General features: G+C 33.2%; 7 protein-coding genes across 7 annotated transcripts in view; 4 read left to right on the forward strand and 3 right to left on the reverse strand.

The window, feature by feature from the left end:
• The first annotated feature begins 3,586 nt into the window (after positions 1 to 3,586).
• On the forward strand, positions 3,587 to 18,633 carry LOC123655319 (zinc finger protein 830). The gene is made up of 4 exons (XM_045591131.1): positions 3,587 to 4,370; positions 5,072 to 5,184; positions 18,172 to 18,341; positions 18,442 to 18,633. The coding sequence occupies exons 1-4, from the start codon at positions 3,908 to 3,910 to the stop codon at positions 18,587 to 18,589; spliced, it is 894 nt and encodes a 297-aa protein (XP_045447087.1). The 5' UTR covers positions 3,587 to 3,907; the 3' UTR covers positions 18,590 to 18,633.
• Positions 8,037 to 9,669, reverse strand: LOC123655318 (ATP-dependent (S)-NAD(P)H-hydrate dehydratase). The gene is made up of 2 exons (XM_045591130.1): positions 9,338 to 9,669; positions 8,037 to 9,000 (listed from the first exon to the last, which is right to left on the reverse strand). Exons 1-2 carry the CDS (start codon positions 9,560 to 9,562, stop codon positions 8,251 to 8,253), a joined length of 975 nt encoding a protein of 324 aa, XP_045447086.1. The 5' UTR covers positions 9,563 to 9,669; the 3' UTR covers positions 8,037 to 8,250.
• A 17,407-nt stretch (positions 18,634 to 36,040) lies between the features above and the next one.
• On the forward strand, positions 36,041 to 39,840 carry LOC123655321 (26S proteasome non-ATPase regulatory subunit 5). The gene is made up of 7 exons (XM_045591134.1): positions 36,041 to 36,366; positions 37,109 to 37,253; positions 38,230 to 38,451; positions 38,645 to 38,897; positions 38,975 to 39,163; positions 39,237 to 39,560; positions 39,632 to 39,840. The coding sequence occupies exons 1-7, from the start codon at positions 36,182 to 36,184 to the stop codon at positions 39,823 to 39,825; spliced, it is 1,512 nt and encodes a 503-aa protein (XP_045447090.1). The 5' UTR covers positions 36,041 to 36,181; the 3' UTR covers positions 39,826 to 39,840.
• Positions 39,841 to 39,978: 138 nt separating this feature from the next.
• Positions 39,979 to 44,974, reverse strand: LOC123655320 (dnaJ homolog subfamily C member 9). The gene is made up of 5 exons (XM_045591133.1): positions 44,763 to 44,974; positions 44,372 to 44,644; positions 44,161 to 44,288; positions 43,193 to 43,334; positions 39,979 to 40,363 (listed from the first exon to the last, which is right to left on the reverse strand). The coding sequence occupies exons 1-5, from the start codon at positions 44,851 to 44,853 to the stop codon at positions 40,194 to 40,196; spliced, it is 804 nt and encodes a 267-aa protein (XP_045447089.1). The 5' UTR covers positions 44,854 to 44,974; the 3' UTR covers positions 39,979 to 40,193.
• An 8,173-nt stretch (positions 44,975 to 53,147) lies between these two features.
• LOC123655159 lies at positions 53,148 to 54,143 on the forward strand. The gene has a single exon (XM_045590994.1). The coding sequence runs from the start codon at positions 53,148 to 53,150 to the stop codon at positions 53,913 to 53,915; it is 768 nt and encodes a 255-aa protein (XP_045446950.1). The 3' UTR covers positions 53,916 to 54,143.
• A 17,133-nt stretch (positions 54,144 to 71,276) lies between these two features.
• On the forward strand, positions 71,277 to 118,302 carry LOC123654985 (tiggy-winkle hedgehog protein). Its single transcript, XM_045590836.1, has 4 exons — positions 71,277 to 71,669; positions 105,264 to 105,525; positions 117,314 to 117,456; positions 117,835 to 118,302. The coding sequence occupies exons 1-4, from the start codon at positions 71,394 to 71,396 to the stop codon at positions 118,300 to 118,302; spliced, it is 1,149 nt and encodes a 382-aa protein (XP_045446792.1). The 5' UTR covers positions 71,277 to 71,393.
• A 25,214-nt stretch (positions 118,303 to 143,516) lies between these two features.
• LOC123654980 (max-like protein X) overlaps positions 143,517 to 144,179 on the reverse strand; it is a 3,702-nt gene continuing 3,039 nt past the window's right edge. Inside the window, exon 5 of the mRNA XM_045590833.1 lies at positions 143,517 to 143,852. Within this exon, the coding sequence (XP_045446789.1) occupies positions 143,685 to 143,852 (168 nt within the window). The 3' untranslated portion in view covers positions 143,517 to 143,684. The remainder of the gene's footprint in view (positions 143,853 to 144,179) is intronic.

The following is a 144,179-nucleotide window of genomic DNA, read 5'->3' on the forward strand; positions in this document are numbered from 1 at the left end:
TTCCGAGAAGTCACTGTCGCCGAGCGATAGTGTTGTTACCGGTTTGTTTGTAGATGGTTATCGATAAAAACGGCAAAGACAAAAGAGGAGACAGGCATTTTTGAGATTTTGATTTATTTAAAATATTATATTGCTAGCTTTTTTAATAAACATAGTTATATAGTAAAATTGCATTAAATTAAATATAACACACGTAATAATACATTTTACTAGAATTACTTAATGTGAACTTCGACCATAATGTTTTATATAAAAATTTGGCAGGTTTTCTAAAAATCCAAATTTAAGGGATACATGGAAAAAAAAATTGTAATAACAGACTAACCTGGACGCCCACAAAAAATATTGTAATTTGTTCAGATCATATCAATACCACTAACTTTCAAGTGTTGGCGAACGGAAGGATTAGTCGAGGGCACCAAACCAACACTAACGCCACACTGTTTTTGTCCCGTAAGTTTTTTTTTATGTTTCACCTTAGACATAGTAGTGAAATGAAGCTTTGATTTATCAACTTTGAAAATTAACAATTATTATATACTTTATTGCACTAAAAATAGTGTACAGAAAAATTATACATAAAGTTGATGGCAAAGGTGGACTTATATCTAGAAGAGATCTATTTCAGTCAACCAATGGTCATGAGAGAGAGTGTCATATAGCGGGGAACACAGTGCAAGAAATAATAACGTAATAGCTAAAGAACTGTAATATATTACATACTTACAGGTATAAATACATACGATTACATAGATACATATAGATATCATACATATACATATACACACACACTACTTACATACATACATACATACATACACATACATACGTACACACATAAATACAAATCCATTATCATGCATTACATGTATTATAGGTAATTATATACTTACATATTCATTAAGTAGATGATTGTAAATTGAGTTGAGAAATAAAGTGCTCCTTTAATTTACGTTTGAAGAAAACAAGAGAAGGACTCTTTTGAATGCTTTCTGGGAGTTTGTTCCACAGTATAGAGGCGCGTACAGCAAATGAATTCAGTTTGAATTTGGTATTGCACTTAGGTACATCCAGCTTTGGTGTAATGCCAGGGCGCCTAGAACGATTAGGAGAGGGTAGAATGTGAAAACGGGATCGAAGATAAGAAAGAGAGTTTGGGTCACGTATGATATTAAAGAGAGTAGATAGGATATGCATATCACGGTGAAGGCGAATAGGGAGCCATTTGATCTGAGCACGGAAGTGAGAGATACGATCAAACTTTGTCCATCCTTTCAGAGTCATCAACAAATCATTCAATCTAGCAGATGACAAGCTATCATCTTATGATGCCATTAGTGCTACGCTCCCTATTCCCGATTCGTTGACATCACCGTGTACATCATCAACTCCTCAAAATGCATGTTAACTTTAAATCGTTTATTGTATACTGGCATTGTTTGGCACAACAACGTTGCACCAAACATATTGTGACATAATTATAATAGTTAGACATATGCTGTCACGACACTTTTTAACCAACTTCCAAAAAGGGAGGAGGTTCTCAATTCGACTGTATTTTTTTATGTATGTTACTTCAGAACTTTTGACTGGATGGACCGATTTTGATGATTTTTAATTTAATAGAAATCTGATGTTTATCATGTAGTCGCGTTCAAATTTCATCGAGATCTGATAACAACTTTTTGAGTAACCTTTGATAACACGTATATATTGCGTATATTGTATTATTTGTCGATGTAATTGAAGTCAGTATTTTTTTTTTTCGTTTGCGAGCAAATACAATTATTGTAGATAATGATGTGTTGTACAAAGTCTTACTACATTATATATTTCTATTATCATCAGTTTTTGCAGTGCACGCAATTTAAGGAATTTTTTAGGTGTTTTTTTTTAATCCCGTGGGTTACATTATTGGAGTTTTAATAAGGATCCCTAATATTTTTGAAAATATAGTATAACCTATGTCGCTCAAGGATAGTTTAGCTTCTCAACGGTGAAATAATTTTTTGAATCGGTCCAGTAGTTTCGGAGCCTATTCAATGCTAACAAACAAACAATCAAATCTTTACTCTTTATAATCGTTTATTTTACATGAAGATGTTTGATTTGTAGTAAACAATAAATTAAGTCTTTTTTTAGTATAACAACTTACCTTAGTATCACTTTAAAAACCTTATTTCTCTAACCGAGTACTTGAATTTATCGATAATGCATATCGACAGTTGTTACAACCATGTCTGTAAGCAACTTGTCAGTGTAGTTGCGGCGTGTCATTATACTGTAATGACACAAAATGTATCTATGTGTGTGTGAATAATGTGTAACTTTAATTTAGTATGTGTGAGTTTCGTAGTGACAGACGATTGTTTTTGTGTGGGAATTAGATAAAGTGTGCATGTGTGTAATTTCCCCCCGCAAAAAATGACAGACAGTTTTGTATCGGTAACAAGAGAGAGATGGCTCTTCCTGACAGGCCTGCGGGCCTGTCCAGGTACGGGCTTTTAGGCATACCTACTAAAAGTAGGCTATGGTCTGTTAGAAGTTGAGTTGGGCAAGTCTAGTCCGGTTGGTGTTCGAGGGGACACCGCGGTTGCAACCCGGGTGTCCTAGCCGTCGTTGTAGTCATCACTTTCGTCGCCACCGACATCGGTGCTGGGAACCGGCGGTGACAGCAGGAGCTCACGAGGCAGGGGACGTCCGTCTGGCGGTCTCGCGTGAAGCGGTGCGATACCGTGGAGGTGTGTGCACGCACTCCTGTCCGCGCGGGTGAACATGGCGCGTGCGAGGCGATGCACATACTCCTCCACGGTGGGCGTCTTGGTATCACGGTGTATGACGTCGTTCCTGACGTACCTCGGAGCTCCTACTATCAAACGTAGGCACCGGTTCTGCTGGACCTGAAGCCGTCTGGCCTGGCTCGCCGAGCAGAGGGCGTACCAAGCCGGGGCCGCATACGTCAATCGCGAGCGGACGTAGGCTTCGTAGACCTTCAGCTTGGATCTTGTCGGTAATCTGGAGGTGAAGACCGAGTGGAGCTTCGACCGGGCCGCCGCTGCATGGTTGACCGCCTGGTTGACGGTCGGAATCATGCGCAGCCTCCGGTCGATGTGGACCCCCAGATACCTCACTGAGGTCTTCCACTCTACGTCCTGGCCTCGGAGAGTAAGCTGGCGACACGGCTTGTACCCGCCGGTAAGCAGAGCGGCCGTCTTCCCAACATTGACGGCCATCCTCCACTTATATTATCGGTAACAAACGCAATGGCTACTCCCCTCCGTGTTGCTCTATGTTTATGAACGATCCCGGAATGAAACCTCTAATAATGGGTAGTCGATAAAAATCAAACCACAAATAATGTTTTTTTATAGTTTATAAGACAAAGAATAATAATGTATCCTTCGACAATCGACAGATCCCTTTCTTCTTTTAATCTAATTTTTTTAATATTCAAAATTGACAGGTCATAGATAATCGCGGAAACGAGCCGGTAACCTCCGTGGTCTCTGGCGAGCTGTCGGTGGCGGTCGTGTTGCCCGCGTTACCACATCTCTAAATTTCTAAATAATTTGTTATATGTCTGTCAAATTATGTCTTTAACCTGTCAAATGTCAGCTGTGAATGTCAGTGTGAATTTTCATTTTTCAGTCAGTTTTAGCTTTATATACTCTTGGATTTTTAGTTTATAATATTTTATGTTCTCTTTGTGTCTTGTTGTGTGAGTTGTTTCAACAGTGATATTATATTACGGCTAATTAAAGACGTAATCCTGGTACATTTTTCGCTTTGAAATTAAATTGCATTCTTATTAAATAATTGTAAACGTTGTTATTACTTATATTTTATTTTCAAAAAATAATATTCTATATAATTAATGTGTACGACTCTGTAATTTTTAATTACAAAAATGTCACATCGAATGCAAATTGAAAAGAAGAAAGCCCAAGAAGAAATGCGGCGTTTGATGGCAGAGCGTAAAAATAAAGATAAAAAACCAATTCAAATAAATAATCCACTTGCGAAATATAATAATGCTGGACAGTTAATGTGTATTCTTTGCTCATCGATTGTACGTTCAGAAAACGTATGGCAAGTTCATCTTAACAGTAAACAGCACAGAGGAAATGTCGAGCAAGCAAAGAAACTCAAAGAAATGACAAATAATTTTACAGATGATAAAATTAAAAATAAAAGACCGGCAGCTACCTCCGAAGATGCCCCACTTGAAAAGAAACCAAAGGGTATATTAAAGAACAGTAATGAAAAGTTGGCTTATATACCACAAACCCCTAAACATAAGGCACCTACAATAATGATTCACCATGATGAAAAAATTATAAGAAAAAGTAGAAATCCTGTATCACAAGAAGGTAGTTTTAATACTCTTAATCTAAAAACTAGCCTAACGCTATTTTACACAAGCCTCGTAAAGTTTATATACAATTAATAAAATGGATCATTATCCTAGACCAAAACCTCTTTTCATATGAAAGAGAATGGTCCAAGTTTAACTGGCTACTGTACTTCTTTTTCACTTTGTAACTTATTAATGTTAAAGATGTTTTAATTTGGCAAAAAATCTCTGCTAGCTCTAAATTTTTTATTAAGTATGATAGAAATATTAAATATTAATTTGTCATTTGTAATAGTAGCATTGATTCTGGATACATATCAATATCTATAGTCGTGATAAAATAATAGGCCTGTTTTGACATTCGACAAATACCCTAGAAAGTAACTTTGTATGAAACTGTAAGAAACAATAATAATCTAAATGGAGGAACAATTATTTTAAGTGAAGATTAAATTTACATTGAGATTTCTGTGATATTTGTTAATAAATCATAAAAAGAAACAAGCATTCCACAGATCTAAAAAGGTATTAATTTTTAAATACACTGCTATCAGAATTTCTAGAGACAAAAATTATGCAAATTAATGAAATCTGCATACTTTATAGGTTTAAATATAAAATGTCATATTTTAAATTTAACTTTTACTTATTTTTATAAGAAAATAATTTCATTATTGATTTGTAATCATGTTATGTTAATAAAATTTTATTTATTAGTTGAAAGTTCAGAAGCAACAGAAGTTGAAATGATCCAGGAAACTGAGGCAGCAGTAACAAACCCACAACCTATTCCTGAGGGATTTTTTGATGATCCAATTTTGGATGCAAAGGTATATATTATCTTAATTAATTATATATAAAAAATTCGTGTTTGCAGGCAAACGAAAAAAACATAATTCAATTATATCAACAAGTATACAACATAAGTGACAAAAAAATAGTCAAGTAAATACGCATTATCAAAGATTACTCCAAAAGTTGTAATCAGACCTCAATGAAATTTAAATGTGACCACATGATAAACATCGGCTTTCGATTAAATTATAAATAATTAAAATCGGTACTCCCAGTAAAAAGTTATCACGTTTTCGAGAGTTTTCCTCGATTTCTCTGGGATCCCATCATCAGATCCTGGTTTCCTTATCATGGTACCTAACTACGGATATCTCCTTTCCAACAAAAAAAAAAGAATTATCAAAATCGGTTCATAAATGACAGAGTTATCCCCGAACATACATAATATATATATATATATATATATATATATATATATATATATATATATATATATATATATATATATATATATATATATATATATATATATATATATATATATATATATATTTTTTATGTTGTGTGTAGTTTAAATACTTCATAAATTAATTTATTTAACTTATATGAACAAATTTAGTATTACTCATAAGAATATTTATTGGATTCTGCTGGAAAAAGGCTTATCTTTTTGAAAAAATAAACTGCTTGACTTAAAAATTCTAACCAAGAATAAAAATAAAATAAAAAATACAATTTTCTATCAATATTCCTGAATATTTTGTATTTACATTACATTTTATGCGTTACTTGTTAGGGATGAATGGGTTTTTGTTACATCAACATTTTTTGAACTCTTGAAATTTTTAACATATGCATTGAATATATATATTTTTTAATACTATATAGTATTGCCCTTATAATATGCATGTATTCTAACAGAAGACTACTACTTTTTGTACTACTATTTTTGTCTAAACCAAACCTAATTGTATTTAATAAACATTTCATGTTAAACAGTAATATTCCATACCAAAAATGTCTAATATTTATTTTATATACTATAATTTTATATCACATAGTTCTCACATTTTTAATATATATATCTGAAGATAGAATTTAATACTTATTTAGTTAATTTTTAGCAATTCCCATTTAGTAAAAGATGGTAGTTTCATAGTATTTTAGGAACGAATTATCTCTGGTTAGAGGTGTTTGCAACGGCTATAATATTAATAATATGTTAAAACGATACACTACTTTTAAAACGTCTATTATTTTTTATGTTATAATATACTAGTATAATATTATAACGACGTGTTTTGATGCTCACTGTTAAAAGTTACGTATTATAAATTATTTAATACTAACGGCCCGCTCTCGCTTTGCTTTGGGTAACTCAAGTTTTATCAATAAATTATCCATTAAAATTTTATCATTTTTATAATATTTCTCTTCTTTCTATTATGTAATTTAAGTTACAATATATCGATTGATTTTTAAATTCGTTATAGTAGTTTAAGTGAAAGTATCTATACAATACTAGCGGACCCGGCAGACGTTGTCCTGCCTGGAAAACAGCTACCAAATTTGATAGCTTACATACCAATAGCAGCGCCACCTATCGAGTCCAGTTGAGATAAAAACTACCATATCTTCCAAGTTGGACCAAATTACAAATGGTTAAAAAAAATGATAAAAATTGGTTCAGTTGTTCTGGAGTTACATACATTTAAAATTTTCATTGTTAATCCTTATTGGGCATGAGTTATCCTAAAATCCGCTCATCGATTATTTCTACATCACATATAGGAGATTCGTACCAAATTTGGAGTCGATAGCTTAAAAACGGGAAATTTCCATTGTTAACGCCCCCGCAACAATTTAATAACAGGTAATGTGAAATAGCTAGTTAATACCATTTTTACTGTATGTAAATTAAATTAAAATGCGGTCTACGAATAAGATCAATTTAATCATTAATAACTTACATAAAATGCGCCCTAATATATTTTTTAACGTGAACTTTATTGAATAGCAATAAAGTTCAAATTGACTCTACATTTTAGTTACAAAACGTTTGTATGGAAAAAAGAAAAGAGCTGTTTTTAGGGTTTTCATGGAAATTATTCGAATTTTTCTCGCCGTAAAAACCATCCTTGGACTTCAACGAACATTTTAAAAAAAGAATTGGCAAATTTGGTCTAGGCGTTGTTGAGTTATACGCTTACGAACACATTTTACGATTCATTTTTATATATAAGATTTACATTCCGCTTTTTTGTAATTTCATCCACCATAGTAAAATAATTTCACATTTGTCCTTTTCGTGGCATTTTAATTAGTTAAAATACTATGCCTAACCTCACTAAACAACGAAATTATATTTACGATTTCTCAAAACGCAACACCGTCACAGTCGTAAAAAATAACAAACTCACGAAAATAACGAACATCATACGAGAACAAACGCATTGTCCATACTGATTTAAACAAAACGAAATAAATAATCTAACGTGTAGTACGAGTATAATATAAACAAAAATAATCTTAAATATTAGTTTTCAAAAATATAATAGGTCTGGAGGACAATGAAAGGAAAATAGTTCTTATTCAGTTACGATAGAATACAATTTGACATGGGACTAATATATTATGTAGCAAGGTGACATGTTCTTCAAGGGGTTTTTTTTATAATGAATTTGTATGTACAACATGCCCTTAAAATAACGCTGAAGGTATCCCCACACTGTACATACAATTTAGCTCTGTGTACATTGTAGTTGTAAAGTAATAAAAATATTCTTTCAACATAAATGACGCTTGCCAGGTAAAATAAATAATAGGTTGTATTATTTATAAATATTAGGTTATTTTATCCAGTATCTAATATAACGAACACCTCTAATTTGTTTAAAGCTTGTTTAATTAAAATATATAAATATTGTTTTAACCATTAGTTTGTTTAATCTATGAATATACAATTACATAAGAATAAAATTATAATGCAACTTTATGTATATTGTAATAATATAAAATCTTTTACTTAACTTTTATGACCCTCTTTGATTTATACTAATATAATAATTAAAAGAAATTTTAGAACATTATAGATGTTTTCATTATGTTCCGTACAGCTCAGTAAATGCTTCATGGAAATGTTCAATCATGTCCGTTGCTAACATACTCCTGCCTTTTATCTGAAAAGCTTTTGCATTACAACTACGTACTAATAATGATGCTGCAAAACAAGACAATGATGATGCTAAAAGCTTTTTATCAATAGGCTTATTATTTTCATCATCAATCATGTTTTTTGTTGATATAGTCCAATGTAAGAATGTTGCTATAGATCCAGATAGAAGGTCACCTTGACCTCCACATCTTCTGCCAGACCCTGCTTCATTCAATTTCCATTCCAAATCAGGATTAAAACAATAAAGTTCATCAGTTTCACCCTTCTTCAGAATGGTTATGTTTTTGTTCAAATCCTTTATACCTGTAATGCCATTCACTTTACTGCAAAGCCGTTCAAACTCAATTTTATTAGGAGTCAATATAACTGGTGAGGTGAAGTTTTTAATCAATTCGGGTTTTTCGGTTATTAGAAATAAGCCATCTGCATCAATGATTAGTGGTATTTGCTTTTTGCATATTAATTCTATTAGTTTTGTGACAACCTCAAATATCTTTGGGTCACGGCCTAATCCAGGTCCTATAACTAATGCATGCAATCTTTCAAGCCATGGTAAAATATTATTAACTGCGTCAAGTTCATCAAGTAAAGGATGAACAATCAATTCTGGACTATATGTTTTTATAACAGTAGCTGCAGGTTTTGAACAGAAAATGTGCACCAAGTCAGCTCCAACCTAAATTAGGAAATAATAGTTATGTAATAATATACTTTAATATATACCTTTATATAATAAATCTTTAGTGTGATCTTGATAAAAAAAACCAACTCAATATTGGTTAAAAATACACCCTAAGTTATGGTAATAGAAACAAATCTTCAGTACCACATACCAATGTGACAGAAACTTATTGATTTATCATTATTAATGTTTCATGTTTACCAAAATATATTTATTTATATTTGCATAAGAAAATCTATCAGTAACCAAGTAGAACATGTCTATTTAAAAATAGCCCTGTATTTTAAACCTTTGAATACCTATAATTACTGGTTATACTGTAGCAATTCACCTTCAAAGCAGCAATACCGGCAAAGTAAGGCGCGCCTGTATATTCTAATGAACCACCGACTATACCAATTCTTCCAGCTTGACCTTTGTGTTGTGTTCCATCCAAAGGCGGTATGCTTTTTTGCAATAATTGTATAATTTTAGTTCGATCCATTGTTAAATTATTAAACTGCGAAAAGTTAATTCGTTTTATCACGTTTTTTGTTTTTAAAAAGTTTTTTAACATTGTTAAGTTTATTTATTGATACACATATTTTGTGTTTTATTACTGGTTTACTGTCGTAACTATATTAGAAATCATAGGCAACTATATATATTATTCTTTTATGACTATGACACATTCATGCGATAACTTCACAGCTGTGTTGCCAACCCCAAGAAACTAAAAAACAGCAGATCACCAATAAAAAACAGAAGAAAACAGTAGGTAAAGTAAAAAAGGCCGATTTCGTACTTTCCTCCTATAATTAAAATGATTACCTACTTTTATTAGTTATCAGGACTCAAATACATTGTTAAAGTAACATTATTTTCCACTTTCATCCTCAATTGCCTCATCTTTAGTATTTCAGACTCACTTTTCTTCTTAAAATCATACATATTGTTGTTAAATTTCTTTTTGTGCCTTCAAATGAGTAGCAATCAGTTATTTCGGATTTAACCGTTTGCTACTCATCTGAAGATTTGATGTGTATGATGACCTTATGGTCGATATTTTGATGCGTAATTAAGTTTTCTTAATATTTTTAGCAGAAAACAATCTTTACACGGTGGTGCTACAAGTAAGCACAAAAGTTTCTTCAGCAATTCACACAATTCACACAATAAGCCAATTAAGCTATGGAACGATGTACCCACTAGAGCGAAATTTTTTTGATATGATGATTTTTATTTTCGGTTTAAGCGAACCGTGGCGCCGTCTATAGTGAGTTCTTTACAGAGACCCGTAAAATCTTTGACAGGAGACGACACCATGCTATTTTTAATATGTACGATTTTTATTTTTGTGTTACTTACGCATTAGGAATTCTAAACATTTTTGAATATCATATCAAAAATTGACCGCTCCAGCGGGGTTTGAACCCGCGCCTCCGACTGACCGTGTCGGCGCTCTAGCCAATTAAGCTATGGAACGATGTACCCGCTAGAGCGAAATTTTTTATATGATGATTTGATCTCTATAGATGATGAGAAGGTGTCCAAATGATGTATCTTTTGAAAGCAACTCCTTTTTGGGGTTAAAACGGGGGATGGTAGATTGATTCACTCATCACGAAATCTCCGGAACTATAAGACCTACAAACTTGAAATTTAGCAGCTAGGTTCCTTATAGGGCGTAGACATCCGCTAAGTACGAATTTTACGAAACTCAATCCCTAAGGGGATAAAACTGGGGTTGGAAGTTTGTATGAAAGTCCTATGAGGTGTGAGGTACGGGGAGATACAGTAAAAGGCGCACAAGTGTTCCGGACAACGCTCTGATTTATTCTGCATACATATAATGAAAATACATGTCTTATAAACTAAATGTTACTACACTACACCACCGGGGCAAAATAAAAAAATAAAATTAATTACATAATTAAGTTTTTTTTTTTTTTTGTATAAGTATATAATGTAAATATGAAAAGTTTTAATACGTAAAAGTAATAGTAATAAAACAATTAGTATGTATCTAAATATAGTATACAATAATTTGAAATGATTTAGAAATAAACATTAATTATTTATCTTTTACAAAAAGTTTTGTTCTATTTTTATGAATAATTTCAATTTTATTATTTCTCAAAATTTTTACATTCGGTTCCTGCTCTTCAATAACTAAATACGGGCCATTATACAAGGTATCTAATTTTCCTCCTGTTTCATTTTTTACTAATAACATATCATTTGGTTTGTATTTTATTTTATTTACCTTTTTATCATATTTCTGTTTTCTTTTCTCTTTAGACTTTAACAAATTTTCTCTCGCATCCCTATTAGCTGTCTGTAACCTGTACTTTAATTCTAAACTGTAATTGTCTGGATTGTATAAAGGTTCAATGTCAGAAGAAATTCTACTAGGTATTTCACATGATTTTCCAAAAACTAACTCGTATGGTGCATATCTTGTACTTGAGTGAATTGTATTATTATATGTAAAACACCAAAATGGTAGCCATTGGCTCCATGTCTCTGGATGGTTATCACATTGTATGCGCAAAAATGAACCTAAATGTTTATGTGCATTTTCAAGAGAACCAATAGTTTGATGATGGTATGCAGTAGAACTTAGTTTTTCTATATTTAGTAACTTACAAACCTGTTCCATTGTATCCGATATAAATTCAGTTCCACGATCCGTAGTGATGACCTTTGGGATTCCGAACCTTAAAATGAAATTATTCACAAAATTCTTAGCTATACTTACCGTTTCCTTATTTCTAAGAGGATATGCCTCTACAAATTTACTTAATTCACATTGTATTGTTAATATATATTTATTATCTTCTAAATCTCTATCTAATGGACCTATTATGTCTAGAAAAACTTTTTCCAAAGCAGAACTAGCTGTGGTTGTAATAACTAGGGGTTCCTTAATATGCCTAGAATGTTTACTTTTTTGACATTTTTCACACTTTCTAACGTAACTCTTAACATCATTTTCTATTCCTGGCCAGTAGAATTTACGTTTTATGTTATTTACCATTCTGCGAATCCCAGCATGTCCGCTTGTGGGTAGCAGATGATAGTCATTCATAATAAATTGTTTTTCCTCGTCACTATCTATTCTTTTTATACCTTTCAAAATACAAATCCTTGGACCGTTATATTTATTTTTACTTTTTATTTCTTCTATAAGACTCCTTATAAATAACGCGTTATCTTCTTTCTTTATAATGCATATTTCTCTAATTTCTAACTTTTCACATATTTTCCTCAATTTTTCCACAAAAACGTCTCGCGTATAATGTGCTTTAAAATCAAGGTTAACATATAATATATTTTTATTTTTATTAAATGCGAAACATTCAGATTCGACATCCATATATTTTTTCTCTTTCATTTTTCTTAGTTCTTTCCCTTGTATTAAACTTAACTCAACTGATCCACTCGGTATTCTAAGTATTTCCACAACACTTGGTTGATCAGGCCAATTGTTCGGGTCAATACTTGGAATATCGCTTATCATTCTATCATCTCCACTTTCATTCTTTCTTTCTGCCTCTTTTACTTTCTTAGCCTGTGCTCTTGTTGTTACTGCTAATAAACTTTCATTCAATGCTTTCAAATCTTGGGAAGTCATACTTATTCGCGATAAAGCGTCCGCTATTACATTTTCTTTACCTTTCACGTATACTACTTTAAAATCATACTCTTCTAGTGCTAACCGAAATTTTAAAAGTCTACTTGAAGGGTCTTTTAGTCCAAATAGGTATATAAGGGGTTTATGATCCGTCATAATAGTAAAAGTACGTCCAAATAAATATGGTCGAAAATATTTTACACTCCAAACTATGGCAAGTAGTTCTTTCTGTATAGTTGGGTAATTTAATTCAGCTTTATTCAAAGGTCTACTAGCATATGCTACAGCTCTCATGTTATTATTACAAAGTACTGCACCTATTGCTGTCCCTGAAGCATCAGTTTGTAATATAAATTCTTTTGAAAAATCAGGGTATTGTAGAATGGGTGGATTTATTAAAGCATTTTTCAAAATATTAAATGATATCTCACATTGTTCAGTCCACTCATATTTGACATTCCTCCTACAAAGTTTATTTAAACAATTAGTTAATTCAGCAAAATTTTTAATAAACTTTCTATAGTAATTACACATTGCCACAAAACGTCTCAACTCATCGACGTTCGTCGGTATTGGGTAATTTTGAATAGTCTTAATTTTGTCTTGGTCTGGTTGAATTCCTTTAGAGGATATCGTATGGCCTAAATATAATAGTTCTGTTTTTAAGAATTGACATTTACTCGGATTTAGTTTGAGATTGACTTTACGTAAGCGTTCGAAAATTTCTATTAAGTTTTTATTATGTGATTCTAAATTTCTTCCGAAGCAAACACAATCGTCTAAATAAATAAAACAATTTATATAGTTAAGACCTGACATAGCTACTGACATGACTCTAGAGAAAGCGCTGGGACTGATCTTTAGCCCCATAGGTAGACGTTTCATTTGAAACTGACCTGTACTAGTTGTAAATGATGTGATTGGTCTAGATTCGGGTTTTAATGAACATTGATAATATGATTGACTTAGGTCTAAATGAGAGAAATAAATTGCGCCTGATAACGAATCCAATATCTCTGTTATGTTTGGTAATGGAAATTTATCATCCTGTATTACTTCATTTAACTTTCGATAGTCTATAACTAATCTCCACTTTTTATTATTTTTGTCATCTGATTTTTTGGGTACTAACAATATCGGACTGGACCATTCACTTTGTGATGGTTCTATTATGTCATCAGCTAACATTTGTTTGATTTGTTTATCTACTTCAGGTTTTAAACTATGTGGTAATCTATATGGTTTTATATAAACTGGATTTACATTTCGTTTCAAATTAATTGATTGTTCACACAAGTTAGTAGTCGTAAGCTTATCACCGGGTAAATAAAATATGTCAGCATACTTTGAACAAATACTCTCTATACTGTTACGTTCACTTGTACCTAAGTGATCAAGTTTCAAAGATTGCAACAATGTTTTTGCACGTGTAGAGTTCGAAGTGCACTTATCAAAAGAACAAACATTATACTCTTTTAATGGTAATAGCTGAGGTTGAAAAATTGGAATAATAATTTCTTTGTCACTAGTATTCATTAATCTAATAGGTATTATGTTATTTTTTGGTTTTACTATTAAACTAGCTAAAAATAAATTTTCTTGTAATTCTTCCTGTACAATCACACTATCTTCTTTCACATCTGAATTTAACTTTATATAATGAATAGTTTCGCATCGTGCTGGTATCGTTATATAGTCTGTACATAATTTAGGTGAAGTATATAATGGTATCTGGCTTTGTTTTTCATTTGTTAACATTAATATATTTTTCTCTAAATCGATAATCGAATAAAAATTGTTTAGAAAATCTAACCCAATTATTCCATCTGATTTACAAGGTAATTCCTCAAACAAATAAAATTTGTGTTCATAATTAGTTCCATCTAACGCCTGTAAAGTTAAATAAACATAACCCTCTGAATATGTCTTGCCACCTATACCGTTAATGACTATAGGGTCTTTATGTATCGGTGTATGTTTCGATAATATACTACTACGAATAGCCGATAAAGATGCACCGGTATCTAGTAACCACGAACATTTTTTACTATAGATATTTAAGAATATGTATTTTACATTGTTTTCGTAATTTAAAATATAATTTTTAGTCCCGAAAAAACTGTTTCGGTTCAGTAGTTTTTTCTTCTTCAAGTTGTACCGAACAAAAATTTTGCTTACTACGGTTACCGCTACTATTGTAAACTCGACGGGGACCTCGAGTCGGGGTCGAGTGGTTTTTGTTAGAATAATATCCTGAATTATTATAATTATTTTTAACATACATACCTGTACGAGGGGTATTATTGAGATTGTTGTTCCGTCCACGATGTGAGTAAAAATTAGTTTTATTGGTTCGTCCGCCTCTGCCTCTTTGGGAAGACCTATAGTAGGGGATTCGATTACCTCTTCTTTGCGCGTTGAATATATTGTTAGACGATGAAGGTTGTCCCAACTCCTCGTCTTCAGCAGCACGGACTGCATCCTTCAACTCGGAGTAGTCTCGAGCTGATATAATTGTGCTTAGTCGCCTATTACGTAATCCATCTGCAAATCTTTTAATCGCTAATTTTTCATTAATAGGTCTCAATATCTCACAAGCTTTCGGGTTTCCGTTGCTCTGTGCTATAGTGAGGCCTACAAATAACTCAGATAATTTATCTCCATACTCATGAATTGACATATTATTTTGAGATAAGTTATTTAATTGGCTAAGTATCGCATTTGCTGATTTTTTTGTTAATAAAGAATTTCTAATATCATGGATTAAGCTCTTTACATCACTATATTCGCTTTTTAATTTTAATTTAGCACATTTAGTTAACCTGGTTTTTAATACAAATGAAATTAATAATTTTTTCTGTGTGAAATCTACAAGATACTCATCATACATTTCAATTCCGTCAATAATTTTTTCAGTAGTTTCTTCCGTATTATCCATTACGGGAATTAAAGAAGTAGCAGTTTTTAAGTCGAACCTATCCATTTTTGTTATTTCCGATTTTTCCATTATACTATCCACACAATTAATTTTGTAACTTAAAATTTTATTATATACTAATTCAATGCGTTCTAATATTCCATAAACATAATCTTTTAATTCAACTTTACATTTTTGTTCGTTAAAAATATTAATAATATCTTTATATTCACGAAATAGTTTTTCAGCTTTTACAATTTTTTTTATTCACATTACCTGTATATTGTAATCTTCTAGTGGGACCTAATTTCCTTAAATCAATTTGAATTTCACTTAACTTATTTAAAATAATTTCTAATTCTTTTTCCATATAGTTTTAAACTTACAGTCAATATTACACATAGTTCTTACATATTTTACGTAAATATGGTATGAAATCTATACACAGAAATTAACAATAGAGGGGAAGGAAAGGTTTTCACTTCACATATTTTCACTTTTCATTTATATTATTATTACTTTTTAACTTTTTACTTTCACTATTTACTTTTCACTATACAGTATCTCCTCCGTCAGCGTTTGTAGGGTTGAATCTGCCAGAAAACCTCTGCCGAATTCTCGTAAAAAATTCAGACTGCATTCTTTTTTCTATCCATTTCCTTTCTTTATTTCTCCAGCTTTTCCATGCCAAGTAAACCATAGTACAAATAAAAATTATTAGGGCCACGGTGATTAAAATATTACTCGTTTTTATGTTACTTTCGATTTCTGTAATTCCTCCAGTGTTACTCCCTGCAGCGGCATTCTGCGTTATTAATATTTCCTTATCTTCGTTTTTCGAGTAATTTTTCCCCATATTATTTATTAATTAGATATAGTTTTAATGAAAGTCTCACTTTATTCACTGCTCGTTATAAATTATAAATTCTTCAAAAGTTGCACCGAGGCACACTGGAATCCGCCGCGTTTGCGTTTTGCGCCGGTCACCCGACACTCGCAACCGCCACGGCATGGCAGGGTCGCCATGAGGTGTGAGGTACGGGGAGATACAGTAAAAGGCGCACAAGTGTTCCGGACAACGCTCTGATTTATTCTGCATACATATAATGAAAATACATGTCTTATAAACTAAATGTTACTACACTACACCTATGTTTTTGAAGTAAGAGACTTGAAATTTAAAATATACGCTCTTTCGATAGTTAAAAGGTGTCCAAATAATGTATCTTTAGAAATCAACTCCTTTTTGGGGTTAAAACGGGGGATGGTAGGTTGACTCCCTCATCACGAAATATTCAAAACCATAACAGCTACAAACTTGAAATTTGGCAGGTAGGCTCCTTATAGGGCGTAAACATCCGCTAAGAGCTTATTATACGAAACTCGACCCTTAAGGGGACAAAACGGGGGTTGGAAGTTTGTATGAAAGTCTTATGTTTTTGAACTAAGAGACTTGAAATTTAAAATATATGCACTATAGATGGTAGAAAGGTGACAAAATAATGTATCTTTAGAAATCAACTCCCTTTTGGGGTTAAAACGGGGAATGGTAGGTTGACTCACTCATCACGAAACCTCCGAAACTATAACAGCTACAAATTTGGAATTTGACAGGTAGGTTCCTTATAGGGCGTAGACATCCGCTAAGAACTGATTTTACGAAAATCGACCCCTAAGGGAATAAAACGGGGGTCGGAAGTTTGTATGAAAGTCTTATGTTTTTGAAGTAAGAGACTTGAAATTTCCAAATAATGCATCGTAATCTATATATATAAAAGAGAAAGGTCACTAACTCACTCATCACGAGAATACAAAAACCGCTGGATGGTCTATCCATCGAGGTTGGATAAAGATAAAATTTGGCAGTGAGGTAGATTATAGTTAGCAGACGTCCGCTAAGAACGGATTTTATGATATTCCACCGCTAAGGGGGTTTAATTGGGGTTGATAGTTTGTATGAAACATATTATACAGCCTGAAAATAAAACTAAAAATGTGGTGTATAGAGAGGATTTATAAAAATAACTATTAAATTACACTAAATTGTGCCTTTTAAAAAGTTACTCAGTTTGATAAGCATTTCAAGTGACTGAAATAAAAAAATAATTTGCGTTAAACATCTTAATAGTAATGCATATCTTCATAACCACGCGGATGTAGTCGCGGGCAACAGTTAGTGTATTATAATACAAAGTCCCCAAAAGTGTATGTGATCGATTTGCTCAAAATCTACTGAACGGATTTTCATGCTGATTCACCATTGGAGAGAGGGCTCCACCATTGGCAAGAGGAAGGTTTACAGAACGGCTAAGCCGATTTTGATGAGAGTTTCACTGGAAGTTTGCCGGGAAAACTTTGTGACACACTCATTTCAACGCGGGCGAAGCCGCGGGCACAGCTAGTATTATTATATGTTCATCTCATGTCAATTTAATTAAATAATGTTATTTAAATGTATTGTAGTAACCGTTTTTAGACAAAGGAGATCTGTTTATCTAAAAATTAGATTCTACAATAAATTTTTTAACTTAAGTGCGTAAATTACGAAAATAAGAAAGTAATTTAAAACTTACTGCAGAAGTAACTTTTTTTAAACAAATAATGTTAAGTTTCTTATAAAAATTGTTCACAGGCGCGAAATATAGAATACAAAGATCCAGTCGAAGAAGAATGGGAAAAGTTTCAAAAGGAAATTAAAGAAGAAACGACTACTTCTGCGGAAATTATTGCCGGTGAACAAGAAGAAGCAACTGCAGAACGACAAATTGATGAAATAGATGAACAAATTCGTAACTGGTCAAGGTAATAAAAATATACATAATATCCGAATGTGCTTTTTTAATTTGTAGGTATATGAAAAAAAAAATGAAAAATTCGTTAAAAATTGTATAAATTCTTACAGAGTTTTAGATCTTGAACTGAAGAAAGAGGAAACTAAGAAGAAAATTCAAGATATAGATATGTTAAATGAAGAGGACGATAATGAATCGGATAATGAAACGGAAATAGATGAATTCTTAGATTGGCGAGCAAAAAAATCTTTTGTTTAAGTCTAAACTATGATTGTAATAAAATATAGCTTCCATTTATTAAATTGTCGTTGTTTAATTTGACATCCGTAACAATTTTAAGCATCTATCGCCGAGTTGCACGAAAAGAAATTAAAATTTAAATAGTGATTAAACTAATTTAATCGCAAGAATTGTATGAAATTCTTGTGATTAAATTAGTTTAGTCTCTACTTAACTGTTAATTTTGTTTCGTGCAACTCGGCGTATGTAAACTTTATTTGTTCATTTTATAACTACAACAAATTTTAGTATGTTAGTTTTATTATAATATACAATTTCCGTCTTCGTAAAATCCCTTGCCAATAGTTACCACGCCGTAACACAAGAATCAAGCTTACTAAGGAAGAATGGAACATGGGAACAATAGAATAAGCGATTCAGCATTTTGATTGTTTTACAATTTAATTATTAAAATATATTTTAAATCAGTCTTGTATCAACTATCTCAAAGAACAGTTACTTTTATTTTTAATTTAATTGTAATTTCATTTTATATTTTGAATAAATAAATATTGTGAATTCAAATAAAATTGTTTTTTAAAAAGACTTTCATCGGTCGCCATATCATAACTGGCGCAGTCGGTAGTTGTTGCGGCAATTGAGTGAATAAAATCTTCGGTCAATTGAACGATTTTGATCGTTAAAACCGCGACCTTCTCTACAACGAATCTACAACGGCGGCATCGGTGAAGTCTTCAAGAGAAGATACAAGACCCGGAGAGGAGATGCAGAAGGCGCTTTGGTGAGTACTCTCTCAATTCCAAGTTCCTTTGCTATATTTCCTTCCGTATATATTTTAATTATACTTTTAAGGGTGTTTTTGTCTAAAGGCTAAAATCGCTGTAGGCATTTACTTCCTATTAAAATAAAATAGGTATTAATATTAATTGAAATAAATAAACACTATATTTTTAGGGTGTATATCTTAAATGCTAAAATCGCTATAGAGATTTACGTCCTAGTATAATAGTAATAACAATTAATTAAAATAATTATATAATTAATAATTTCTTTTTATTTAATTTGAAATAATTAAATAAATACTTTTACTTAAAACTATTGTCTTTTTAAATTTTATAAAGTTAATTATAAAGAATAACAATGTCGTTTGAAACGTGTGATGCCTCAAGTTTCAAGCTTATCTCGGAATTCATGCCGCGATACGATGGTAATCCGAAACTATTGAATTATTATATTAGAGAAGTAGAAAACATTTTAAATCTTTTAGATGGTTCAGTTAGAGCTCATCCAGCTATATTATGTTTAATTAAAAGCCGATTAAGTGGATTAGCCACAGAAGCTATCGCGTATGAGGAAACTCTCACCTCTTGGGAAGTCATTAAGGCTGCCCTCATACAACGATTGCGGGAACCGCGTAACGAAATACAATTAATGCAGGAATTAAGTCGTATGAGGCGTCATAAAAATGAAGACGCAGAATCGTTTGGCAAACGCTTACGAGATATATTGGATGCACTTTTCTCAGTAGGCGCGCATTCTGATAAATCATATTATGAAAAGATGGTAATAGAACAATATACCAATAATTTAGATTTCCAAGTTTCAATAGGAGTGAGAATAGCTCAGCCGCTTAATTTAGAATCAGCTATAGTTATAGCCAGACAGGAGGAAGCTAGACTTGCATATAGCGAGACATTCAATAATAATCAGGTTACTATACCAACATCATCTCAAGTCAAGGTTAGAGAACCAATTAAAAACTTAATTCAGTTTCCAAATTATACACCATTCGTAAATAACCCAGTCCAAAGACAAAATAACAATTTTGTACCACAAAAAAATAATTTGTCACCTGAGCAACGCCAGCAATGGGTTCAGTCCATGTTACCATGGAAGAATCGCCCTTCATCAAGCAACTATAGACCACCAGCGGGAGGTTTTCAAAGAAACTTTCCCCAACAGCAGGTAAGTCAGCCTAAGCAACAAAAAGTTTCAGACGTGACCATGAGATCAGTCAATAGACCTCAAAAGCCACAGTTTGCAGTGGAAGAGTTATACTACACAGGTTCACCCGAAGAACAGCCGTATGAAAACGAACAAGGTATGTACCACGAACATTATCCGTACGATAGCGTATTAAATGAACAAGAATCATACGTTAATGAAGAGGTAAGTGACCAGCAGGTTTTTACGATAAGCCCAGACCCAGGAGAAGAGAAGTAATAAAATTAAACAATCAAGATAAAGACCATCTGCCTTATATAGAATTACCAGAATTTAAAGGTAAGTTCCTAATAGATACTGGTGCTTCTAGATCATTGATATCCCCCGAAGTAATTATAAATTCTATCTTTCAATATTGTGTAGAATTTGAACCATTCGAAATAAAGACAGCACATGCAACCACGCAGCATAATTATGTAGCTTATTTACCATTACCCCCAGCTTTTAACACAGATATAGTTCATAAATTTCTAATATTTGACTTTGACCCGAAGTACAAAGGACTGATAGGTTTAGACCTACTTAAAACATTATGTAGTAATATCGACTTAAAAAATAAGATTTTACATACATCGACAGCAGACTTACCTATTCATTTTGACCATCCCAGTAAAAAATTAACCATCGAACCCAGATGTGAAAAACTTATAACTTTAAAAACTAATTATTCTGACGGTGAATATATTCATGACGAGTACATTTGGTCTAATGGTTTAAAATCACCCGCGGCAATAGTGCAGGTTAGTAGAGGAAAATTCAAAACTTCCATTATTAATTTTAATACAGTTAAGAAAGTAATACGTAATACGGAGAATATTCCTTTAGAATTCTATAACAGTAACTCGAATATAACTCAATGTAGCTTAAATTCTCATACAGTGAACCCAGACTTAGACAAAGAGTTGTGTAATAATTTACGAAAAATACGTACAGACCACATGAATGATGAAGAGCGTCGCGAAATCACAAAAATTTGCTATCGGTACAGAGACATCTTCTACTCTGAAAATATTCCACTTTCTTTCACGCACGATGTTAAGCATAAACTTAGACTGACTGACCAAACCCCAATATTTGTTAGAAATTACCGACAGGCCCCACAACAGCGTAAGGAAATACAACAACAAGTAGATAACTTACTAAAACAGGGTATTATACGTGAAAGTATATCTCCATGGTCTTGTCCCGTCCATATTGTCCCAAAAAAGGCAGACTCATCCGGAAAGGTGAAGTGGAGGCTAGTTATCGACTATCGAAGACTTAATGACCGACTCATAGAGGATAAATACCCCTTACCGAACATTAATGACATCCTAGACAGACTAGGACGAGCACAATACTTCACGACGTTAGATCTTGCTAGTGGGTACCATCAAGTAGAAATGCATCCAGACGATATCGAAAAGACAGCTTTCTCTACCGAGAGAGGACATTACGAGTTTCTTAGAATGCCGTTTGGTCTGAAAAATGCACCTAGCACTTTTCAAAGACTAATGGATCACATCCTTAGAGGTATAGAAAACGTTTTCACTTATTTAGACGATGTTATAATAATATCCACATCATTACAAGAGCACATTGAAAAAATTAAACAAGTTTTCGATAAGTTTAAGATTCATAACTTAAAAATCCAATTAGAAAAATCCGAATTTTTGAAAAAGCACGTCAAATTCTTAGGTCATGAACTAACAGAACAAGGAGTCGTTCCAAACCAGGACAAAATTAAAGCTGTTTTGAACTTTCCTTTACCTAAAACCCCTAAAGACATTAAAAGTTTTTTAGGACTAGTAGGGTACTATAGAAAATTTATTAAAGATTTCGCAAAACTGACCAAGCCCATGACTCTATGTCTAAAGAAACATAGTAAGGTAATACATTCACCAGAATTCGTAGAATCTTTTAATAAATGCAAACAAATCTTGACTAATGCACCTATCTTACAATATCCAAATTTCGACCAGACTTTTATACTGACAACAGACGCATCAGACGTAGCCCTTGGTGCAATATTATCACAAGGGTCCGTAGGCGCGGACAAGCCCGTAGCTTATGCATCTAGGACTCTTTCTGACACCGAGACTCGCTACTCAACAATAGAAAAGGAATTATTGGCTATAGTATGGGCAGTTAAATACTTCAGACCATACCTTTACGGTCGAAAATTTATAATATATACCGATCATAGGCCCCTAACATGGTTAATGTCGTTAAAAGACCCCAACTCTAAATTAACGCGATGGAGATTAAAACTAGCCGAGTATGACTACGAGGTTATTTATAAAAAAGGACGACAAAATACAAACGCAGACGCTCTCTCCCGAGTAAAAATTTTCCATAAAAGCATCGATTCCCTTGCAGTAAATTTAGATGACAATGACGATGACGAAATAATAAATAGGATATTTGAGAATGTACGCCGAGAAGAAGAGACCGAAACAGAAACACAACAAGAAATCCCTTCTGTAGGTAATAATACTAATATTGACGAGGACACAACACTTAGACATGACGAACGACCTCTTAGCATAGAACCTGAATCTGACAGTATGAGTGCAATTGACCCTGACAATCTCGTTTCGACCAATCATACCCAACCCGATAACGAAAACCAAGGAATACCAATTTTAGAAGATGCCATAGACAGACAACTTAAGCAATTTCATATTAGATCAACCCCTGGTTCAACTTATAGAGTAGACAATAGATCAACAAGTTCTCGTAAAATTATTAAGGATGTATTCATCCCAGTGAATAATACTGAAAAAGAAATTATACAATTTTTAAAAGAACATACCATAGCCGATCGAGTATTCCATTGTTATTTCTATAATGAAGATCTTTATCACGCATTCTCTAGAGTGTATACAACGATATTCAATGATAGAGGCCCTAAGCTATTGAGATGTACTACACGCGTTACTTTGGTAGAAAATAAGACAGAACAACAAGAAATAATTAAAAAGTATCACGAAGGAAAGACGATTCATCGTGGTATCCAAGAAACGTACAAGAAAATCCATAGAAGTTACCATTGGGCCAACATGTTACTCACTATTCAAGCATTTGTCAATCAATGTAATATATGCTTACAAGCTAAGTATGAAAGAAATCCCTTAAGACCCCCATTAGCCCTAACAGAAACCCCAACTAAACCTATGCAGCATCTATTCATGGACTTATATTCCACGGAAGGAGCTACTTTTCTTACTATCATCGATAATTTCTCAAAATATGCTCAGGCAATCCCTTTAAGTGCAACTTCTAGCGTACATATAGCAGAAGCCTTATTTGATGTTTTCTCAGTGTTAGGAACCCCTTTTAAAATTACAACTGACTCTGACAGTAAGTTTGATAACGATGTCATAAAGGAGATGTGTGCTTTACATGATATAAATATTCATTTCACAACTCCATATAATCCAAATTCAAATTCACCCATAGAGCGTTTTCATTCGACAATAGGAGAAATAATTAGGATCCAAAGAATGACTAATAAGGACGACCCCATACAATTAATCATGAAATTCTCTGTTATTGCATACAATAATACTATTCATTCAGCAACGGAATACACCCCACATGAGTTACTTTTTGGACATACTGCATCTCGAAACCCCTTAGAGCTTCATTATACTAAGCAATTTTACCAAGATTATGTACTTAAACATCAAAAAAACGCTGAAGCCGTACAGGAGTGTGTTGCAGCAAGCATGTCAAAGCACAAGGAACAAATCATAGCAAAACGCAACCAGACAGCAGAGGAAATAACGTTTAAGGTAGGTGAAACAGTTTTCAAACAGGTCGCCAAAACCGCGAGAAACAACAAAACGAAGCCGGTATTTAAGGGCCCGTATAAAATCATCCATCTTCATCCCAATAATGTAGCAGAAATTATAGGTAACCATCCTAACTCTAAGTCTATAAGAGTTCACTTCAAACTCCTACGTAGACCTCATCTTGTTCCAGGGTCATCATCTTCATCACCGGATCCTTCGTGTTCCAATCAAAATCCGACGTAGCAATACAACCCATTGATAACACTAACGGAATTCTACTACTTAAACAAGGTCATATCATTAAACAAATTGATTCCTTTAACCTTGCCTGCACTTACAATATAACTCATCTACATGAAGTTTCCACTAAACTGATGTCCCTATATGCAAGTACAAAAGCAGCCGAAAACAAGACTCCAATAGTAGACCTACATAAAACCTATAGGGATCAGATCGAACACAGTCTGAACCTTATTGACAAAAAGTTAAGTTTCATGGCACCTAGAAATAGAGTCAAGCGCGGTCTCATTAACGGTTTAGGTTCCTTAGTAAAAGTTATCACTGGTAATTTAGATAACGAAGACGCGATTCGTATAGAAAATGAAATTAATAATATCCGTTCTTCAGTCAATAAAATTAGCAACTCCCAGAAACGAACAGTGTCATTAGCGCAGGATACTATTAATGAATTTTCTATTCAGGTAAATAAGATAAATGAAAATGAAAACCGAATAGCTTCTATGTTAAAAAATATTACCGTAAATGCAAACACTATTATAAATCAGTTGCACTTTTTAGAGATATACGTACAAATAAGTTTTAGTTTGCAGTTAATTTTAGATAAGCTAATGTTGTTAGAAGATGCTATGTCATTCTCGCAATTAGGCATAATGCATCCTAGTATTATAAACCCACGAAATTTAATTTTAGAAATAAATAATTTGCAGAAAATTTCATCTTTCAAACCAGTTGTAGAGATTTCTATGGAAAATATCCATAAAATAGAAAAGTCTATGGTCGTAAAAGCCTATAGTACAAGACATTCTTTAACTTTCATATTGGAAATCCCATCCACTGATGATAATATATATGATTATATCCATATCTATTCCATCCCTAATAAACAAAACCTTACTATAATTCCTAAGTCCAAATTCCTTGCACTTGGAAGAGATGAGTACGCATACTTAGAGGAAGATTGCAAGAAGATCTCCGATGACACCATGCTTTGCAAATCGTTGGACACAAGAATAATAGAAAAATCAGAAGATTGCATCATCTCTCTTATCAGACAACAAGCTGGAAACTGCACACATGCTCGTCTAAACTTGAAACGGGGAAAGCTTCAGAAGATATCAGAAACTACGTGGCTAACAATATTAACTGCACCTGAAATCTCAAGAATTCAATGTGGACCTAAAACAAAATATTTGAAAACGTCAAATGTCTTTCTCGTCACCGTCACAGAAGATTGTCAAATTAATCTATTGAACAGAACGTTGAGAACACATAGAAATATTATCAATATCAATGAAGTTATCCCGTTACCTAATCAAAACATCATACATGAAGAAGAGGTCAAGTACGAATTACGTTTAGACGACTTTTCGTTGGACAGCATCCATGAACTCATGAATAAAGCAGAAGACATTCAAGAAGTAGAAGAATCCAATTGGCTCAATACTATGCTAATCCCGAGTTGGTCTACGCTACTCCTCTATGTCTTGATAGGAGGCGTAGTCGCGTGGAAAGTATATAGCAGAAGCAAACAGTCAGATGTCAGAACAGAAAGATGTCGCGAGGACGCTCCTGGAAGCTGCGTTACTAGCTTCCATCTTAAGGAGGGAGGAGTTACCACGCCGTAACACAAGAATCAAGCTTACTAAGGAAGAATAGATGGAACATGGGAACAATAGAATAAGCGATTCAGCATTTTGATTGTTTTACAATTTAATTATTAAAATATATTTTAAATCAGTCTTGTATCAACTATCTCAAAGAACAGTTACTTTTATTTTTAATTTAATTGTAATTTCATTTTATATTTTGAATAAATAAATATTGTGAATTCAAATAAAATTGTTTTTTAAAAAGACTTTCATCGGTCGCCATATCATAACTCAATCCCTACCAAAATTATGTTGGCAAACTCTCTTCTCTTATCTATTCTAGATTATGCAGATGCGAGCTATTCTAATTTGACCGAGGAACAACTTAATAGCCTTGAGCGACTTTAAAATCTTGCCATCCGGTTCATATTTTGCCTACGCAAATTTGACCATGTTTCTGAATTTCGTTCCAAGCTCAAGTGGCTTCCTATATGCCTTCGCCGGAACCTACATATTCATTCTCTGTTGTACTGTGTGCTATTTAGTCCAAAATCTCCGTCTTATTTAAAAGAAAAATTTTTTATATCTCGGTGAAGCTTCAGAATTAAGAACATCTCGAAGACTTATGCTGGAGCTACCTGTACATAAGTCCAAGTACTTTAGTCAGTCTTTTACTGTTCAGGCTATTAAATTATGGAATAGTCTGCCCTTACCCATAAGGGAGGCTAAATCACTCTTGATTTTAAAAAACACGTTAAAGATTATTATCATAAGATGGAGACGATTTAGTGTAATATGGTGCAATTTCTTTTCTTATTTTTTTCTTCTCTTTTTGTTTATAATATATGTATATTAACATTAATATATAGATAACTATTTTATTACGTATAAGTATTAGAATGTAGCCATTTTTGTGTAAGTTTATTATACATCTACACCACCTACCCAATTTTGATAATAAGTTTCCTTTTTATGTCTGGGTTGTCTGGAAGAAATGGCTAATTAGCCATAAGTCCGCCCATTGTATCTCACTGTCTGTAACTATCTTTATGCTTTCTTTGTAATATATTTGTGGTGTACAATAAAGTATAAATAAATAAAAATAATTTTATTCGGTATTTTTTTTAATTAAAAATAATCTACATTAGGGAACGTACCCATACTACGTGATCCGTTCAGGGGGTCTTTAAAAATGCCACCCTTGGTCACAGGGTTGTTTTAGGTTTTCGTCACGTAGTCAATAATCTCTTCAAAAATCTCAGACTTTTAGCTATATTCAAATATGGCGCTCTTATGTTATTAACAAAGACAAACCTAAACCAAAATACATTTTTTAACTTTCTGTTTGCAAAAAATTATTTAAATCATACTTCTAAATTATTATGTGAAAATTCGAGGAGGTGGGAGGTCTTAGCAAATACTATTATACTACAAATGGTTACCAAGGCGAGGGAAGAGGTTAAAAAATTGTGAAAACGGGTTACGTAGTATGGGTATTTTTCCTTACATATTATTATAATTCTCATCTGAGATTAAAGTTGGTATAAAATTTATATACTTTTGTCTAATAGTTCGGTCATTCTCCAATTCGGCGTTCTTTGCCTAATTACCGTAACGTTTTTTATTTTTCACTGATTTGACTTAAACACATTAAAATATGAAACAAATCAAAAATACGAATTCAATAATTAATTTGGCATGTAACAGTTAATTGTGGTTTTCTAGATAATGAGACTTAAAAAATTTATGGGTACGGTAATTAGAAAATTTTTATATTTAATGTAACGGTAATTAGAAAATATGCTGTGTGGTTACGGCAGTAAGAATAAAGCCACTCCCTCTCTTCCCGTGAGTATCGTAAGAGGCGACTAAGGGATTACACAGTTCCACTACCACCCTGGAACTTGAAAGTGCCAACCGATGGCAGGATCATCATCCAACTACTGGTTTTGAAATACACAGGCCGAAGACAGGCAGCAGCATCTTAGCTGCAACAAAGCCAGCCCTGCGGTCTCCAACCCGCCTGCCCAGCGTGGTGACTATGGGCAAGACAAGACAAGACACATGAGTTCACGCCACGTTTTTCTTGAAATATATTCTCTCTTGCCAGGACAAATGCGACTGATCTCATCTTGCTCTACAAAAATTTGGACGTCTTGTTTGGTTTTCTCTACAGTAGTCCCTATATTATTATTATGTAAATACTTTGGTTCTATTTCTTTATCATGACTTTGTTTTGGTTTTGGATGTAGCGTGTTTTATATTTCAGTCTTAATGCTTGCTTCCTGTACTTTTGCTCTTCTTAGCTCTATTGTTTTGTCTCAAATATGACATTTCTTTATTTGTTTTCTATACATGCCTTCTAAATAACTATAAGAGTGAGATTTTTTTACGTATCGGTTTCTCGACAGTTATCTTTGAAGATGGTGAAGTTGGTGTTGAACACAAGGAAGACGCTCGTTCCGTAATATTCACACTTGTATCTTTATTTTCGGTCAAATGCTCATTATTGATTAATAATAAAATAACATACTTTCAGTAGAAGATGATGACAGAGCACTAGATGGACGCGGCGTTGATATGGTTAAAGAAGGTTTAAAATTTGGTGTCTTTTTCAAGGGAACTAATTCTTTTTCAAAAGAAGTCGACTGCAGAAAAATTTCTTCTTGCTGATTATCTTATTTTTTTGATTTGGGATTTTCGGGACAATTTTGTATTCTTTTAGTGTACTTTTTAGCGCAGCGAATATGATAAATCATTGAGATGTGGTGTGACAGAGTTTCAAGAGGATCTGTTACATTGTTATCAAGCACCTCTATATCTAAGGTCCCTTCTTCCTCGATTGTTTTCAATTTTCCCTTTTCCTTTTGTCTTTTATAGTAAGTTCTGAAATTTTCTCTACTTCTTTTTTGAGTTTTCTTCTGGCTTTTGGTGACATTTCGCAGATAGGCAGTATTTTTTTATTTTTTTTATTGTACCCTTCTTTCTCCTTTATTTTTTTTTTTTGATTGCTAATACAAAAAGGGGTATTTTTAATTCGTTCTCGGCGTTGTCGCGCGGCAAGCCTTCTATTTTCTTTAACTTCCTCTTTGGTCTTTTTGGGTTTTCCTATCCTATAAATTAAATAATTTGATGAATGGTCAGCATATAATATAGACATATTTACGGACAATGATAATAATAATCTACGAAAACCGCGGTAAACAAGTATTACTTTTTCATACAACGGTAATTATAAACATATGGTAATTGGTATACGGTAATTAGAAAACGATAAATTTTCACAAAAATGTTTAAAACCGACGCAGTATACAAATTCTAGCTTATGACAATGTACGGAAGCCAAAGTACTGTCTCTATTTACATGATCAACTTGGGTCTATCTTAAAAATCTAGTATTAAAATAAGAACAACGGTAATTAGAAAAGTTTTTAACCAAGGCTACGGTAATTATATACTCACGTGCTTCATTGGTGGTACACTAACATAAGAGTCATGCAACTGCTGATGGACCTCGGCACACACTGAGGAGACGCGATGCGTACGGTAGTGATGTGCCAAATACTTTTATTTAAGGATGTGCACTCGAGAACAGCAGATGTTACGGTAATTAGAAGTTTCCATTGGACATACGATTACTTCATAATAATTATTTGTAGACTGGTTCTATTGAGTTGATATTTTGTTATGCGATACACGCTGCTTAATATCGTTTAAAACGTTGAATGGATCAAAGTAAATCTATACGCTATAAAAATTACAAGCAAGTTTTAAGATTAAGTTGGTATGCGGACACGTCACGGTAATTAGAGAACAGAGGTTTTTTGAACATAAGTTCAATTAATTTAGTCTTAATTACTTAAAACAGAAGCCAATATTTTTTTTACAGCTAGATACGGATGCTATCTAAAATATATAAAAAAGTGCATGATTGAATATGATGATATTACGGTTTAAACAAGCCCGGACACGAAAAATTTGCTAATCGGAGAATGGCCGAGTTGTATAATCTATAGCCTTTAATCTTCCGCGATATTTTTTTCAGATCATTATAGGTGTTAAAGCATTAAAAAAAAGTTTAGTTTTTTTTTTTAATATTGTAATAAATAATTTACAATTATTTCATGTTTGGTTATATTAAAACACTCGACGATGATTGTCATGAGGTTCTCTTAAAATTTTCTTTTTGAGTAACGCTTCAGCCTGTAACATACTACACTGCTAGGCAAAGACCTCTTTCTCCATGTAGGAGGAGAGGGGTTGGAGCTTAATCCACAACGCTGCTTCATTGCGGGTTGGTATATATATTAATCTATCAGGTGTATATGATAACCTGGACCGATAGTTTAACATGCTCTCTGAGGCACGGTGGGGAGACCCAAAAGGACAAACAATCAGACCGGAAATAAATATTTGTATAAACACAAATATCCAGTCCGAGCGGGAATCGAATCCGCGACCGTCTGTGTTTAGGCGGCAGTGACACGGCACACGGACCATTACACCAGAGCGATCATCAAGGTTTTGAGTAAAATATTTTAATATATAATTGATTGACCATATATATATATTTATTTAATTTACTATGCTATATTAGTGGCTTCTTAGGCGTAATTGTAATTTGCTTGTTGCACCCATCACACATCTAACCTTCCCTAAGCAATTTAAAACATCTACCGTCAAGCTCGTGTGGGGTGCCTCAGAGCAGCATTCTTGCTCCCACGTTGTTTCTAGTTTACATAAACGAACTATGTCGAATGAAGATCCCACAGGAAAAAATTATTGCCTTGAGAAATTGCCATTGAGAAATTTTCTTACCAATCGGCTTGTGCTTAGAATTGCTGCTTTCTGTAATAATTGGTAAGTGCTCGCTGGTAATTTTAGTGTATGTAGAGACGTATGCAGTTGGGTAAGTATAACTCCTGTTGTAGAAATTACTATTGGGACTATTGTAACTTTTTGTAAATGTAAATGCGAAATTCGGGTTATTTCACTTTTTTAATTCGGTATATTTAGATAGTTTTTCAGCTATTGTTCATTGTAAGCTATGTGTGTTCAGTATTACTATGTAAATAATAAAACCTGCTTGCTATTCTTATGCTTATTTTGCCAATTAGTGTTATATCAGGTCTATTAAAATGGATTGTGCGGTCTGTAAGGATGCCTCGGTCAAAGTACAGTCGTGCAGTGGAGTTTTCTATCGCGGGTTCCGGGGTTGTATTTGTAATATGGTAATAATGTGTCTGTTAATTTACGTTCATAAGCAAGTTTTTGGTGTAATACTGTAAGTTGTAATACTGGCTATTTAATCGTGTCTGTGTTTATAGTCATTGCTGTGTTTATAGTCGTTGTCTGTGTTTATAGTCGTTGCTGTGTTTATAGTCGTTGTCTGTGTTTATAGTCGTTGTCTGTGTTTATAGTCCGTTTGGGCTATTGATTTCCACGCGCCGGTTATATGTTGAATAGTATCTGGATTACTATTACCTATATTTTCTACAAGAGTTAGAGGTGGTTACATTTTTTTTATTATTTAACTATTTTTTCGACTACCTACGCTGTATTACATGTCTATATAAATTGAAATCTGTAATATATTATAAGTATTTGAGGTGAATCATTTAGACAATTGAGACAATATTTCATGGGTTTTGAAACGATGTTTCTCATGGGGCGTTGCGGATTGGTAGCCGGCAAAAATCGTCCATATCGTTTAAAAAACCCGTAAGATTTTTATGTATAGTAATAATAATAATAATAAACGCTTCACACTCAACGGCCCCCAATAGGATTTTCTCCTGTGTTGGGGGTCCGGAAACACAATACATAAGCACAAACGCGCAGACCACGACAAACATCTATATATAGTCTTATCATAGTCAATAACTCAATAGTCTTTGTATGATGGCTATACAGAGTCTAATAATATAAAGTCTACGTGATGACTGTAATTATTATTACAGTTTTTTATTACTACTATATTGGCCGAAGACGGGCAGAAGTGTCTTCGGTGCGACAAAGCCAGCTCTGCGATCACCAACACTCAATAAGCCAAGCGTGGTGCAGTGGCGTAGCGTAGTGGGGGCGGGGGGGGCGGCCCGCCCCGGGCGGCACTTTTTAGGGGGCGGCAAAATTGAACAATACTTAAATAATAAAAACAATTAGTAAATACTAGCGGCCCGGTACGTGCTTCGCTACGTATAAAGTGAAATAATAAAAAAAAATACATCAAATTCACTTATTAATACAAAAAAAAAGTTAATTGCTAGGCTATTTTAAAAATTAATCCAAAAGTTGTTTTTCCATTTTGAGAAGCAATAGTCGAAGACTTTTTCGTAGTCTACAAATGCCATACACAGCGGCTGATTATATTCTTCTGTCTTTTGTATAATCTACCGAACAGTATGGATGTGGTCTACAGTGCTGTAGTCATTTCGAAACCCCGCTGTTCCGGTAGTTGGAATTCGTCGAGTCTTCTGGCGAGACGATTCGTAACAACACTCGAAAACAGCTTATAGACGTGGCTCAGAAGTGAGATCGGTCTGTAATTCTTTGACAGAGACTTGTCGCCTCTCTTAAAGAACAGCACCAAACACACTACTGGACCACACCTCCGGCGTGTTACCTCGGTGGGTGAAAGGCGTGAAAGAGTCTCGCCAAGACTTTTAGGGCAGGTCGCCCTGCGGCTTTAAGTAGCTCAGTCGTAACTACGTCATCCCTATTCTGCTCAATCAGAGTAGCAATCTCTCTCGTATTTGAGCAGTGGAGGTCTTGGCGTACAAGTTTTCGTATCTTCTTGGAAAGAGCCCTCTGTTCTGGCAAAGCTGCTTGAGCAGTGAGCAACTCGCGCCTCCGCCACATTAGATCCAAGGCTTCGGAAGAGAGTTGGACTGCTTTGTTGACTTCGTCGGCGGAAAATGCCTACGACCTAGTGTACACACCGTCTTCACCACGTTGTCGGTCATCTCTTCCACGTTGCCAGTAGTTTCCAGCGAATCGAATCGGTTTTGAAGTTCCCATTGAAACTGCTCGGAGCCACATAGTAATTGGGGCAGCGTACGTCGGAGAGTAGATTTCACTAAGCGGGCCCGCTCTTTTCGGAGGTATATATTTAAAGTGCTCCGCAATAGCCGGTGGTTACTGCCAGTGTTAAACTAATTAACCAAGGAGACATCTCTGAATATATGCCTTTTATCCGCTATGATGAATCTATCTCGTTCCTCATCATAGTGTTAGGGCTTTGCCATGTAGGTACACCGCCTTTGGGGCTTCTTCTCAAAAAATTGAATTCATCAAGAAGAGCCCCTCTGACTCGTAGTAGTTGACGAGCATCTGCCTCCTGCGATTCCTGTGCCCCTACCCGTGTGGTCCGATCCTCGATTCGTCGCGGTCTTGTATTCCCACTTTAGCGTTGAAGTCTCCATAACAACGTTGTAGAATGCCGAAGTAGTCCCATGCATGGCCCTAGTAATATCGTCATACAAGGCTTCGACTTCATTGTCAGATTGTGCTGAGGTCGGCGCATAGAGCTGTATCACTTCTAGGGAGTACCTGTCAGTGAGTTTAAGTACAAGGTACGCTACCCGGTTCGACACATTGCTGACTTCCACAACGTTGTTAGTGAGAGTCTTGTGGACCAGAAAATCGACGCCACCTTGGGAAAGCCCATCACCTTCACGGAAGCAGAACAAGTGCCCGGAGTCCAGGATCATCGTGTCTTCGCCCTCTCTTCAAACTTCGGACAACCCCAGTATACTTCACTTATGTTTAAGTTTAAGACTCGATTTTACTTCCAGTTCGGTAAGGTTGTGGTCCAGCCGTAACATGCCTCCATTATACGTAGCCGGTACGTAGTACCTGTAGTTTTGAGTGGCAGCCTCCCGTATCCCGGTGATCCTCAGCACCCTCCGCCCCACCGTTACCGCGGCCGCTGCTGTAGCCGGGAATAGTAGGGCTACCGAGAACTGAGGGCCTAAAATTCTACCGCGAACTCATGAGGGTTTTTGCCCATAGTCACTACGCTGGGCAGGCGGGTTAGTGACCGCAGGGCTAGCTTTGTCGCACCGAAGACGCTGCTGCTCGTCTTCGGTTGTGTATTTAAAAAGCTAGCTGTAGGATGGCTATACCGCCATCGGTCGGCTTCACTAGTTCCACAGTGGTATTGGAACTTTGCTATTTCATATTATTAACTAGCTGACCCGGCAAACGTTATTTTGCCAATAAACTATCCACTATAATATAAGTGTGCGGGGATTTACTTATAAACGAAAGCGTTGTAAACAATGAAAGTATGCTTTATTTAGTGCACAGAAAAATTAAAATAATACGTATAACAGTCACTACTACGATCGGTACACAAATAAAACCAAAAAAAACAATGGCCGAAAACAGTATAGTGAGTAAGACAGGAGACCGGCTTTATTGTCATCCCCGTGATGTTTGCTGGATGAGAGGTGACAACGTAATGTAGACCTCTAGCGGGGATAACTGATCGATTGATAGTTATCGACCGGCGAAGGCAGGAGATCAAATTGAATTGAGAAAAAAATCACAATTAAAGGAAATTATTAAAAATAATAAAAAATAAAAATTGCGATGGAAAAATAGGGCTTGATCGTAGAAAGGTTGAAAATTAAGAGTAATATAATTTTTTTTTATTCTAAGTCATGACAAAATAAATATAAAAATCCTGCCAAAAAAATAAAGTTTATAATTAACAAATAAAATATAGGGGTTGATCGTAGAAGGTTGAAAATTTAGGGTTGTACGTATTTTTTAATGATGTATCATAAAAAAAATAAAAATGTAAATAATTCATCTAAAAATAAAAAAATAAAAAATAAAAAAACTAGGGGTGGACTACAGTTAACATTTAGGAGGATGAAAAATAGATGTTGTTCGATTCTCAGTCCTACCCAATATGCACACAAAACTTCATGAGAATCGGTCTAGCCTTTCGGAGGAGTTTAACTACAAACACCGCGACACGAGAATTTTATATATTAGATTAATTTATTTATTTTACAAGAAATGTCTTAATAATGATCACTAATTTAATAAAATCTAATAAGTACTATTAATTATTTTGTATTGTTATTTAATTGATTGAAATTTTGATTTGGGCAAATTGAGATAAGGATTGATGATTTTGCATGGAATTAAATAAAGCTTTATCATTATTATTATTATTATTGGAACTTTTCTATCCCTTAGTCACCTCTTACGACACCCACGGGATGAAAGGGGGTGGCTAAATTCTATATGTCGTAGCCACTCAGCTAAGTAAGTTTTAGTATACTTTAAATTGAAATACCTACATAAGGGGGCGGCAAAATTTTCTTCCGCCCCGGGCGGCCGACAACCACGCTACGCCACTGGCGTGGTGACTACGGGCAAAACACATGAGTTTACGTCAAAACTTGGGGAGGCCCTATGTCCAGCAGTGGAGTTTGATAGGCTAAAGTGATGATATTAAATCATAATTCTCGAATCACATTATTTATATTACTGTTATTACATTACGACGCTCCTAGAGTCGGATTTGTCACCGCGAACAACACAAATGAATTGCTTTGGGTGACGAACGTGTTGAGTTTAATAATAAAATTATGAGTGGGATTTTTTTTGTAAAATTTTGTAATTAACACAAGTTTCGGACTAAACAGTATTTGACATATTAACAAGGAAGTTATATCCAATATAAGTTCCTTGCGTAGGTATTAAATAAACAGAGTAGGCGATATAGTTAGCTGTCTTAGCTTGGTCATAGAGAAGAGAAAAACTTTTTGAAATGTCAAATTCAAAATTTGATGAGTTAAATTTTCCAACAAAAAAAAAAAAAAATATATATATATTTTTAATATAGGTTTTATATACATTGCGTTTTAATTTGTAACTGAACGCAAAAATTGTTTCTAAAATAGTGTTGTTCGAACTATTTTAATGCAAGCTTTAGGTTAGTTCATGATTATATTTGCCTTTTTTAATTATTAAAATACTTAATAATGTCAAGTGAAAACTCAGAGCAGTATAAAATTTACATTGAAAAACTAAATGTCGAGGAAGAAAGATCTGTAGCTTTAAATGACTTAAAAATCCTATTAACATATAAACCAGCATCCGAAGCTGTAACTATTATGAGGAGCATGGGAATTTCTAAAATTATTCACTGTTTTAATTCTCCAGATAAGTAAGTCTAACATAATATTTTAAACTAAGCGTAATGATAAAATACTCTTTACTTTGATATTTTAGTGCAACCTTTTTATGGAGACTACCTATATTTTAATAATATTCTAACTTGTATTAATTTAAAAGTTTATTTGATACTTTGTTTATATGAATTAGTGTAGTCCAATTTTTTTTAGATATAGTAATATTAAAATCATTTAAAATATTGTAATACAGTATGTCTGATCAGACCGGGTATAAATTTTTCGCGTTTTTACCAAATCACCTTTTTAATTTGCTTCATCATTATCATTATTAGAGCCTATACAGTCCACTGCTAGACATAGGCCTCCACAGGTTTACGCCAAAAATAACGTGAACTCATGTGTTTTGCCCATAGTCACCACGCTGGGCAGGCGGGTTGGTGACCGCAGGGCTGGCTTTGTCGCACCGAAGACGCTGCTGCCCGTCTTCGGCCTGTGTATTTCAAGGCCAGCAGTTGGATGGTTATCCCGCCACCGGTCGGCTTCTTAAGTTCCAAGGTGGTTGTGGAACCTTATTATCCCTTAGTCGCCTCTTACGACACCCACGTGAAGAGAGGGGATGGCTAAATTCTTTAGTGCCGTAGCCACACAGCACTAAGCTAAGCTAATTAATTTGCTTAATTAGCAATCATTAATGATTTGTAAAATATTTTTTTTTTATTATATGATTTAACATCAATTTAACAATATATTGTAACATGCAACTAATAATTTTAGGAATGAAGTTGAATTGACTTGTGAAGTACTAAAGCTATGTTTTGAAAAATTTCAAGCCGGAGAACTTATTGCGACTTATCCAAGTTATATTATGTACATGTTACGACATAACAATGATTGTGTGCGTAGGTTAGCTGTAGACGAGGTTTGTATAACATTCTTATGACATTGGGTTTTGTTTAGGGCCTGTTCCACTGGTTGTGGATAAAGTTTATCCTGTTGTGTGTGTAAGTTAATAATTGTGTTTTTCGAAAAAAAACCGACTTCAATTACATCGACGAGTAATACAACGTAGATTGACGATAAAATAGTCAAGTAAGTACGCGTTATCAAAGATTACTCAAAAAGTAGATATCAGATCTCGATAAAATTTATATGTGACCACATTATAAACATCAGCTTTCGGTTAAATTAAAATTTATCAAAATCGGTACACCCAGTAAAAAGTTATTGCGGATTTTCGAGAGTTTCCCTTGATTTCTCTGGGATTCCATCATCAGATCCTGGTTTTCTTATCATGGTACCAAACTAGGAATATCCCCTTTCTAACAAAAAAAAGAATTATCCAAATCGGTATATCCAGTAGAAAGTTATGCGGTATAATACAACATAGGTCGACGAAAAAAGCGTCAAGTAAAAACGCATTATTAGATATAGCTCGAAATTTATTGTTAGATCTCAAATAAATTTAAATGGGACCAAATGACACACACCACCTTTCGATTAAAAGAAAATTTGTCGAAATCGCTCCACCCAGTCAAAAGTTCTGAAGTAACATTAAAAAAAAAATACAGTCGAATTGAGAACCTCCTCCTTTTTTGGAAGTCGGTTAAAAATAGATTTTAATTTAACAGCAGGAGACAAAATAGGTCTTTAAGGACCTGCTTTCTTCAATTAAGAAACTACAAATTTTAGATTCACAATTGCAAAATATTTATTGCAAATAGAAATATAACAAAAAAAAAAATGTATCATAAAATTTTATCTGGATACTGTTATTTGTCTTATAGAAAGATATATAGCCTATATTTTGTTTGTTCCGTCGTTGCTACGAAAAAATGATGGGCTTTGTTTACGTTTTGGTATCGCTTCTTGTTGAACAAACTTTATAATGTTTTCAGGTATATAAAACTGTTTCAAAGGATACCCTCTTACTGCCGTTACCTAAGTACATAGATGTATATGTTGCTATTGCACAGATGGTCTGCGATAAAGATATTGGTATTTCTAATAAAGCTGTCTTTATAACATCTAATTTACCAGTTGATATTTATCCTAAGGTGTTAGAGGAAATGAAAATTGCTTTGGAAAGTAATAGTAGTAGCAAGTGCAATGCATTTGAGGTATTTTTTTTTTTACTTATGTCATATTGGTTATAATAAAACAATTTATAGTATACATTAAGAAAATAACTTATGAAATAAGAAATAACATAATTATAAATGAGAACAATTTATGATAAAACTTTATAGGATCATATTATATTAATATATAATAGAATACAAGGTAAAAAGGCTTTTTTTTTTAATTTAACAGGTAATTATTAATATATCTTCTAAATCTTATGAACTATTTAATTTATGCGTGGACTTGGGATACATTGATTTTATGGTGAATGAACTTGAATCAGATGATATATTATATCAACTAAACATCCTGGAACTATTATCACAATTAGCAATAAAACCTCATGGTATCAATTACCTCATCAAACAAGGAACATTGTTGAAAATTTCAGAATTAGTAAAAAATTTACATGAAAATGCTTTTGGTGGTTTATTAATACCAGGTAAAAAGAGGAATTTGTTGAAAACTAATCCAATTTAATCTTTTAAGTAGTTTCTAATAATGTTTGATTTTTCCCAGGTTATATGAAGTTTTTTGGGGCTATTGCACATTATTATCCAAATGAAATATTTCAGAAATACCCTATCTTAGTTGAGTCCCTTTTTGATGCATTAAACTCTGATGATATAACAATTCTGCCAGTAGCTCTAGACACACTTGGATTTATAGGCACAACAATAGAAGGAAAAATGTGTTTAATGGCATTAGGTATTTATGAATTAAAGTACAGATAAAAATTAAAATTTAATTAAAATGATACTAACTTTATTTCACTTTTTAGGAAGTAAATACACACAAATCATTGAAAAATTAGGACTTATTGTAAAAAATAACCCTACAGAGATGAAAATTCGTGCACTACATTGCATAGCCAGTCTAATTGCTATTGATGGAGACCCAAAAGCTAGGGTTGAACCAATAGATCCCAGAGTAACTTTAATGACTCGAGAATGGTTTAGAAGCTTAAACAAAGAAACAGGATCAATGGATGCGCTGTTTGAAAATTGTAAGAATCCATTTCCTGACATAAGATTAGCCAGTTTAAATTTACTTAACGCAGTTTGTCAACATCACTGGGGTGTAGAATTGGTTGCAAAGACAGCAGGTATGAGATTTGATATCACATAATAGATACTTTTTAATTTCTTGAAAAGATTAACCAATAATTAATTCCAGGTTTCATTGAGTATTTACTCGATCGGACTGTTGACTATACAAAAGAATCAAAAGTAGCCAAGTATGAAATAATAAAGCATCTGGCAAATTCTACAGTGTTTGATGAAAATATTATTATGAGACTTCAAAAATATGTTGAACAAGGTCCTTTCTACACTGAGCTGTCGACTCAAGTGGCTATTGAAGAAGAATAAAAATCTATATATATATTTTTTTGTATTGTGTTTTTTATAAAATAAGTACCTAATACAAAATTAAAATAAATACCATGTCACTTAAATTAATGTTAGAACAGACCTAATGTGTTATGAGATTTATTCCCCAAAATGAAAAATTAAATAAAACAATATTTTGAATAATTTTAAATATGGTCGAGTTTTAAAACTAACATAAAAAAATTGTCATGAATCTATCTCAAGTAAATCTCCATTTTATTGTTTGGTTTCTTCTTTCGTTATTCACTATAGTTGGGTATTCGCCCAAATATGGTCCAGAAAAACAATAAATGAATTTTATACATAATGAATGTTACAGACATTAAATTTAACAAATTCCTATCTCATTACTTCTTTCTTTTATTTTTGGCAGTTGATTCTGTCTTTGATGATGCTTTTCTCTTTGTTCCTTTGGATTTGCCACCATACTTAGCTGCTAAATCATCAATTAAAGAGTCCATTCGTTTCATGCGTGCTTCTTGTTTTTGTTTGATCATTAGCTCTAGGCTATTTTCACCTGCAATTTAACATTAGATGTGATAACAAGTATTGGTTAAAGTTAATAGTTAAGTCATGTATGAACAAGCCAATGGAATGTAATCTAAAAAAAAAAAAAAAATAGATAAAGAGATCGAATTTATAAGGAACATTACATTTAAGTATTTTGATATTTATTTTTAATTCATTATTAACAGTAATCTAATGTTTCTTAAATTAGAACTATAGTCAGTTTTTTTTAACCGACTTCCAAAAAAGGAGGAGGTTCTCAATTCGACTGTATTTTTTTTTTTTTTTTTAATGTATGTTACATCAGAACTTTTGACCGGGTAGACCGATTTCGACAAATTTTGTTTTAATCGAAAGGTGGTGTGTGCCAATTGGTCCCATTTAAATTTATTTGAGATCTAACAACTACTTTTTGAGTTATATCTAATAATGCGTTTTTACTTGACGCTTTTTTCGTCGACCTACGTTGTATTATACCGCATAACTTTCGATTGCATGTACCGATTTTGATAATTCTTTTTTTGTTGGAAAGGGGATATCTCTAGTTTGGTACCGTGATAAGGAAACCAGGATCTGATGATGGGATCCCAGAGAAATCGAAGGAAACTCTCGAAAATCCGTAATAACTTTTTACTGGGTGTACCGATTTTGATAATTTTTAATTTAATCGAAAGCTGATGTTTATCATATGGTCACATATAAATTTTATCGAGATCTGATAACTACTTTTTGAGTAATCTTTGATAACGCGTAGTTACTTGACTGTTTTTTCGTCGATCTACGTTGTATTACTTGTCGATGTAACTGAAGTCGGTTTTTTTTTTCGTTTGCGAGCAAACACAATTATTTAACAAACGAATACCGAACATTTTGTTTGTGTTATTGGTCCACATAATGAACATAGAGCCCATTTCACACAAACGCTGTAGTTATATGCACACTCAATTGACTCCGTGATTACCTGCGTATAGCAAGTGTTTTAATGAGTGAGCCAGACCATATAGTTTGTGTGTGAGTTATGGCGGACATGTTTTCTGTAGTTAAGCGTACTACGCGCTTTGACGCTTTGAAAAGACGGAAGAATATAATCAACCGCTGTGTATAGCATTTGTGGACTACGAGAAAGCCTTCGACTCCGTCGAGATCTGGGCTGTCCTGGACTCTCTGCAGAGATGTCATATCGACTGGCGATATATCGAGGTACTAAAATCTATGTACAACGCGGCGACGATGACCGTTCATGTCAATGACCAAAGAACAAGACCTATTTTCCCTCCGGCGCGGGGTAAGACAGGGGGATGTAATATCACCGAAACTGTTTACCACTGCGCTAGAGGATGTTTTTAAGACCTTGGATTGGGGGGAACGGGGCATCAACGTCAACGGTGAATTCATCTCTCACCTTCGTTTCGCCGACGATATTGTCATCTTTGCGGAGACGCTGGATGAGTTAGGCCAAATGCTGGCCGGCCTAAACGAGTCCTCCCGACGTGTCGGTCTCTGTATGAACTTGGATAAGACGAAAGTTATGTTTAACAACCAAGTCATACCGATACCGGTATCGGTCGATGGTACCCTTCTCGAAGTTGTTCAGGATTATATTTACCTAGGCCATACTATCCAACTAGGCCGCAACAACTTCGAGAAGGAGGCCGATAGGAGGATTCGGTTGGGCTGGGCGGCGTTTGGCAGACTCCGTCGAGTCTTCAATTCGAAGATTCCGCAATGCTTGAAGAAAAAAGTTTTCGAGCAATGCGTCCTGCCTGTGTTAACATACGGAGCCGAGACGTGGACACTGACCAAGGGACTGGTCCACAAGTTTAAAGTCGCTCAACGTGCAATGGAACGGGCTATGCTTGGGGTCTCTCTCAAAGACAGGATTAGAAATGAGACTATCCGCGAGAGAACGAAGGTAACCGACATAGCCCACAGAATTAGCAAGTTGAAGTGGCAGTGGGCTGGTCATCTGTGTCGCAGGACCGATGGCCGTTGGAGTAGACGGGTCCTAGAGTGTAGACCGCGTCTTGGCAAACGCAGTGTGGGACGTCCTCCGGCCCGTTGGACCGACGATCTACGTAAGATTGCCGGTGTAGGCTGGATGAGGATTGCGGAAGACCGGGATGTGTGGCGCGAACTTGGGGAGGCCTATGTCCAGCAGTGGACTGCGATAGGCTGAAGTGAGTGAAGTGAGTGGAATATTGTTTTATTGTTCTTTTTTAGTGTAATTTTACTTTCCCCACAGAAAATTTTAGAAGTATTCAATATGAACAGGTTTTTACAATTTCTAAACAAGAACAAAGACAGTGGCACCATCTCTAACAATGACCCATCTCACTCTGTCAATATTGGAAATATGCGAGAGACTTAATCAGTACTAGTTTGTTAAAAAAAAAAAACTAATCTGATCAGCTGGTTAGTTAGCAGTTTGCACTGAACCTCGGCTTCAAGAGTTTTTGGGTCCATTCTGATTTGTATGTGTATGATTTGTAATATGGGGAAAAATGCATACCATATTATAAAAAAAAAAGACATTCAATAATAATAAAAAGCAAAAAGTAATAATTTGCATACTGGGTTTTTATTAGTTAGCTGTACCCTGCGCGCGTTGCTACGCTTTTTTTTGGTTGTACTAACTCAGAAACCTTTGTGGGCTCATGTACAACACTTTGCTGAAGATCATGAAATGATCAAATGCATAGTTTACGATTCTATAAAGGACAAACAGACAAACATTTATTTATATATAAATAGATTTCATACAGTCAATTAAATGATATATCGGCATAGTAATAAAAAAGCGGTTTGTTAATTAGCTAGATTATTAGATTTATTTACATACCGGATTTAAGACCAAGCGTGTTTATCAGTTCTTCAGCCTCTTTTGCTTCACGGTTTTCTTTTGCGTGGCGACGCTGACGCTTTTTTGCAGGTTCGTGTGTGAATATTTTATATGCTGGGATGTCACCTTGCTCTATCATTTCCTACAATTGATATGATGATTCATACAACGACGATGTATATCATTCAAGATATTACCAATTTTATATTAAAACAGCTTTTTTTAAACACTATTTCAAAGTTTCTTACTGATTGTTTTCTGCAGAATCTACATTCCAAATTAATTGTAGCTTCAGTTTTGACGCCTATGTATTGACACTAGCCATAAATGTTTGTAGCCCCTAGCATTATCACATCGTTATAGCAGATATACCAAGCCAATATAGTTCATTATATTATTTTACTATACTTACAAGTTTTATTCAATATAATTAACTAATTAAAACTTACTTATTATAGACTGATGTTAAATTAATAATAATAACAACCTTTATTTTGAGAACCCATATAGTGTTAGTAACAATGTTTCTTATAATCTAGTGTTGGAATAATAATAAATTTTAAACAATTATATTTATATATTTACAATTTAAATTATTCATCATATCACATGGAGTTTTATCCAATGTTGCAGCATTGGACTCTCCCATCTATCTTATAGATCAGAATACTATTATGACTGCTGCGGAAACGCTTAAGTAATGACATGCACAGAACATTACAGTGCCACAACAGCCCCATCAGTATCCTGAATGCATTACTGTATTATCAGAGACATCGTTGTGAGTACGCAAGCCAGTCCACTGACTGCACAAAAAAAAAAATGGCAGAAGGCTCTTGAAATTGATGAATATAACAATAAGACAGTCTTAGAAATAAAATACAAAATAATACTAAAGTTTTTTTTCATTACCATATTCATAATAATATATGATATTATTTTTAAAACAAAATATTAAATATACTTACAGTGAGGATACCACGAAGTCTAGGTTCATGTTCTGATCGTGCAAACTGAACTTGGTCTACAATGTAATCCATATCACCTTTGCCTGCTAGATATGCATTTTTTAAGTCATTTTTTTCTTCTTCAGAACCTATAACAGGTACACAAAAATATTAATATTATACAATTTTATTTACTTCCTTTTATTTCACAATTTATTATTTGTAATTTCACCTATATATTCTTTTTCATATGCTTTGATATCTTCTTCTGTTATTTTTTTAAATAACAATCTCCAATATACTGTCCAATCTTTATCTTTCATAACATTGTATTCATCTTCATCAACACTTTTGGTGGTGTCATAAACTTCTCTTTTATTTTTATCACTTAAAATAGCATGAACGCCACCAAGAACTTTGAATTTTTCGGTAGCTATTAGTTTTTCATCATCTTTTACTCTATCCGGATGAACTTTTAATGATAATTTATGATAAGCTTTTTTAACTGCAATTAATAAACATATTATTTATTTATATTAATTATTTTAAATAAATATCAAGTTATAAATTTAAAATTATGTAGGTATTTTAAACAAAAACAAAAAAACAATTATCAGTAGTACCTTCTTTTTCAGTAGCTGTTTCGGAAATTTGGAGTACTTCATACAAATTTGTAGTATTAAAATATTCTTCGCACAGTTCTAGAAGACCCATTTTATAAGTTTATTAAGTCTTTTTACATAGGAAATTAGGCATAGACTGTTATAAAGTAAAATTTAAAATATGATAAATTATGAGAATCGGCGCGCCGCGGCGTTCAGCGGTAAATTATTTTGACATTTGTCAATTGTCATTTGGAACTTTAGACCGCTGTTGTTGTTGTTTTAAAATTTATCCCCAATAGGGAAAGGCAAAGGACTATAATCCATACAGCCTAGTCTGAATTTGTAAGTTTCGTTCTGATATATCAAAAGGCCGGAGCCAAGTCTGAAGTAACTTTATTGTTCTTCTGATTCGATGACTGGTAGAGTAAGGCCGAAACCAAGTCTGAAATTTCATATTTTCGTCTACTCTTCTTTGTCTATAAGTGATAGGCGAGGTCGAAACCAAGTCTGTAATAGGCCGAAGCCTGAAATATCAAAATAAAATTTCACATCCGATGAATGAAGGTCCTGATCCTGTTTCAAATATCATTGATAGTATTGCAAATAAATTCAAATATACTAGTATAGTTATCCAAATTAGTCAATAAATCTTGTGTATTGCGCGGGACATTTTTTGGTCCAGAAGTTGATAACAAGTTGGCTATAAATAAGAGGCGTTCCAGATTAAAAGCGGAGCATTCAAAAAATATGTGATCTAAAGACTGTGTAGAGTTGTTGGTGCAATGTGGGCAAACGGGCGATGAGATGATACGCATACGATTCAAATGTGCATTAAATCTGCAATGTCCAAATCTCAAGCGGCATAGTATTGTATAATATTTTCTGCTTCTATGTTGATGCGATTTAGTAAACCAAGGACTTTTTCCAATATCTTGATTTATCTGAGCATACCAAGATCCTTTTCTTAACAAGGTTTGTCGCCAAAGATCACGCCAATCAGATAGGATTTTTGATTTAATAGCAACTAATAGATCAGTGTATGGTACGGCAACATTCTCATCAACAGGGCTGCCGCTGTCACTGTCAACAATTGAACGTGCCAGAAAGTCCACATGTTCATTTCCCCTTACTCCTATATGTGAAGGTGTCCACAATAATTTGATGTTGTAGTTTCTTCTGGATAGTTGATAAAGGAGATGTCTTATTTCTAAAATGATGAAGTTTGTATTAGCACTGAATTGATAATTATCTAAAGCCTTTAGAACGCTCATACTGTCAGTAATGATCAGCCAATATTGATTAGTTTGTTTTTTAATGAATTCTAGGGCAGCAGTAATTGCTAGAGCTTCAGCTGTAAATATTGATATCTCCTTTTTCAATCTGACGCCTTGGCCAAACTTCAGATGAGGTACATAATAGGCCATGGAAACATTTATATCATTTTTTGATCCATCTGTGTAAACTTGTTTGAACTTATCAGAGTATTGTGCTATGAGGTTGTAAACTTCCTGGCGCTCTTTTAGCTTATGGTCAATAATAATATCGATTTGATTAATAAGACAGTCAAACTCCTTTTCGTAACACATCCAATTGCTAGAACTGTGTATTTTGTGTTGGTTATTTAGATTTAACATGAATGAATATTCGAAGAGAATAAATGGGTTATTAGAAGTTAATGGAGCATTTACAGGATATTTACTATGTAAGTAATTAAGCTTTTTAATTAGAGGATGATTACTAATGGAAAACAGTTTTAGCAAAAAACAGTATTTCAAATATTTAAATCTAAGGTGTAAAGGGGAAATGTTGCACTCGACCTGTAACGAATTAATTGGGGTTGTTTTCATGGCGCCAGTGATAAGTCTCAGGCTGTGATTTTGAATAATATTTAATTTGTTAACCAACTTGTCATTAGCAGAAAAACATAGAAATCCATATTCAAAATGACTGCGTACAAGAGATTTATATAGGGTAAGAAGGATTTTTGGATCAGAACCCCAATATGTTTTTGCAAGAGACTTTAAAATATTAAGAGCCTTAAGAGCTCTATCAACTATGTGGTCTACATATTTGTTCCATGATAAGTTATTCATGAATATAACACCTAAAAATTTAACTTCATTTGTGATAAGAAGAGATATATTATTATAGTTTATTTTAATTCTTTCAGACCCTACTTTATTAAAAACTATGACTTTAGACTTTTCAAAGCTAATGTCCAATGCAAGATAATTAAAATAAGAATTTAATTTAACTAAAGCTTCGTTTAACTTAAGATTTAGGGTAGTTATATTATTACTAGAACAATAGACTACCAAATCATCAGCAAACTGTAAATTGTATATATGAGAGCCTAGAATTAAGTTTAATCTATGTATATAAAGTGTGAAAATCAATGGACTCAAAATGCTACCTTGACATGTACCTTTATGAGAAAGCCTTGGACCAATAAGTCTATTATTATACTTAACAAATACCTTCCTACTGTGCAAAAAATTAAAAATCCATTGTATAACTTTTACAGGTAAACCAATCGCAGCTAATTCCGTGGATAGAATATGATGGTTAACATTATTAAAGGCTCCAACTACATCGAAGAAAACTCCAGCGAGGGCTTGCTTTGATTGTATAGCATTATAAATATCAAGATGTAAGTGAGCAATGCTCTCCCTTGAAGACCTGCCTCTTCTAAAACCAAACTGATTAGAAGGTAAAATATGATTAGACTCTATGAAATGTTCCAATCTTTGTTTTAAAAGTTGTTCAAATATTTTTCCCATGCAAGAAGTCAATGCTATAGGTCTATATGAATCAAAGTTAAACTTGTCCTTGTTGGGTTTTAAGATAGGTACTAAACAATCAACCTTCCAATCCATAGGAATAAGATTATGCTCCCAAAGAAGATTCAGGATATTTAATAAAATTAGTTTAGATTGAGAAGACAGGTGTTTAAGCATTTTATATGAAATGTAGTCAAGGCCAGGTGTAGAGTCTTTTCTGGATGAAATAGCAGAATTTAATTCGACAATGGTAAAAGATTTTATAATAAAATTTTGATTAGGAAGAATATGGCAGAAAGAATTAAGATTAAAGGCTGGCTCTACAGTATCTGGAGTATATTTTTTGAGAAAATCAAAGATCCAAGAATAGTCAGAGTTGTTATGGGAAGGTGGAGAATAGCTTTTGTTAAATTTTCGCATATACGTCCAAATGACTGATATAGGAGTCGATCTGTTAAATTGTTCACAAAGTTTTATCCAACTGTTTCTTCTCTCATTTCTGATAATATATTTTTTGGTGGCTTGTAGTCTTTTAAAATTAATGTAATTAGCCTCAGTGGGATCAGATTTAAAAGTCAAATAAGCGTTTTTGCTATTTAATACGGCTTTGGTGCAATTGAAATTCCACCAAGGAAGAAGTTTTTTTTTTTTATTTAAGTTAGAAGGAGAGCATGAAGATAAAGCTGTATTAACCAAAGAGTGCTTAGAAATAGAAGATGATTTCCACAGTGCTGAGTGTAAAATATCTGTAAATTTTGTGTAGTTATGAAGGGGGTCTTGTGTATCAAGAGAAAATTCAGTGAGCAATAGTTGGACATTTAAATTATAAATGTTCCAATCAACGTTGTTCAGGTTAGGGAAGCAGGGTAGTGAGCTACTATTGGGAATAGGAGTGGCATTGTAATGATTGTTATTAAGTAAAATTTTTGTGATTACAGGAAAGTGGTAGCTGCCTAAGGGATCGTCATGTACTGACCAGTCACACTCTAGAGCCAATGAAGGTGATACTATGGTTAAGTCAAGAGCATTCTGTCTCCATATGTGCGAACCAACAGTGGTCATACTTCCGTCATTAAGTATAACCAAATTATTGTTATTGATAGACTCTAAAATGTCTTTGCCTCGACAATTAGAAGTAGAACAGCCCCAGGCTGAGTTTAGGCCATTAAAATCTCCTGCTAGGAAGATTGGTTCTGGTAAACTTTTAATTAACCTGTCTAGTTTAGATTTAGAAAAAGCAGGATTGCAATTAGTTGGACTGTAAAAGCTTATGATAGTAAGTTCTTTGTTGCTAGAGTATTTTATACGAACAACAACATTTTGAATGGAGTCATCATAAAAAGTATCAATTTTAGAATAAGAAATAGAGCTATGTATTAATATGGCTACGCCATTGTGGGTGTTTCCTGAATCAAGACGAATTACATTGTAATGACGTATCTTAAATTTTTGACAAGGCTTTAACCAAGTCTCACAAATTAACGCAATGTGAATATTTTTGTCCAAAAGGAAATAATTAAAAATATGTTGATTGTGTAGAATACTCTGAGCATTCCATTGCACAATATTTAAAGTATCCATAAAGTACAAATTATTTATTAGTAACCTTTTTTAATGTATCTTGCAGGACATTTTTAATATTTTGGGAAGAGATAGGTATTTCATTATTTTTGTTTAGTGTTATAAGTTTTACTAAAGCTTCTGTAATAGATTTGAGTATTATTTCGGAATTTAAAAGAGATAAGAACTGATCAGTTTTGTTTAATGATGGAAAGTGAGAGCTGTTTAAAACATCAACAAAGCTTTTTTTCTGAAATTTATCTCTGTTAAGCTGGATTTTTTCTTTTTTAACAGGGCATGCAGGGGATATGGCAATGTGATTGCCAGAGCAGTGACAGCAACTGGCTGCAGTATAAGGAGTCTGACAATCTTTAAAATTGTGACCTTCGCCACAAATGCTGCATCTTTGTGAATTTTTACAGAATTTTGCAATATGACCATATCTTAAACACTTTAGACACTGCTTTACTGGCGGGATGTACTGCCGTACTTCGAACCGCCAGCTGTTGAGGTCCACACTATCTGGTAAATTGGGACAGGAAAAGGTTATAGAAATTGTTTTTGTGGGGATTAATTTTATTTCTCCATTTTCTCTTACACGTCGCATAAATCTACGTATAGATATAATATTTTTCGTGCTAGTTAGAGCTGAATATATTTCTTTATTGGATAATTCTATAGGCACATGAGAAATTACCCCAGTGACCTCTGTAGCGGCAGCCGGAAGGGAAGCTTTAAGTTTGTACCCATCAAGATATTTTTTGTTGCCTAAGACCGCGTTAGCAAAAGCAGGTCTATCAAAGATAACTCCAACTTTACTTTTATTAATGCGTTTTAGTTGTTTCACGCCTTTATTATATTTTTTTATGCTATTAGCGAGTGTCATCATGTCTCTTGTTCCGATTGGCTTGTCAGCCTCTGTACTCTCCAGGAATACAATATAGTCAAAATTACCCCCGTTCTCAGGGTAGTGCCGCACGTAATCGGCTACCCGAAACGGGGCATACCTTTCGGCGTCTGTTAGCTCAACAGATTTTATGGACTCGGAGTCGGAGCTCAACGAGTCGTCCTCAGCGTTACCTTCCTCCTTCTTTTTCCTTTTCTTACTTCTCCCCATCTCTTGATTAATTTATAAGTATTTATTTATAAAAAACTCCAGTGAATGAATTATAAAATTAATAAAATATTTTTGAAAAAAAAAGACCGCCTTTTCACTTCAAAGTTCCCGCGCCTTTATTATAGACCGTTTTTGGGTGACCGAGTTTTTTGTTTTAATTTATTGAGAGCTGGATTCGAGTCTTTCGCTCTAAGGGTGACCGAGCTTAGCTCGGTATTTTTGGTAAATCGTGTTTTTTGGAAATCATATTTAAATACGAATTACATATTGATATAATTGTATTTGCAGGCAAACGAAGAAAAACCGACTTCAATTATATCGACAAGTAATACAATGTAGGTAGACGAAAAAATAGTCAATACGCATTATCAAAGATTACTCCAAAAGTTGTAATCAGGTACACCCAGTAAGAAGTTATGCGGATTTTCGAAAGTTTCCCTCGATTTCTCTGAAATCCCATCATCAGATCCTGGTTTCCTTATCATGTTACCAAACTAGAGATATCTTCTTTCCAACAAAAAAAGAATTGTCCCCGAAGATACATAATATATATATATATATATATATATATATATATATATATATATATATATATATATATATTGTATCGAATTGAGTAACCTCCTCCTTTTTTTGAAGACGGTTAAAAATATGAAAAATATTTTCAGATTTTACCGACATAATAATAAAAAATATGAACTGGCTACTTAAATAAAAAATCATGAGTCAATTAGAAAAGAAAAAGATCTGGAGACATGGGGATTGGATCCGTGGTATTCTCGGTCGATCCTGACCGGCTGATTTCCCACATGAGGTATTACAACTTTATTGACAGTTGCAAAATTTACCATCGTATTCTAACGATATTGTAGCCATGTTTACATTGCCTAAAAACAGGGATAAAACGACATTTTTTTAAAATGAATCCTAGCTATATCGATTTATCACTCCTGAAATCCCCTGCATACTAAATTTCATGAAAGTCGTTGGAGCCGTTACCGAGATACAGATGATATATATACAAGAATTGCTCGTTTAATAGTATTAGATAACTTCATTTCCGATTAAAAGTATCGAACTATTCGAGTCGAATTTTTTAAATCGTGAACCCGAGTAAAGTGAATAGATATCGATTTCGTTTGCTCTCGTGCCAAAATTCAAGCTATTACTGCTACGTTTTAAAATTATAATGTAAAACGGAGTAGTACATAGTATAAGCCTTAAGTTTTAATTTTGAATAATTCTGGATGAAAATTGTAAAATATTTTCATTACGAGGTGAGGAAATAATTGAAGCGTTCAAAAATGTATTCAAAATATCATATATATATAAGTACAACATAATATTATATATTTGTTTAGTTTTTACACTCAAATTTTTGACCTGAGTCATGAAACCCAACTTATTTGAAAAAGAAGGAGAAAAAAATATATTGGTATAGTATTTCTTAAGCACAGTTATGTTAACCGTTATACTAAGTTTGATAAAGCACAATAACACTTTAAATCTAGTAGTAAATCTACACAAACCTATATAATTTTTATCACTGCTGAGAATTCCAAATAAAAAACGATGTTTTGTACAGGAAGTTATATTGTAAACTATTGTGTGCTTGAAACAGGGATTCCAAAATTTTCATATAATTTTCATACAATTTTTATCTGTTTTTATCTGGGCTATCTAGGATCCAGATAGATCTATCTCCAGATAGGGATACCTATGGAGTGTAGAAGAACATTCCATAATTATACCTTCAACGTTCACGTAGAGAATATAAAACATAATATGAACGATATAATTATTTTAATCATAGATGAATAGGTAAAAATCAATCATCAACAATCACATAAATATGCGGACGACATATGCGTATGACGATAAACGGTTGATTTTATCCCTAAATTGTTTTCTTAACCCTTACAGTCAATCGGGGTAACTTTGACAGATCATTACTATATTTTTTTAGCTAACTTTGACAATATTAAATATAAGACACAAGAGATAATATGTGCTCTCAGGTTGGTTTTCATACTCACAAGTTATTTAACGTCTATAAAATCGTAATATGTATCAAAAACTGGCAATTTTGTTGTGTGTCAAAGTTATAACCCCTTTATTGGTAACTAACTAACTATGATACAGATGAGATTTTAAGATAGACATATTAAAGGTTCTACTTCCTCCACTTCTTTAGGGTTAATGGCTTTCAATAGTGCCAAATGAGTACAGATGATTGCGCCAATCTTACCTAGTAAATATTAAAGCGTGTATTATGTTTTTACATATCTTGATAGTAGCAAAATTTTCGAGTTATCTAAAAAGTTTACCACTGAAAAAAATACAAAAATTGCACGCGGAACTTTTAGCAAAGTTTTTGACATTAACTTCTTTGAAAGCTTCTTTTTTTCAGAGAGTTGATTTACGAAGTTTGTTAAGTAAACAAATTTTATAAATTTAACTGTACGCACTATATGTGGACCACGTAAAAAATAAAAAATAATTTTGTGTCAATCAAAGTTACCCCGAGAAACCGTATATGTTGTACTTTTATATAATGTTAGTATTTTAAGTTTTCCTTTTTGTATTTAGGTTGTCAGGCCAGCCAGCCTATTTGATAATTAGCCATATGTCCATTCATAGTACTTCATAATCTGTATAGAACTACCTTCAAGCCTTGTTTTTAATGTATTTGTGGTGTACAATAAAATTTAAATAAATGTAATAATATTTCAATAGTTATTGTTTGTGTTGCTTAGGTTGAAATAAAAACCTATTTAAAAATTGACAAACATAATTATGAGATTTGAGGCTGTATATATTTATTTATTTTTCATAGCTTATGACATTTCCGACATTTCGATGGTTTTTGATTTTAGATATTTATAATTATTTTATTGTACAGGTAAAGAATATTTAAAATAAACTATTATTATGGATTTAAACGAAATGGATCAATTGAAATTGGCTTCTGGAGATAAGAGTGATCTTACGTCTCCAGATAAAAACGAAGTGCTACCAAAAAATTTACTTGATGAAACTACCAAAAAATTGAAAAGTGTTGAAATAAACAAAGATCAACTTGAGGGTGATGGAAATTCTTCGAAAAACTTCGACGGTAATGAGGCAAAGTTAAAACTAAGAATAGCTCAATGTAAGGACATATTAACATCACTAAAGCTGGAACTTAATGAAGAAAAAATAAGATTGTTTAAAGAAAATAAAGTTACTCAAATGCAGGCTATTGAACCTTTAACGAAGTTTTCATATATGGAAAATAATGAACAAACCATAGATCAAACAGATAATTTGTCTTTTACAACAGACATATATCCGTCTTCAGTAGATAACAAACTTCATTGTGACGAGAATTTATTAGAATATGAAAAACAATTGCAAAAATATCAAAAAACACTTAACATGGCACAAATAGAAAAGAAAAACGCCATTAGAAAGCAAATGCTGGCGAAGGCATTTAAATTAAAACTCTTGGAAGTTGAAAATCAATGTAATATCGAACTGATACGAATTAAACAAAGTTTACAATGTCTTCAACCTCTGAAATTAATTACAGAAAAATGGAAAACCAGTACTAACGATAACCAATATGACAACTTTGAATTAATTCCTATGTATCCTGAACTCTGCACTTTTTCTGGCAGTGATGCATCTAGTATTTCTAATGTCGATGATAGTGATAATAAACTGCCCCTTTAAATCGTAATGGACAAACTTGTTAAACATTTTTTTTTTTCGAGAATATATCTCTCAGGTTTTTATACATTAATGAAACATTTTTGGTCATTGTTGTCGAATATTTACGCGAATTTCACTCATTATAATGTATCAAATATTTCGGATCCTCCCGTGACTATGGTTGCTCTAAAGTGTCCGATACGTCGGGTATTTAAAAACCTTAATAAAACCGCGATAAAATCTGAAAAAGTTGTTTCATTATAATTTTATTTTCATTCTATATAAGTATGGCCTCCTACACATAGATATAGTAAAAAAAAGTAGATGATGCGCGGCCTTTGTTGTTAGTGAAGCCACAAAACTCGGCTCCTTCAAGTAAATACACGCGCTCACGCACACATATGCATCAAACTACGCTCATTTTCGTTAGTATGTCACGAGGCTTCATACAGTAACTTTGCTTATAAAATGCCGTCTTGTGTGATTAAATGGTGCAAAAACAATACCAAAGTAAACAAAAAATCTGAAGGAATATCGTTTCACACGTAAGTACATATAAAACTTTAAATTTATTGTTATTCCAAAATAATATTGAGCTTAATCGGAACTTATAATTTCAATGTCACGAAATGACGTACCACGGGAGTGTTGCCAGTAGTTCTTTTTTTCAATACCCCAAAATGTGGGTAAGTAAATTGTAGGCAATCAGAAAAATAATTAAGTAAAAAGTAGACATAGTTTTTGTTTTTTTTTTTCTCGTGTTATTTTATGTTACATAAATTGAAAATAAAAAAATCAAAATATATTTATGAATTATTAACTCGTTTGTTTTATGTTTTAACTTTTTACAATTTTTGAGTAAACTAGGTACCCATATTTTACTATCAAATTTCATGGTTTTAGGTTTCCAACGAATATTTTAATAAGAGGTGAATGGGTAGACTGAGAAAATGACCACGATTATGCTGGCCATGCGCATAAAGTCAATTTAATACGATTAGTGATTGAAAAATATTTGAACATAAGACTACATCATATTAGTAAATGCAAACAATGACGATGACTCTGAGTTCTAAGCGACAAAAATTTAAAAAACTTATACAACATAAAGGATTCTAGGTTTAAGAAAAATAGTTTTAAAAAAACCGACTGCAAACTGAAAAGAGATAAACAGAGGGGATAGGAAGTGTCCATTCATACGATTATCTTACGAATATTTTTTTTTATTATTCTACCGATTTTTTGTTTTATTTTTAGTAAATTTATTTAAAACTATAAACAGGTTTTTATTTTCACATACCCATTTTACCTATATTAAATTAATTGTTTAATAAAAATTTTAGGGACTTTTTTTAAAAGGTGTCAACACTTCACTCACTCACACATCTTTAAAAATGTGGCTTCAGTTTTCTGTTCTAGGTGCGTTATCTACCTTTTTTTACTTGATCTATGGGCCTACACAAATAATTGTCACGATCGCTAGCGCTTCAGTTATAAGTTAGTTGCTGTAAAAATTACTCCAAAGCGTTAATATTATTATTATCGTTCGTAATATTCGTATGTTTGAGAAAAGAAGAGAAATTTTCGTTTACCCATTAAATGTTAGATTTTTATTACTTTCTTATGTAAAAGAGACCTTCTTGGTCTTGTGAACTTAAAATAAATATTACCTACGTAAAGTTCATCATTACAGCCTATACAGTCCACTGCTGGACATAGGCCTCCACAAGTTTACGTCGAAAATAACGTGAACTCATGTGTTTTGCCCATAGTCACCACGCTGGGCAGGCGGGTTGGTGACCGCAGTACTGGCTTTGTCGCACCGAAGACGCTGCTGCCCGTCTTCGGCCTGTGTATTTCAAAGCCAGCAGTTGGATGGTTATCCCGCCATCGGTCGGTTTCTTAAGTTCCAAGGTGGTTGTGGAACCTTGTTATCCCTTAGTCGCCTCTTACAACACCCACGGGAAGAGAGGGGGTGGCTAAATTCTTTAGTGCCGTAGCCACACAGCACGTAAAGTTATTATACATCTAATACGTTTAAACGAGCAATGCAAATATATTATTTATATATTTATTTTTATTTATGTAATCTGAATCTCGGAAACGGGTCCAACAATTGTCATGAAATTTGGTATGTAGGTGTTTCGGGGGCGATAAGTCGATCTAGCTAGGATTCATTTTTAGAAAATGTCATTTTGTCCATATTTTTAGGCAATGAAAAACTAGGCTATCTCAGGTGGGATATCGGCCGGTGTCCCTCCCTTCCACAGACTCAGTATCAGTTTGACTGCGTATTAGTTCTGCGGCACTTGCATCCTCCGGCGTAACACAAAGACAACGCTGGTGCATTGTACGCCATTCTTCGTCCAATTCCTTGAACTTTCTGCGGGCGTTTGCAACACCAGTCGTCTTAGTTTTTATTTCCTTATGGATATTAATCTTCAATTGGACGAATTCTTGAAGCTCGTAGGTCAGCTTTTCAAGACGTTCCAGCGCTTGCGTCCTTTGCATTTCAGCACTACCTAGTGGCGTTGGTTGTTGGGCATGACACCCGTTTCCACTAACTTCTTCCTTCGTTTGATTTTGGTCCATATTGGTATTTAATCTATTCATCATTTGTACCCACAAGTACCTAGGGAAATTTCCGTACACTCACAGCAGAGCCCCGGTTGCTGGAGTAAGGCCACTAAATACGCCTCTGGTTGGACTCGGTTCCCCAGGGGAACCGTTTGCGACGTCATTTCCCTGACGCCATGCAGTCCTCGACACGGTATCTTAACGTCTTAACTTGGGGTGTTTTGTCCACGGGAGCTATTTTATTTCACTCCTACCCTCCGCTCATGTGAGCGGCGAGCATTGTCCTATCCGCTGACGGAGACGCGCCCGGTAGAGTATCACCTCAGCCCCGGGAATGTAATTGTATGTATGTGTGTGTGTATTTATGTATGTATGCATATCTTTAATTATTTGAATATTTATTATAAATTGGTTGTAACTTGTACATCTATGCTAACGTTAGACCATTTCCTTTGTCCTAAGATCGTTTTTTAGCGATAAGGTCGCCCTTTGTACCTAATGAATATATTGTTAATATTTTTCTTTCTTTGCTATGTATTATTTCTGTTTTTGGTGTACAATAAAATGTATTATTATTATTATTATCTATACAAATAAATAAAATTGAAGTATCTGTTTGTAATATTAAAATAACCGACTTTTACTAAATGCTTATGGATTTATACACGGTACATATTCCAAAATAACAATTTTTTATTGTAAAAGTGAAAAAGAAACCAAAAGGGACGTCATTTGGTTTCCAAATGGAATACTGTTTTGATGGAGGAGTGATTAGAATATCTTTTCACGCTGCTTCAAATAGATACAATATATCACGAAAAACTATCATTCAAGGAAAGGTTCCGCCGTTAAAAAGATCCTGGCAGCATGTATTTTTGCTACAAAACAAGAAGCAGGACATATCAGACGAATTTTACATTAAGCTGATGTCAGGACCCTTACTTCGACTCCTAAGATGTTGCGTGTATGTTTACTTATTCTGAAAATTAATATTATACCAAACACTTTTAAAGAAGTCAAAAGTACAGTAGAAGCAAAACAGTTGAGATATTTCTAAATTTGTTTTAAATTATTTCTTGCCATCCGGATCTTGCACTTCGTACCTGATGTTTAATTGATATAGGGCATAGCAAAAAACACACTTCAGCCCATCGCAGTCCACTGCTGGACATAGGCCTCCCCAAGCTCGCGCCACACATCCCGGTCTTAAACTTTTGGTGCGAATTTATGAGCAAGGGGTTTTTTGCCAAAAATTTTGCAAAAAACACCTTGCTCATAATCTGGAGCAGCCATATTGGGTGGTCAGTAATGGAACGTAATGTGTAGATCTAATAGGCAGGGTAGGAGCTAGGGTCAAATAGCAGGCTTATAATGTTACAGGTGCTTCTGATGTTATAGGCGTCCATAGGCTATGGTATCCGTTTGCCTTCAGGTGGATTGTATGCTTGTTTTTATTGTGGCTTAAAAATAAGTAAATATGATCAGACCAGCTCGGGTCAAAATTCAACAAATATATTTAACCATTCATATATTTCACCATTGCTGTGTGGATACGGCAGTAAGCCACCCCCTCTCTTCCCATGGGTGTCGTAGTAGGCGACTAAGGGATAACACAGTTCCACTACCACCTTAGAACTTAAAAAGTCGACCGATGGCGGGATAACCACTGCTGGCTTTGAAGTACACAGGTCAAAGACGGGCAGCAGCGTCTTCGGTGCGACAAAGCCAGACCTGCGGTCACAACCCGCCTGCCCAGCGTGGTGACTATGGGCAAAACACATGAGCTCACGCCATTTTCGACATGGACTTGTGGAGGCGTATGTCCAGCAGTGGACTGTATTAGGCTGAAGTGTGTGTGTAAGTGTGTATCTTTCACCAATTTAGTATGTACTTAAAAATCCCCGGCACCCAGAGTATCGAAGAGAAAAGTTCATAGCACGTAAAGCTGACAAGGCACTGCGCTCGAATGATACAACTACGCTGCATATACCTATTCATCATGCTGCGTTTTACAATTTCTCTTTTACAGTACAGTCAATAATTCTATGGAATGCCTTGCCAAATAGTATTAGGGAGGCTAAAACTCTTACCACTTTTAAAAAGTAATTAAAGATACTACTTACCTTGTTAAATCTGAGTTTAATTATTTATTAATGTGCTGTCAACAATTATTCAATTTTATATTTATGATAAAACATTACCTACTTAATAGTTATTGTAATAGGTACGAGTATATATTTATTGGTAAAAAGCGGTTATCTAGTGCGTAAACAGCATTTTCCCATCTATAAAAAAAATGCTCTTTAGACAATTACTCGTCTGCCTATTCTAAAAATTTTGAACATTTGGGGCTTAAACAAAAAAAAAAAAAACAGAAAATATAGAACTAAATAACTATTACTACTTATTATAAATTAATATAAGTGCCACAGCTACATAGCTTTTGAATTGAGGAATCAAATGACTTTAACAATTTTTTTTTAAAATGTAGCTAGTTTATCTGCAAAGATTTCTAATGACTCGTTTTTAGCTGTAAATTCTCTGTAGAGCCTACTCAGAGTCTAGGTATGAGGGAATAATAACCAAAGTTTGTTCTCTGGGTTTTATAAGCAAATAGTGAAATGGGATACCGTGGTATGCAAGAGGGAACGTTAATTGAAATTTTTTCTCAAGAGTTCTGAATCAAATTTTTCTTTATTTACTACCTGACCCGGCAAACGTTGTTTTGCCAATAAACTATCTACTATAAGTGTGCTGGGATTTACTTACAATCGAAAGCGTTGTAGACAATGAAAGTATCATTCTTATCCCTACTCCGTGATGTTTGCTGGATGAGAGGTGACAATGGTAGACATCTAGCGGGGATAACTGATCGATTGATAGTTGATCAGTTATCGACCGACGAAACAGATCAAATTGAATTGAGACAAAAATCATAATTAAAGGAAATTATTAAAATAATAAAAAATAAAAATTGCGATGGGAAAATAGGGGTTGATCGTAGAGAGGTGGAAAATTAAGAGTAATATAATTTTTTTTTATTCTAAGACGACAAAATAAAAATAAAAATTTTGCTAAAAAAATTAAAGTTTATAATTAACAAATAAAATTCCTATATTTTAGGGGTGTATCGTAGAGGGTTGAAAATTTAGGGTTGTGTGTATTTTTTTAATGTTGTGTTAATAATTTATCAAAAAAATTTAAAAATGGGGGGGACTACCCTCAACATTTAGGGGGGTTGAAAAATAGATATTGTTCGATTCTCAGACCTACCCAATATGCACACAAAATTTCATGAGAATCGCTCAAGCCGTTTCGGAGGAGTTTAACTACAAACACCACGACACGAGAATTTTATATATTAGATTTATTAATTTGCGAGTATATTTTACATATAATATTAAATGGTTTCGAATGGGGAGGGGGGGTAAGGGGGTATTGTGCCCCCGGCAAGAGTTAAGCTTTCTACGCCACTGCCGGCCACCACAATATTTAGCTGTCGAATCAGGATTTTGCATCATAAACATCACAGATTAGATCAGGGCCTTTAAAAATGGTAAACAGTGAAAAAAAATTATCGTAGGATGAATCCTATTGGAAAAGGAAGAGAATACAATGAAATGGATACAATGAAAATGAAAGGAAAAATAAATAACGGGCGATTTGAGGTCGGGAAGAGGTGGGATTTAAGGGTAAAAAAACGGTTTATATCGATTTTAGGCTAAACAAGTCCTATGGAAAAAGGTTGAATGGTAAAGTTGTAGGTAATAAAAAGATCTACAACTTTTGTATTAACAATTTGTATTTTCACATAATCTCAAAATTATTGTGAAAAATTCAAAAAACCATTGTTTTTTTATTTTTCTTTAACAATTTTTTTTTTCGAAAATGGTGTTTCGAAAACTTAACTTTTTATGTCCCAAACAAACTGTATTTTTTTATTTAAATTTTTTTTTTAACCTTATATTTCATTAGTTAGTTAGTTTATTTAGTTTTTAGTTCATTTATATTTAGTATTTACACTTTTTGCACACCAACACAAAAAGTAACAAAAATATAATTAAGTAAACATAAACAGTAAAGTTGCATTAGTTGCAACGGGCGGATTTACCGCTAAAGCAGCGATTTCTTCCAGATAACCTTTGGGCAGAGGACAAGAATTGTTAGTACGGAGAGGGGCGCAAAATATGTACTATCAGATATAAACATAAATATCTACATATAATATATATTCATACATTATTCTATATAGTAGGAACATAATATTATTGAAGTCGTTAATATTGTTTCATCATAAATAAAATATCATACATATTATATAACTAATATCATATATTTTAGTTTCATATAATTTTGCCGAGAGCTTGTAAAATAATTAACTTTAATATAATAGCGCATAAAAGTGCTACCACGTATAAAAAAGCAAGTGCGAAAATCAGATTTCAATATATCAAAAAGTCGAACGGGACCTCCACAGTAGACCACACACATCGAGGCACGCGCTTCGAATGCTGCCGACTTTTTATTCTTGCCGCCCGAACAGTCTTCGTAGTTATTCGGCATTCATCGGCACCCAATCGGAAGGCACTCGGCCGTCACATAATACGTCTGCTTGCGCCTTCGCCTCGTTTAGTTAGGAACTTGAATTTTACTTAATAAGATTTCAATTTGTCAATTACAGAGCAAAGCATGACGCCAACTGGTTTGACTTCTTTACGTATAATTTAGTATGTATGTTATGAGTAAAACGATTTTGAAATGATTTTATGCAATCGTTTAATTTTAAAAAATTAAAATGATTAGTTTGAAACTATTATATTTTATGAATTTTGTCGTCGTGATTATTTAAGTACAGTGATATTTTCTAAATAATTAACTAAAAATTTTCTAAAATGTAGTTAAAGTGAAACTTCTTTAGGCGCATGAGGGTAAAATTTTTACAGATGAAACGGCAACGTTTTGTTGACACGGCAACGGAATGGAAATCTAAAGCTTTAGATTTGTATAAATATAAACGAGCCTTAACAATTAGTTTGCCAAAGAAGTTTCACTTCTGACATGTGTACTTTGTTCGCACGCACATTTTTCTATCACATTATTGACAAAATGTTACCAAAGTATTTTGTCAACCTAGTTAATAACGCTTATTTTTAAATTATGACAAAATTAAATATATATTCTCACTAGGTAGATTAAATCAATCAGGTGATATTTTATTAATTATTTAATGGACTTAAAAGTATTTAAGCAAGAATCAATTATTAGATTATTTTAAAATTATTTAAGTAGAAGAAGCGATGTAGAAAACGTGAAAAAAGTACAATTAGGATTCAACTTTGCAGCGGTCCTGCGTCGGCTCCGATACGAAATTATGCGAGGAATTTCGATGATGTGATTCGAGTTTGTGGTTCAAGAAACCTTTGTTGAAAAAATAAAAGAATAGTTGAATTTATCCTTTAAAGATTACAGTAAAATAATTAAAACACTTTAAGTGCGCTTTTAGATACACATAGCTACCTTTTATACCGCAACTGCAGTTTAAGTAGTCATCTACTTACTGGTGGTATTGTCATGTAGTATTCGTGGTTTAATATCACTTAGTCTCTTACCTGAATAACTAAATTCATACCATCAACCATTTTTTTGTATGTACAACGTTGAGAGCTTTATGGTAAAACAAACAGTTTAAAACACTACAAAGCGGGTGTATTAGCTCAGCACTCTTCTCCATTAGCCTCCGCCGACACCTCAGCCGGTCCTTTGTCGAAAATATTATTTGCTTTCAAGCATACTGACGGAGGTGCCGGCGCGACACTCGTTCACTACTTGGTACAGTTTGCCTTGACTGCCTTTAAGCCGCTTGACGAGACATAAGTGTTATTTAACGTGATCGATGGGAGAATGCGGTGTGTGTGTATCAAAAGTTTTAAAAATAGTAGTGCACATGTATTTGTCATTAATGAAATGGAGTTATAAGTTAATTATATGCAATATGGTTAATAGAAGCGTCATTAAACATGGGACGAAACGTGAGTTGACTCTTAAAATAAAATTGTGAATATTATGTGGTTTATCCAAAGATTCAACAGAAGACTTTTGTCGTTTACTCTTTTTCAGACCATTCGGTACCTTATCATCATGTCTCTTGCTTTGATGGCGGCTTGTTTCAGCGGGCACAGCAAAGCAGGAGACTAGCTCTACTATTATATGCACACACGCATACACATACACACACACGCACACACACGCACGCGCGCACACACACACACACACACACACACACACACACACTATTTGTTGCCTTAGTTCTTGTATGTTCCAATCAAAAAAATTTTTTTTTTTATTTTTTTTTTAATTATAAACTTTAAATGCATTGTTTTTGTTTAAACTAACGGAATCGTATTAAGCTAATGGAAGGGACTGGACCCCACGACACAGGGAATCCTAGTGTGGGGACTAGAGACATACTGTTCTTTTGTGACTAAATATAACTGATGTAATATGTGTTAATATTATGTACTAACGTTTGAAGAAATAAAGATTTATTATTATTATTATTATTATTATATTAATATGGTAGTTGTAACAAAGGTAAATATAAATTGCTAAATAATTAAGAATTTAAACGACTAAATTTCACTTTTTTCAGAAATTTTTCTAGAACGAGAAAAGGTGAAAAAAACCACTAATTTGTTTCAACAAAAGTCATTGAACTAATGTAACTAAATTTGAAAGCTATTAAGAAGTCGATGTTCGTGAAATTAAATTACGAGTGCTGTATCGCAATACAGGATCAGACACATCAACGATAGTATCAGCTCTTATCATATATTATCTCTTTTCTATTCTATTTATTTTCCTTGATTGTTTTGATTAATACAGCCTGTAACATCCCACTACTGGGCATAGGCCTCTTTTTCCTTGTAGAAGAAGGGTCGGAGCTTAATCCACCACGCTGTTCTATTCCCTATGGTGGGTTAGCGGATAACTGTTGAAATTAAACTTACGGACTTGGTGCATTAAAGTGCTACTAGTACTAATCCATTCCTCCCTACATCTTACTCTGAATACTCTTGTATAGAAAGAAATACAGGAACTTAATAATATGTTATTAAAAGACCGAAAGACAACTTCTTTTCCACACGGACATTCGTTTTTAAAGCGCAACGATTTTAACCCTATACTTGGCAAGAATTTTTTTCTTGAAACTTTATATTTTTTTGAATTGATTTTACTTCTAGGTACATAGAGGACAGGTGAAAAAATAATAAAAAAAATCTACACTTTCTAATTATTTTATTATTAATAGTATCTTATAAGATACATTGCCAAGTATACGTCCAAATGTCAATAAAAAGTAAGTATCCACACGGATACACTGTCAAGATTATATACTGTATAATTATTCTTTAAACATTTAAAACTTTACAAAATAACGAGATCAATTTAAAATATGTAACATTTTCAACATATTATTGTAACAAAACTCTGCGCTATGCATCTAAAACAATATTTTCTTTTATCTTCTAATACTACTTTACCTCATGATAATAATAGAAATAGAAACTCAGTACCTTTCTTATATCTATCAGTCTCATCTAGCTTATCATTCTAATTAAATGTTTAAATGATTAGATTGTCACTTCAAAGGGTAAAACTTAAAAGTTAACCTAAAAGGAATAGGCATAATTATTGTTTATTTAGTATGGTAACTTTGGTAACAGTTTCGTTCAGGCACTAAACACAGCCTTACGTTGCATTTTTGGCAGAATAGACGGGTCTGCCCCTTCGTACAATACTTACACCGTCCTTTTGTTGAGTAGGTTGGAATATGACCAGCCTGATCATATCGTATGGCATCGGAAGGTCTTTCAGTCCGCGGATTCTTTATTGTTTGAGCTAAGCTCTCATTTTCTATAGCCTGAGTTCTCCTAAACTTGAGGAGGCTCTCATGAATTTCCATTCGGAATTTTTTAAGTGCGATAGGTTTTGAACCTTTTAGGTACCGTCTATAAAGAAGCCACGCATTATTAATGCAAATGTCCACCATTTGTGAAAATAGGGGTAAGTACCAACGGTGTCCGCGGAATGGTGTTCGGTATAAAGCGATTAACATGTCCGAGAGATCTACGCCTCCCATATTTATGTTATAATGTTTCACTATGTTTGGGCAAGACACGGGTATTTTCCGTCTTTCATATTTATCGTACCTTAAAACTTCCTGAACAGGTTGAGAGTCTAGATAGGTGTTTGCGGTTGTAACGCATTTATTGTCGTGCCACTTTACAACAACAACCTTGTTTTTATTACAAACTACTTGGGCATGAGATCCTCGGCCCCTATTTTTTAAGTTTTTATCTGTTGGGAGCTTTTTCTTTGCTCCTCGCAATCTGTTTTGTCTTATTGTCCCTACGGAAAATATTCCGTACTCATTTCGTAAATGCGTCAAAAGCTCAATCGATGTAAAAAAGTTATCAAAGCACATAACTTTACATGCAGGTTAGCGAATGGATTGTGCTAAGGCAATGACAACTTTTGCTCCCAACCCCATGCTGCTTTCTTCGTCGGTAAATGTGTGAAATCGGAAAGTATCTTCTCCTCCGTAGACAAGGAAATCATATACGATACCGGAGATACCTGCCCGTACAAATATTTTATAGCCCCATTTCTTGGGCTTATTTTTAATATACTGCTTACGAATTCCTGCTCTGGTTTATGAGGCACCATCATCTCATCTATGCTGAATCGCGTTTCTTCTTCTACCTTTAAGCAGTTTGCACGAATCATGTAGAACCACATTCAAATCTTCATTTTCGTCTTCATCTGAGTCGAGAATGTTTAGTTTTTCAAACGAGGACGGCAATGATGGAGGTGAAGAGCTGCTGTCCGATACGTTAGTTCGAAGCGTGGAAGGTTGGTGAAATTTTAACTCATCAGATGACGAGTCACTGTCATCCAAATCGGATTTGGCTCCCGGCCTTGGAACGAGAGCGGCGATTTGGCGGGCTCTATTTTGCTGTTGTCGTTTTAGAAGAGGTACCTACACCCATAAAAAAACATCTTTCAATCAAATTAGCTACAGATATAAGGCTTTAAATTTCACTACATATTTGACAGTGTATCCACACAGATACATAAGAAAAAGAGCGTAATTTGTAGCCAGACTAGCAATGTGCATCAGGAGATACTATCACAAAAATGTGTTCTTTACATGCTCTTTTTACAGTATTATAACAAAAAAAAGCACTTTTACATAAAGTAAAATATTTCATCTACATGATAAGCAACTTTTTTTATCCGATTACGACCAAATAATATTAAATAACTAATTTTCTTACCATGTGTGTAGTAGACGCGTGCACCCGGTCCGCCATTTTGCGATCTACTGACAATCTGAGGTTGCCAGAAACATTATAGTATTTTTACACTACTAAAGCACAAAAATATCCACTATTTTAGTTGTGTAGTTTTAAATAATGTGACTTCCGACGGGTGTAATATTTTTTTTTAATTAACGTATCCGCTAGGACACAATGTCAAGTATAGGGTTAACAAACGGAGAAAGAGAAACGGCGACATAAAAACGCTGTTTACCTAAAAATCTTATAATATTTTGCTTATTGGGTGTAACAATGGTAGGTTGCTGTGGTACACTTAATCTCATTTTTTAATAAGACTAGTTCTAGCAGTTTATATGTGCAATGTAAACCAAAAGTAAAACATATGCCGTCTAATTTTGTTTGGTGGCTTCATGGCTATATCGTAATAAAGAAACCTTACTTTATATAATAGATATGTACCATTTCCTCTGCAGTATTTGTAATATAATGATAACCTCTCTAACTCCAAGTAGTAAAATATAACTTTACTACAAAATTTTTTGTCCAAAGATAAAATAAAGATGTTGTAAAATGTAAATAAAGGTTGGTTTAAAAAAATAAGTCGTCTCTCGTCCGATGATTTTTTTTCTTAATTTCTTCTGTGGTGATTCTTACAAAAAAAATTTATATTTTACTTAGTTTCTTCTAAAGAAATGAAATACAAGTCCTCTCTTGTAACTATTTAAAAAGGAAAAAAAAACGGTATAAACTTTGATGGCTCATACTTTAAGAATTTATTTGAGTTTTTATAAAAGGAAAAAAGAGTTGTCGCTAGCTTTATACGCCTTTAAAGTAGATAAGAAGAAATATAGTAATTATTACATTGTCTCTCTCATCTCTACCCATGATTTAGAAACATTTTAGTTTCTCTTTTTTGCGCAATCCATCAATACTCATATTTTTGTTTCTTTTTACTAGATTTTGGTACATTTAAGTTATAATACGTACCTATGCCTTATAATATAGGCCGAGTAAAATCGATAAAAAAGTGTTAACTCACTATCTTATTTTAAAAGAGACTTAAGTAACCCGCTGTTATTTTTTCAATAACGCTAAAGATAGAATCGATAGAAATTTGAAACTCCACAAATAGAAATACAAAATGAATACATATATAAATAAATAATAATGTGTTAAAAGTACCTATGTGTTTCCTTGCGTCAAACAATAAATGTGTGTGCTCGCTAACGAAAAAAAAACGGACTTTAATTACATCGTCAAGTAATACAGTAAATGACGTAAGTAGACGAAAAAAAAAAATTAACAAACGCACTAGTCGTCACTACGATTTTCGAGGTCTTCCTCTTCAGGTTTTCCCTCGATTTCTCTAGGATTCCATCATCAGATCCTGGTTTCCTTATCATGGTATCACCCTTAGGATATCTCCTTTCGAACAAAAAAGAAATATAAAAATCGGTTCATCAACGACGAAGTTATCTCCGATCATACATACATATATATATATACGGTCGAATTGATTAACCTCCTCCTTTTTTGAAGTCGGTTAAACAACGGTGAAGTCTGAGTCGCAAATATTAATGAAATAAATTTTACTTAAGGTAAAGCGTACAACAATACAACAACAATATACAACTTTTATTAACTTTAGGCATATCAGATACCTAAAGTTAATTAAAACTGTATATTTATTACTTATATCGCTATCATTTTTAAAGAGTAGTAGTAGTACAAAATTATAAAAAAAAAAATTATAGCTGTCGCCGATTTGAGATTTCACTAATCGGAAGGTAGTTATTGATAAATAAGTAGATAATAATAATAATAATAATAATAATAATATCTTTATTTCACAAACTTAGAACTCTATTACAATGATAATGTGGCAACAATATCAGAAGTAATGAGATACATAGGTACTTCAAATAAAAATCGGCCAAGTACGAGTCGGACTCGCGCACGAAGGGTTCCGTACCATAACTAATTACATATAAATAAATGTTATGTAAAATATTTAATTGTTAAATAAAACTAAATATTATGTGCATATTTCAAGCGTTTCCTAGTGCTTATTTTAATATCGGACAAAAAGCGGCAAAAAATCACTTTTGTTGTATGGAAGCCCCCCTTAATTTTTAATTTTATTTTGTTTTTATTATTTTTTGCTATAGCGGCAAAAGAAATGTATAATTTGTGAAAATTTCAACTGTTCCTGTTGTATTCCAGTTCTTGAGATACAGCCTGGTGACAGACAGACGGACTGACGGACAGACAGCGAAGTCTTAGTAATAGGGTCCTGTTTTTACCCTTTGGGTACGGAACCCTAAAAAGAAACCAAAAAGTATTATTGCATTGTATGAGGTATTACGCTTAATAGTATAAAAGTAATTTTTGACATAAAAAATATATTTATCTTTCAAAGCAACAAAGGTAATAAGAAAGCTTGTGCTGTGCGCAAATAATAACTGTTTCTTTTTTGGATTATATGACAGACATATACTAGCGACCCGCCCCGGCTTAGATAGTTTTTAGAATTTTTGTCTGTTCGTCTGTTTGTCTGTATATACATACACGGTCCGGGATAAACTCAAAAAGTACCGCATGGATTTACTTCAAATTTGGCACGAATATTATTAAAAAGTCGGGTCAACATATAGACTACATATTATCATGCTATCACCTACCGGGAACGAGCAGTGAACCTTTATTTCCTCAACGCATTCTGTAACAACATGTAATCTAACGACACATATTTGAATGTTGTTGTTATTATGTTAATAACCATGCTATATAAGCTAGCTTCACACTATAAAAATAACGCAATATAAGTAACTAAGCCGATAAACATAATTAAATGAATATAAGTAGACAAGACAATTTTAAAGCAGCGCCATATATGAGATTTTTCTGTAGATATGAAATATAAAGAAGAAACGGGTAAATGAATGTTATTTTAAAAGGTATAATCGTAGGTATTTTTGGTGCTGTATAGCGTTCACGCAGACGACGTTGCGGGCAGGATCTAGTGAGAAATAAAATGTAAAATATCCGTTTTATTATTTCACCACGAGCAGCTAAAATAAGGAGTGAGAATGTTGAGTAATGACTAGTTTAAGATATAGGGGAGTTTGCTACGCGCGCCAGCATATAAATTTCTTTTAATAGTCTGAATGTGTAATGTTTACCATATTTTTGTGATAACCTGATATAGCTCTATTTATTTTTGAAGAAATGACATTTTAACAGTCGCCTTTTATTTATACAATATAGAACTGGTTGATATTTTACCATTTGCTACAAATTATTAAAGTACAAATGATACGACATTTAATTACAATAAATGTAATAACACATATTTTTTAACTTTCATTCTTTAATGAATAACGTCTTATTGCAAGCACATCCTTAAATTACTCTGTTATTTTATTCATTTAGGATGATGACAAAGAAAAAACCCAGAACATATATATATATACATACTTTTTTTTCAACTCATGAATGTGATCTGATTATGCGATCTATGCTTTTATTGTGTTAAGCCCTTCGCATTGCTTACAAATTATTCTAAACGGACATTCTCTGTTATGTAAATGTGCATATAAATTTTCTGTGAAACATTTCTTTTTAGGTCAAACTGAAAGGGAAAGTATATATTTGTTTTGTTTTGTCTTTTCAAATATATTAAAAATGAGAATTTTAACCCATACATAATACGTACGAGTATGTTCAAGATTGCGTTGTTTTAAGTTCCAGACTGCATATTCTAATTTTATAAAGTTTAAACACTAAACAGTCGACAAAGTATTTTAGAACTTATGCAGTGACGTAGCGAGCCTGACTCGCGCCCAGGGTACAATACCTTTTTAGCCCCCCCCCATTCGAAAACCATATAGTATGTCCAGCAAATTTTTTGTTGTGCGGAGCATTTGGCGCCTCTTTGTGAATAGCGCCCGGAATATGATACCCTCTTGTCCTCCTTCGCTACGCCACTGCCTTGATGAATAATTGCCATCTGTGCTTGGTGTCATAGTATGATATTATATTGCAATTTGCTCTGCAAACAATGTCTTTACTATAAGCCATTTGTGGTTCCATATTATTTTTCAACATGTAATGGAATTGGACCATAATCGTAAAAAATGAGGAACTAACAAATCTTCTATGTGGTCTTTTAAATGATTGACTGAACTACATTTCGGATAAATATGTATGCTCCTTACAATATTTCTTAAGTTATTTGCAATAATATCGCAATTAAGTTACTAAATCACTTCGGTAAATACGTTTTATTGAGCTTTTTTCTTTCATATTATTAATAGGAGTGATAGTTGCCTATCTCGATAAATGGGCTATACAATACTAAAACAAGATTTAATTAGAAACGGTAGTGGTTGAGATTGTCAATCTCAAACAAAGAAACTCTTTATCACAAGGCGACCTATCAAACGTCTTACCTAAATCTTCTACGTTTCTTATCACTTGCTGTATATAAACCCAACTAGGGTTTACTCTTTTGTAAGAAATTCATTATCTCAAAAAAATTAACAGAATTTTCAGGAACGTTTCATTTACATAAGTTGATTTGTGTGCTAAATAACAAAAACGGCAATTTTGCGGTACTGACATAGGTAGGTACTATAAATATAAAATATATTCTAAGTTTTGTAATCGAACTCAAAAAAGGAGGAAGTTCTCAATTCGACTGTTTTTACATGCTTTTTATTAGGTTCACCTGTACCTATGTTTGAAAACGACTCCATTGGACTTCATATCGATCCACTTCAAAAATTCAGGTTGCATTTAAACTTAGTAGACTTATTGAGGACCGATGACAATACACTAATTTGATAAGATTATTCCTTTTTCGTTTAGTTTATTTATAAAAGCGTGTTCCTTTAGTTTTTTTTAAACTATTATTTATTATTTTATGTGTGTTATGAGAATAAATTTTTACTAGGTAAACCGATTTCGATCATTCTTTTTTTATCAAAAGGTGGTGGATTTTTTAACCGGCTTCAAAAAAGGAGCAGGTTACTCAATTAGACCGTGTATATCATGATCATATTTAAATTTGATTAAGATCTGACGAGTACTTTTTAAGTGATCTCTAATAATGTGTATTTACGTGACATTGTTTTTTCTTGTATTACTGATCGGTGTAAATGAAGTCGGTTTTTGTTTGTTTGCAAGTAAACACAATTATGTTGTTAAAAAGTCATCGTACTAGTTTGATCACTTTATAAAGCTCAACAAATAGTCACACTATGACGGAGTTGTGTTTGAGTTAGAAAAAGAAAGTATTTTAAATAAAAAAAAACTTATAAAAAATCATGATTTTTTATCGTGATATGTCACAATATGTCACATCAAAGTCAACAGCGCGGTTTTCGTCAGCGCGCTGCACTGAGACTGAAGTGGTGAGTTGCGAAATATTGGCGAATGCACAGCGGGTTGACACAGCAAGGGATGCAGGCTCGGTGTCGGTGGTGGACGCTCGGGCACAACGGAACCCAACTCTCAGTGTCGCTCAAATCGCGGCGCGCGTTGGTCGTGCGTCGAGCGCGCGTGAAGTGATGTCCGAGAGATGAGGCTGTCGCTGGTGCTACTGTGGTTGGGTGCGGCGGTCGCTTGCGGCCCGGGCCGCGGCTTCACCCGCCGCCACGGACCGCGCCGCCTCACACCTCTTGTTTTCAACCAGCATGACCCTAACATTAGTGAAAACTCAAAGTCAGCCAGTGGCCCTCCAGAGGGTCGCATCACGAGGGATGATGAAAAGTTTAGAGACTTAGTGCCTAATTATAATCCGGACATCGATTTTAAGGATGATGAAGGCACCGGCGCTGATCGCCTCATGACACAGGTAAGACCTATTTGTTTATATACCACCTATCATTTGTGTATAAATCGAATTCAAAACTCATGTCCGCGATATAATTAATTCATAGTCATTATCTTTTTTTTATTACAAAGTAAACTTAGCGTGCTTGTTGAAATTTGAATGTTAAAACGAGATATTTCACGAAGGGCCTTTTATTTTGAAAACACCTCAGTTCGCGGGTAGGGACAATCGCAGTTGTAAATAATAACGACGAAGAAACAATGAGTACAAATTGCGGGCGTTACGGTAGCTTCGTAGCGAGTGTTACGATTGTAGCACTGTAATTACACAAACATAATTTGATGTCTGTGACTAATAAATGACTAATGAACTCTTTTCAATTTTGATGCCAGTTTTACTAAATATATGGCCCTCATAAAATCTGTTGAAGGTATTCAAAATGTTGCGCTGTCATTCACAACGTGCTGCGTATAATATTAGTGTTAAGGCAACCTTCTGTTGTTATTTCATTGTAAGTTTTAGTTGGATACTGTCCATTAGTTATTTAATTGTGTTGCGCAAAGATTTTTACTATCTTACAGGATAAGTAGGTAAATTATTATAGATAAAAAACTTTTTAGTTTGAATATTGTATACTAGCTGTATCCGCAACTTCGTCCCTGTGGAATTTAACAAAAAAGTTATTGTTCAGTTCATAGAGTTATAAAAAAAATACATTTTTAAAATAAAAGTAGCCTAAGTTATTCCTTATTACCTCGGCTATCTGCTAGTAAAAGTCCCGTCTAAATCGGTCCGGCCATTTCAGAGATTAGCTGGATCAAACAGACCGACAGACAGCCAAAAATGTAAAAAGTATATTTTGGTAATATATCTATATATACATCCCTATGCAATTAGTAAAAATCGGTTATTTTAATATTTCAAACAGACACTCCATTTTTATTTACTTGTATAGATAAAAAATGTCTGTCGTTGTTAAAATAGCCTACAAAATGATTAAAAGAGTATTTTTTAAATTATTATGAGTTTTTGTTGATATCTATTGAGTTTGTGTGGAAACAAAAGAATAAATATATAATTTATCGTTTTAGTTTTCTAAAAAGAAAAACTAAGAGATTTTTTTATCTAGGTACCTATATAAAGTTATTTTTTAGTAAAATTTATAAGAATGACGGTGCTCGGCAAATACAATTCCATAATAGGAGCACTTAAAATTTTAGTAAATCGTATTAATACGCATAAACTACGTATGGTAGGTATACTTATCTCTCTCATTGTTCTTGCACTAATGGGTAAACATTTTTATATTTATTACCTCAAGAATGAAAAACATATCGTACCCATAAGAGAAAAAATTCAAATAATTTCATGAAATGTTCCGATTTATTATGATGATGTTTGATGTGATAAGCATGAAGTCTTTAACGTATTGGTTCGGACGAAAAATTAAACCGAACAGCTCTTTGCCGACGGTAATTTTTATGATTAGGATTTTTTAAATTATATAAATTTATTATTGATTGAGCGAAAGTTAAAATTTTACTGAGATAACATATACTTTTTTTTTTACTTATATTAATACAGAAATGGATTTAATAAGTAATTAATTTATTGGAATAATTCTAATATTTCTACAAATATTATAACGTCAATAAATAGAAACTTTATTTAATTTAAAAGATAAACTACTTATTTAAATGAGTATTAAGTAGATCTTCCGTAAACATTTTCAATTAAGTTTAATAACCATGTATAGGTACTACATTACAACATTAGTTAGGTATTTCTTGAATGTTTTTCGCTGTAATAATAACTTGTGTAATAATAAATATGTCTCCTGAAATGTTAAGTCATTTAAATACACATAAGCGTTCTTGTGTAGTGGTGCATATATGCACCCAAACGCTAGCGGTCACTGGTTCGATTTCCGCTCGGGACAGATATGTGCTTCTGGTCTGGGCGTATGTTGAAGTGCCCCGTATAGCCGTCGGTTTGTTATCATAGACATATGATAGCGATTATCACTTATGGTGGGAAATTAGCCGCCAACCCGCAGTAGAGAGCATCGTGGATTAAGCACTGACCTTCATCTATATGGAGAAAAGGGGCCTATGCTTCGCAGTGGGATGTTACACGTCGTCGATTTAAAATATCAAAAAAAAAAAATATACATATATATATATCGTTCCATCAATAGACTGAAATAACCTATTAGAGCTAAATCGGATAATACGCACGTAATTCAAATCTTGTCGAGTTTCAGCGCGGCCTCGCTCTAATGGCTCGCCAAACATCGTCATGTTGACAAACAAACAAACATTCACCATCGACGTCCAAATATTTCCTGCAGGATGTAGGTCATGTACAGCTTGTGCCTACATCTATACTAATATAATAAAGCTGAAGAGATTATTATTTTTTGCTTAAACGCGCTAATCTCAGGAACTACTGGTTCGATTTGAAAATTTTTTTCAGTGTTAAGTAGCCTATTCATCGAGGAAAGCTATAAATAGGCTTTATATCATCATGCTAAGATCATTAGGAGCGGAGTACACGCGGACGAAGTCGCAGGCAAAAGCTATAAGATATCTATAAATTCTGTGAGAAAATAGCGTTAGTATTTTATTTATTAACTAGGTGTGCCCGTGACTTCGTCCGCGTAGAACTTAACAAAAAAGTTATTGTTCAGTTCGCAGAGTTATAAAATTATTATATATATTAGTTATTTTGGTATATTATGTATTGCGTATATATCCATTTAGTAAAAAGCGGTTATTTTAATATTACAAACAGACACTCCAATTTTATTTATTTGTATAGATACCTATAGTACTTGTAGTATTAATTTTTTTTTATGATACTATTAATACTGTTATAAATATAACGTGTATCATTTAAGTACATACATAATAGACTACTATAAAACAAAGCACGAAATACTTTTAAAATGGAAGCATTCTATCCCAACTTCTATATATGTAGTGATGATAAAAAAGTTGGCGAAAAACTACGTTTTAAGGAGCTAATGTTATTTTTATAATAATGGAAATATAACCGACTGCTATATTATATCTGTTGTCTCATGTCGTTAAAGACATCAGAAAGGTACGTTTTCTATATATGCAAGTGGGACAGACATTTGTCACCCTTCGCGTATAATGCGCAAAGTATTTTTAAACCGTAAAGTCGTTATTCTAATCTCTTGATGCTGTCAAGTAAAAAAATCATACAGTAACGCAACTTTCTGAAATAAATATGTTTCGATTTCAGTTAAAAAAATAATAATCATCATGAAAAAATGTTAACAGGATTTAAGGCATCTGTTTGGGACCATCTGTATTGTTCTTATCATAATAGGTAAAATACTTGATATATTCTAGGAACGCGTTATTATAGATGTTATATTATATAAACAAAATGACGTGAAAATTTAATTCTATTATAGATAAACGCATTTTTGCAGCGATGATTTCCATTTTAATTGATATTATTTAGTGGTATGGAAATCTTCGTATGCGAGTTTGACATGCAATTGACGAGTCATTTATTATTTATAGAAATATATTAATTAACTGCATTGATAAAATCTACTCCATGTTGCCTTTATTCCTTAGGTACCTTAGGTTATATATATATATATGTATAATCTTATATATAACATTGACTACCCCGTTGGCGCAGTTTGTAGTGCCCTGCTTTCTGTTCAGCGGGTTGCGGGTTCGATTCCTGCCTGAGTCTGGGTGTAATACAATATTTCTATTTATATATTTATATATGTATTATTTATATGTATGTTTATGAAAAAAAAATAGTTATAACAGCTGGCTGTTACCTGTAATACAAGCATTAAGTTGCTTACCATAGGAACAGACGACCATGTGTGTATTATTTATTATTATTCTCGTATCACAATGTTAGTAACAATACTCCTCCGCACGGCTGGACCGATTTTTATGAAATTTTGAGTGCATATCGGTCTGAGAATCGGTCAATATCTATTTTTGATACCCCTAAGTTATAGGGCGGGGGAAATAAGGTGGTTAATAACATATACGGCAAAACAACGTTGGCGAGGTCAGCTAGTATAATATAAAATTAAGGTATTACTTATTTAATATGTAAGAATAAGTAGTAACGACGTAATATGATCCACCACAAGAACAAAAAATAAAATCTTTCGTAAATTATAATATACACAATTGATTTAAATTAAAGGTGGCATGTGTATCGAGGCCAGTTTTCAGTTGTATGCAGGTATTGGCAATCAATCGAACGGTAATGTTAATATTAGTTACAATAATTTAGTCTCTTTTATAAGACAAGATATTTACCTTTAACTCAAAATTCTATAACGCGCTGTTGACATTAGATGAGGCATTGCGGAAAACTAATTTCTGCGAAAGGTAATCTAAATCTATAAATGGTTGAGATATTATTCAAGGATGTCATTGTTTACTTCGGCTTTTGCAAATAATTATTTAAGCGTATTGTCCGTTTGCACGGCAAATATTATATTAGCCTAATGTAGTAATGCGTGGAGTCCAGTTACGATTCCATAATAACAAATTTACGGTGCAGACAATCTAATGTAAAAGTGTGCGTGTGTGTGTAGGGAAAAAGGCCCGGGCCGGCGCGAATCCGCCGATGGTTATGTTATATGCTCGCCACAGGCAGCATATAGCTTTAACCGGGCAAGCGGCAAGCAGCCTTGCATTCGTAAAAATCTTGAAACCGGTTCGATGTGCCTCCATTACTTTCTTTCTGCCTCCACCGTGCCTCCCATTTAACTCGGGCCCACTTTTTATCAGCAATCGGTATCTTACTCTAATAGTATTATTTATTTCTCATGAATAAGAGGGAATATAAGTTAAGTTAATGCATACGGATGCGGTTCTTAACATGCCGCAAGATTCTTGGATAAAAATGTTTTGATCTTCGAACGTTTACTATGAGAATAATCAAAATCTGTGTATCATAATGATTAAAAAGTGATTTTAATTACTGCTATAACTAAGGTTCTTGGATTTTTTAGAGAAATATATTTTAGATAATTGTTTATTCGCATAAACGTTCAATTAATAAAACTGCACTATAGGCATAACGCCTTTATTCTGAAAGCTAGTATTTGTAATATCATTTATGTTTTTTGTCTGTAATGACATTTTCAATTATACATATTACTTTGTGAAGTAACATAACCCTGAGAACAATAATAGAAAAGGTTTAAATACGGTTTTCACTGTAAAAACGCTTTACATTTTGATTTGTTGACTAGCACTGCAAAACCACAGAATAGGTGTGCGACCACATCGCCAGCGCTTCTCCAATTCCAATCGAACTTACTTACAATTTTATGTAGGTTTTTATTTAATATTTTATATTCTCGAGCGCGAATAACCCAGTGCTGGAAGGGCGCGCGAGAAGAAGAGCGGGGGTTGAGGGACATAAATATCTTGGTGATTTATGACCAAGGCGGTCGCGGGATAGGTCAGCATTATTCAATTTCGTATTTGAGGCTCGAATTACAATGAGCTTTTACAACGGCGCACACGCAGATAGCGCGATATCCGGACATGAACCTTTTTTTATCTATTTCTTAATCTCTATATTACCTTATGTTTAACTTTAAATAACATATACTTAATTACATACGTTTAAGAACGTTATGTTAAAGTTATCACAAAATCCCTTAAAACACACCAAAATAAAACATCATTTAAGTATAAAATTATAAATAATTTGATTTATTTGACGAAATCGTTTTAAAGTCACTTAATTATAGATTGTTTATATTTGTTTTATTTCACAGAGCGATACGCTAAAGTGGTTTAATTTGTTGGCAGCAAAGAGACCGCCGTCTAAATTAGATACTTTTCGGCTTATTAGCGCAGGATAAAAAACGGAACGAGCGCGATCGCTTTGTGAATAATTGACCATAATCAAATTAATCCTAAAATTCTACGGTGGGTTTACAACGTTATAAAATGTAATAAAGATCTTTTAACGTCCTTATAATATTATTGCATGTTTACCATTAGTATTGCTATCGTCTAACAACTGACAACGACTTGAATTTAATTTAAAAAAATGATAAAATAATCAATTATATAACCTTTGACCTCATTAAAAGCTTGTTTTTATATAAAAATAGAAGATGCTGCTTTGCTTGTACATGATTTAGTTAATATTTTGCGTTTTTACAGTCATTGTATCATTGACAATTACTCATTAAAAAAAAAACATAAATTCTAGTTTTGCATTTGGCCTCCTGTTTAAAAAAAGTTGCATCCGTTATAGCTACAGGCGGACTCAAGAGCTACGTGTTCTGAGTTCTGCGACGCAAGTTTGGGAGTTTTCCTTGTTTCTTTATTTACGTTAGAAATAGTGTTGATACTGTCGGCTCGCACTAGCTGCATTAATTAGATGTTCTTGACTTTTATAAAATTTTGAGATGCAGGAGTATACAAGCTTGATTGTGACTGTGGTCTCTCTTATATAGGACAAACAAAGCGATCGATCAAAACTCGCGTTAAGTAACATATAGCTGACTTAAAACATCGTCGCTATACTAAGTCCGCAATCTGTGAACACAGTCTAGACACAGCTAGCCATTATATTAGATTCGATAAACCACAGATCCTCGCAAAAGAACACCGATTCCAACCAAGGATGATCCGTGAGGCTATTGAAATTAAAAAACATCCAAATTTCAATAGAGAAGATGGCTGGCAACTACCACCTGCTTGGGACCCCATTATTAATATAATTAAATCAAAAACCAAGCATAATTCACCACAGATTAAAGACTCAATTAGCACATTCTGCGTAGATAGGACTGTATAAGATATTGATGTATGTCGGGTAGTTTCGAATAACTTTGTAACGTTGGGACGTCTGACACCTCAGTCCTCCCGTGACCATGGTTGCTGTAAAGTATCCGAAACGTCGGGAATCAAAAGATAATAATAAACCGCGATAAAATCCGAAAAAAGTTGTTTCATTAAATGAGTAAAATTCGCGTAAACATTAGAAAACAAGACTTTTTAATGTTTTACCTAATCTTCACATTGTATGAATAATTATATCCGTTAAAAATATCTTTATTTGTAATATGTGTACTTACGAGGTGACGAGTAAAACATTAAGTTTTATAGACAATTATTTAAACATAGACAATTAATTATATTGTAATCTACTTCTTGCTATAAGTAACTTGAAGAGGTATACCTAATATTTGTTTACTTTTACAAGGTAACTAAAACCTTACTAGCTTATTTAAACCAAAACGTCTGCGTTGTAAACTAAAAACTCTTTCTATGACTTTTATAAATAAAGCAACAATTATAAATTATGCTAAATAGATTTACTTATTAACCTACTTAAGTTTCAGTTATCTTTACTCTCAGTTTAAATCTCTTGTTTCGGCTGTCGGAAATGTATCAATGCTGACAGTATTATAAAGTGTATGAGGAATCGTTAAAGCTTTGTTCTTCGGGTTTGACAAAGCTGATGCATTTGCGATGAAATAACAATTACAATAATGTTAGTTTACATAAGCGATATGTTTAATGTTTATAGCTGTCAATCGTCGGTGTGCAAGCCCTCTAACGTTTGCAAGTGAATGCAAGAAACACTTGTTCAAATACAAGCCAAACTGTTCATGTAATAGGTCTTTGAACCTCACTCATATTTGCAGTTTGTTTTATATAGTTGCTACTTAAGGTGGCGATAAATTAACGATTTGCATCTCTCCGGTAAACGTAAACAGTTGTGATGAATGTATACTTACACAGCAGTGTAGTCTAACACGAGCCGTGTGAATGTTGCATTGTAGCAAATAGTTACCTGAATTGGTAAACATTTGGACAATAACTACATGCGGCACTTATAAATCATCAATGTAGGGATACACTTTTTCAATTATTAATTTTTTCCTAGATAAAGAGGAAACTTTTGTTTACTTTTAGTCATAAAATGTATACAGTCACTTAACATATTAACTATACGGTAAATAATACATATATTACAGTAAATAGATATTTACTCTGTGATTTATTAGCAATAACATAAAATAAATTATTACTTTAGTAGTACTCGTTGCGTGTTTACTCAATTATATAATTTAACAATAGCTGCTAATAAATGTTTAAATATGTGTAGTTATTCGTAGTTTAAAAAAATACCTGTATCAAGAGCCAAGTCTTTTGTGTAATTGTACCGTGTTCCGACTTAAGTTTGTTTTAATAATTTCCGCAAATATTTGTCGTGGTACAGCTGTTGACGCTTATCTTACTCTTATCTGTCAAATCTCAGTCAATGCTTAGAGGCACGGGCCACTAAAATAACGAACAAATATTATATTATCTACTTATAAAACCTAAAAGCCAAAATAAACCAACGCTTCGGATCAAAAGTGAAACAAAAAAAAAAAAATTAAAGTAGGTACTTATTTGAAAAACTAAAAAGAGTTAGGTACTGAATAATGCGTTATTGAGTCACCGGTTCACTTCTCGCTATTAGCGGTTAAAAATTCATAAACACAGTCATGCGAAAATGAGAACACTGGTTGTTAATGTAGCAAGTACTTACTCTTACATATAAGACAAACAGATTACTATAAAAATCAATGTTTATCAGAAAAAAAGTCTTTCATAAATATGTGCTGTAATACACATACACAAATAAATAATTTTAGACACGCCTTTATATCGGTAAGATCGTAATATGAATCTATTTAAATAGGGCACAACAACATATTAATACTATATCAAACAGTTTTCGATTATATATTATTTCGGTTACAAGGAAGTGATTCGAATAGCCGGGGAGCGTGAGTTATAGCTTCGTAAATGAAACATTTAGGTTTTTAGTCCCAATTTCATTCACGAACAATGTAGGATAACAAATAAGGGAGTAATATAAAAAAGTTATTTAAATAAAATACATTGTTAATTAATTTAATCACGTAATTAGTTATTTAAAAACGAACTTATGACTGTGCTCATATAGTGAAAGTATATTATTCTAAAATTTCGTATCTTGTTTACCTGTTAAGGTAATAAAGATAACAAATAGACTTGTGATTGACGAACGGATACGAATAGCGGAATATTGTTAGTTTTTACAGCTATTTACTTACTCATGCAATGTTTCGACTTGCATTTTAAAGTTAATAAAGATTGTCAGCTAGCCCTACGATGCCAGAGTATAGTAGTAGAGTGGTATAAATTCATTTAATATTATTGTATTCATTTAAAAGTCATAATTCGAACTTTTATTCATTTATAGCTTTCTTTAACAACAATTAATTTTTTCGTTTCCAACAAATAACAAACTCTTATGATTTATAATTGTAATATGGATTTCATCAATAGCGCCAGCTGTATTACTATGAATAGGTACTTCCACGTTTACTTAGTTTAGAGTGTTCTCAATTTGTATGCGCGTCTATAAATTTATTGCCTCGTCTCTGCTTCGCCAGTTTCGCAAGACGATTTATTTAGTAAATAAAATGTCATAACTGTATTAAAAGAGAATAATTTAAATGTATGTGTCTATGTAGCAGCTTAAATATGAGAAAGTTAAATAAAGTGTGTTATGTCGAATACTACATAGTATACAATTGCTTAATAATATGCTGGCAAGCAAATGCTTAAGCTCGTTTCTGGTTAACATTTATCATAAATGGTTTTGCATTTTATATAAAACTAGCTGGTGCCCGCGACTTCATCTGCGTACTTCGAGTAGCTTATTATCTTTTCAATATCTATCTTTATACCAAAATTCATCAAAATTGGTTCTGCGTCATAAGAATCAATTTGTTACTACCAAATGTGCATTAGAAATATATTCAATTTTTATTGTATTTATGGTTCATTGTTTTTGCGATAATGATTTGCTCATAAAAGATAGATGCGGATATGCCGTTGCGGACTTTTTTATAGGGCTCATTAAGATAAACATTTCTCTTATACATTACTAGCGACCCGCCCCGGCTTAGCACGGGTGCAATGCTGATACTACATATACTACAGAATGTCTTTATTTATAGTATGAAGCTAGCTTATATAGTATGGTTATTAACATAATAACAACAACATTCAAATATGCGTCGTTAGATTACACGTTTTTACAGAATGCGTTGAAGAAATAAAGGTTCACTGCATGTTCCCAGTAGGTGATAGCGTAATAATATATATATTTTTTTTTATAAAGAGAGCAGGCAAATCTTCAAAAGACACCTTTTGGCTATTGTTGGTAGGTAGTGTAGGATTTTTACCCACTAAAACCCTCCTCTCTTGCTTAGTAACTAACACCCCGGAACCGCGTTAGCATTACTTTGAGGTGTTTGTTACTCCACCCTGCCGGTTTTATAACGGCATGTCCCCCGATTCCTATTCCTCCTCTTTTTTCTTCTCCTGCCGGACCACTCTCACATACTCCGACATTCTTTGCCAATTGTCATTCGTCGCCATCATCCATGGAATGACTACTTCTGCCCTATCAGGCACTTCCTTCTCATTCTGATAACGTAGCCGCATTTCAGACCTATAGCAACAAATAAAGCCGGACATACATACAGACAAACAGACAAAAATTCTAAAAACTATATTTTACTATAGATATACATATAATAAAATGGTAGGAAAGTCAAAACTGTACACTGAATATTTTTTTTAAAATAATACTTGGTCTGTAATCTACAATCGATACCGAAGCCAAAAATATAGTTTTTAGAATTTTTGTCTGTTCGTCTGTTTGTCTGTATGTATGTCCGGGATAAACTCAAAAAGTACCGCATGGATTTACTTCAAATTTGGCACGAATATTATTAAGAAGTCGGGTCAACATATAGACTACATATTATCATGCTATCACCTACCGGGAACGAGCAGTGAACCTTTATTTCCTCAACGCATTCTGTAACAACATGTAATCTAACGACACATATTTGAATGTTGTTGTTATTATGTTAATAACCATGCTATATAAGCTAGCTTCACACTATAAAAATCACGCAATATAAGTAACTAAGCCGATAAACGTAATTAAATGAATATAAGTAGAAAAGACAATTTTAAAGCAGCACCATCTATGAGATTTTTCTGTAGATATGAAATATAAAGAAGAAACGGGTAAATGAATGTTATTTTAAAAGGTATAATCGTAGGTATTTTTGGTGCTGTATAGCGTTCACGCAGACAACGTCGCGGGCAGCAGCTAGTACATATAATATAAGTGTAAATTCTACAGTTTTTGCGGCGCACGCCAGAATAGCTCACAGATGGCAGATTTTTTCCCGACTTACATGACAATTATCGTTATATTTTGGATAATTCACACACTATCTTTAAAATTTATAGCCTATGTGTTATTCTAGTGTATAAGCTATATAATTGTAAACTTTCATTAAAATCCATTCGGTAGTTTTTGCGTGAAAGAGGAAGAAACATCCATACATCCATACATATAAACTTTCGCGTTTATAATATTAGTAGGATGTGTATCAAAAAATTTCAATAATTTTAATTTGATATTTTCTTAAAATTTTATTTTGTCACATCAAATGTCTATATGTTTGTACAGTAAGAAAATATGATGTAACATACATGTAATATAAAATATGTGTAGGTATACGTTGAAGTAAAAATCAGGCAGCATAGCGTGTCGATCGGCACTTAAATCTTACTCCCAATAAAAGTGCACCTCTCTACAGCACAGACCTGTAATTGGTCGTGATGCTTTCGATTATGCCGGCAATGCAAGCGATCAGCACCGTTGTACTTTTACGATTCTCATTGGTCAAGTTTAATGACGTGTGACGTCTCGTACGCAGAACAATGAGTTAGTAATTGGATTTTTACAATGTGGAAAATTTACTGACAATAAGAAGTTATAGATAAGCACGTGTAGCTATTGTATATACATAAATTTTATAACGATTGTTTTAATATTTTTTGTAGTCATATTTGCCTACATTCATTATGATTGCAAAGAGGCCGGTAAGCGAGCGCAGGCGCCGCGGGATGCCGCCGGTATCCCCCGCGCCCGCCGCCCTCACCTTTATTTATATTTATTTACCTTCCCTTCATTCAACGAAGGGCCGCCCTTTCGGCCCTTTTTGTCGCCTCGATACAAATATTGTGAAAGAGGCCTGCGGTTAGAGTGAATTTATTGTGGCTACAATTTAATGGTGCAGTTCTAACCACGTTTTTTTTTTCGATTTAAACAGATGTTGTGAAATCACACATTGTTTTACATGCTTAATAAGTATTTAAGATAGTTCAGATACAATTAATATTTCTAAGAATATAACGTTGATTTGCAATACCTTTTAATTTCTGAAACATGTTTTTGGTATTTAAATCTTAATAAAAAAAAAATACATAGCAGCTACTAAAGTTAGCTACTAACACTTAATAGTATCTGCTTCCAATATAAATTATACCTCTTATCCATATTATCCTGGACTAACAAGGAAACAATGCAAGATAAATCGCTACAAATCGTGAAGGCTAAAGATCAAATCTTCACCCCATTTGAACGTTGTGACACGGCGACATCCATGCGCATCAGTTATCATGATAAATGACGTATTTATTTATCCGACGGGCCTAAATAGCTATGGTAATATTGGTCGTACAACAGCACAAAAGGTAACAAAACACAAAAGTTGAAAAAGGTAAACCGCGCTATTTACAAAGTGGCTAGCGAGGACCACACAGCCACAATCGAGCCGCGCGTGCGACTCTACCGCTTCACAACAAAAAAAAAACAACATTCCCAGCATAGATCTTTTTCGGTTATAGATCTCGCATTTTGCTGGTGTGATTTGTGACGTTCGGAAATGTTAATGGCACGTCCGATCTAGGCGCACGCATTTGTTATCAGCGACTTCAGTCTAGTATTTTAATTTTGAGTCAAGATTAGTGAACTCGTTTTAAATGACGTAAAATAAGTATTTTAAATAGTTTAAGCTTAAGTTAAATTTGTATATTCAAATATTTAATGCGCGAGAATTCCGGAAAGACGCAAAATATGTTTTACGGCGTCGGCACGTAACTTGGGCGCGGTGTTTACGCGATCAGCAATAGCGCTGACGGACGAAGAACATACGCACAGTCTTTGACACCGCTCAGCGTATCCGTTCCTGATGCTGACTTAAACTATTTTTAAATATTTTTGAAGTTATACTTCTTTTCGCGCGTTAGGAAAAAATGATGAGATTAAATTTTTACGATGCGCGCGCACCCTGTCACAAAAATTGACATCTTGAAATTAGCTAGTCAACAAAGAAGTTATCAACGTGAAGTTAGCTAGCCAATGAAGTATAACTTCTTACGTAAGTACATAAGTACACACACACACAAACACACACACACACACTTTTATTTTTTAGTTACCAAAACAATTCTTAAGTATTAAATTTGTAAGACAAAAAATTTGAATTTGAAATCCCTAGTTTAGTTTAATTATGAATTAAGGTGTAAATTGAAAAAAAAAAATGAGCATTAAACGCATACTAAATTTTAGGTTTTTGTAAGTAACTGAAGACGCTGTAACATATGCTGGTCTATATTTGAATTAATTTGGTACTCACATTTCCCGCACCAAAGTAACATAGGTAGGTATTAGTACAAAATAAATTCTGTAGGCGGTTCGTGTATCGTCACGCCGGAATTATTTATTGGTATGCAGTTGCATCAATATTTTGTTCAGACGAAGATTACACGAGGAAGTTGATGTGTACATGTTATTAGTTGCCTTTACACGAGTACATATGAGCTACTTTAGGGTTCGTCTAATTGAATGTAGGCGCGGCGGCGGGCTGCCTAACCTAATTTACATTAATGCAAACGAGAAGCATTGTTCAGGTGTGAAACACCAGTGTCAACACAAGGTACTACTCAAATAGTTTATTAGCTCCACCCAGTGCTTTCTGGCGGTCGGATCTTTGATACTCTGACAGCGTTTTAGAAAAGAATATTTAACACTTGAATATGTCTATTGAGAGGGAAATTTTTATTCCTCTCATTTATACACGCTCATCCTGAAATAGGTGCTTCATTTTTTTGTTATATGTAAAGTAAAATTGTGTGTGAGAGTTGTCTTACTTTAAAAAAATTTAATTAAATTAAAATGCGGAAAAGAAGTTAATTTTGAGAACGTTATTAATTTGTTTTCCGGTTCTGCCGTATTTTATCATTTATAAGTTAGTTAAGTTTCTTAAAGAATTTTGAAACTTTTTTTATAAATTTGATATAGGTTTAATTGATATTATCGATTTCATAATAATCAATTCAATGTCAATTATTGTACTCTTTTATTATATTGCTTGTAAACAGAAGAAACTGAATTAGTCCGATTCTCAGTGTCAATGACTGAGTTCACGAGGCTGCGGTCATCTGAAATTCTAGAACAGTGTAGTGGTCATTCTTAGAAAATCTCAGAGTATATGTATATTTATATTTAATATAAATATATATTTATATTTAATATAAATATATATTTATATATAATATATGTATATTTAATATAAATACTTTCTGTTTTGACAAACTTCTTCCTCACCCAAAATTATTTTTTGAATCCTTCTAGTAATGCACGCTCTCTGTATATATATTTAATTATATGCCTTATTCAAATTTCATTCCTTCATTCATTTCGATTAATGGCTTCCAACAGTGCCCAAATTATCACGGATAATTTTGCCAAAGTCACCATTAAAATTTTCAATCGTCAATAAAATACAACTATTATTCACCCATTCAAATTTTAGTACATTGTTTAAAGTTGTTTTGGATGGTACTTTGAAACATGACATTTTACTACAGATGCTCAAAGATTTATTCATTCGCTTCAGCCTGTAATATCTCACTGCTGGGTAGAAGCCTCTTTCCCCATCTAGGAAAAGGATCAGAGCTTAATCCACCACGCTAGTCCAATGCGGCTTGGTGTATATATTCCCTACTATGAGTAACCATCGCTATCAGGTGTATATGATAACAACCGGGACTGACAGCTTAACGTGCTCTCCAAGGCACGGTGGGGAGACCCACAAGGACTAACAACCAGACCGCAAAAATATATTTGTATAAAACACAAATATCCACTCCGAGCGGGAATCGAACCCGCGACCGTCGGTGTTTTAGGTGCCACGGCACACTCACCATTACACCAGAGCGGTCGCCATTAATTAAATGTAATTATTTAATTTTAGTTTCACGTGGGAGAAATTGACCTAAGTAAAAACTGACTTTAATATTTTTTATATTTTCATTGTACAGGGCAACTTTAAGATTCATTCGTCCAAATTAACAAAAGCGTAAGTAAATATTATATTATTATACAAATAAAGAAAATAAATATAAAAAAAAATATTTTTTTAATTTTTATTGTTAAGTAAAAAGTATTACCGATTATAAAACTAAAATTTTAAAGATTTTTTTATAAAATATTATACATATATAAAGCACCTTAATTGAATCAGATTTCGCCGCGAATGCCTCTGATGACGTCAGTTGAAAGACAATGGGTGATCATAAATTAAAGTGACAATATGCCACCTCGGAAATTAATCTCTACACGTCGAGTATCATGTACATCACTGGACCGTTGGTAAACATATAAAAAATTACCGATTGAGACTTCGTTGTGTGGTAAAGTGCATTCTTGTGTAAGTTGGTTAAAGTCAATTCGCGAGAATGTGCGAATATAAACGAACGCGGGCTGCTAATATTTATCTCAATACTAGTGTAGTGAGTATTAATGCACATTAAAGTCACGCTTTATTTTCTTGTATATTTAATTTCCTTTTCTTATTCATTTTGATATTATACTAATAATGTAGCTTAGGTTTTATAATTTGTGTAGTAATATAATAAATGGCAGGTTTCAAATATTAGTTAACGAGATGTTAAAGTTGCGTAGGTACTACCTACTATGATTTTGTTAAGTTTTTATATACGTTCAAAAATGGCCAAAATTTAATGTAGAATAAAATATACCAATACATTATAACTTCAATATTTCATTATATGATAATAACTTTACTAATTGTTACTTTATTTTTTTAATAAACAGCTTTGTACTTTAATTCGTTGTTAAAAAAATCATTAATTTAATATTAAAAATAAATAAATTCAGAGATCAAACAAGCTTAGTATTTTGGAAGCGGTGTGGGCGCCATGATTCAATTGTTTACTTTATTACACCCATCAATTTGTATTCACCCATATGGTTCGTTTACACCGCTATCGGAGTTTTATTATATTCTTGATATTAAGAATTATGTGTTATGGTTACCGGACATCGGCCAAATTTCGCGTAACTAACATAGGGTTATTGTGCCTGTTCGCGTCCACTTAGTGCAGTTGGCAAGTTTGAAGAAGAAAATAAAAATGTCCCAGCACTAATTTCTATGAAAAATTTATTTACTGTGTTCATTATATAGTCTATTTAAAGATTAATTTTCAGTTTTGTTCGAAACATCTTCTTATAATTTTTTTTAAAGACAAACTTCAGAATTAGGCGATTTACCCAGTTTGCGTCCATAAAATCCAATTTGCGTCCACCCGCTGGACCACTTCGCGTCCACCAGCTTAGAAAAGGAATAAGGAGGTGATATTTTTATGATAATGTAAAGAAAGATTGGATTTTAATAATTTATTTATTGAAGAATTATAGATATTTAAAAATCAACATATTAACATTAATAAATCACTATAAAGAAAATAAAACACCTATTTATTCTTCTAAACATTGATAGAACTTAAAATTTACAAACAAATTAGGTACCTATGTAGTAAGTAAATAATAATTCCACCTTTAAAATTCAACAATAATCTGTTCTGTGAAAATTAAAGGAATGTAAGTAAGCTAAAGATTAGCCTGTAAACACAATCACAGCAGCCTTTCGCAGTCCACATAGAACGCACTAGACATAGACCTCTACAAGTTCACCCCTGTGTTTTGCCCATAGTCACCACGCTGAACAGGCGGGTTGGTGACCGCAGGGCTGGCTTTGTCGCACCGAAGACGCTGCTGCCCATCTTCGGCTTGTGTATTTCAAAGCCAGCAGTTGGATGGTTATCCCGCCATCGGTCGGCTTTTTAAGTTTCGAGGTAGTAGTGGAACTGTGTTATCCCAGGCGGGTTGGTGACCGCAGGGCTGGCTTTGTCGCACCGAAGACGCTGCTGCCCGTCTTCGGCTTGTGTATTTCAAAGCCAGCAGTTGGATGGTTATCCCGCCATCGGTCGGCTTTTTAAGTTTCGAGGTAGTAGTGGAACTGTGTTATCCCTTAGTCGCCTCTTACGACACCCACGGGAAGAGAGGGGGTGGCTATATTCTTTGATGCCGTAACCACACAGCACCACAAAGATCAGCCTTGATTAATAATAATTATGGAAAAAAATACGAGGTGGACACACGTTATGTTTTCTTTTTTGTTACTTGGTTTTGTTTGATACTAGCTGTGCCTGCGACTTCATCCGCGTAGAATTAAAAAAATATTGTTCCGTCCGTAGAGTTACAAAATAAATAAATTTCTAAAATAAAAGTAGCCTAAGTTACTCCTTATTACATTAGCTATCTGCCAGTGAAAGTCCCGTCAAAATCAGTCCAGTCTTTTCAATGATTAACCGGAGCAAACAGACAGTCAGACAGACAAAAATTCTAAAAAATGTTATTTTGATAAGTATATGTACCGTGTATCAATACCGTGTAATCAACATGCATTCAGTAAAAAGCTGTTACTTTAATATTACAAACAGACACTCCAATTTTATTTATTTGTGTAGATAAGTTTTGAACCCTCTTGATTTGCACCCACAGATTTTGTCCAATATAAGAATAGCATATTTTTGCATAGGTGCTTGTTTTACCGATTTCTTCTTCTCTTGATCTTCATGCAACGCTTCCCTTAAATCTTCTTCTGTGTATGTTCTTTTTCCTTCTTCTTTCTTATCTGCAAAGAACTCATCTTAAACAGAAAAAAATACGAAAGAAATTACTTATTTCATTCAAAGTAGAATAGGTATTAAACTTGTAGTTATTAGTTTTATATATTAAACTTATAGAATTAATTTAAGAAATGGACGCGATTTAGTTTATTATTAATCCCTTTAGGTGTAGTTTGCGTCCATTGCGGACGCAAAGTGGAAGTTTTATAAATTCGGTGTTGTAGTTCGCGTCCATCTTATTTTAACTGTTAATTATAAAAAAAATATGCAAATTCATAATTATTATAATTATTTTTATCATAATCAACGCCTAGAAACAGCTATGTATCCAAAATAGACATAAAACAATAAAAGACTTACCTTCAAACGAATCGCTGCCCACTATTTTCTTCTCATTATTCCGTGCATTCGCGCTCTCTTGTTGGACAGCCCTCACAAACTATTTTTTTTTACCCAGGATTGCTTGGACGCACGGAACTTTTGTCTATGCGTGCGTGCCTCTTATACATTGAGGTATTGCCGGTAATGACTTTTCGACTTATTGGTATCTTAGTATACTTATTTTCGTGAGTTTTCAAAATGAGATCCGTAAAATGGACGCGAATTGGGCGGTGGACGCGAACAGGCGCAATAACCCTATGTACTTTGAATGTTTTCCGTTTGTAAAATATTTATTTTCAATTCTGCTGATAATAATTGTATCTATTTAATTTATATAGGCTAAAATACAATTTAATCACATTTTTTGCAATAAATTTAGGTAACTAATACATACATATACATAACCATTACATATTGTTTCAGTGTTTTACTACACGCGAATGATGTTGATACCTGTGTACGTCGAGCTCGTTGAGTTATTTTTTAAAATATTGTTATTTAATATCATTCTAAATTTATTACAATACTGTGGCTCTAATACTTACGTTATTTTTTTTATCTTTACTATTATTCGAAATGTTTTTAAAGTATAGTTTTCAATTTTAATAGTAACAACATTTATAGGTAAGTAGGGCGCTAAAGCTATAAAACTATTTTATGATACTACTTACAACATGGCTGTGGTTACATTAATTTTATATTATGATTAATAGAATTTTGTTTATCGACGCTTGTATATTTAAAAATCATTTCATAAGCATGTAATTGGCGTAGTTTACGAGGACTCTGTGTATGAAATGAAAATGAAAAAAGTACATACATACGTGTTGAATTTAATGCTTTTCCATTCTATTCATGGTCGTACCTTTTGTTTATAAACTAATCTTTAAACATTAAACGTGATATTTTGAGGGGTTGGACTGACTAGTCATGCATTTGCGCAATCGTTTGGTTTCATTTGACTATTATTCAACAATATGTTTTATGTTTCTTGAAACAGAAAATTGATGGATGTAATAACATAGTGCTAACAAACAGCGATTACAAAACTGAGTTCATTCCTCTAAAATTTTATTTTAAAATGTAGTATAAATCCTCTAATGATAAATTTAATCTATAAATCTTGATTGTATTATATAGATTAGTAAAATATGATTCTGAATGTGTACCTAAAGCAAAATTTGTACAACACTGTTACTTATATAGTGTACAATACAATACTGTAACATACAGTACTACTAGGTACTATAACCGCTATAGCATACTGTTATTAATTTTGCATACATGTTACTGATACTACAGTGGCATTTTGTGTCATTGCAATATTGTCAGATTCCAAAGGACCGCAGTCAAACCAAAGACCGACCGCATGTTGATCAACGTTCTCACGCAGCTCGGCTTCGCTTCCTATTCAATCTTAGTTCAATTAATAACTTATTTCAGAGCTATGGGAGACGTTACGTTTAATCTTTAAATTCTAGTTTTTAGGATAGGAGGACTTTTTAATGTTACAAATGCAGCTATCTAGATAGATGCGTTTGTAACATTAAAAAGTGTGCGTGTGTTTTGCATATCAAAGTATTAGTTACCTATTATTTATAAATTAAAATGGAAAGTAATTTATCGGTTTTGTGAATACCCTTAAATTTAATAATATGTACCTATATCTTATATTTTATTTATATTCACCTTGAAAATATTATCTTAACCGGTTTTGAAATACAATACCTTAGGTACATACATAATATATTTTTGTTCTTACGTGTGTGTCGGTAAGGTAAGCAATCTTGTTGTTTCCGATGTTATTTGGTCTAGCGACGATTGTCCGGCAAAGAACAATGCCCCACGTGACTTGCGATTAATAAACTAATGGATTTAATTATTGCTATCGATAAGACGGGTGCACTATATTTTGACTAACGCGATCGACTACGTGCCTTCGATAAGTTCGATTTCCTTTGTTATCAAATTATTTTTATAGACATATACTGTACATGTATTAATAATTGGATATATACTTCCGTTGATATAAATGAGATTCACAATCGATCACGATTCAGCCTGTAACATCCCACAACTGGGCATAAGCCTCTTTTTCCATATAGATGGATTGGATCTTAATCCACCACGCTGCTCCACTGCCGGTTGGCGGATGTGTTCCTCTACTAATAATAATCGGGACCAATGGCTTTACGCGTTCTCCGGGGCAAGGTGGGGAGAATACAAGGACAGACATCCAAACCTTAAAGAAATATTTGTACAAATACTAATATTCATCATCCGCAAACAGTTGGTGTTTTAGGCGACTGCTCGCACCGCACCATACCAGAGTGGTTTGTGTAATATATCTAAGACCTTCAAGCAATTCTTGTAATATATTTATTATATACTTACTACTTTATTATACACTAATATAACTGTAATTTAAATTTCTATTTTTGTTTGATAAGTTTTAATTACGCAAATTAATAACAATACAAAATGTATAAAAAAAAAACCACAGTAACTCGAAATGGTATGTCCGTTCATTGAGTTTCTAATTTAGCATTATTTTGTCCTACAATACGAACAACTTAAAGCAGAAATGATCCGCGTTTTCTTTTGCTGCAATGAGACATAAATACAAAATTATTGGTCATTGTTTTAATACAACGGCCGACATACCGCTCATAACTATTAAAATACGCGATGGCTTGGCCTCAATGCTCTCCAATATCTGCAAGTGTCGTCTCTGTGGCATTGTCTAACTTTAACTTAAACACTGAATACTACATCATTGTTTCAACATTGCAGTACATACATTTCAACGAAAACTGCTCATAAGCAAACTTTACCTCGAAGAATATTATGTAATGAATTTGTTAAACAAACTCAACAATAAAGGTGTTTTATTGTGGGCATAAAATATGTTTGATTAATTATTATTGTTATAAATGGCCGGTCATTTTAAAGTATATTATAATTGGCAAGTTAGCACTGCTATAAACTAACTAGAATTAATAAATGCTTAAAACATTTGACATTTCGCACATATGTAGGTAATTTACATATTGCAGGTATATCGGTACACTTAAATAATAAAAATAAAACAATTTTTCGTTGACTATCGATTTTAGGTAGCTTGTATCGTTTTAGAAAAAATGATTAAAAAATATACATTTTTCATATTCTGATCTCACTTTACGCGAGTTCAACACAATGTTGAGATTTTAAAAGCTACTCTTTCTTATTTATACATTTTTTTATCCAATAACTTTTTCTTTAGTATACATGTCCACATATTCATTATATACGTTACCACTGTTACCTACTGTTCATTAAATTGTCCGTATCCGGTTGCTTTTGGATCTTTCGTTCAAAGTCTCCTCGTGATATTATCTATAATTTTTTATTTTACGAGTATATTTTATTCTATGCTAGCAGAATACAACATATCCTTTAAGGTTATGTTTATCAGTTCATTATTTACAAATTTTATTATATAGTAATAGACGCCCTATTTCTATATAATCCTATCTAGCTTTTTAAAATAAATTTTAAATTGCAAAGTTATATCATTCTTGTAAGCGTAGTGTTTGGTAGCAATAAATAATCATGTCGGAACACAAAAGATGGCATTGTGGAGTCGACACGGCGACGTTCGATAAAGATCATTCTGCAAGTCCGCCCGGTTGACTTCTGCGCTACTACTCGCATGCTTTTAATCTTTAGTTGGAATAAATATTTTATTTGCAGCGAAGCAATAGCTTAATTTTTCAATATACGCAAACTTATTTATGTATGAGAATTTTAATGACATCAAATTATAGTCTAAATAACAAGCTTTTATATTGATCCTACGTTGTTTTACATCAAATTTAAACAGCTTTCGTTTTGTGTCTGATCCTAGTTTCCATTCGCGGCTTCCTTCGCGTGGATTATTCAATATTGGTTGTTCCGTTTTCTCCCAATAACATACTGCTTATATAATTCAGTTATAACATTGCAGTCACCTGATGGAAAAATTTTATAAACTGGTCCAGTACTTTTTGAGTTTATCAACTACAAACATCCAAAAAAATCATTTTCTTTTTCTCTTAGCTTTCTTTCTATTTAAGTGATATCGATTTTTAAGCTTGTTTATTTGTTTTAAATATAGAAATAATTTTTCTTATATCTAGTATAAATAATTCGATAATTTTAATTATAATACAAAATTTAATTTTAGGTTTATTGTAAAAAATACAATAATATAATATTTTGCACAATATTGCTTTGACCGTTATAGATTTGAGCGATTTTCATTGGTTTTTTTATTCAAATAAATATTCATACTTACACATAGATATGTGCATCTACTTATGCACTTTAGTGTGACCCTAATAATAAATAAAATACTCTGGACGTTCAAATTAGCATGTCTTAAAAGTAAATTGATCGTTTGGAGGTCAGTCATTGTGTCTGTTAAGGGGGACATTTGTCTACTATTATTATTTTGGGCAGGTTTTTAATATACCTGCCTACGTGGCGCCTGTCTATTCATATTCAAATTGGGATTTCGTGTTGAGTAATTTTCAACATTTTATATACAATGATTATTGTGTAATCGAATAACAAGATGATAGATTTCAATGATCTTGCTTTGAATGACATGTTATGAAAATTTATGTCATTCAAAGCTATAAATTTACGATTTCTTATATGGATGTTTCGTTGAATATAATATATATGTGTGTGTGTGTTTTTTAGATTACTACTTATTATATATACTACTTTAATACTATTTATTAGATTTTGTGATAATAGTATTATGAACATAAAAATCTAAAACACATTAGAATTAGTATAAATACATAATTGATAAAAAATTATCAAAATAATTTTAATTCGTGATAAATCATTTTTCGAAATATTAACATTGTATTCGTTTAAGACGCTATATTTTTCGTTTAGTACTAATATTTTTAGTAGGTATATCAACCATAGAAAGGCTAAAGATTAATTTGACCAATAGAAAAAATATAGCGATGGTTCAGATACCTGTTGAGACAGCGTTGGGTTATCCAGCTTATTCATTAGTGTTCTGTTACTCCCACCGCCGTCACTCATTTTATTTTATTTATGGTCGACGAGTCGAGGTGAGACCCCAATTTCGCATACGCCTGTTGCTTGATAATAATTATACACTAGCCGTGCAGCCGCTAAAAAAGGCCGCCATTTTAAAACGCAATCTCTTGATAATATACTTTTCAGTTTGCGAGTAACCTTTTCGTTGTTTTCTTTAGTCAAAAAAAAAGAACAAAATACAATGGACACGGTCATGTAATAGTGTGATTTAAAGAAATAAGGAAGACTTATGATTTCATTGTTATTTAGCGATCTTTTATACTTTTTATCTTATGAACAGATGCGTGATAGTAGATTGAGCCAAATATGAATCTATTAGACACAATATCAAAACTGGCATAGCACTTTAGAATTATCAGTCAAATATATATTGAGTGTTAGTTTGAAAAAGCTCGACAAAGTTTGTTTTATTTACTTTTAAGATAAATGATTTCGTTCAGAATTTTATAAAGCGACACGAGAAGGTCAAGTCGAGGGACTCAGTGGCAAAAAGCTCTCTCATGTCCGCGATGTTCAGATAACCTTAAACTGAGCATTTGTTATCCTTATCTCGTGTTCGAGCGTGGCTAATGTGGCTGCAGGCAGATACACCCGATCGATTTATGTCGCCTGCCTGGCACCCACGACAAATTGATAATTAATTTTCGACCGTTGCCTTTGATCAGACCGAAGTATTTGCAAGCATAGCCCGGCTAAATGCTGACTGCCGTTATTAATTTTATATAAAATATTTTGATATTTCCTTAATTACACACTACTGTGATAAAATAAGAACACGAAGAGGCTTCGTGGATCAGATTTCATTGACTACAATGGACTGTGACTGGCTTTCATCCTTGTTTGTTTTGTGCTCAGATAAACAGTTTAAATAATTATTTCTTTCAACTGACACACTTAACTAACTAGTCATTTGAAAAAATACTTTCTTATTCTTAAATTAAACAAATATAAAAGTTTGTCAATAGAGTTTGTTATGAATAAATTTTCTTTGAAAATATTGTCGTTAAATTCTGTGCAATAATTGAAGTGTAACAACCACCGGATGGTCCCACGTCAGTTAGTCTCTTTGATGAAATATTAATCGATTGGAAGCACGTTGCTATGTGTAAACCAATATGCTATGTTACCCTGCCAACTTATATTTGCAGTTTACAAACGGTCTCAAACGTTAATACCACGTGCATATGGTTTAAGTTAAGGTATTTTTTACTTATCAGAACATTGCAAAGGATTCGAGAAAAAAATCGATAGCCTCTCATCGGGCAATTTTGTCAAATTACTGGAGATATCATTTTTGATTTGGGTACCGAAAACAATACAAAACCTTTTTTGTAATTTGATACCAACCAATGACGCAACTAAAAAATTTTTGCGGTTAGAGAGAATTAATCAAATAAAAAATTTATTCAATTCAACGTTTTAAGATTTTGCATACACATTAAAACCGTTAACAGTCATTTGTAAATATTTGTTATAATATATACTTATTTATAATGCACACAAGTAAAATCCATTAAGTTAGTAAACAAAACAAGTTATACTTATCAAACACTCACGACCTGGTAGCCATTTCACACTGATTAAACTAAAAAATAAATGGTATGTGTCATAAAAATATGCGTGTCGGAAGACACGTCACCTCAAAATGCTGCTCCTAAACACCGCTTAATCCTTTAAAACAATGCTAATGGATCTACGTTAAAGTCCGCCGCCCGAAGTCCTGTCAGCATATAATACATTCGACTGATCGCCTTAACGCTTCGCTCACCACCAATAAAGTTGACACTAAATTACGAATTGTTTTATTTTGTTTTTATCGAAAATCACAAATTTATATATAAATATTTTATACCCGTTCACTGAACGCGTTTTACTGTGAGCGATGAACATGGGTACACGTCAAAACATCTTTATCGGGTTATTTGTCTTATAAAATATTATCGAGAGGCACTTCGGGACCGTCAGCAAAAGAGGACGTATAGTGTGATATGTGTGCGATTGTTGTCTTTACGCCCACGATGATTTGATGACTTCTCTTTGGGGCGAGACAAACAATAAAAGCGGCGATTACGAACCTGAGTTGTAACAAATATAGTTTATTATTCTAAGAAGATGAACTTCAAAAAGAATGACTCTTAAGGTGTGAATAGTATCGTCGCAGACCGTACTGACATCAGAGATTAGTGCGCGAGCAATGCAGCCACCCGTACCAAATGCGACGCGACGGCTCGTGTTATGAACTTTTGATATACTGATAAATCAATAAATTTTATTACGATAGTTCCAGCGCGTCATTATTTAGCTCTTTGATCCATTTAATGTAGACGTCAATAAGTTATTAAATGTTTATAATTGCTGACAGTATAACAACCTTTTCAGATAAAATTTTCTATTTTTATATATGATCGTATTAATTTGAAGGTAAAGCATAAGGTAAGTATAATTTAAAAGCTTATAACTGGTTAAGTTGGAAGAGGTGTGCATTTTGCCTCCCGCAATCACGTACTTGTCGCGTTTTCATCACCTCCTGCGCTAAAAGTGACGTAATTACGGATGCAAATTGATCAGAGGTAGTTATCGGCACAACGAGGGTTGACGCAGAAAATCAACGCGATACGCAAGTTAATATTTATAGGCTTCCGTATGTGACTTAGAAAGAAGGATAATTACACAAGAAGTAAACAGCGTCAACTCTATTAAATACTAATATGTTTCGCTGATACATTACGTTTATTAAAAATAGCTGAAATAGTTGAAGGGAAAAAAATCAAAGAACTTTAAACATTAATCGACGTCGGAAGCGAAGATTCCACTGCTTATTCGGATGACTTGCAGGTTGTAACTAGTGGGCACATTCTCATTGACTTCACCGTTGACCCTTGCTACAAGAACATGATATCATAAATAATACACAATTCCCCCAGCACTTGGCGTATAATAATAGAAAAATTATAGTTAAATCGATCGGTCCCTGAAGAATTCTCGAACAATCGAGATTCAATAAATGAAATTGACATCTTGCACCTGAATATATGTACTGTTATTTTTATGAAATAATTAATGCCGTACACATCTGCTTGCAATGAGAACTATCTATCACATACATCCGTCAGTTGCATTATTGTGTATGTTAAACATGTGTATACTTGGAAAGAATTCGTTATAGAAAGACAATCCGAGTGAATGAAGTGTTACCTTTCATTAACATTGTTCTGTAACTCAAGCAAACAGTGCATATCGGTGTCTTGTTTCAAAAGCTTTTTTAACAAAGTGAAAGGCGCCCAAGTCTCCTTAAAACCTTGTAGACTGTTTTCGTTAGCATATAGTATGCAACTTCTATGAAAAAAAAGACTCAGAAACTGTCGAATCTACTTGTTTAACACCTTCAGATCAGTATTGCAAGTGAATGCTTTAAACACTAAATGCAAATGTATCGAGAAGTATATTTTTGTTTACATTTTGAACTCTATACAGACAACTTAAACGTATATTTTGCGAATTTGACACGAAAATTGCTTATGTTTTTTAAAAATTATTTCTCGAAAGTCACATAGAAGTTTAAACTTGTATACGGTGGCTCTTTGTTGCTGACAGATGCATTAATACAACAAAGGGTGATATTTTTCGTGAACAAATATTATGGAGCTTCGAACATGAACGGTCACAGGTGATCTACCTTCCCTATGCATATTTATGACTTGTTCAACGGCTGGTGCGGCACCAGGGTTTACGTGGCAAACAAATATTTATTTTGTACACAGACAGACACGTTAAAATATTAACGCGTGAGTAATGAGTAGCTAAGGGTATTGAGAAATTGTTTCGTATTCCAAAAACCTATCGAAACTTAATGTGTTTTCTATCATTTCTATTGAGTAATATTTAATTAATCTATGATACTAAAGTAAATATAATAAATTTTAATAAACTTTTATAAAAAATTTCATAGATTTAACGACCAAACTTAGTAAAACCATCTTTAACTATTGGTTGTTGTATCAGTTAAAAAAGGGCTAAAACCAGTCAACATTAGTAGGTGATTTTCGACTTCTGGCAGTGTACAAAAAACGACGTGTTAAGGAATGTAAAGAGCCATTTAATTATCCTAATATATTGTTATGGTCATGGAGGGAGGCGGTGATAAATTAATGGAAAGAGAAAGATAGAGAGAGAGAGAGAAAGACCAAATTGTCGACATAGCAAAAGATGGTACGAAAAAACATCGACCTCTTGAGACTATTAAATAATATTGCTTTTTAAGATGGATGTATATTTTAAAATGTTTTATTCTAGTTAATGGTTTTAGATTTAATCGAGTAATTTCTTAAAAAACCAAGTACCACTAATCAAAAAGTATCCTTAGCTTGCGTGATCTCACATTACTGCACCCGTTGCCGACTACAGTACGATGATCTTAAGAGTTTTTTTTTTGGTTTCAATTCCATCGCACGGCCTTCATTATACGTCCGCAAGTGCCTCGATCGCCACCGGTTCAGGTAGCCTGGATTCATTTTAAAACTTGACCCTAGGTATTCGACACGCTAATTTTTTTTAATTGATACAGTCTAAAAATACGACGTCATGTAATTTGATACTATGTGGACGTTATTTAAAGTAAAAACTTTAATATATTTTTTGTTCAATATGATCGGATGTTAAAAGCTTAGCCGTGTCTATCATTTAAGTTAAATGTGCATTATTGTGGGTTGATATGACATAGTAGGAAAGAGCGAGGTGTCAGAGGCAGCTTTCCTGCTGCGCCCAGGCATTGTGATCGACAGCTTGTTTACTAAAAATATGCATAATGAATTTATAATATCCCGCCCGGTCTACAGCATTCAGGGTTGCCAAGCATCCGGATGAAAATGGTTGGACGGTGTCCTACTAGGATATAGCACACATTTCGTAAAGTTTTTAATTTTTTTTATGAAACTGTTCTCACTCTATCCGTCGTTGCTCTTAATGGTAATGTGGTAATATTCTTTATGTGTGAGTGAGACGGCAACTGAAAGTTTAATGTAATTTTAATTTTTAATGATGGTTTCGTAACAAATATTTAAATACCCTGGTTTTAAATAGGACTGATTAATTTAATTTTCAGGTAAATTTACTGAGATTAAGGTTTTCTGGTAAATAATAAAGATACAACTAATAAGCTCAATAGTATTTAGGACGTTCTTTGTATGTACCTAAATATATTTTTCTGTCCGACTGTTCTTTTATATAAGATCTGACGACCCTAACTGCACTGTGCCTAAATAGTTTACTAGTTACCAGCAAGTTAAAGAATTTTTACTGGTACCTGAAAAATTAATAAATTTTTATACTTATCGTAAACTTAAAATTTTTTAATTATTTTTTTATTTTTTTTAGTTAAAAAGTTGTCTTAAGATAAAATTTTGTCATCATTTTATTTTTGAAAGCCTATTTTGATATTAAACCAAATTTAAGAAGGCTTAGGATTAAAAAGTAGGAAGACAAAATATAGTTTTTCTTATTGATACAACTTTTATTAACATTTTTCTATTCACAACAAATTTATGTAGTATATATGGTATTTGAGTACAAATTTTTAGACAATAATTTCTCAGAAAGAGGACCTGATTGTGCCACCACCGTCGCGTTCCCACGTTAAAGTGCATCAGTGTTTGAGTATACATTTAACATTCGATTGTTTTAGTGCGGACCGAGACGTCTGCAGAGTAAACATTGAACATCCCATAGGTTCGTGTGTTGACTTCGAATATAGCTGCCAATAAGTATGCCACTAGGAGAAAATATTTCATACTTTTATATAATGGAAGAAAAATTATGTGGTGTCATGGGATACCAGGTAGGAACGAAGTTCCTTCGGATAGTATAGAAGCAACACAATTTGAAAAAAAAAATGTTGTATTTTATATATATTTTCTAGTTCTTGTTTTTTTTTTAATTTTGTTGATTGGTTTTTAATTAAGTACATAGAAGGATTTAGGAAATTTAGTATTTAAGAAAATAACAAATACCGTAAAATAAAATAAATCAAATAATAATAATAATAATAATTTATATAAGTAGTTATTATAATATATGTATCTATTATGTATTGGGCGGGCGGAGTGACATTCAGTAAGATAATAATAATAATAATTCAAACTATTAAGTGAAATAAAAAAACATGTGGCTTTATTTATTTTTGTCGACAGTACAAAATTACATAAATAATTTAAAAAAACTTTACTAGTAATATTTTAGTTTTACAAACGTCATATTATACAGTCGTGTGACTGATATTACGTCACTTCCGTTATATATTTTTTTGTAACACTTTTTTTTTCAGTTCGCTCGCCCAGCCAAATGTCAAGCCTGCCGTAAGGAACTTCGTTCCAAAAATCTTTATTTTATTTAACCTGGTCCAAACCATTTTATTTATTCTATAAATCTTTAATGAACTGCTAATTTGACATCTTAGAAAAATATTTATTTTTGTATATTCCTTACCATGAGAGGTTGAAGTCAAAAAGAGACTCTGATTGTGTGTAGGTATATGTTTTTTTTCCAATACTTGTACATCCTCACATTTAAAATTCCGAACCGTGTAAAATCTGGAATTGCTTTGGCGAAACATATCGTTTTGAATTTCATACAACTCTTTATTAGGTGGTTGGAACGTTCCTAGAAGTAATTATGTACGGTGCTCCAAAATATCTTTTATATTGGATGCAAGCGGACGCGACGTCCTCGCGGGGCGCCCATCGCTTCGATTTGTTACGTCAATCTTCAAATTTTTTTACTATGAAATCTGCATAGAGTGAATTGACATCATACAAAACTGGCATGCAGTGCGTCGCATTGTTAAAATTTCTTTATAAATATTTTGACATTTTCTTTATTTGTCCCACACATTTATTTCACAAACAGAATGGTGTTGATCCCTTTGTACGGCGAGTTCTAATTTGATTTATTTTGTCATGACAGAATGCCGACAAAGTTTAGTAACTGGTGGACGGCTTGTTTGTCCATTTGTTATCTCATCTATTTCTGTGTTCACAGTGTTTGCGCAATTGTCTTGGGAATCTTTAAAGGATCTATTTTTTGAAACTCGACAGAGCTCTATACAAGTTTGATGTATTTTAACTATTACTTTAATTTATATGCAATAGTGAGAACTTTACTGATTTCAGTTATTGTGATTAGTCATAATATAATAATGTAATATAAAATTGTATGTTTCCCAAATAAAAAGAAATATGTGTGCACTTAGTGACGCTATATTTCAAGCAAGATATGACCAAAGTATAAAAACACAGTTAATATATGTATACATAGACTTCTTCGGGCTGAAAACGTGTAAAAGGGGACTCACACGTTCGTTTTTCGAACAGCCCAGCGGCAGCCGGGATGGCCTCGTGCTGTTGCTCGCTCAAACGAGTAGTTTGGTCGGAGCCTAATAATGCTTGGAGCGAGGCATTTCATGTCGAAGACGGCTTACACAGAAGTTTTAGTGGGTAAGGATTCCACATAACCCGGTTTTACCTTGAGAAAGAGCTGGGCGTCTTCTGAAGATTTCCCCTGCGTAAACAAAAAAAAAATGTATACATAGACGCTGTAAATATTGTTACAAAGTACTACTCTAACGACTGATAATTGACAACTGACATTATCTGAATACACCCAAGTCAAACACTTGACGTTCCGTATTCATACTCTTCGACATATATATAACTTATTCGAAGTGGTCTCCGACGTCTTAATATGCTCTCCGAGGCAAGGCGGGGAGACCCCAAAAGGATTACACAAACACCCAGACCACGGCAAATACTTGTATGGTCAATACAAATGTTTGTCATGTGCGGGGATCGAACTCGCAACCTGTTTTAGGGACTCCAAATTATCATAGCATTTAGAGCAAGCCATACTCTTTAATACTGACCATAAATCACAATCCAGCGGATTAAGATCGGGACTAGATGATAGCTACTCTTCAGCACTGACGAAGTCCGAAACGTTGGTTTTTAACCAAGATTAGGTAGATCGAGCTTTATGACCCAGCGCCGAGTCTTGCTGAAAGGACCATTCTTGGTTATTGAACACGGTGTTGTTAAGGCCATTAACTACCTTCTCAAGAATGGTATCTTGGTATACTTATGCCGCTGTTTTGATACATTTTTCACAAAAATATGGCTCAGTTATCCTTTATAGGGGTGTTAACCCAACCATACCATCACTGAAGTCAGATAATGCCCACGTTGTACTCTGTTGACTAATTGGGAAGCTTCTTTAGAGTTTTGAGCCTATATACAGTTATTTTGTTTGTTAAAAAATTGCTCGATTGTAAAAAATTTCTCATCCGTAAACAAATTTTTTCTGTGTACCGCTTAAGTATTTTTTTGATTTTACCGCCCTATCCTTTTTTAATTTATGAATAAAAAAATGAGCAGTGCGCCTCTTATAGTCTGAAAACCTAAGTCATCTTTTAAAATACGCGACATGGTTCTAGGTACTTATCTTTCTTCGAATTCTTTCCCTTACTGCTTCGATCGCCTTTTTCGTAAGAACACTACATGGACGGCCAGATCTTTTTCGGTCACAAGCAAAGGAGGTTTGAGGCATTGTACCTATCAGTAGCCCGGTACACAAACATTTGATATTAAATCAAAATCAAAAATAAATTTATTCAAATAGGCCCCAAGCACACTTTCGAATCGTCATTTTACAAATTAAATACCAAGCGTATGAAGAGTTTTTAAAATTGTATTTGGCCCCATACCTACTTTTTGTAATGCAATCACAGCGATTCGGTTCTCTTTATCACCCCACTTCATTTTAATATCACAAAATATGTAACAATGCATTGGCACGAAAATGAAAAAGCACAGTGAACAATCATATAAAAATAACAGATTCTAAATTCAAATATAATATTTTGTTAATTTTTAATCTTCAACAAAGTGTTGTGCATGAGCCCACAAAGATTTCTGAGTTGGTACGACCAAAAAAAAAAGCGTAGCAACGCGTGCAGGGTACAGTTAGTCTATATATATATGTTTACAGAGTAACTGCGGAGTTTCTTGCCGGTTCTTCTCTGCAGAATCTACATTTCGGACCGGTGGTAGCTTCAATTTTAAAAATAAAAAAAAAACTTTATTTGTGTAATGTCGATTCAAAGGTTATTTTGAAACCTATTTGAATAAATAAATTTTGTGATTTTGATTTTATAATGCTAAAACAGTGTTATATATTAAATAAATTATTTTTAATTCAATATATTTACAAAACGTAATTAAGATAAAATTTTATTTAAATTGTAAACCGGAGAAAATAAATTTTAGTGCCAGCTAATTAGAAACGAAAAATACTAGCTTTGTAAGTAATATTACGTTGTATTGTAATGTATGTTGTCTCAGCTTAAAATTCTATTTATTAATATTTGATAAACGGTTTTCATATTAAGATACGAATTCTTTATTTAATTACAAAGCTATCTCAATATGACTCGAAAATGCCGAATATATCATTTTCATTCAATTAAATTTTTAGGTAAGATGGCTTTTATTTGTAGTAAATATAGAAGACGTTTTAAAACTGTTTTTAAATGCTTACTTAAATTACACATCTTCATTTAATTTGTTACGATAAGAATACTAAAAAATTAATAGGTAAGTAGTAGTCAGGCAGGTTTTGAGTGGATAAAATTATCTGTTGTCAGTAACTATATCTGCACAAATAGATATAGCGGAAAATTTAAATTGAATTGTTTCCGCGTGCTAATCATAGCGCATGATTTTAATTAAAAAACTTTTCGAAGTAAAACTTCTTTACGCACACTTAACTTGGAGAGTAAGCTGGTGAAGACGTGACGAGAGTGTAACGAAAAGTGTGATCGGGCGATCTTAAGCACACCCTTTTTTTGTTTTTAGTAAGACATTCATTCATCAGGAGTACGGTAACTAACATTGTGACACAAGAATTTTATATATAAGATAGTCTTCGACAACAGAACCTTAATAATTTTCAAACTTACAATTTAAATTAATTATGGTCGAATTTCGACCACCGGGCGACCACTAGGTTAAATTATTTAGTTAAGTTTTTATAAGATACCATAGCTTGACAACTTTGTATAGTAATCAGATACTTTATGCATATATTTTATTTAATTTAACGTTTTCAATCACTACTTTTACAGCGATGCAAAGAAAAACTGAACACATTAGCTATCAGTGTGATGAACCAGTGGCCTGGAGTTCGTTTGCGCGTAATCGAGGGCTGGGATGAGGAGAGATCTCACTTGGACAACTCGTTACACTACGAGGGTAGGGCTGTGGACCTCACCACGAGTGACCGCGACCATAGCAAGAACGGAATGCTGGCACGTCTCGCCGTCGAAGCCGGCTTCGACTGGGTCTTTTATGAGAGCCGATCTTACATTCACTGTTCAGTGAAGACAGGTACGTTAAATATTTTATGTCGTTGTAAGCACATGATGTAAAATTATTTTTAATAGTTCCTTATAAAACGTTAATTTTTCAACTATGATGGACTTAGTTAAAATTAATATATAGTGACACTTAGTAATATTTTTTTTTTCTAGTAACTAGTTCATGTACTAGGGTAAGAGTGATAAAATCTATATTAACATAAAGCAAGAATAGTAATCCAAAGTTTAAAAATTAAAAATATTGATTTTAACATTGAAAGGCAATAAAGAACTAAGAACCGTTTAATGTTTTTAAAATTGATGGGTACATAACTGTATAATGTGGACTACGGGACAGGCTACGCAGGCCAAATATATAGTTGAGCTTTACAAGAAGAATGCATCTCAGACAGCTTCCCGCGCCCGCTCTCCGGCGGTGTCGATCAAACGGACGAACAAGCCTCTTGTTAGCGTACGTCCTCCTCGCACCCTACCTTTGAAATATTTTTATCCCTCTCTAACGTGGCCACATCGCAGCCAATCCCCCACTTCTATAATTACGCCGGTGATTCAATGGCTACTTATAGCTATAAGTGTGTATGCAACATAACGATGAGAGAAACGACTATTTATATGTATGTATGAACATGTTTTTGATATTATTAAGGCAATCTGGTGCTTGTACGTAATTTTAATATTATTAAAAACGATAATTATAATATTTACCTAATAATAGTTAGACGTGAAAGCAAAATTTGCTTTTTTTAGTATCTCTAACCATATTTTACAATCTCAAAAAAATACAGCAAAGATAAGTAGTACGTACATATAAACTAATAGTAAGTATATTTGAATAAAAAATCTGTTTACTTACAAGTTCTAACATGGCGCACACGGCGGCGGTGTAGCCCCCATTCAATAATTTATCATAAACATGGCGTAGGTACCTTCCCACAAAAAAATTAGGCATTGTAGCACCGCTGGAGTTGTATAGGTCACAGTTTAGTTACTATGATTTTTCATGTATGCCGTTGTTCGATTTAAAAGTTATAGTATTAATTTGGAGTTTATAAATAATTCATGTGGGTATATATGTCGGCCGCGACCTTATAGGGGTCAAGGCCGTAACGTGCACGGTTTTCTCTGGTATTCATTGTCTTCGTTTACTTTATACAAAAATATAACAGTTCATTAATTTTAATTAATTTATGTATGTTGCATTGATAGCTATGAGTTCGCGCCATAAATAACACAAAAACTATTTTATTTATTTCCTTCAAGTAAAATTTTATTAAGATCTTTTATTTTGAACACCTGATTTATAACCAACTTACATTGAAAACGTCGACTGCTGTTTTTGTGATTTATTGAAAAGTGAGGTAATAACAATTAAAGGTCCGTTTAATGTCGAGATTGTTATCGGTAGCTACACAATCAATTAAAAACATTTAACTTACAGTTTTACGAATAAAATCGCAAATAAAAAGAATTTTAAAATGATATCACTCGAATGAGCTTAAAATAAAGGCAGTAAGTTAAGGTTCTAAAACGATTGCGTTATTATAAATACAACAAGAGAACCTGCTTCGTGACATGATCTCGTTTATTAATTTAAAGCATCGCACTGGATCATCGCAGCGCCAATAATATGACCAGTTTTTATAATGGTTCCAATTAATTGATTTTCATTGGCTGCTCTTTATTGTTTCTTTTGTATGTCTCCGTTTTTTACGCGCTCAATCTCTTATTTAAAAAATATTGGTCGCGGAGATTTTGTACCAATTGTATTTTTTATTTTGCCGATATACTTTATTATACATAAAATAGCGAAATAAGTACTTAAATACTTAAATTTAAAATTACTAAATGCCATATATTGAAGTAAATCATTTATCGAATGAACATTGTATCACCAACGTTAAAAAGCTTAAAAAGACATCAACGCGCTCAAATGTGCATGTGACATTTATGTACTCTTGGAGTAAGTTAGTATTTATGGTTAATAATGAACTTATAGTATTGAAACTACTATTATTTAATACACACATATATAACATTGAATCGTGTAATCTATAAATACAGATTAAAAGTTAGAAAATGCAAGGTATGTTCATTTATATTCACATAAAAATGTATCATTAAGAATTAATAAAATCAATTAGGTTGGTAGACGAGAACAGAAATAAAAATATAAAATTTGTGGATTAAAAACCAATGTGATGAGTAGTTAAAATGGTTTAACACGAAGGAGGCGCGCGTAAATGGGGCGTGACCAAAGGCAGGTCACGACACGCCGAAGGACGAACGCGACCCGATCTAGACGATCCCGTCTCGAAGTAATCGCGAAACCGAGACTAAATTAATTGAAAAATTGCGTGAATAAATAAACTGCAAATGTCAGCACTAATTGGCTACATAACACTAACAGAAAAACACTATATAGAGCTCTAGCGATTTCCACAGTACACTCTACAAAAAGCTGTTTTTAAGTTTGTGTTCAATATAGTCACTATACATTGATAAGAAATCATTATTAGTAAAAGAATACAATATACTTATATGGTCTTATTTTCAAGCGCACTTCTTACGAAATGTAAAATTATTTAATTCATATTTAAATATTTCCTAATACTATTCAGAATAAAAAAAAAAAATTGAAAATAAGGCGAATGCTAGAATGTTAAAAAACATAGACTAGATATTTTTGCAATGCAAATAAAAAAGCAGAGCATATCAAAATAAAAAAGTCAAAAAATGCGATATTTATACCTACACACTTTTAATTTTTAATTAAATTATTTGTCATTACATTATTAATAGTAATTACACTTTTAGGTATATTCTGAAAAGTTTCAAGTTCGGTTTCACCAACGTTGATTTGAGGAAAAAAATAGTCTTCCTATGTATTCCTACTCTGAAGAATTTTTCAATTCGAACCAGTAGTTCCTGAGATTAGTGCGTTTAAGCAAACAAACAAACCAACTTTTCAGGTTTATAATATTAGAATAGATTAGTACAGATTAAGATATATAGATATTAGACTCTGACTGGATTGACAGAATAATCAGATTTAACGATTTTTTTTATTAGGTCATTTGTCATTTGTTGTATATTTAAGTAGAATATTTTCCTTAGTTTATTCTAAATAAATTTCTAATTGCACGCATAAATATTTGACCACCAATGTATATGTCAATCCTTTTTCATTACTGACATTATTGTGCATTTTTTAAACCGAATATTTTGGATATATATATTGTCGATTTGAAACCTTTATTTAAATAGGTTCTTTAATTTTAGGGGAAAATTTACCGCATCGACGGGATCAACATTAAATGTTTGACAGTTACAAAATCCATGCACATTTTGTATTGGAAAATTGTTTTTCTCTAATTTTATTTTTTCGTCAATTTTCCGATGTTTTTAATTCTTATCATTCCTATTCCGGACTAAAAGAAATCCAAAAAATCTAATATCATAAAAATTGATCCAGCCGTTCTTGAGTTATAAATGGTGTAACTAACACGACTTTGTTTTGTATATATATATGATTATATATATATTGATATATGATTTAAAAAAATTACTGTGGCATGTGATAGAATGAGGAAACAGACGGTCAAAGGAACTGCGGAATCTTTTTAATATAAACCTATTATTGGCTCCCTTTGAGTATGTAATTCTAAAATGCTCTAAAGTTGAAGCAAAGGAGATGGGGACTTTTGAGCCAAAATGTAATGAGTAGAGATATGGTTTAAAAAATTGGTCATATTTTTTTATCTTAAAATATAAAATATCAGCTCAATTCTGAATCTAGAAGCGGAGAAAATTGAGAAAGATAGTTTTCATCAAATTATTTGGGTATCGATTCCACTATAATCGATTACAGAATCCAAATAGAAAATGTTTGCACTAGTTAATTAACTCAAGATATTTAGATGCACAATTAAAGCTGTAAACAATAAAGTGCATTTAAATAAAGTTACATTCATAGCGAAAATATCAATTAATATCTGATAAACCAAAGTGATTATCGATTTCGTATTGATTTAAAATAAATCATATTTTTAATGACAGCTTTGACAGCTGACTAACAGTAATACTGTGTCTGTCACTCGTTTCGTGTTTAGTGTTTTCCGATGCATTCTGAGTCCATTCCTGATATTTATTTATGGTTTCAAGTGTATATCAATATTTGTAATGAGTTTTCAAACAGTCTTCACTAAATATAACAAACATTAGTGCTACAAGAACGTAGTGATAGGGGTTTTTTATAGACATTGTAACATAACCTCACTTTTAAAAAAAGTCTAATAACTCCACTCTCAGATAGCCAAAATATAGATTAATTTCAGCGAGGGATCAATAAGCCTAAATGCATTAATTGATACCATTTTCATTTCATTACATTTTGGCCCAAGAATGTATGGAATCGTATCCATCTCCTTTATGTCCAATTACACAGAAACCAGAGGTGGAATATTAACATAGTTCTTTATTTTATTTGTATGGAATCGATAATCCTACGTTTAAGAAATAATTCTTACTATGTTCCTAATTGAATTTTGCATATACTAATCTTAAATGAAGTGCATAACAAACAGACAAGAATTATAAAATAACTAGCTGTGCCCGCGACTTCACCCGCGTTGAAATCAGTGTGTCACAAAGTTTTCCTGGCAAACTTCGAGTCAAACTCTCATCAAAATCGGCTTAGCCGTTCCCTAAACCTTCCTCTTAAAGCCCTCTCTCCATTGGTGAAACCGCATGACAATCCGTTCAGTAGATTTTGAGGGAATCGATCACATATATTTTTTGGGACTTTGTTTTATAATACACTAACTGTTGCCTGTGACTACGTCCGCGTGGTTATGAAGATATGCATTACTATTAAGATGTTTAACGCAAATTATTTTTTTATTTCAGTCACTTGAAATGCTTATCACACTGAATAACATTTTAAAAGGCACAATTTAGTATAATTTAATAGTCATTTTTATAAAACTTCTCTATAGACCACATTTTAGAACAGGTCACATATAACTGACACTGAGAGAAACAATCGTTTCTTAGATCTACGCCATCTACTTCTAATGTTTGGCCCTGCGCCTTATTAATAGTCATAGCATAACACAATTTAACTGGAAATTGGAGGCGCTTAAATTGAATTTGCTAATCTGATGGTATTAGAGGAATCCGCGGTGTGAACACGATTTCTCCTTGATACACACCAGTAAAAATGCATGCCTCAATTACCTATTTATGTACAGTCTTTATTTGAAGTCTAGTTCCTTTAACCAGTTTAAGTGGATTAAGATTCCGTTGCAAAATTATCGGCGCACCTACTTTCAGGTACAAAGCATGAGGAGGTATTTTTTGGAGGGTTATTGATTCTCTCAATAACATTTTTTCATTAAAATATAATCTTTGTCCATTTTCAAGATGCACTGAGAGATGAACTACGGAGGAGTATCTTTCATGAATGCTGCTGCTGCTGCTTCAGCCTGTAATATTCCACTACTGGGCATAGGTCTCTTTTCCCATGTAGGAGAAGGATCAGAGCTTAATCCACCACGCTGCTCCAACGCGGGTTGGTGGATATATTCCCTACTATGAGTAACGATCACTATCAGGTGTACATATCATGTACAACGGGGACCGACGGCTTAACGTGCTCTCCGAGGTACGGTGGGGAGACCCACAAGGACTGCACAAACACCCAGACCACGGCCAATACCTGTATGGCCAGTACAAATGTTTGTCATGTGCAGGGATCGAACCCGCAACCACCAGCGCAACAGGTACAATCCATAGCTGTGACCGTTGCGCCAACGCGGCGTCGTTGTTATCATCTTTCATGAATGGGGAAGCAAAATATGCGCCAAGCTGATTCAAAGCTACTTATATATCTTCCCGTTTCGTACCTTGGTACCCCTTCAAGATTTTTTAATATTATCTATTTCTTGTCCGTTCAATTGTTTGGTGAAACCACCGTCTGCTGGGGACCGTCTTCGATATTTGGGATAGTCATCTGCGTCTGTTTGTGTGTCTTTTAAAAATGTGCGAGGGTGGTTTTTGGAGCATTTGCCATCCACCATATCTGGTGAATTTCTATTAAAAACTCCGCAAGGGCCATGCATGAGTCATTATAGTTGTTAAGATTTCATGAAGGGCTGGATCCACTTTGGGGTCAGGTATCTCTGGCATAAATTATATTGTCAATGGACTCGGAATCTTCTCATGAAGCCATAAAAGAATATGTATGTAAGGAAGACCTCTCTTCTGCCTTCTACAGAGTACATAAAGCACTTAGTTGTCCCGAATATACTACCTTTCGTAAGAAGTTTCATTATATGCTTTACTTTAATGTGAAAAATCATCGCTACCAGATCATTTCTGTCCTGAGCCATTTGTCCTTGGTTTATGCACCGCACTATTTACTAGAAATTGATTTAATAGACTACGAAATAGCAACAAAAAACATTCTTCACCATCACGCTCCATCAATCTATAGCTGTAAAAATCAGCAGCTGACACTGCTTTTTTAAGAGGCTTTTTTGTTATTGGATCACATTGAAGTATGTTAATCTGACAACCATCTTCTCCACGACAGAATATGAGGGAATATTGCAAAGCATCATAAGCTACTCTGACACGCACCAATCTGTTGTCTCTCCCATGAAGAATAATATCTCTATTTTCAAATTCTTGACCGACTATGACTATTGCAACTTCTTTAGACGTAGGTGCATTAAAACGACCAGCATGCCCTCCGACAGATTTTCTATTGGCACTAATAATTACTTATGCATTATTTGGACACCTCCTCACCATCTATAGAGCATACATTTTAAATTTCAAGTCTCTTACTTCAAAAACATAGGACTTTCATACAAACTTCCAACCCCCGTTTTATCCCCTTGGGGGTCGAGTTTCGTAAAATCCGTTCTTAGCGGATATCTACGTCCTATAAAGAGCCTACCTGCCAAAAATTTCAAGTTTGTAGCTGTTATAATTTCGGAGATTTCGTGATGAGTGTGTGACCTTTCGCTTTTATACATATATATATAGATTTAACTTGTTGATTACATGCATAGTATATAACTATGCATGTTAAAACAGCATAAATGTATAAAGAGAAGCGGATAGAAGCGCGAGTGAGCGATGTGCGCTCGAGCGGCGCACGGCACGCCACATCCCGGAAAGCTGTGACCGCGACTCACACGGCGGTGGCTTGTTCCCACACGTTATCTTCCATATTCGTAAAATAAAATTTAGCTACTAAAGCAAACATATACTATATACGAGAAAAGAAAAATAGTTAAAATTGTTATCTTTAATGAACAAGATGATTTCTTCCTTTTTATTGTTTTCATTATTATATAATATAAATGATGATACAACTTACATTATACCTACATATTACCGCAAAAATGTTGAGTATTCATAGTTACTAACCACTTTTCATTTATAATCATCCGTTTAAGTATACACGAAAATTAAAAAAGTGAGTGCAGGCATTTGCTCTAAAGAAGCCATAGTAATAGAGTTCAACGCACTACAACATTGAGCAAGATTTCTGAATGGTGTCGATTACCATATTTAAGGCTGAAGAATTTCCATTAAATATAAAATGTTCACTCAATTTACTTAGAACATCTTTAGATGAATGGGCTAATCTATTATTCAATGTCATAACTCTCGGACAGCAATAACTCAGCAGGTTACGATATTCTGAGATATAAATTTATATTACTTTAGAAAGTCGGTGTACTTACTGTATTTGTGTATTAAATTAATTAGATAATAGAAAAGTACATTCAGATCAATCAATTCAGATAAATTTTTTGAAATCGACAGACGACAAGAAAGCATCTATAAAATTTTTAAAAATGCAGCAGTAAATCAGGCGCCTCTTTAATTCATTGTTTAAGAATAACAGATTGTGTGTATCTGTGCGGAATACCTTTTCATCCGTTATTCGTTTCTGGCGGTAGGTATACATTTAAAGAGTTTTATAAATTTGGATACTTTCGCAGACTAAATATTTATTACTCTGAGAGCTCTATAAAGATACACCGCGCGGCTGCGTATGAATCATAACCGGTGCGGCGCAGTTTAGCATTTGCATGACCACGTTGATGTCGGCGGCTAATTGCTATTCCTTAGGATATAAATAAGATAGATTTGTAGATTCGGGCGTTGCCGGAGGGAACTTTTTTCCAAAGGTTTTTAAAGATATGTTTAAAATACACACACGTACCTTATATATCTAAGAATACTGGCTTATATTTGCAGCCACAGTAGATAATTGTTTGACTGTATAAATCTATCTTCGCAAAGTAATAAATACAAGGAATAAACTAAATAATATCAAATCATGTCGTAAATTGACGTAATAGGCACAAACTGCTTATAAATAAAACTGAGGTGGTGTGATAATGGTGATCAAAATAATAGTGTATTAGCTTTCTGCGGCTGAGACAGAGCACACAGTAAATTTTTTGACTGTTTGTAAAAATATTATATTAAAATTTTTAAAAGTAAATTTCTTGTTGTCATTGTTTTGTTTCGTTTTCCAGTTATTCCAACAATAAAAAAATCTGGTTCAAAAATACTAAACATTTATTTGAATAAACAAAAGTAAGAATTATTTTTAAATTTAAAATGAATTTTTAAAGGAGCACCGATACCACCAGCGTATCCTTCAAAGTATAAGGTCACAAAGTCGTGAATTTCATAGGTATGATGTACGATCAATCGAGGAGATTAAGTGAATAGTGTCACGTGCGTTTATTTATCTGACTGGCACTCCGGCAGCATGGTCAGGCGCCGCCTAGCTCTCCCGGTGGTCCACGCGGGGCGGGGTCGGCGCGGCCACTCGCGGCCTGCCGCCTCACCGCCTCTCCGCGCGCGCCTCGCGCCCGCACCCGGACTCGCGCCCGCGCCGCTTATCGCCGCATCTTCAGCCTAACTTTACTTACGTCACACCACTGTGAAATCATTTGACAGGTTTAAGATATTGAATTAGTTTAAAGTGGTCGACGAAGCTAGGAATTTCGTTGTTTTAAATTAAAGCACTATTTTGTTGGAATCGTTTTTGGAAATAAGTGGGCACCTATAGTATTTGACCTATTTCAGTGATCAGGATATTCTACAAATAATATTAGATATGTTTTTAGCCTTAAAATTTGATTTAATCAGGTAGACAGCTGCATATAGCTGTTTATTACATACTTTTTTAATATTATTCTACAAAAGGAAGATTATTTAGTATATAGCTATCGGTGCGGCATAGTAAAAGAGAAAGAAAAAAAAACACCAACTATTTATTGCCATAAAGAGTGTGCAAAAAAAAGCAAGAGTCGGTTGTCATGTTTTCAATGATTCGTGTGATTTGTTCAACCCAACAACAAACAAAATGTTGACAATAAGCGCTTGACTTTGAACGAAATCTAATTTGTGTGGTTATTGTGTAATACGATCAGGGCGACCCATCGTTTTGTAAACGAGGATCGACCGAATTTATCGCTCGGTTACACAACAAATCAAAATTTAACGAGCTCTCGCAAACGTTTGCCATCGCCTTTGCAGTAATCCACCGCCGTCCGCTTATGCGTGTAATTGTACCGTAATCTTAATCGCCACAAAAGCAAGATGTGTGCATAGCTTGTCTTAACATCGATTTTTTTTAATTATTATTATATTTTTATTCTAAATAATATTCCTTGGTGCGAAAAAATTCTGTTAACTTGGGTTTAATCCGTATACTTACCATTTAGACGTTGTCTCCACGTACATATCAAAGAGTTTTTCTGCGCGAATGATTAGAATGATTAAATAAACAAAGGAGTGGGTAACTACGGTTGTGGTAATCTGCTGTAGAAAGGATACTTTTTATAAACATAGGTTATAAGATTAACGTAAAGGAAAAAGATTTGTTTAGGTACACCTTAATATATTTCGACGAAATTTTATTATGTTATGAGTAAATAATCTGTGTTTCTTTTATTGGATTGTCACGTATAACAAAGGACTTACCTGCAAGGAATAAACTTTTTTTATGAACAAATAAACTTCAGTCTGGGAACAAGAAAGGCCTGCGACATTTTTTGTCTTACGTCTTAACTGATTATAATTTTTTATTTTTTTATTTTTTTTAAATTAAATATAAATAAATATATACACAATACACACACGGTCGTCTGTTCCTAAAGTAAGCAACTTAATGTTTGTGTTATAGGTAACAGCCGACTGGTATAGCTACATATTTTTTTTCGATAAACATACTTACAAATAATACATATATAAATATATAAATAAATATACATATGACACCCAGACTCGGGTACGGAATCGAACCTACAACCCCCGTAGAAAATTTTTTTTTTCAAGTTATACTTCTTTTGGCGTGTTAGGCGAAAATGATGAAAGTAAATTTTTACGATGGACACCGTCACAAAAATCCGACACCCTGAAGTTAACTAGTCAACGAAGCAGAAGTTAACAACGTAAAGTTAGCTAGGCAATGAATGCGCGCGTACACCGTTACAAAAAACCGATACCCTGAAGTTAGCTAGTCAACGAAGAAGAAATTAGCAACGTGAAGTTATCTAGCCAATGAAGTATAACTTCTTACGTGCGTACATAAGTTTACATACACTTTTTTCAGCATCTTTATTATATTTGTCTTTAAATAAGTATAATATGCTAATTGTATCAATGTGCTAATTTGTAGTAGATATAATTTTAGCATTATTGATGTTATCTAAATTTTTGTTTCACTTAATAGGTAGGTAACTATTATTTATCATAATTATTAAATTAAATTAATGAATGTGTGGTGACTTAAATTTTATTGAATATCAATTAATACCCAAAAAAACGTACCGAAAACCAAGAGAATTCTTGGCTTCCGATTTTCGAATCTTAATCTCTGTTTACATCTATTTCATAATTTTTGTTATTATATTATATAATAATAATAATAATAATATTCTATATTGGACACAAAAATAACTCATACATTAAAAATATCATACATAAACAATAATCCCTGACTCGTGCACTAGTAGTACTGTGTTGCAGAGAAGCCAGTAATCAGTATTCTGTTAAGCAATTGTTGGTTGGAAAAAAAATAATGTGTTCTATTTAATTGAATTTGTTTTATTGCAGTGCTCATCAAAAAGCATATTTTGGTAACAATAAATATGATTAAAATCGTTTTTTTTTTTGCGCAAAACATCTTTTTTGATTCTTTTCTTTATCTTCTTTAATCCAATCGTCCACTAAACAAAGTTGCTACGCGTCTGTGGCAGTTAGGTTCTGTTGAAGGTAAATTGTGTTTAACAAAGAACAATTAATTGCTTCGTGCTACGTCAAATTAAATGAATGCAAATTACATTAATTTTAAGAATTGTATCGATATTTTTTTAATTGTATTGACATTATTACAGCCTTTTCAATCATGAGATTAAAAAGTTAGTTTTGAATTTGTAGTAACAAATAGTATACGAGTACAGCTACTGTCGTCTACGAGATTTCGTTAAAGATACTCATTTATACATTGTCTTATTAAAGAACTATTAACTATTATAAACCGAACACATAACATTAGAATAATTACTTTTCTGTCGTGCGTTTTGTTACATATTTACATATACTTTATGGACAGACAGACGAACAAACAACAAATTTATAGTACGAATGATAACTTAATCTTGAGTTGTTACATAAAGATTTCATTTTTAAGATTTACTTACCGAGTGTTAATGAAAATCCTCCACTTATTTACTTATATATTTAAAAATATATTGCAGAATCATCGGTGGGTACAGGTGCTGGATGCTTTCCTTCTGGATCTATAGTGCATACGCAAAATGGTCCACGAGACATCGCTAGTCTTAAAAAAGGAGATAAAGTACTGGCTGCCGACGATGATGGAAAAATGGTGTATTCAGAGGTAAATTTATCTCAATATTTTGTTTTTCATGTAGTGTTTTTACTTGGAGATTGTTTTTATTAGTGTAAATAAAAATATATAATCAACCTTACCGTACTGCCTTACTTGCAGCTACGTGGTTCTTATTAATAAGTATCTTATTACACAAGTGTTCAATACATGTAACGAACTTACTATAAAGCTTTATAATTATATCAACACAACTTGCGTAGTTTCGTTTAAGTCAGGCTTGAATATCCCCCAAATTAGTTGAACTATGACAACTGGTTCACTCCTACAAGTGAGAAAATATTTGAGAAGTCAAGTTGATTCCGAGATTAGTGATTCCGTACAAAAACACGAACGATTTCTCTAACACTACTTTTTGTAATATTTCAGGTATTGACATTCATCGATCGAGATCCGAATGCAACGCGACATTTCATCGAAGTTACAGCTGAAAATGGTGTGGCTATCACGACAACGCCCTCTCACCTTCTGCTTTTAGCATCTGCTGATGGTTGGCGAGAGTTATTCGCTGCAAACGTACAAGAAGGCGATGTTCTTCTTACTAGAGGATATGGCAGCGTAATGCGACCATCAAAAGTCGTTAAAAGTCGTGTCGTATCAAAACGAGGAGTCTATGCACCTTTAACTAGAACGGGGACGATAATAGTCGATGATGCTTTAGCGTCCTGTTACGCCCTCGTAAGTAGTCATTCCTTGGCGCACGCCGCAATGGCACCTTTAAGGTGGCTGTCAAGCTGGAGCAGTTCCAATGAAAAATCTCGAGGCGTTCACTGGTACGCGAACGCACTTTACAATTTCGGAGACTACATACTGCCTTCTTCATATAAATATCGCTGAAAGAGTAGTTTATGAGTTGTAAAGACATATGCTTTAGAAATTATGCATGACGACGAACCGCGCGCAGGTCGTGCCTAATTTGGACCCTTGTAAATGTAAATAGTTTACTCTGTAAATAATACGGTCATGGAAAATGTAAATAGGTCATGAACAATATGGTTTACCAGAAAAACTGGGTTCGAGAGCAAAGGGTATCCTTAATAAAATCATGTGTATTTATTAAGTAGCGTTAAGATAATCTTTGTCTATATAATGTATTTTTAGTTAACATACGAATATATTTGTAAATTGTGTCGGTATTGTTATTCTGCACAATGCAGAAATACTTATCTGTATGCGCTTATGTTTTTAGAAAGTTGTATAGATATTTGTACTTTATTAGTGAATCTAAATTATCTTTTTCATTTATTAGTAAAGTATTATTAGATTTTTTACAACACTAAGCAGTATTCAGTCAATTCTTTGCGTTTGTAACTTGACATTCCACAGCTCTAATCCTTTTACATACTAACATTTTACAAGAGTAATGAATTGTGATCTTGGTACCTAAACCTGTGCCTTAAGATTTTATTTTTTGTTATGTAGGCTAGTTTTCTATTTAAATTTTGACGAAAAAAATGAAGTTAATCGTGTATTTTTTTTTTAACTTATTTAACAGCATTTGACCTCCTTTAAGTTCACTTGTTAAGTGAATTTAATTATGTTCAGTTGCTTTATTTATTTTTCACTTTACATATTTCTTAAAATTGAATTGGCTTTATATTTATTTTATGTATATATCAGTAGGTACTAACATTTATATTTTATGGTTCGTAAATTTGTTTGACGCGTAATATAAAAGTAATTATGTATCAGACAGTTTTTATATTATAAGTAGTTATATAAGACAAAATAAAAATTTGTCGAGCCTATATAAAAAGTAGAATATGCAATCGTTATAAAAACTGTACTATATCATTGCTCTTGAGGAGCTAAAAGCTTTTTAACGGTCAATCATTATTCTTTTTCAAGTTTTCTTTTTAGTGGAACGTAAAAAAATATTAGGTATACAGTATTCTCTGGGATTTTATAGTAAACTATAAAATGTGTTCACGGCATATTCTTTTTCAAACACAATTGTCAACACTACAAAAAATAAATCTATAGCTATTTCAATGAACTTCTTAACGATCGCATCAAAGATCTAGAACTGAACTTAGGGTTCCTATATTCCTGTAGTTTGAATTTAGTAAAACATCAACTAACTCACATCAGTATTTAGAAATAATAGGTAGGTTGAAAAGTGATGTTATGTATTATTGTCATATTTAAGTAAACAAAATAAGACTCAAACCTCTCCAGTTTATATAAAGGAAGGTTTAGAGGCATTGTCGTCTATTTATTAGTTATTTAATGTAATACTAACTACAATATTAGATTTATAGTTATAAAAGCTTTAACTAATGTTTTGGTACCATACGTACGCCATTTCAATGCCATAATGAATATAAACGTTAAAATACTATTGTGCTGTCTCCTTAAGAAATATAATATTTGTTATATTGTTACATTCAAACGTAGTACTTGCATATACAATAAAGGACCATTGTGCTTATTATATGTATACACATACTTATTTTATTATTACGAGTAACGCAAAAATAAAAATTGTATTTACGCCCTTTACTCAGTCTCAATTAGACTCAGAATTCTTTTTCTGGTGAACGACGTTATCCTTATCTTGATCAAGTATCTTGTAAATTGTAAGGAATCCATGTAATTATTGCGCTTCATATTATTTATTTATTGATGTTATTTTTGTATTGATATAAAAGTCTTAAACTACTTGTGCTGTTTTATTTTTCTTAAACCCTTTAATCACAACTATAATAATTATTTATTTACTTATTTATTTATTTATTTATTGGGGATGGTATACAGCACAGAAGAAGTTACAAAAACAACACAAGAATTAAATATAATCATAAAGGCCAATTACGACCATCCACCCGCTTAAAATTAATAAACGTGAAAATAAGAAAAGGAAAAACAAAACAAACAAGATGATAAAACCGAACAAAAAAAACTTATATACTTTCATATTAAACTAATGAATACCCTTGGGAAGTTTAAATTACTAACAATTAACGGTTTTTTTTAAGGAAATATAACATATATTAAAATGATAATAATAGTAAAGATTATATAAATATTGATGAAATATATACAAATAATAAAAATAATATAAATATAGTTATAAGAACTAATACTTACCTATGACTATAACACTGTGATTTTCTTCTTTGTCTTCAGTCTTTTTTTAATTTGTGAACGTGAATAGCCGAAACATTTCGTTCAAGCTTATTTTAATATAAAACCTTTGTGAGCAATTGACATCATGTTCTTAAGTTACAAATTCAATACAAAACTTTATTAATAACTTTTATTATTAATTTGAACTTTTGCTTCAAATTTATAAGTTATTAACTCTGCCACGTGATTTCATCCTCGTTAATTTAAGGTCAAAACCACTTCTGTGGTCTATGGTAAAAACGTAATAAAATATAATATATCGAATATTCGATATAATATATCGAACCAGTAGTTCCTGGGATAAGCGTGTTTAAACAGACAAAGAAACAAACTTTTCAGCTTTATAATATTACCATAGATATTAGCATAATGTCTTCAGAAAATAATCAGATATTGAAAGTTTTACTGTCACTTAAAGCTAAATAAGATACATTTAAACATTGTTAATCAATAAAAGGGACATTATTATGTTATACGTTTCCTTGTTCCTTAATTACTTAACCCAACAAAACGTTTTAGTTGACTAGTGTAAGAAAGTAAAAGAGTTTATTGATTGAACGTAACTACATCGTTTTTAAAAACTATCACTGATATTGTGTAATTGGTTTTAACTTCACATTTTAACAATATAATAAAGCATTCACAAATCTATACTTAAGGGGGTTGATAGACGTGCGAACTTAAAGTACGCGGTTTTTAATGTCGCGAACAGTCGCGAACTTACTCGGCTTGACGTCGATGACACACGTGAAGCTTACGCATTCTGTGTTGCGATGTCGTCGACAGAAGAAGTTTTGTGTTATATAGGATTGTACCGTATTACATTTTAAAAACCAAAATAAAAAGACTAAGTTCTGAAATAATTCATTTTGAGTAATTTCTCAATCAAAAGTAACAAAAATACCTACACTACAAGCATTACGCGTCCACGGACTGGCGAATCATAATTGTGTTTGCTCGCAAACAAAATCGCAATCGCAAACAAAACAAGAAAACCGACTTCAATTACGTCAATAAGTAACGCATTGTAGGTAGACGAAAAACAGTCAAGTAAATACGCAATTATTAGATATAACTCAAAAATTACTTGTTAAATCGCAATCAAATTGACTACTCGACACACCACCTTTCGATTAAAATAAAAATCACGGAAATCGGTCCACCCAGTCAAGACTTCTGATAACATACATAAAAAAGTACAATCAAATTGAGAACCTCCGCCTTTTTGGAAGTTGGTTAAAAATGGCGGCTTGTGGCTCGCAGTGCTGCCACACATACACGAGCGGATGCGGGTTACGAGCAAAATTTCAAACTTATCGGATCGCCAACGGACTTACTCGGCGGTTTTAAAGTACGCGTACTTAGGGTGACACACTAGCGAAAAAGGTCGTCGAGCCACAAGTTCGCGAACTTACTCGCACGTCTATTACCCCCTTAATACTTGATAGGTTATATGAGCTAACCGCAACTCAGTATATGAATTTTCTACATGAACGACTTTATATGGTTGACTTGCTTTTATGAATTTATTATTTGTAATCTATATTTTACTTGTTCTTTTTTATTTAAATGTCAGGATTATTAAGTCAGGATAATATTCAAGGTTCGCAATCTCTTAATGATGAAAGCAATCAAACTAAATTATAAGTAACTAGCTAACCTGGAGGATTTCGTATCGCCTTATTTTTTTCTGAAATATAATAATTACATATATCAAAACAAAATATAGCCTATCTTTCAAATTGGATCAAACTGCTCACGGTGTGATTTAAAAATTTGATTAAAATCGGTAAAGTAGTTAACTAGTTCAAAATTAAACTTGCATTGCTCACCTTCCTTCATCTTCGCCTTATTCTAAACTGCAATTTATGTTCTACTTATAAAACACTTTACAATTTTTTACGTTTGTAATAACTAATGACCATTCAGACTTGTCATCTGACGTTAACGGATGTCAATTACGGTCGCGTTAAAAAAGAATTAATTTTCTCTTATTCCATGCTCTTTTAATTTAAATACATTTTTTACATAAATTTATTACTTACTTACATTTTTTTTAACGCGCGACAGTGGCCCCACATTGGGCGCCACTGTCGCGCGTTAAAAAAATATATGTAATAAATATATGTAAATGTAATTAAATTAAAAGAGAATGGAATAAGAAATTAATTCTTTCTTAACGCGACGAACTAAATCACAAAGAGGTAAATATACATATATTCTAAAAAAAGGGGGTGATCTGATTGGATTGGAGAAATAAGTTAAATTAGACTAATGTAGAAAGTAATTTAATACAAGGAAACCCAATTTTAAGCTTAATACAAATTTGAATGAACAAACGAACGAACTTTATCTTCCTTTTATGGATTAAATTAACGAGACTAACACAACCCGAAATTATTTTAAATCTACACTGTGGACCGAAATACATTTTTGATTAATCTAATATTAATTTAAACTACACTGTGGGTTCGAATTATTTCTGACACGTGGGTGGAGGTTAACTGTGGTCACTTATCATAGCGGTCTCCGTGACACGTGGCTCCGCAAGAAACTCCCTGGATGATAACCGGCCAAACTCTCGAGTTCAGTAGTCCAAACTCCACGACTCCATCTCCATCACGAGGTCAACCGGGGTTAAAAAAATTTGTTTGGTTAGAGGGAAGAATCCCGATGCTGATCCGAAGAGGTTGAGCAGTTCTTTATCGTAGATGTTGGGCAGTTCTTTATCGTAGATGTTGGAGTCCTAGCAGCCAACCACGGCAACAACGGCATAGCACGTGTCCGCTACGCCAAGGACCCTAGAAGGTCACACCAGAAAGTGAGCCCTTCCGTAGTCAACCCCCAACGTCTCTGAGTTGACACGGAAATGGCCCACAAAAACAAGCACATCCTAACATTTTACAATAATTTAATTTAATAAAACAATAAACTTTAGAGCAAATAAAATTAATCTAACACTCACAATCTACACACATATTCGCAATTAAAACAAGAATAAGTTAGTACTTAAAATTAAATAAAAGTATTTAATATTACAACAACTCACCCAACAAAATCGCACCCTGAACCTGACAGAGGCTGAAGACAAAGGAAAAGGAAGGAGCCGAACAGCACCAGCGCTTATATAGCTCTGAGCCTAATGTACACCGCGAGCCATACCAATGGCTGCTTACGCAGCCCTACTTCACACAAAACACGCTAATAGCGAAACGCCTAGCAATGAGAATAGCACCTCGACGAACGAAATAATTGTTACGAGAATGAAACAAGGAATAATAATATACGCTACAGCAGTGGCCAGAAGCTTCGGGGCTAGCCGCCGGAAGTGCTTGTCGAACTTCCATGACTGTCGAAAACGATTCCCAGGTACTTCATCGTCGACCCAACGGTGATAGAAGTACAAATTCAAATACAAATACTCTTTTTTGTACACTACAAAAAGCTTACGACAACTATAGACGTTCCGGATCGTAGAGCGCCTCTGGGCCCGTGAAAGGCTAGAACCTCCGTTTTCTCTAACGCTACGTCCAACCCGAGCGCCCAAATTCTGGCCACTACTTGGGACACACCGGCTGTTGTCGTCAGTACGAACGGTTACAAGAGTGTGTCTGCGTAGCAAGTGATGGACACTCCCGGCGACGTAGCACCGCGAAACACCCATTCGTAACCTCTATTCCACAGGGACGGCCCGAGAACCGAGCTCCGTGGAACGCCGCAAGACATCGAACACCATGCCCATCCGCCGCTGGTCAGGAACTCAACAGCCCTTCCCTCAAAGTAGTCCGCAACGAGCAATTGAAGGTACTGCTGAATGCCGTGGTATCTCTACGCGGCCTTCACTGTCTCCCAGGGCAAAGAGTTGAATGGTATAAAGGTTTTCGTATAGATTATTCAGACTTAGACAACTGACACTGATACTAGACAAGGTAAAAAATAAACAACATTTTTAATTAATTTTAACTAAGCTTTATATCTACTTAAATTAAATATTACAATGACAAAAAGAAAACACAAGTTAGAATTTAATGTGAATGAGCGCTTACACGATTTATAATTAGTTTAAACTTGTATAAAGTTTTTTATAATAAAAAAAAAAAAAATATTTTACATAAATAAATTCTAGTATATATATATATATATATATATATATATATATATATATATATATATATAATCAGAATTAATTAATACGGTACAATTTGGGGTTGGCGTAACGAATTAAACTTAATTTCCTTTACATTTAATTAATAAAAGTCCTTTGCATTGTCCTATAAAAGCTTGTAAATTACATTTACAAGTCTTAAAGTTGAATCATTAAATATGCAGTGATATACTTCAAATTAAATAAGAAATGTATTTTATCGAATTGATCAATTTCATTTTCACGAAATATACATATTATTTCAGTTCAGAAGTTTTTAACAGAATTTCTAAGATCGATCAAACACATAAAAATACTTTATAAATAACTTTTGAAAATAACCTTTTGGTCGGATCGTTGCAAATATTATTTCAATTTATCTCTTGATAAACACAAAAGATAGCTTTGAGGAATCCGCTTTAAAATTTTAAGGATACTTTACACTTAAATTTTCTCACTGACTATTCCTGCCTTATGCCTTCTTTATAGCCCTTGTTCCATATATTATTTTTTCGCGAAATTATGGCGTAGTTCACTATTCACTGCGGAGTTCGTATTTATGTTTTTAATCTGTTACATTTATAGCTCCTATATGAAAGTCGAGCCACTGAAATGTCTCGTTATTGGAGCGGCTCTATTATTAACAGTATAGGTACGTATATTTAGGTACATGTATCTATCTATCTACCAAGTCGTTGGATCAGTAACATTTCAGGCCAGACAGAGTGCACACGTAACGCCCTTTTAGTCACAAAGTAATTTAGTTATTTGTACTCTCTTAATAATGTCTAAACTGTCTGTCTAGATTTTTTTGTTCGGTTCTATCGATGTTGCGATAAATGTATAGCCACTGCCTGATTTTTAGTATGGCTTCAGTAAAATATTCTTTTACTGTAATAAAAAGTTAAAGAATTATTGAATAAAAGTTTTTCGTTAAAATTTTAACAATAATTTAGTTAATTCTTTAAGGACCCAATGATAGCTTAGCCATATGAGTAGCAATAACTTGTGGAATTTGCGGTAAGTGTTAAATTTTTAATTGTATTTGACGATTTCTTAGTATTTTTATGTACAAGAATAACATTTTTGGAGTTTACTCCTTAAGAAACAACATACGGCGCGCGATTTGAATAAATATGGGGTGAAATTGTGTGAAACAATGAAACAGCAGTGACACTGAGAATGACGCCTTACAGAGCTGTAGCAAGATATAGATACAATAGTATGCCAGCATTTACTGTAATGACACGAATAGCAATCCCTTATTTATATTTTGATTTTAGAAGTTTATTGATTAAATTGATTATAATTTGATTCATCATCATCATCATCATCATCATCATCATCATCATCATTACAGCCTATACAGTCCAGTGGACATAGGCCTCCACAAATTTACGCCAAAAATAACGTGAACTCATGTGTTTTGCGCGTAGTCACCACGCTGGGCAGGCGGGTTGGTAACCGCAGTACTGGCTTTGTCGCACCGAAGACGCTGCTGCCCGTCTTCGGCCTGTGTATTTCAAAGCCAGCAGTTGGATGGTTATCCCGCCATCGGTCGGCTTCTTAAGTTCCAAGGTGGTTGTGGAACCTTGTTATTCCTTAGTCGCCTCTTACGACACCCACGGGAAGAGAGGGGGTGGATAATTTGATTCATTTTAAGCAATTGTTTAATCACGTTTAGTTTAATTATAATAATTTGAATCGTTTATTTATTTATTTATATACATACATATTTTTATTTCAACAGTAACAATGCCATTAAACCCTTATTGGGTTTGTCTTGGCATATTTACATTCGAAGTTCTATATTTTTACAATTACAATAAGAAAAGAAATATATTAAAATATTTGTGTGTGCTACAATCTATAAGTCACAGTTGTTCTCAGTATAAAATACAGGAATACGAATCAAAAAATAAATAAACAACAATTATGCAGTATATGGTGTAGACTAACAAAACATTTAAGAGATGCAAGCATAATGTTTGTGCGCAAAATGCGGGTACATGTCCAATATCGTGCGGACAACACGCTCACAAACAGGTTTATAAACATATTAGCTGTGCCCGCGGTTTCGCCCACGCTGAAACCAGTATGTCACAATGTTTTCCCGGCAAACTTCCAGTGAAACTCTCATCAAAATCGGCTTAGCCGTTCCGTAAACCTTCCTCTTGAAGCCCTCTCTCCATTGGTGAAACTGCATGAAAATCCTTTCAGTAGATTTTGAGGGAATCGATCACATACACTTTTGGGGACTTTGTTTTATAATACACTAACTGTTGCCCGCGACTACGTCCGCGTGAAGCGCACTTCGCGTCGAACAAAGTGATTCGTTAAATTCGTCAGAATTGTGGTATTAAATAATGTAATAATAATATGGTATTGTAGTGTAAATATGTTTAAAATTTACTGCATGCAATTTAGTTTTTAATATGGTTCTACGAAAATATATGCAACGGGATATCGGAACGCACGCTCCTCCGTGACTCCGTGACGACAGGGATAAATTAAAAAGTATTCTAGTAACGTAAAAGGTTAGATATTGTAAAAAAAATTTTTTGTATATTTTTCTTGAGCACATAGGGTTCCAAACGCGGTTATTTTCCTTTAAACCGACCCTGCTGTATATGTTTCATACAAACTATCAACCCCAATTAAACCCCCTTAGCGGTGGAATATGGCAAAATCCGTTCTTAGCGGACGTTTACTAACTATAATCTACCTCCCTGCCAAATTTCATCTTTCGACACCAACAATTTATACTACGCCAACTCGAATTTTCGATAAGTTGGTTTTCTTAATGTAACTTGAATAAATGTGTTTTTTTTTTTTGTAATAAAAAAAATTGTGAAATTGCAATGAATAAATTAACTATTAAAGATACCAAATTTCAAATAAGATTCTTAATTAATTAAAAAACACGTGTCATCGGCGTATTGGTATATTTAGCAATATTAAAAAAAATTGCGTCGTTTACCTATGTCAAATAATGAAGAGAGCCAATTACCGATCCTTGAGCAGTACCAACATTAACATTAACAGCGTCACTTATAGCATCGCCAACTTTAACGTTATATCTTCTGTTGGAAAGATAGTCTTTGCACCATTCCAACAAAGGTCCACGTATACCAGTGGCGTCTAATCTCTCCGCTAACTGATCATGTTTAAAGGTATCAAAAGCTTTACTATATAGTCTATGAATAAAAGCAACACGTGTTTCCTACTATCCAGGTGAGAGTATAGAGTGAGAGTATAGTAGTTATAAATTTGTCTAGCAATATATTTTTCAATTATTTTATTTATTTTAGGTAATAAGGTTATAGGGCGATGATTAGAATATCGATCTGCACTACCTTTTTTGAAAATTGGTCTAATCAATCCACTTTTGAGTTCTGAAGGATATATACCTTGCATTACGCTAACGTTATTTAGTTTTTTTATTGAATTTACAATCTTGTCCCCTATTGCTATGATGTCGAGAGCGCGTATTTTATCTATACCGGGAGCTTTTCTTGGATTTAGTGATTTAATAATTTTATATATATCTCTGCTCTTTGCTTTCTTAAATAGCATTGTTTTGTCTTCATTAATTAGATAGTGTTTTTTTTGTCCAGTAGTGGAGTATTACATTACTGATTTTTTAACTTCGTTTGCAAAATTTTTAGCTATTTACATTACATTTTCATCAATTTTGTACTTTTTAAGTGCTTTTAATATTATGTCGTCTATTGATTTAGTTATTTTACCCATTAAATTATTTATTACTTTCCATGTTTTTCTTGGATCATTTTTGTTTAACAATATTAAATCAGATATGTATTTATTTCGAGATTTAGGTATTAATTTATGGGTTTTATTCTAAGATTATTATACTCAAGGCGTAATAGTCTATTGGTGGGATCTTTTAGGCATCTAATAAAAAGTTTATCAATTTCATTACATTTATCTCTAATTTTTACCCGACTGCCAAGGAAGGGTTATGCTTTTCGCGCGTATCTTGTATGTATGTATGTTTGTATGTAATATTCTTTACTACCTCATATTTCCAGAACCACTAAACGGATTTACATAATTGAGGTATCGTTAGGTTCGTCTTAGCTGCCCAAGTGTTCTTAGATAGGTGACATTAAAAAAAATCAAACATGGCGGCTGCGCGAAGCCATTGTAGTGAATAAAAAAAAATTCTCGAATACTACAATATTGGTATCAAATTGAAGGGCACAATACAAGGATTTTAAAAAGGTATATCATGATTATTATTACCGTAATACTAATAAAGAAATACAATATTAAAGTTTAAAAAATGTGGACTTTGCTCTTTCCCACGCCTATGCCATGCCAAACTCGCCTCCTAGGCGACGATCAACTTCGGGGTGTAGCCTTTCTAATAAAATACAATGGTTAAAAAAAACATACAATTAAAATTACAAATAAAAATTAATAAATGTCACACCAATTTACAATTACATTAATAAAATCAATAACAAATACATAATACCAAATACAAACAAATAATTTTTATAATAATTTCATTATATTAAAACTAATAATTGTTGACTTAAGCAGTCACCTATTTGCTAAAGGTCAGGCTTACGTTGCTTTGAGCAGAGTGAGATCTTTCTCCGGGCTTGCTATTAGTTCTCTTGACCCTAAAAAATTACTTAATCAACCACATGATGTAAACTGTTTTAATGGATTGAACCGATTACGTAATTTGTCTGACTAAAAAAACATAAATAAAATAATAATTAAAAAAAAAACAAAAAACCCGCCTGCGTAAAGAACAACTAATAGAAAATCAACTGAAAAAGCTGGAACAAGATAAAAATTCAATATGCACAAAGTCAGCGAAATAAATAGAAACAATATCAAACATTTTGTGCTGTACATTTACGGTAGTCCTTCGAAACTTTATGCAACGTCGTAGATAATATGCAGTCGGAGGCATGAAATTGAAGGATAAGTCAAATCATTCTCTCTTTGTGCATGTATATATACGTCCGCGTGAAATTTAACAAAAAAGTTATTGTTCAGTTGCGAACTGAACTATTAAAATAAATAATTTTCTAAAATAAAAATAGCCTGAGTTACTCCTTGTTACATCAGCCAGTGAAATTCCTGTCAAAATCGGCCCAGCTGTTTCAGAGGATTAGCTGGAGACAGACAGACAGACAAAAATTGTAAAAAATGTTATTTTGGTATATGCACCGTGTATACATCCACATGTATTTAGTAAAAAACGTTTATTTTAATATTACAAATAGACACTCAAATTTTATTTATAATTATTTTTATATATTTTATTTATATATCTCTTTGATGTTTCTAAATTATTAATATATGCTTAGTAATAATTTTGAAATTTTGATTTGGGTAATGATACTAGTATATTGTAATAAAGAAAACTTTGTTTACCACTATAAAGAAGCTTCACATATAAAAGTGTGTCACCAGTGACGTAGATATGTTAATGTAATTATTTCGGTCGCTGGCGTCCACTGATTCAAGGATATCGCAACTAGCCACAAACGAGGTTTTATTTCAAAAAAAAAATCCTGAAAAGCACTTCTTTTTAATTTACTTTTTCCTTTCATCGAAAATATTAGACGCGTCTAAAGTTTAGTCCGTAAGAATGATTACAGTGATATTTAAGAATGGAAATCCTCTATCAAATAAATCACAGCAGGAATGTCTTGTTCAATATTTGAAGCAGCCCGTCTGGGGATATACCTCAATCTTACAGAAGATCCCAATTAAATAACACTGCTCTTAAGTAGTATTGTCTGTGGTGAGTAAGGTAGCCACAGCTTCTAGGGAGAGTTGGAGGTAAGTTTATCAACGCACTTGTAATACTCTTATCATCAGGCGGACCTTACGCTTGTTTGCCATCTTTAAAATACGGTACTGTAAATCCTAGTATACTATTACATGTTAGGACGTAAATAAAACCGCAGGTTTTAATTACTATAATATTCGTTTTAATATTTATTACATATGGACGATCTTATCGTAGCTAGTGACATCAAGTAACAACTCTAATAATACTCTGTCAATAAACAACTAACGCTTATATATAAAACCTAGCTCACAGAACTTCGTACATCTTAATACTCTTACACAAATAGCTAAAAATTTGTTTACTCGCTAAAGATAAAACAACAACTTTAGTTTACATCGACAAGCTATTCATTGTTAGTCAAAATAAGAATTACTTATACGCATTATTATGAATAATGCAAAAAATACTCATCAGACAAACTCGTAACACACACGCACGTTTATATGCCATCTTTAAAGTATATAAAATATAATAAGTACGTAATTACTTGTGCTAGGTTTCATTCATAAGCTTATGTAGTGAAATAACTAATACTAATACTATTCTGATAATTTATATAGAAGTTTTAGTGGAAATTTTATGGAAAGTTCATTAGCTTAGTTAGGCAAGTCAAACCACTTGAATACGATTAATATTAGTTCCGAAGTTCAAAGACGTATCACTTAAGAACTTGTTAATTGTTTCTTGTCTAACTATAACAGGTATTGTACAGAATAATATGGAATAATGGTTTTTTCTCAATAAATAGTTTAAAATTCAACATAGCTGTTAATTGTAATTAGACAACAGACAAACAGACTTTGGCACGTCAAAATCTAATCTCCTAAGTTAGACCAAATTACAGATGCTTAAAAATTTGATAAAAATTGGTTCAGTAGTTTCGGAGTTACATACAAATCGCCACCTATCGGGTCCGATTGAGATAAAAACTACCCTTTCTCCCAAGTTGGACCAAGTTTCATTGTTAACGCCCACCACCGTAATTCTTATTGGGCATGAGTTATCCTAAAATCCGCTCATCGATCATTTCTACATCACATATGAAATTAAAATGCGGTCTACGAATAATATCAATTGAATCATTAATAACTTACGTAAAATGCTCACTAATATAATATATTATTTAACGTGAACTTTATTGAGTAGCAATAAAGTTTAAATTCCCTCTACATTTTAATAAAAAAACGTTTGTATGGGAAAAAGAAAAGGGCTGTTTTTAAGCTTTTCACGGAGATTATTCGAATTTTTCTCACCGTAAAAACCATCTTTGGACTTCAACGAACATTTTAAAAAAATAATTGGTATAATTGGTCCAGGCGTTGTTGAGTTATACGCTTACGAACACATTTTACGATTCATTTTTATATATAAGACTAGCTGACCCGGCGAACTTCGTATCGCCTAACACAATCTTTATCGTATGGTATTAAAGTTCAAATTGACTTTTAAGTATGATCACAAATCTCTTGTATGGGAGTATAGAAAAGTGTTGTTTTTAGACTTTTTCAGGAAATTTAATTTTTTTTTTGAATTTTTCTCTCCGTAAAAACCATCCTCATACTTCAAGGAATATTTTAAAAAAAGAATTAGCGAAATCGGTCCAACCGTTCTCGAGTTTTGCGCTTAGCAACACATTCAGCGACTCATTTTTATATTATAGATTAAATAATTGTAATTCAAGTTTAATATTTTTAACTGTAATTCCCAAATACTATTTTAAAGAGTGAACGTACTTGCGTGGAGCAATCTACATGTATGAATATAATTTGACTTTAATTTTCACTAAGCGAATGTAGATGGAAGTCGATTCTAGTGTTATTTTCGTATTTTGTCATACAAAAGTAACATTAGAATCGGATTCTTATACTCGTAACATTACAAAAAAATAAACATGAGTGCGGTTCACCCTCATAAAAAGCGTTTTTTTACGTGGGGAAAATCCTCATGGATACCCCTGCTGCGAGGGGGCACCGGAGAGGTTATGTCAGACTTTTACTGACCAAAAACCACCACATACGAGTAGTCATCCGCCTGGGTGGGGCGAGATGGGATCGAGCTAGCATTCGCCACCTCCTAATGAAAAGCGCTTTTTTTACGTGGGGAAAATCCTCATGGATACCCCTCCAGCGCGAATGCACCGGAGAGAATGCAGACTTTTACTGACAAAAAACCACCACGTGTGAGGAGTCATCTGCCTAGGTGGGGTGCTCGCATTTCACCATCTCGCCCCGGCGGTAGGTCCGGACGATGATACCTCCGGGCCCCGGCACAATGGTGGTGTGGCGTGGCTCAGACGTGTGGGGACGTGTCGTGTGGCCGGCTGAAGTCCCCCGACTATCGGCCAGCGAAATGAAAAGCGCTTGCCATAGCGTAACCCAAGTGCGTCACAAGCGCGATGGTGACCCTTACCCTGTCCGACCCCAGAATCTCATGCAAACTTTTTCACTACAGGAACACAACACTACGTGAGAGCAGTATTATTTGGCTGTGCTCCTCTGTATGGCTCTTCTGTGAGGTACTTCCCTATTCGGGCTGCTCCAAAATTTAAGCAAGATAAACCATAGATACTATGTCCTACCACACATAGAATAAAGATAGGATCTCAGATATACCTACCTATCATTTAATTTATAATAAGAATATTTATTTTGTTTTGTTATTTTCTACAAGTAATTAATACGTATTTTTACAGAACCAAGTAAACAATAAATAGAAACGAATGTAAATAAAACAGAACCGTAAGATAAACAGAATGATGTAGTGGATATTGAGCGATAACTCGAAAGGCCACAATTTTAACGCTGACGCCATTGTAGATTGACTGATCGTTTCGCCGCTTGCTATATTTATTTTAGAGGCAGAGAATATAAATAGACTGTAAGGGAAATGAAACATACCACGAAAATTAAAATTAAAATATTCTGCAATTAGAGTTACGAAAACAAAATAATTAAAGAAAATGTTACTAACACGAGGTTATTTTTCTTTTTTCGAGCAATTTTAAGATATTGCGACCCTGATGAACGTGAGCTGCCTATCGTCCGATATATTTAGATATACGTCTACGTAAATCGCATTATATTAAAAAAAATTCAATACAAGTTACTATTGGATATACTATTTGGACTTTTTAATCAATATTAAGTTAATCGTATCAAGAAAATAATAATTTTATATACTACAAAGGTGGCAAACAAGCGTAGGATTGCCGGTAAGCGAATACTGATATATATACTCGTATATACATATATGATTTATAGACGCTTGCATCGCCAGGTGAATTACAAGAAAACTACTTAATATAGGCACATAGTTTTTCTATACACAACATTGAAAAAAAGTATCTAACTCATCGATCAATACTCGACGACGGCAATTATTAAAAGTTTGGAATAAACTATGTATTTACCTACATATATAACGACACTAAAATTATGTATGCTAGCGACACCCTTTCGTTAGATTTGTTTTTTGTTTTAAATGTATTTAAATCTATATTTTACTAGTTTTCACCCTTGTGGGCTACATAAATGTTACTGTGTTGTATATATACAATTTTTAAGTTCTATGTGTGTGGCTTGATATATAGATAGCTTAAGTAAAGATTTTTTTTTGACGTTTGATAGGTAAAGTCAGTGTAATCGCCTTTTATGGCGAAATAAATATTTTCAATTCATTCCGTAGAAATATTAAAAAATCAATTTTAGCCCAGCAGCCGTCTTATGGTTTTTTTTTTTCAGAGATTAAATAACGGGCTGAAACTTTGTGAGTAGGTTCGGTTCGACGAGACGCCCAGCTTTTTCCTATGTGAAAATTCTCGATTCGGGTAGCTATTTAGTTATAGTGCGCACTTGCGCAGTTATAAAACATATCAATTCGGTGGGCTATCCTAATTGAATAACTTTTGTTATACTTATGTACCTAGATAAAAAAAGTAGATTAAATAGCTTGATCTGAATTTTATCATATATCAATAAATATGAGTTTCTACCGTACTGACGAAAACGAAAAGAAAAATAAATTATGGGCGATCTGAGGTCGGGAAGTGGTAGGGAAGGGGGGGGGCGTATAAGGGTGAAAAGCGGTTTATCTTGATTTCCGGCCAAACTACAATCTTATGGAAAAAAGTACAATGGTAAAGTGGTAGGTAGTAAAAAGAAATTCAACTTTTGTATTTACACTTTTTTCACATAACCTCAAAATTCATAATTCATGTGAAAAATTCAAAAAACCAAGATTTTTGATTTTTTATTTTTCTTTTACAATTTTTTTTTTTACATTTAGCGAAAGATTTTTATGTTCCAAACATACTATAATTTTTTTGATTTAAAATATTTATTTTTTAATCTTATTTTGACTACAATACCGAAAAAGCACCCTCATTTTCAATCGAATTTTCTCACGTCAAAATATCAGCTTTTTTAAAAAAACCGGTGGGCTTTTTGTTCGTTGAAATCTCTGCTTTCTGATGGTGTAAAAAAGTACATTACTATGGTAAATATTGTCAGAAAATGCAAAGAACTAATAGGTAGTACGGCTCAGGCCCTACTAGCCCCTTTCTATGAAATACCTTTTGATAAGCTAAAATTTTCCACACGTCATTAAGGTATAAAAGTTATCTTAAAATAGCGATAAATAAGCATCTACGCAAAAGCACTGATCAATTATAACATTATATGTTGAATGTTGATAGTAAAAGTTTAAAGGAAAACTTTATTTTATTTATTCTATTTAACGCACAAGACTACTTTTTCTTAACTTTTTATTTTTAATTTATTTACATACAGCTTAGTACACGTATTACCAGTCTTGTAGGAAAGTGATATGTTTTACTAGGAAACAGGATTCAAATATATTTATTCTGTGAAAATGTTAGCAGACATTAAAAACTTTAAAGAACACTTTCGTATAATAGTTTATTAATATCGTACCTAAATACTTTTTGATAATTTAAATTTTTTAATAAAATTATTAAAAGAGCAACTATTAATTCGTATTTAATTTTCCTCGTTTTTATCTCTATTATACAGATTTATATGTAATATATTATTATCGTTCTTATAATAAATATTATAATGCGCTAAACTCTTTTACGCAAAATCTCTTGAACGAATTGTAATGAAAATTAGTACGTAGAGCTGGAGATCCAGAAACACAAAGCAGTTATATTTTAATTTATTTAGGAAGAATTAGATTCAGAACTGGGAAATCCCGGTATCTTCACCAAAAGAATATTGCCAGATCTGATCAAAGGCATCATTATTAAATAATTTTAGCGGTGTGTCAATCATAAATTAAAGTACATTATTATCAAAGTTAATTTAGTAGCTTACGCTTTCAATACCAAGGCCGGTAAACCACTGGCCTTCTCATCTGTATCCGCTTCAGGTGATGATTGGTTGGTGCGTGGTGGTGCTTTTTTCTCGTTGTCAACAATTTGATGCAACGCAGAGATTGTAAAGACCATTTTACTTGACCTTATTATGTACTCGTACTTTTTAGTTCATGCTTACAGAAGTTACGTTCGTTCGTTTACAGATTATTGGCAAGAGAGCAAAAGACAAAGGTTCCACTTTGCAAGCCTAATAGCCTCACGATGCGATGAGAATATGATGTGTTTAAAATTGATCCTAGCAGTTTACTTTTTTCTTAACTGGAGGTAACATTACCTTTTTTAAGAATCTCTTCTTCGGGATAATTGATACATTTAAACTAGTGCCACTGCCCTAAAAACACAATTCTTCTGCTTAGAGCTACAAGTTGTGTGTAGAAGACATCGAATCAAGAAAGCAACCTTCTGCCAACATGGACAATTCGTAACGGTAACTTTGCAGATAATACTGACTAAATAAAAAGGTTAATTCATTTTCGACACAACGGTCACAGAACTGGTTTGTGACTGTTGTGCTGACGGTTGCATGTTCGATCCTCGCACATGACAAACATTTGTATTGGCTATACAAATTTTTGCCATGGTTTGGGTGTTTGTGCAGTTCTTGTGGGTCTCTCCGCCGTGCCTCAGAACAACGTTAAGCCATCGGTCCCGGTTGTTATCATGTTCACCTGATAGCGATCGTTACTCATTATTACGAGTAACAGGCCTCTCCTGGGAATATATCCGCCAACCCGCATTGGAGCAGTGTGATGGATTAAGCTCTGATTCTCCTACATGGGGAAAGAGGCCTATGCCCAGCAGTGGGATATTACAGGCTATAACGTAAAGCTTTGTTGTCTATAGGTCGTAAGCTTTGACATCTATATCTAATATATAAAATTCTCGTGTCGCGGTGTTTGTTGCCAAACTCCTCCGAAACGGCCGAACTGATTTTTATGAAATTTTGTGTGCGTATTGGATAGATTTGAGAATCGGCTAACATCTATTTTTTATTTCTATTTTAGGGGTCTAAATGATAAGAGTGGTAAAGTAACCCTAAATATTTTTTATTTTTTTTAACAAAATTTTATATTTTTATTTTATTATGATTTGGTACTTAAAAATACATACGACCCTAAATTTTCACCCTTCTACCACCAATCTATTTTTAATAGCGTTTAGCGACAAGACAACATTTGCCGAATTAGCTAGTATACCTATAGATAAAATTGAAATATCTGCCTGTTATTTCAAAGTAACTGTGTTTTTTCAAGTTTATACTTATATTATTTATAAGGTAAATAGAAAAAAGTTTCAGTAAATGTCTTATTTTTTTAAGATAGGTATACATTTTTGTTGCAGGTAGATACAACATAATCAGTTTTTAAAGATGGGCCGCAATACAAGCGTCGTCGAAACGAACGGAGAATTAAGAATATTGCTAATTGTAACCGTTGTTATTGGTCTGATGTTAATGCTGTCTCTGCTAATATGCTATGCGTGTGTTCTAAAGCGGCTCTGTTGTGGCACTCCAAGAGAACGAGGAAAGAATCTAGCTTGTGCGAGAAAAACCGAAAGTTACCCCATGGGAGACATCACATTGTTATCACAACCTACTGAAAGTGAACGTGTGTAGCAATGTGATTATATAAAGCTTGATATACAAAAGTAGAACTTTACCTACACAAACCTAGAATCGAAAACTTCATTTCAAAAATTTTACATGGCAACACTAAAATGCCATCAAGCTCGTTCAAACAATGATATAATGATTACAACAATGATAATGTTGTAAAACATTAATTAAAATGCAACTAAATCATAATATTATTATTTTAAATACATAATTTTATAGGATGAAAACAAATTAGGTAAATATATATGATATTATGTAAAATAAACATTGTAGAAAAAGTTGGTCACCGCAATATTTTTACAGTACAATAAACTTTGTTATAAGTAGATTGAAATGTCCATCCATTACGAATATACCACCTATAGCTGTTATAGACTAGTTGGTACCCGCGACTTCGTCTGCGCAGGATTAGTAAGTACTTCGAGTAGTTTATTATCTTCTCTATATCTATCTTTATACCAAAATTCATCAAAATTGGTTCTGCGACATAAAAATCAATTTGTTACTACCAAATGTGCATTGGAAATATATTATCAATTTTTATTGTATTTATTGTTCACTGTTTTTGCGATAATGGCTTATTCATAAAAGATAGATATATGCTGTCGCGGACTTTTTTGTAGGACCAAAAAGGATAAACATTTCATATATACGTACATTATATACGTGTAATAAACACATACATTGTATACGTGTAAACTCAACAGTTTTTGCAGCGTACGCCAGAATAGCTCACAGATGGCAAATTTTTTTCCAACTTACTTGACAATTATCGTTATATTTTGGACAATTCACACACTAATTTTAAAAATATAATCTATGTGTTATTCTAATGTATAAGCTATATTATTGTAATCTTTCATTAAAATCTATTCGGTAGTTTTTGCGTGAAAGAGGAACAAACATCCATATATCCATACATACAAACATTCGCGTTTATAATATTAGTAGGATGTCTTAAACAAATTTAAAATAATCGGTTTTCTTTTCGCAACATATTCAAGAATAATTCGTAACTAGGAGTTTGATTTAAATGGTGTGAACTCATGTGTGTTGCCCATAGTCACCACGCTGGGCAGGCGGGTTGGTGATGGTGTATTTCAAAGCCAGCGGTTGGATGGTTATCCCGCCATCGGTCGGCTTTTCAAGTCGCCTCTTACAACACCTCATCATCATCATCATTCTAGCCTATTGCAGTCCACTGCTGAACTTAGGCCTCCACAAGTTCGCGCCAAAAATGCGTGAACTCATGTGTTTTGCCCATAGTCACCACGCTGGGCAGGCGGGTTGGTGACCGCAGGACTGGCTTTTTCGCACCTAAGACGCTGCTGCCCGTCTTCGGCCTGTGTGTTTCAAAGCCAGCGGATAGATGATTATCCCGCCATCGGTCGGCTTCTTAAGTTCCAAGGTGGTAGTGGAACCTTGTTATCCCTTAGTCGCCTCTTACGACACCCACGGGAAGAGAGGGGGTGGCTATATTCTTCTTTGGTGCCGTAGCCACACAGCAGTAGATATAAGTAAATAATAAATAAATAAGCTCTTCACACTCAACGGCCCCCAGTAGGATTTTCTCCCGTGTAGGGTGCCCGAAAACACACACAATTATACAAATACAAACGCCCAGACCACGACAAACATCTGTATGGCCAATACAAATGTCTGTCGTAAGCGGGGATTGAACCCGCGACCGCCACCACAACAACCAGTGCTGTGACCGCTGCGCCAACGCGTCGTCGTATAATAAGTTTTAGATTCATTTGATAAAACTAAATATTTCTTAGATGAAACTGTCCTTTATCGTGCCGTGGTAACTTTTATATAATAAAAAAAAAAAACATTCAGAAAACAATTATAAATAGTGTTTGTATCAGTGATTTTGAAGTAATGCTTACGCTTAATATTATGAATTAATAATATAAATTTATTGAAGTAATGCTTATGCTTAAGTAAGACTTACGATTTGTATATATCAACATTTCACTTTCATTGTACTATTATTACCTGTTTGAATTAGCCTATAATATCTCACTGATAGGTATAGGGCTCTTTCTTCATGTAAGAGTACGGGTGGAGGTTGGACGTTGGATGCGACGTTACAAAATACCAAAACACTTCGCTGAATGTTTGACAATAAGACATTGAACTATATTATTTCTAGGATTTCATTGTAATGTAATAATTTCGATTACATTTATTTAAATTTATACTTTTACATAGATTATTATTAAAGATATACATAAAATCTACACGTAGCACTGTTTCATTTATTTTGAAAAAACATTTTTTTTGTGTCCAGCTTCTTTTTATACCAAGAAGGTGGCAAACAAGCGTATGGTCCGCCTGATAATAAGCGGATACCGTAGCCTGTGGACGTTTCCCAGACTAAAAGTATTGCAAGCGCGTTGCCGACGCTAACCGCTTACCCTCCCCAGGAGCTTCAGCTCATGGGCGGATCAATCGGTTCATAAATAAGTTATGCCTATTTAAAGAATCGCGTTGAACACTTTAATACCCAAACGACGGTGTTTATAATCCAAAAGAAACCAAAAGTTATATCCAAAAAATGCTGTCCAAAGTCACTATTACACGCGGACGAAGTCGTGAGCATAGCTTTTTGATTTATAAATTATAGTACCTATTAGTTTTTCGTTGTAAGTAGTGATGTGCCGGATCGTCAAAAATTTATATCCGCGAATACGGATATTTAGTGTCAAGATCGGCGGATACGGATTCGGATCTTTATTTACTCAATCAATCGGTGTCGGCGTATGACCTTGAAATGATAGACGCTCACGCTTACGCTCACGCTTACGCTCACGCTTACGCTCACGCTTACGCTCACGCTCACGCTCACGCTTACGCTCACGCTCACGCTCACGCTTACGCTCACGCTTACGCTCACGCTTACGCTCACGCTTACGCTCACGCTTACGCTCACGCTTACGCTCACGCTTACGCTCACGCTTACGCTCACGCTTACGCTCACGCTTACGCTCACGCTTACGCTCACGCTTACGCTCACGCTTACGCTCACGCTTACGCTCACGCTTACGCTCACGCTTACGCTCACGTTTACGCTCACGCTTACGCTCACGGTTACGCTCACGCTTACGCTCACCGCAACGACGAGCAGAAAAGGTTTCGACTTGCATTGCGCGCGTATTACTTTTGTTTAGCAACCAGGTCCAGGAAACCTCGAGCATCTAAAAAACTTAATAAACCGCGATAAAAATCCGAAAAAGTTATTTTTTCTTATATTTATAAAAGTAATGTCATAACTTTTTATGTGTAATAGTGAGCTCATAAGATTGATTTAGTATCTTTGAGTTATATACTATTAGTATGGTAACTTACTAGAATATATGTTTGCAATTGAAGGTGCCAAATATTTAATTTTAAGAAATAAAAAATACTCTGAATGGATTTTTTTTTTAATTACAGGTACTACTTAATTACATAATCCAAGTTATTATGCATTTTGTCCCCTCAATTTAATTTGAAAATTAATAAAAGATCCGTAAAAAATCCGCGAGAAAAATGACAGATACAGATACGGACCTAATTTCTCCCGCGGATATCCGCGGATACGGATACGGATATCTGGAAGATCACCAGTTGAAAGTAATATAAGACATTAGCGGGGTAGATATCTGTGACGATGCTCGCAACACTCAGGTTTGTAAGTTATATAAAAAACTTCTTTGCCCGTCTTTTCAACAAGTTATTTCTTGTACCTACTTAACTTTTTGCTTAGACTCTGGTTATAGTTTTATTGTTAATGTCAATTTTTAGATTATACCATTTTATGAAATAGCCAACTTAACAAATTAAGGGTTGAATAGTTACATTACAAGTAACTTTTCAATAATTCTGTAACTAAAAAAAGGAGAAAATCATATGCGTCACGTACACCCATTATCACAAGTTCTATTAGGCAAATTGAAAAATTGGAGCTCTAGGTACTGTTACTGAAATGTCTTAATAATTATGCATTATTCATTTGCTACACGCTCAGCAACTTCTAATTTTTACAGGAATTTTGGCTAAAAGTATGAATGAACATCACAATCATGCATGTCAAAGGTTCATACCTAATGTTCTATTAACCCGAGACCAATTGTTGTTGAGACGGGATATGTACATCAATCAATAATGAAGGTGGTTGAAATATTTTTAACTGACTTCAAAAAAGGAGATTCGCAATTCGACTGTATTTTTTATATGTGTTACCTCATAACTTTTACTGGGTGTACCGATTGTGATGATTCTTTTTTATTATTTGGTCGAAATCTGCAGGGTACTTTTTGAGTTATCTCTAATAATTAATTATTAATTATTTTTCAACTACTTACGTTGTATTACTTTTTGATGTCAATTAAAGTTAGTTTTTTCGTTTGCATGCAAACAGAATTATTTACATTAAACAAAAAGAGGAACGTTTTAAGAAATTTAGTTTTTTCGTTTGCATGCAAACAGAATTATTTACATTAAACAAAAGAGACACGTTTTAAGAAATTTAAGACTTACTGAATACATAAGAGGTCATAATGTATATTGCAGTAAAACTGAATAAAATTTTTAAAAAATATATTAAATTCAATGAATCACATCTGACCTTAAAAATCAATTAATTATATAATAGAAAACTAGGAATTTTATTACATTTCGATTATTAACAATACCGAAAAATAATATTTAAAACTATGATTCACGGCTTATTACAAATATTTAAGATAAAAAACTACATAATGTAAACTAACTATGCAATCAGTTTCAAAATTTGTGTGGAAATTGATTTATAAATTTTACTATAGTGATTGTTCAGAACGTGCTGTGCGGTTATGTTTTGCACAACATTTTCAAAAACATGCAAATCACTTCCATCATCTCTTATATCTTTAATACGATAAATTATACCAATGTTATTTTATGAACACCTGGTATTGTACTAATAAGACACGTCTTAGTCTATGTTTGATTAAAAATCATTTATATTTAATATTAAAATTCACTGTTCCTTCTAATCACAGATAATTTTTTTATTCACCACTTACAGTATTTTTGTTTGTAAATAAATATTTTACTTAAAATTTGTTTGTATTTTTATTTTTATTTCATACATAAAAATTAACACAGTTTTAAATGAATATATTTGATTTCATTTAATGTAATATTTGAAAATAAATTGGTACTTAATAGAAAAAAGTTTTAACAATAATAAAACAACAAAGTCACCCCCATATAAAGAAAAATAACATTAACAGTGTTGTAAACTAATTTAAAATTGACTACAATATATCTAATTAAAATAAACATTAACTTGAACAGCTCTATAAAATGTAGAAAGTATAATATTTTAGCATTTTTTATTTTAAAAAAATCGTCAAAGGCACTGATGATATATGAATTCAGTATTATTTACCGTCAATTTTTTTTAACAATGGCTATATAGTATAAGTTACTTGGGCCACTATATTATATAACAATGAGTACAACTATTTTTATGCTTATTACTGAAACTAGTAGTATATGGCTGTGATGATTTTCGTATAAATATAAGGTGTTCGATCACGTTGTGTGGGAAAAAGATTCCTAGCCCATTTTTAAATTTAACTGTTTAAAAAGACGAACTACTTTGATAGACTCGTTCCACATGACACTTTTCGTGAGCACACAAGCATGGCATTAATTTACAATGAAAAATTTTCTACGAGAAAAAGAATTCGTTTTAGATTTAGGGTTCTTAAGTTGTATATGTCAGTTAGTATTAACATATATATATATTATATTTTATAACATACACACCTGGTCGTCTGATCCTATACTAAGCAACTGAATGCTTGTGTTACGGGTAATGGCCGACTGTTATAGCTGAATTTATTTATTTTTTATAAATAAATATACATAGAAATAATAAATATCGCCGTTTGCCAGAGTATCTCGTATATAACACGAAGTATGTAAAAAAGGGCTAGGATTTTTTTACATGTAACGTGATCTATTATACTTACAGAACCGCCCATTTGAAGGAACGTAGTTAGGAATCGAACACTATATATATATTATTTTTAATTTCTTGTTTAATTTTGTATAGCTATGGTGTATAATTTTGCTCCCGCAAAACTCCGTGCACTAAAGTTCGAAGCGATTGAGGCTTGCAGTATTCTTCCAACCAATTAAACACGCCTGCAGAGAACTCGGCGAAATTATTTGTTGGAACCGACTCAAAGGATTCGAAAAGTTTATCCATTATACCCTGGAACTGAAAAAAGATATTTTTAACTACTTAAGAAGAAGAAAATAGACTAACCAATTTTTGATAAATAAGACTTTTGTGAATTAAGTAAGGCTTGAAAAATTCTGCAGATTGTTTTCTGTAAACATTAAGTTTTTAAACAAATAAAATCAGGTTAAACTTTAAAAACTATTTTTAAGATTATTACTCCAAAATAAATATTATGTGCTTTCCTAAAACACATAGCGTTGTATGAAAAAGCAGTATATGGAATGTAAAACATTAGATTACACTCAATACAGAATTCATGTAAACATTGTTTTTTAAATGTTTTGTGTGTGAAGTTTACATTTG

The sequence above is a fragment of the Melitaea cinxia genome, chromosome 7, assembly GCF_905220565.1.
Source record: "Melitaea cinxia chromosome 7, ilMelCinx1.1, whole genome shotgun sequence".
NCBI classification, from domain to species: Eukaryota; Metazoa; Arthropoda; class Insecta; order Lepidoptera; family Nymphalidae; genus Melitaea; species Melitaea cinxia.

Excerpts from the sequence above, each read along its gene's own strand:
- LOC123655319 (XM_045591131.1), top strand. The coding sequence starts at position 3,908 with ATGTCACATCGAATGCAAATTGAAAAGAAGAAAGCCCAAGAAGAAATG. Across the intron at positions 4,371-5,071 it reads AAATCCTGTATCACAAGAAG|TTGAAAGTTCAGAAGCAACA; the intron begins GTAGTTTTAATA and ends TTTATTTATTAG. Across the intron at positions 5,185-18,171 it reads ATCCAATTTTGGATGCAAAG|GCGCGAAATATAGAATACAA; the intron begins GTATATATTATC and ends AATTGTTCACAG.
- LOC123655320 (XM_045591133.1), bottom strand. The coding sequence starts at position 44,853 with ATGGGTCTTCTAGAACTGTGCGAAGAATATTTTAATACTACAAATTTG. Across the intron at positions 44,289-44,371 it reads ATATGAAAAAGAATATATAG|GTTCTGAAGAAGAAAAAAAT; the intron begins GTGAAATTACAA and ends TACCTGTTATAG. Across the intron at positions 40,364-43,192 it reads CACGCTTGGTCTTAAATCCG|GTGAAAATAGCCTAGAGCTA; the intron begins GTATGTAAATAA and ends GTTAAATTGCAG.
- LOC123655321 (XM_045591134.1), top strand. The coding sequence starts at position 36,182 with ATGTCAAGTGAAAACTCAGAGCAGTATAAAATTTACATTGAAAAACTA. Across the intron at positions 36,367-37,108 it reads TGTTTTAATTCTCCAGATAA|GAATGAAGTTGAATTGACTT; the intron begins GTAAGTCTAACA and ends TAATAATTTTAG. Across the intron at positions 38,452-38,644 it reads GCAAGTGCAATGCATTTGAG|GTAATTATTAATATATCTTC; the intron begins GTATTTTTTTTT and ends TTAATTTAACAG.
- LOC123655318 (XM_045591130.1), bottom strand. The coding sequence starts at position 9,562 with ATGTTAAAAAACTTTTTAAAAACAAAAAACGTGATAAAACGAATTAAC. Across the intron at positions 9,001-9,337 it reads CCGGTATTGCTGCTTTGAAG|GTTGGAGCTGACTTGGTGCA; the intron begins GTGAATTGCTAC and ends TTCCTAATTTAG.
- LOC123654985 (XM_045590836.1), top strand. The coding sequence starts at position 71,394 with ATGAGGCTGTCGCTGGTGCTACTGTGGTTGGGTGCGGCGGTCGCTTGC. Across the intron at positions 105,526-117,313 it reads TCACTGTTCAGTGAAGACAG|AATCATCGGTGGGTACAGGT; the intron begins GTACGTTAAATA and ends AATATATTGCAG. Across the intron at positions 117,457-117,834 it reads GAAAAATGGTGTATTCAGAG|GTATTGACATTCATCGATCG; the intron begins GTAAATTTATCT and ends GTAATATTTCAG.
- LOC123655159 (XM_045590994.1), top strand. The coding sequence starts at position 53,148 with ATGGATCAATTGAAATTGGCTTCTGGAGATAAGAGTGATCTTACGTCT.